General features: G+C 46.2%; 1 long non-coding RNA gene and 1 other non-coding gene across 2 annotated transcripts; one reads left to right on the forward strand and one right to left on the reverse strand.

Annotated features, from left to right (window-relative positions):
- Nucleotides 1-40,382: 40,382 nt before the first annotated feature.
- On the reverse strand, nucleotides 40,383-118,951 carry LOC135186626 (uncharacterized). Its single transcript, XR_010307063.1, has 3 exons — nucleotides 118,836-118,951; nucleotides 102,821-102,939; nucleotides 40,383-40,446 (listed from the first exon to the last, which is right to left on the reverse strand). It is a non-coding gene; the product is annotated as an uncharacterized LOC135186626 (long non-coding RNA).
- A 2,029-nt stretch (nucleotides 118,952-120,980) lies between these two features.
- On the forward strand, nucleotides 120,981-121,053 carry TRNAT-UGU (transfer RNA threonine (anticodon UGU)). The gene has a single exon. It is a non-coding gene; the product is annotated as a tRNA-Thr (tRNA).
- The last annotated feature ends 5,321 nt before the right edge of the window (nucleotides 121,054-126,374 follow it).

Consider the following 126,374-nt stretch of genomic DNA (forward strand, 5'->3'; position numbering starts at 1 on the left):
TGCTGGAAGGTGTCCAGAGAAGGGCAACAAAGCTGGTGAGGGGCCTGGAACACAAACCCTATGAGGAGAGGCTGAGGGAGCTGGGGGTGTTTAGCCTAGAGAAGAGGAGGCTCAGGGGGGACCTCATTGCTGTCTACAACTACCTGAAGGGAGGCTGTAGCCAGGTGGGGTTGGTCTCTTCTGCCAGGCAACCAGCAATAGAACAAGGGGACACAGTCTCAAGTTGTGCCTGGGGGAGCTCTAGGCTGGATGTTAGGAGGAAGTTCTTCCCAGAGAGAGTGATTGGCATTGGAATGGGCTGCCCAGGGAGGTGATGGAGTCACCATGCCTGGAGGTGTTCAAGAAATGCCTGTCTGAGGCACTTGGTGCCATGGTCTGGTTGGCTGGCTAGGGCTGGGTGCTAGGTTGGACTGGATGAGCTTGAAGGTCTCTTCCAACCTGGTTGATTCTATGATTCTATTCTGTTCTATGATTCTGTGCTTCAGAGGTCCCACAGTAATGATGGAGAGGTTTCTATGCCCAGACTTGATGTAAAATGAAATGCACACTGCTCCACTTGAACCACGTCAGTCAGTCTCAGGGTTTTCCAATCCAGAGGATTATGCCAGCTTTATAACCCATGAAGAACAATTATGGATATAGAAAAGACATTATGATTAGAAAACCACTGCAAGGTGGAGCAGAGTCCTTGTTGCAGGTGATTGGTGAGTTGTCAAGGGTAAAATGGTCCTGAAGGTAAACATATCCTATGCTTAGAGCAACTGCATGCCCACTGCTGCAGTGCTCAGATGGAAGAGAGGAGTGAATCATTTGGGACACTATGGAATTCTGGAAGTGATTCAGTTGAGTTATTCTGCTTGCTAATGGGAAAGAACAAGTCACTTGAAAATAGCCAGCCTGTCATGTGTCTGGGATAAGAGAGGAACAGCATTGCATTACTTAACCTACACTAAATGCTTCACCTGGAGCTGGCTGCTAACAAACAAATTAATAAAGTCTCAGGAAAGCAAACCACCTTCTTTGAGAGTCACTTTGTGCTGCCAGACAAAAAGCTGGACCTGGGAGCACTCAGAGAGCTAGCTGCTCTTGCATCTGACCCCTGGCTTTCTAGCTAAATATGTTCCCTCCCACCATGTGCTAAAAGCACAGGCTTTCTGCAAGTGAATAAGGCCTGGGTGAAGCCAAGTGTAAAATGCTGCTGCCCTGGTGAGAGCAGCGGCTGGAGCCAGCCCCTGTATGTTTTTGAGGGCTTTGCAGAAGCTGAGAGAAAGAGTGGTGGAGAGGTTGATGGATGGGCTGTTAGACTGGCACTTGGATAGGCTGGTGAAAAAGAACTTTGACTTAACTGGAATAACAGCAGTAGATTCAAAGATTCATAGAGTGCTTTGGGTTGGAAGGGACCTTGACGATCTCCTAGTTCCAGCCTCTACACCATGGGCAGGGACACATTGCACTAGACTGGGCTGCTCAAGACCTCATCCAATCCAGCCTTGAACACCTCCCAGGGAGGAGGCACCCACAACCTCCCTGAGCAATTGTTCTTGTGTCTCACCACCCTCACTTTAATGAATTTCTTCCCTACTACTCAGCCTAAATCTAGCCTACTCAAGCTTCAATCCATTCCCTCTCATCCTATCCCTACAAGCCCTTGTAAAAAGTTCCTCCCCAGCTTTCTTGTAGGCCCCTTTCAGGTACTGGAAGGCCACTATAAGACTCCCCAGAGTCTTCTCATCTGCAGGCTCAACAGCCCCAACTCTTGTAGCCTGTTGCCATAAGGGAGGTGTTCCAGCCCCCTGGTCATGTTTATGGCCCTTCTCTGGATCCACTCCAGTAGTTCAATGTCTCTCTTATGCTGGGGTCCCCAGAACTGGATGCAGTACACCAGAGGGGGAGAAATATACCTCTCAGCCTGCTGGTCACACTTCTAGTAATGACATCAGTGCTTTCATTCCCTTACCCAAATCATCAAGATACATTCATTCCCTGCTTCTGAGGGCACATAGCAGTAATGACACATAACCAACACAACAGCAAGTAGCTTGTGTTGACTTCAGGAAGCAGTCAAAGAGAAGATGAGGTAATAACCATAGTACCCAGCTCAGCTGGAAGGCTCTTGGTGGGAGGTACAAGAACTCACTGGCATGAAGCTGAACTGCCTTTGACTCTCCTCTGAGATGCTCTGCTGCCTTTCATGCAATACAACAAGCTTTAAGGACAATCTAGGCTGAAGACTGAAACATAACTCCCCAGGCAAACATTACAGTCAAGAGCTTGCTTGTGCATTCCCAAGGCATTTTAATGAAACCTTTGACTACAGCTTGGAGTTCTGAGCAAACCATTACACACCAAAAAAAAATTGGCCAAATAGGTTTTGGCTTCTGAAGCTAAAATTGTGTTCACAGCTGAGTCCCAGGCTTAAGTGATGAATATGTCCATCCTTACAATGGATGCTGTGGTTATCAATGGGCTTTCCTGCTTTGTGCCAAAAAGGAAAACAATATCATTTGTGGAGACTAGGAGCTGGGTTAAAAATCAATCAGGTTAAGTATAGGAGGAGTTACTCTCTTGTTGAGTACTACACAACCTCCAGGAACTCGCTGTAGCAGTGCATGGCATGAAAAAGCACTGGAGGGTGCTGATATCAGAGACTGCATGCAGTGGCAGGCTGGCAGGGGCTGCTGACAGCCTGTGCAGAGAAACCTCTGCCACTGGTCTCCAGTAATTTATTGCTTTTTCAATTCTCTTTATCCTTTGAAGTTTAACAACATAATTTTCCACGTACATGACAAGGTTGTGATTTACTGAGAAATAAATGGATGGCTTCTTTCTTGCTCCCAGCAGTACATGGGTCTGACAGAAAACACCTAGAGGGCCAGAACCACCTGGTCACCAGAGAAAGAATAAGAATGAGATGGAGCACAGTACAGACAGATAAGCAGGGGTGCAGGTTGGATTAGTCTGTGATTCCCTCATCTCTGTCCCTCATTCAGTCCTGAGTCTACACTGCCTCAGCACTGTTTATCACAGGGTATGACAAACAAAATCTCCACCGTGGCAGTTCCCTCAATAAGGACACTCCAGCTTGGGTGCAGTGGGATTTTGGAGACTACACGTTCCTGGATTCAGTCAAATCGTCAAACCTCTGCATGATGTGACTCCTAAGAGAAACAATTTTGACACCCAAACCATCACAATAAGGTGCTATATAAATGTTGTGTGCTTTCAGAGAATTTGGGGGAGCAGCTCCAGCAGTGGTACTGTAGATTCATTTGCTTTCAATGGAGCAGAGTTCCCATTTGTGTCCCTAAGCACAGTCCATTCAGTTACAAGAGTTATATAGGGATGACTATTAATGACTGTGTGATGGTTTGGGTGTTCCCTGTCCCCTACACACTTTGGAAATCACCCAGACTAGGCTCAGCCAGCTCTGGAAATTGAATGAAGCTTATATTTACAGCTAGCACAATGCACAAGCAGAGATTTACAGTATATACAGTTATAGACAGAGATAGACAAGATAAAAGGTAATCCAGAAACACAACAGCCCTCCCAGAAACCTGAGCCCACAGGAGGGGCTCCCAACTGCCTCTTCACCTTCCCCCTACCCTCTCAACCTTACCCCAGTCCCAGGGAAGAATGGAGGTTCAGCCAGGGGGTTAGAAAGCAAAGAGGATTAGTCAAAGAAACAGCAGAGAGGGGTGAGGTTAGAGATGCATCTCAGAGCTCACCAGCAGCAGAAGTGCTTTATCTATTTTGATTCTTGTTCTTATAGAATCATAGAATCAACCAGGTTGGAAGAGACCTCCAAGATCATCCAGACCAACCTAGCACCCAGCCCTAGCCAGTCAACCAGACCATGGCACTAAGTGTCTCATCCAGGCTTTGCTTGAAGACCCCCAGGGACGGTGCCTCCACCACCTCCCTGGGCAGCCCATTCCAATGCCAATCACTCTCTCTGTGAAGAACTTCTTCCTAACATCCAGCCTATACCTACCCTGGCACAACTTGAGACTGCAAGCCTATCAGTGCAGTAGACATCACCTTTGTTTTCCTTTCACAGCCTGTAATTTAGTTCTCACCAAAACATTCTAGCTAGGCTCAAACTAGCACAGACTGGGTGGGAAATGTCCTCAAAAAGAACTCCAAATGCAAGTGTTCCCAAGCATCCAAGTGAGAGAGTGTATCTGTGTGCAGTCTCTGATGGGAAGATGCAGTCTTTCAAATCATTTATTCTCAGTTTCAAAGGAATTTGTTGTTCAAAAAAAGAGAGATAGAAAAATAACTTCTCTGGTTTAGGTGGATGTGGGTTCTGTGATTCTGAATGGCCAACCCACAGCATCATAACAGTGGAGGATGACAGAAAGACCTGAACTAAAAATGAAGAAATTAAATAATAATTTATTTTCTAAACAATATTTTCCCCCTTTTTTGTTTAAAAATATATATTTGAGGCCTTAAAGGTCATTCTCAATCAAAGAGAAAAAGAAAATCTGTAATATGCCAGATACTGACAGGGTCATAAATTCTAAGCAGCTTAAACTCAGTTTACTAACACCTTTTTTTTTCTTCCTTAGTAGACAAAAGTGAACTCTCTGCTAAGAAACTAATCATCACATTTGTATCACAGTATCAGCAAGGTTGGAATAAACCTCACAGATCATCAAGTCCAACCCTTTACCACAGAGCTCAAGGCCAGACCATGGCACCAAGTGCCACGTCCAGTCCTGCCTTGAACAGCTCCAGGGATGGCGACTCCACCACCTCCCCGGGCAGCCCATTCCAGTGTCCAATGACTCTCTCAGGGAAGAACTTTCTCCTCACCTCCAGCCTAAATTTCCCCTGGCGCAGCCTGAGGCTGTGTCCTCTTGTTCTGGTGCTGGCCACCTGAGAGAAGAGAGCAACCTCCTCCTGGCCACAACCTCCCCTCAGGTAGTTGTAGACAGCAATAAGGTCTCCCCTGAGCCTCCTCTTCTCCAGGCTAACCAATCCCAGCTCCCTCAGCCTCTCCTCGTAGGGCTGTGCTCAAGGCCTCTCCCCAGCCTCGTCGCCCTTCTCTGGACACACTCAAGCATCTCAATGTCCCTCCTAAACTGGGGGGCCCAGAACTGAACACAGGACTCAAGGTGAGGTCTAAGCAGTGCAGAGTCCAGGGGCAGAATGACCTCCCTGCTCCTGCTGGCCACACCATTCCTGATGCAGGCCAGGATGCCACTGGCTCTCTTGGCCACCTGGGCACACTGCTGGCTCATGTTCAGGCAGGTATCAATCAGCACCCCCAGATCCCTCTCTGTCTGGCTGCTCTCAGCCACTCTGACCCCAGCCTGTATCTCTGCATGGGATTGCTGTGGCCAAAGTGCAGCACCCTGCACTTTGAGCTATTGAACCCCATCCCCTTGGACTCTGCCCATCTGTGCAGGCGGTCAAGGTCCCGCTGCAGAGCCCTTCTGCCCTCCAACCCAGTCACATCTGCCCCCAGCTTAGTGTCATCTGAAAACTTGCTGATGACTGACTCCATGCCCTCATCCAGATCATCTATGAAGCTGTTAAAGAGGATGGGGCCCAGCACTGATCCCTGAGGGACACTACTAGTGACAGCTGCCAGCTGGATGTGGCACCATTCACCACCACTCTTTGGGCTCAGCTCTCCAGCCAGTTCCTAACCCAGCACAGAGTGTTGCCATCCAAGCCATGGGCTGACAGCTTAGCCAGCAGTTTGCTGTGGGGGACAGTGTCAAAGGCCTTGCTGAAGTCCAGATAGAGCACATCCACAGCCTCCCCACATCCACCAAGCAGTCACCTGATCATAGAAGGAGATCAGATTAAAAAGGCAGGATCTGCCCTTCCTAAACCCATGCTGGCTGGACCTGAGCCCTTTGCCATCCCTCAGGTGCACTCTTATCACCCCCAAGCTAACCTGCTCCATCAGTTTCCCTGGCACTGAGGTCAGGCTGACAGGTCTGTAGTTCCCAGGTTCCTCCATCCCACCCTTCTTGTGGATGGGGACCACGTTGGCAGTTTCCAGTCTCCTGGGACCTCTCCGGTGAGCCAGGACTGCTGGAAAATGATGGAGAGCAGCTTGGCCAGCTCAGCTGCCAGCTCTTTCAGCACCCTGAGATGGATCCCATCTGGTCCCATGGACTTGTGAGTGTCCAGATGGCTCAGCAGGTCCTGAACTAATTCCTCATGAATTTCCAGGGGAACACACTGCTCCCCGACCCCATCCCCCAGTTCAAGAGGCCACTTGCCCTGAACTCCTCCCTCCTTACTGTTGAAAACTGAGGTGAAGAAGGCATTCAGGACCTCAGCCTTTTCATTGTCATCAGTTATAATGTTCCCCTCCTGGTCCAGTAAGGAGTAGAGGCTCTTCTTGCCCTTCTTTTTAGAATTTATAAAAGTGCTTCTTATTATCCTTCACAGAGGTGGCCAGCCTAAGTTCTAGCTGTATTGTGAAAGCACTTCTGTGCTGCTTTTTACTTGACTGTATCTTATAGAACAAAGTTTGAGGTTTCTCCTGTTTGCCCTCATTTCTTATACATGCATTAATAGCCAAGTTTCCTCTAGAAATCCATTACACTACAGCTCAAGAATGTAAAAGGGGGAAAACACTTAATTTCCTTCCATCTTTAATATCTTCAATGCTGTTTCATGCCATCTATTTTATGTTATGTCTAGAGGTCTGGGTAAGAGAAATGACTCATGCATCCCATGCTTAACAAAAAACCATGCTTTGCCTGGGTGGATAACCTGAACCACAGGAAAGCCATCTGACTCTTGCACTAAACTATAAGCAGATATTTCTTTGCACCCCCTGACAGTGTTGGGTGGTGATAACCTGAACCACAGGAAAGCCATCTGACTCTTGCACTAAACTATAAGCAGATATTTCTCTGCACCCCCTGACAGTGTTGGGTGGTCTTTGTACAGTGATAAGTTTTATAGGCTCAGCTTTGAGTCTGGAACTGCATAAGACCAAGTAGTGCTTTGGGAGGAGCCTGCTGGTTTCAGAAAGCTTTTACAGACTTCCCAAGTGACTGAGCAGTAGTTAAGATACTGCCTCCCTCCTGTAAAATCTGTGCCTTTTTTCCTAGCAGTGCATCTATTCCACAGCATTCAATTCCTGTGGGGTCCTTCCTTGGCAAGCACAGCTCTCAACAAGGGCACTGTGAAAGCTGAGTTGGCTCCATCTTCTCGTGGCCAAGCTTGCAGGAAGAAGCAAAAGGTGTGGAAAGTTTCCTAAAGATGCTTTTTAATAGTGTTCCCCTTAAATATATCCACAGGGGACAACAAGGGGGAAGGGACTTTGCCTCCCTTTCAGGTGCTAACTAGCAGAAGAGTTACTGTGATGTACAGAAGGCTAAAGCCAGCAGGGCTAGTAGCTTTTTTTGTTGCTCAGCTTTATTCAACCAGAGGCAAGTTTCACGATGAAGTTCACAAGAAATGGGCCACACAACTGCAAATGTCACCACTTTCTCAGCCAACTGCAAACCCAAATGTGCTTCTGGGAGATAAACATACACATGCTGTATTTACATAACAAACGCTGAGTGCTCTTCTGCATATTTATGAGGAAGAAGATGGAGCCAAGCCACACATCACCTTGTACTCCCACACAACTTAATGCACTGCTGACAGGCATTCAGGCAACGTGATGGTAAATACAACCCAAAGACCAATGTGGAAGAGAGAGAAGACAACTATTTCTTTTTGCAGCAGTGCCTTTGATAGTTACTCACTGGAGCAGCTTTCTTACACTAGTACTGACCATCTAAATGTTTATTCTGGATTCAAAAAGCTAAGATTAACACAAGCCCTGAAGATTTTAAGTGCTGCTGCAATAAATGGGCAGAGGATAACAAATCCAGCACTGCAGACCTCCAGAAGGAGCTGGGTCATTCTTCTACAGCAATGTTTACAAGTGATAGGAAGATGATGTCTCAAAGGAAGGAAGTCTGTTTTGTTTAGTGATCCCAGATCCAAGCACAGCAGGTAGAAAATAAATCTCTCCAAAATTTCCTAGTACATCTGGATTTTCTTAACAAGTCAATATCATCTCCTTACACCAGCCACTGCCCATGAAGATCAGCTGCAAAAAGCTATTTGACCAAGCCTATAAGTGGCATTTTCACATATACATCAACATTCAGTATCTGAGAGCTGTATATGCTTTACTGAGGCATTCTGTAGGCAGGCAGAGGGAACAGTCTATACTAAAAAGGGGGTGTTAGGCTGGAGCTCTAAATTGACATCACCCAAATAGAGGTCAGAGGAGCAATTCGAGTAGCACAGTACAAGAGAGCCAATGGCATCCTGGCCTGGGTCAGGAACAGTGTGGCCAGTAGGACAAGGGAGGTTATTCTGCCCCTGTACTCAGCACTGCTCAGGTCACACCTTGAGTGCTGTGTCCAGTTCTGGGCCCCTCAATTCAAGAGAGATGTTGAGGTGCTGGAAGGTGTCCAGAGAAGGGCAACAAGGCTGGTGAGGGTCCTGGAACACAAACCCTGTGAGGAGAGGCTGAGGGAGCTGGGGGTGTGCAGCCTGCAGAAGAGGAGGCTCAGGGGTGACCTCATTGCTGTCTACAACTACCTGAAGGGAGGCTGTAGCCAGGTGGGGTTGGTCTCTTCTCCCAGGCAAGCAGCAACAGAACAAGGGGACACAGTCTCAAGTTGTGCCAGGGCAGGTCTAGGCTGGATGTTAGGAGGAAGTTGTTGGCAGAGAGAGTGATTGGCATTGGAATGGGCTGCCCAGGGAGGTGGTGGAGGCACCATCCCTGGAGGTGTTGAAGCAAAGCCTGGCTGAGGTACTTAGTGCCATGGTCTGGTTGACTGGCTAGGGCTGGGTGCTAGGTTGGCCTGGATGATCTTGGAGATCTCTTCCAACCTGGTTGATTCTATGATTCTATGATCCTAGAATACAGTCACATGAGCACAGCCTAGGCATAGGAAAGGTTATCAACAGGCAGTACAGATGCTTGCTCACTACCTTTCTGTGCCATGCAGCTTACTAACATCTAAAGCTGTGGTACTTTCTTTACTGGACCCAAAACATCCTAGACATAGCTGCAAGGAGAAAAAAACCCTAAACACCTAGGGCCCTGCCTCCTGCCACAGTGCAGAGACAGACACAGCCTCAATACACAGAGAGCAATGCTGACACGGTTATTGGGTTGACACACTAAAACACCTGTATCTGTTTCAAATGCCTGGAGGAACACAGCTTTGTTCTGCTGCCATCTTTCCTCAGGGAGAGATGCTGCCTAGTTCTCAATCACAGAATCTGATGGGAATTTAACATTTCTAAACACAGTTCTTAAGGGGAAACCTCTCACATACACAATTGATGGATGAGCTTAGAAATAACTGCTTTGCATGAAACGTGTGAATCCCCCAGAGGACACCCAAATAAGCATGTTGAGGTGAGCTAGATTTGAGGACCTTCTCTTAACTTGCTCCAGTAGTTACTTCACTGTAAAAACAAACTGATGTGGAAATACTCACTGTCAAAGTCAGTAAGCCACCCCACCCCTTTCTCTCTCCACCTCAGGAATGCTAAATCAAAGCATGTTTCTGCAATAACAGCATTAGTGTCTAGTGGAAAATTATGAGCATCAAACCAGTCTCATCTTCATTCTTTACTCTCTTGCTCTGTATTTCCTCTCCTTTAGGTTAGCTTTGTTTATGCTTTGCTTTGAAAAGTAGCTCCTATTCCTTTCTTCTTCTCCACATGCCCTCTTTTCCCTAATCAACATTGCCTCAACCTCCCAGCTTTATTTTAGCAAAGGTCAGCGTTCTCTCATCATTGCCCATGAGAGTGTCCTCCCACTTTGGCTGAACACTCATAAGAAACATAGTCTACTTAGTTATAAATGACATAAATACACCTTCTCATGCCTGCTGGGCAGGCAGCAGACATACAAATCCCCTTTTACCAATTCCCATCAGCTCTAATGTGACATAGCTTAACTGACACCACTGTTGCTACCCCACTACCAGCAAGTGGAGGTCACTATTCAAAACCTGCAAGAAGCAGCAGTTTGGCTACCACATGGCCACCCATAAAGATGTGTGACAGCATTTGGTTCCCTAAATTCCATGTACATTCATCTCAGTAACCTCATCCAGCTCTGCTTTATGCCCACTGGGAAGTCAGCACCAAGGTTTGCTTTCTTGCTGGGTACCAGCCATAAGTACCCTTTTAATTGTGTGGTATTTCACATGTCCCACACGTGGCCAAGGGAGTTAGGAAGCAAGTGGGTTAATCAGAGAAATGGAATGTGATGTTAGAGAGAAATGCAGGCAGTGAGATTCAGGCAGTGCCCAAATGCCTTATCTATGGTTTTACTCTTGTTCTTATACATCTCAGCGAGCCTATGAGTGAAGCAGACATCACTCTTGTTTCTCTTTCACAGCCTGTAATCTAGTTCTCCTCACCTAAACATTCATCTAGCTTCAAACTAGCACATGCTTTCATTTTCAGAATAAAGCAAACAGAGTAACCCAATAAAATCACACAATTGTTTGGGTTGAAAAAGACCTCTAAGATCACTGATACCTACCTGTGCTAGTTTGAAGCAAGCTAGAATACACTGATGAGAAGAATTAGATTACAGGCTGGGAAAGGAAAACAGTAGTGATGTCTACTGCACTCATAGGCTTGCTGAGATGTATAGGAACAAGAAATAAAAGCATAGATAACCACTCTTGCTTGGGCTGTGGCTGGGGAACTGGCTGAGCTGCATCTTATTCTGTAACCTCACCTTCCATTTTGGACTAATCCACTTTGCTTCCTAACCCCCTGGCCAAACTTCCATTCTTCCTTGGGACTGGGGTAAGGTTGAGAGGGGAAGGGGGAAGGTGAGGGGTGGTTGGAAGCCCCTCCTGGGGACTCAGGTTTCTGGGAGGGCTGTTGTGTTTCTGGATTACCTTTTACCTTGTCTATTTCTGTCTATAACTGTATATACTGTAAATCTCTGCTTGTGCATTGTGCTAGCTGTAAATATAAGTTTCATTCATATTTCTGGAGCCAGCTGAGTCCAGTCTGGGTGATGTCTAAAGTGTGGGGTGACAGAGAAACATCCAAAGCATCACACTACCTAAGACCAGCATGGCCACTAAACCTTGTCCCCAAGTGCCATGTCCACACATTTCCTGAACACCTTCAGGAACAGTGACTCCAACACCTCACTCAGCAGCCTATTCCAAGTCTGACCAGTGCTTAAACCAGTGGCAAATATCTTCCTTAAAACACAGGATACCAAGAAAGAAGCATTACAACAAAAAGGCTGACTCCACGCTGTTTCAAAGGTCAGAAGTTCTTCCACACTGCTTTTATTGATTACTTAGAACCAGTCTGATATATTTAACTAAAAATCAATAGGAAAAATAATGGACTGCCTGTTTGACTCAGAGGAAGGATTTCATTCAGAAGATAAAGGGGCCTAATGAGGCAATTCAGTATTCAAAGAGAGCCATTAGCAATGAAGGAATGAAGCAGTTCTGTAACAAAATGATGAGCACTGAGTGCAGATGCAGGAAATGGTGTTTGGAGCATTCAGAATCTGGAATTGTTTGGGGGTTGTGTTTTTTAATCTTTAAATACATCATTTATATGCTTTCTGCAATATTTAGCATGATTTAGGGCCTCATTCATGGCCATTTTTCCCCCAGATGAGGCACCTGCAAAATCATGCTTGAAGCCAGTAGGCTCACACACACAATTACAGATCACTTATTCAGAGGGGCATGTCTGGTGACTTTTGTGCTGCCCCCAACAAAATAAGCAACTAAGAGAGGCCACAGACTGACTCAGCTGTTATCTGTAGGTCTACCTGTGTAAAGGTTGATTTCAAGAAATGCTTCATAATAGCCATATGTCATAGCAGGCTGAGAGTAGGCATCAGGACCCAAACACAAGAACAACACTGAACTGTTGGAGCATTTCCCCTACGGGGACTACAAGAGTTGGGGCTGTTCAGCACAGGGAAGAGAAGTGACCTTCCAGAACCTGAAGAGGACCTACAAGTATCACAGTATCATCAGGGTTGGAAGAGACCTCACAGATCATCAAGTCCAACCCTTTACCACAGAGCCCAAGGCCAGACCATGGCACCAAGTGCCACGTCCAGTCCTGCCTTGAACAGCTCCAGGGACGGCGACTCCACCACCTCCCCGGGCAGCCCATTCCAGTGTCCAATGACTCTCTCAGGGAAGAACTTTCTCCTCACCTCCAGCCTAAATCTCCCCTGGCACAGCCTGAGGCTGTGTCCTCTTGTTCTGGTGCTGGCCACCTGAGAGAAGAGAGCAACCTCCTCCTGGCCACAACCTCCCCTCAGGTAGTTGTAGACAGCAATAAGGTCTCCTCTGAGCCTCCTCTTCTCCAGGCTAACCAATCCCAGCTCCCTCAGCCTCTCCTCGTAGGGCTGTGCTCAAGGCCTCTCCCCAGCCTCGTCACCCTTCTCTGGACACACTCAGAGAGGAAGCTGGAGAGGAACTTTTCTCAAGGGCTTGTAGTGATAGGACAAGAGGGAATGCACTGAAGCTTGAGAAGTGTATATTTAGAGTGGATATTAGCAAGAAATTCTTTACAGTGAGGGTGGTGAGAGCCTGGAACAGCTTGCCCAGGGAAGTTGTCCAGAAATATCTGTTGGTGTTCTAAAATCATCAAATTATTTGGGCACAGTGATACAGCTATTTCCCAAACATCCAACTCATTGCCACACTCTATTTTTTAACATGAGTCTATTTGCTCTGCTAGGACACTAAGCAGAGCTGCCTACAGAGAGAATGTAGCTCAGTGAACAGTGGGAATCTGCACTGTGTGAAAGCCTTTCATTACAAAAATCACTGGCTGGCCTCTTGGACATCCTACAGCCAAGAAATCTGCCTGTAAATGTATTATATAGCAAAGTGGTCCCTGAACCAAGTACCTGGGGCAAGCAAGCTATATCAACAGTAAAGTCATTTTTTTTGGCTATCACACAAGATGCCAGTTTTGATGCCTATAAATTAAGGTTGTTCAGTGCTTTCCTTTAGAGGGTACCACTCCCAGCTGGTTGCAGATATACAGGGCTTTATCTGAATGGAGAGAGCTTGGTGTCTACAACCACTAGAAGCATATGTGAGGAAAGAGTAAGGCAGCCTGACTGGCACTCCCAGCTCTGTCAGGTATTTATCTCACTAACCTGGCCACTTAGGGCACACATCCACTCTCTGCTCTATCCATCTCAACTCCACAATGAGAGATCTGCTAATTTCTTCAGAGAACTGTGCTGATATTGAATTCACTCAGGAATAACTGAGTGAAAAGGTAACAAAGTTTGCTGCTGATGAAAAAAAAAATCAAGAAATAAGAATGAGGGTAAACTAGGAACAATTGCTGAGAGGCCTTATAAGATTTGGTGACTGTGCAGCAGGATGGCAGAGGAATCACAGAATCAGCCGGGTTGGGAGAAACTTCCAAGATCAGCCAGTCCAACTGAGCACCCAGCCCTAGCCAAGAAACTACACCATGGCACTAAGTACTTCATCTAGGCTTTGCTTGAACACTTCCAGAGATGGTGACTCCACCACCTCCCTGGGCAGCCCATTCCAATGCCAATCACTCTCTCTGCCAACAACTTCCTCAGAACATCCAGTCTAGACCTCCCCTGGCACAACTTGAGATTATAGAATCATAGAATCAACCAGGTTGGAAGAGACCTCCAAGATCATCCAGGCCAACCTAGCACCCAGCCCTAGCCAGTCAACCAGACCATGGCACTAAGTGCCTCAGCCAGGCTTGGCTTCAACACCTCCAGGGATGGTGCCTCCACCACCTCCCTGGGCAGCCCATTCCAATGCCAATCACTCTCTCTGACAACAACTTCCTCCTAACACCCAGCCTAGACCTCCCCAGCACAACTTGAGACTGTGTCCCCTTGTTCTGTTGCTGGTTGCCTGGGAGAAGAGGCCACCCCCCACCTGGCTACAATGTCTCTTCAGGTGGTTGTAGATAGCAATGAGGTTTGCCCTGAGCCTCCTCTTCTCCAGGCTCCACACCCCCAGCTCCCTCAGCCTCTCTGAGTGAATGACAAGGTAGATGCTAATGTATATGGAGAAAAAAAAAATCTCAACTTTACATAGGAAAAGACAAACTCAAAGCTGGCAAATATCAGCCAGGAATGACACTTTGGCATTAACATTGTTGGTTCCATTTAAAAAATCAACTCAGTAGCAGTTATGATAGCAGACACAAAATAGAAGGAAATAAATATTATCAAGCAGAAGTCAACGCGACAGAAAATGTAATTATGGGACTGTATAAATCTGTCTATGCTGCTTCCACATCTTCAATATAGTGTGCAGTTCTTCTTCCCTCATCTGAGAAAGGCTGCATCAGAAGCAAAAGCATTCAGAGAAAGACAACTACAATGACCACAGATATAGAGCTACAATGACCACAGACATAGAGCAGCTTCCACACAAGACACAATGTCACTATGGTTTCTTTGGTTTGAAAAAAGGTTATCTTACTGTAGGTATGACACTGATCTGTACATCAAAGAACGGCCAGGATAGGCAGGCAGGCATCAATTACACATTGGTTCTTTCAATACCAAAATTAAGGACACATAATGAAGCTAAAAGGAGCCAGCCTTAAAATAAGGTAAAGGAAATTATGATTCTTCGTGCAACAGGCTGTCAGTCTTTGGCATTCTGCACTTTGGCCACAACAACCCCAAGCAGTGCTACAGGCTGGGACAGAGTGGCTGAGAGCAGCCAGACAGAAAGGCACCTGGGGGTACTGGTAGATAGTAGCTGACGATGAGGCAGCAGTGTGCCCAAGTGGCCAAGAGAGCCAATGGCATCCTGGCCTGGATCAGGAGCAGTGTGGCCAGCAGGACAAGGGAGGTTATTCTGCCCCTGTACTCAGCACTGCTCAGGCCACACCTTGAGTGCTGTGTCCAGTTTTGGGCCCCTCAATTTAAGAGAGATGTTGAGGTGCAGGAAGATGTCCAGAGAAGGATGACAAAGCTGGTGAGGGGCCTGGAGCACAAAGCCTATGAGGAGAGGCTGAGGGAGCTGGGGGTGTGCAGCCTGGAGAAGAGGAGGCTCAGGGCAGAGCTCATTGCTGTCTACAACTACCTGAAGGGAAGCTGTAGCCAGGTGGGGTTGGTCTCTTCTCCCAGGCAACCAGCAACAGAAGAAGGGGACACAGTCTCAAGTTGTGCCAGGGGAGGTCTAGGCTGGATGTTAGGAGGAAGTTATTGTCAGAGAGAGTGATTGGCATTGGAATGGGCTGCCCAGGGAGGTGGTGGAGTCACTGTGCCTGGAGGCATTCAAGCAAAGCCTGGCTGAGGCACTCAGTGCCATGGTGTGGTTGACTGGCTAGGGCTGGGTGCTAGGTTGGCCTGGATGATCTTGGAGGTCTCTTCCAACCTGCTTGATTCTATGTCTTGCCAAATCATGTTATTGTTGCAAGCCATTTAGAGAGGTCGAAGAGAAGACAAGACACTTACTTGGAACAGAAATCTACTGAGAAGAAAAAGGATGTCCAAAACCAAACCCAAAGCCTGGTGGAAAGTCTTGCATGTGCCTGTCTTTGTCTTTCAAACATCTGCTAGTGGCTGCCATTGGCAGAGGGTACTCAGCCAGGCAACTTCTGTTCTCAACCGACGCTGCTGTGCTTTCTTGCATCTCTGCCCTTTTGTCCTGAACTCTTTGCTGGCTGACTCAGGATACTCTGGCTGTTTGCTTTTGGATGGCTCAAATGTCCTATTTTTACACACACCACTGAAGAAAAGTTGAAATTATTTCAAAAGCTCATCTTCCCCACTGTGAGGACTGCAGCACAGGTCCAGGAGGGATTTTACCTCATGCTTGGAATGTCTGGCAAACCATTTTGTACAGAGCTGGTGATAATGAATCCAGCAGCTCATCTTTCTGAGAAACAGGTCACTATTCCTTTGTCCACTAGGAAATTCATGGATAAAAGAGAAAGAGAACCAAAGTCCAAACTGAAAGGATTCCTACTTAGATGTGAAACCTGTGTCAATAAACTTGAAATCTTTTAACTCTTCCACTGTGTGCATCTATAAAGAGGTTTTATCTAACCCCCAAGTAGAGAGTTCTTGAAAATTCTGCTTCCTGATGCAGTCTTCACCCAGTGAGGAAGCTGGACAACCACAGGCATTCAAGGCTAAATAAAAGCTAAAATGACAGAGCAGAGGCAATGCCAGTTCTCCAACTTTTCCTCTGAGGGTGAAATGGCTGCTGTTGGAAAGAAATTAATGACAGAACAGCAAAGAGACAACTTTTGGCAGGGTTCTGCAATGCAAAATTAAAATGGAAGTGTTAGCAGAACTGCACCTGGGTAGCAGTGTATCAGGATACATCAAATAAAATATGCCTTACCTTCTCTCCTTCAAGCTCTGGCTGTTCCTGCCCTGACAGAGAATTAAGTGAGACATTTCTACCTGCTGACTTATTTATTCCTGAAACACTCTTGCTATGGTCTTTGAAATGTTGTTCACAGTTTTAGCCATTTGCTGACTTAAATTCAGTGAGAATCCTGCAAAAACATTCAGAATCAAATGGCCATAATATGTTTTGCAGACACATGAAATACCCTCAGGAGGGAGTTAATGGGAAAGAACATAATAAGGTTTTCTGAGGAGAGTGAGATGTGTCTATCTTTTATCTCAGCAGATTTTAACTAACTCCCTGAAGGTTGCTTTTTTTTTTTCATGTGGGAAAAGCCTTTTTTTCTGTTTAAATGAAAGTCTAGCTGAATTTAAAAAGACTTTCTAATTTTCATAGAATCATAGAATCAAGCAGGTTGGAAGAGACTTCCAAGCTCAGCCAGTCCAACTGAGTACCCAGCCCTAGCCAAGCAACTACACCATGGCACTAAGTGCCTCAGCCAGGCTTTGCTTCAACACCTCCAGGGATGGTGACTCCACCACCTCCCTGGGCAGCCCATTCCAATGCCAATCACTCTCTCTGACAACAACTTCCTCCTAACATCCAGCCTAGACCTACCCAGGCACAACTTGAGACTGTGTCCCCTTGTTCTGTTGCTGGTTGCCTGGCAGATGAGACTAACCCCCACCTGGCTACATCCTCCCTTCAGGTAGTTGTAGACAACAATAAGCTTCCTCCAAGAAGAGTGCCAATAGATTTGTTCCATGCTGTTTTGGATTGGTTTTGGTTGTTCTTTTGTCTTTTGACCCAGCAGGGGCTCTCTAGAATAATAGCTAATAATAGATAATATAATAGATAATCTTCATAAGCAGAAACTAATACAGAGTAGTGAGAGTAGAGCCTTTGGATTTTGAGCAAAAAAATAAGATGGGCTTCCTTTTAGGTCTGTTTCTGCAACACTACCTGTGTAGTTAGGCCTCCCTAAGGACTTGATTCAACTCCCAGTGAAATGACTAGAAGACATCTCCAGATCAAGAATCTCAGGAAAGGCAGTATCACATTTGCAAACATAATGGACACTGGAATAGGCTGCCTGGGGAGGTGGTGGAGTTGCCGTCCCTGGAGCTGTTCAAGGCAAGGTCGGATGTGGCACTTGGTGCCATGGTCTAGCCTTGTGCTCTGTGGTAAAGGGTTGGACTTGATGATCTGTGAGGTCTCTTCCAACCCTGATGATACTGTGATACTACTGTGATGAGTCCAACACGGTCTCTTTCCAACCTGAGAGAGATGCTAGGAGCTCATAATGCTGTTTCACAGTGAACCAAGACCACCCTTATCAGGGGAACTATGGTTTCAGACTGGCTTAGATCTTTTATCAATCCTCTGAAGATGTTAGAAAAATCAATCTGATAACTTTCTTCTCCCTTTTTACTGGTGACAAAGACATGTGCAGGTGTGAGACCGCAGGGATCCAAAGCACTTCACCAAAGGTGAGTTAACGCTGGACTGGATGATCTTGGAGGTCTCTTCCAACCTGGTTGATTCTATGATTCAACTAAAATGTGGTCACAAAGGACTCACACTGTGCAGAGTCACTGGGTGGTTTTGCATAAGACAACCTCATTTGTAGGATTCACTGCTGAAACCTTCTCTCTCTATCTCATATCTTGCATTTTTGGTGAGTCTTTTCACATATGTGTCAATAACTTGGGCTTAAAAATTAAATCAGGAGAAATGCAGGACTCCTGGGAGTACTGCCTGTCTGTTCTGCTTCCTCTACTCACAGTGCATCAAATCAGCTCTGCTGCTCATGGCTGTCACCAGACAAGTGGCAAGCTGAAGTTTAGGTTTAGGTTACATAGGTTTAGGTTTATGCCCCAAATGACAGAACTACAGAATTAACCAGGTTGGAAAAGACCTCTAGGATCATCAAGTCCAACCTGTCACCTAACCCTTCTAATTAACTAACCCATGGCACTAAGTGCCTCTTCCAGCCTCCTCTTAAACATCTCCAGGGATGGGGACTCCATCATTTCCCTGGGCAGCCCATTCCAATGCCAAACACTCTTGCTGTGTAGAACTTCTTCCCAACATCCAGCCTGAACCTGCCCTGTCACAGCTTGAGGCTGTGTTCCCTTGTTCTGTCCCTGGGTGCCTGGAGGAAAAGACCAACTTCACCTGGCTACAATCTCCCTTCAGTTGGCCCATATAAGAAATAGTGTGGCCAGCAAGAGCAGTGTGATGGTTTAGGTGTTCTCTGCCCCCCCACACTTTGGAAATCACCCAGACTAGACTCAGCCAGCTCTGGAAATATGAATGAAGCTTATCCCTACAGCTTAGCTCAATGCACAAGCAGATAGCTACAGTATATACAGTTATAGACAGAAATAGACAACATAAAAGGTAATACAGAAACACAGCAGCCCTCCCAGAAACCTGAGTCCACAGGAGGGTGCTCTTCACCTTCCCCCTACTCCTCTCAACCTTACTCCAGTCCCAAGGAAGAATGGAGGTTCGGCCAGGGGGTTAGGAAGCAAAGTGGATTAGCCCAAAACGGAGGGTGAGGTTAGAGAGTAAGATGCAGCTCAGACAGCAGCCCAGTTACTTGTGTTGAAAGAATAGTGTGACAAACTTCTCCTTCTATAGCTCCCTGTGAAAAGAGGTTGCAGCCAAGTGGAGGGGAGTTCATCTCTTCTCCCAGATAATAGCACAAGAGGAAAGGGCCTCAAGTTGCACCAGGAGATGTTTAGGTTGGATATTGGGGGAAACCAGTGGATGTTGTCTGCCTTAACCTAAGCAAGGTCTTTGATGCCATCTCCCACGACATTTTAGTGAGCAAGCTGAGGAAGTGTGGGATGGAAGAGCAGACAGTGAAGTGGGTTAGGAACTGGTTGCAAGAGAGAGTTCAGAGGGTGGTGATCAATGGTGCCAGGTCCAGCTGGAGAGCTGTGACCAGTGGTGTCCCCCAGGGATCAGTGCTGGGGCCAGTCCTGTTCAACAACTTCATCAGTGACACTGATGAGGGCACAGACAGACAGACAGAGTCTGCTCAGCAAGTTTGCTGATGACACCAAGCTGGGAGGCTTGGCTGAGACAGCTGCAGGCTGTGCTGCCATCCAGAGAGACCTGGGCAGACTGAGAGCTGGGCACAGAGGAACCAGATGAGGTTCAACAAGGACAAGTGCAGAGTCCTGCAGCTGGGCAGGAATAAACTGCAGCAGTACAGGCTGGGAGGTGATCTGCTGGAGAGCAGCCCTGTGGAGAGGGAGCTGGGGGTGCTTAGTCTGGAGAAGAGAAGACTGAGAGGGGATTTGATAAATGTTTCTAAGTATCTGAGGGCTGCCAGGAGCAGGGGACAGGCTCTGCTCACTGCTCCCTGGGATAGGACAAGCAGCAATGGGTGTAAGTTGCAGCAAAAGAGGTTCCACCTCCACACAAGGAGGAACTTCTTTCCTGTAAGGGTCACAGAGCACTGGAACAAGCTCCCCAGAGAGGTTGTGGAGTCTCCTTCTCTGGAGCCTTTCAAGGCCTGTCTGGATGTGTTCCTGTGTGATCTGTGTTAGATAGGATTGTCCTGCTCTGGCAGGAGGGTTGGACTCAATGATCTCCTTGGGTCCCTTCCATCCCCTAACATCCTGTGAGCCTGTGAAATGCATTCACTGTAAGAGTGGTTAAGCCCTGGAACAGCCTACCCAAGGAAATCACCTTTCCTGGAATTGTTCAAATGTGGAGTTTAGGCACATGGTTTAGTGGTGGGCTTGGCAGTGGTAGGTTAATCCTTGAACTCAATCTTGGAGGCCTTTCCCAACCTTGATGGTTCTATGAACCCAACTAACTGCCTGGACATGCACTGTAGCTGCAAGCAGAGAATTTATACCAATAGCTTACAATGTAAGTTAAAGCAGAGCTTGTTCCTAATGTCTTTGTTTTATGGCTGCTTTGACCAAGGAATTTAATGGTCCTGTAGTTGGCTCCTCTGTCAACCTCTCAATCCTATCTCTTTGCCTTTTCTTAAGCAAACATAGCACTATTTTGACAGCTGTTGAAAACTACAAGGTGCTGAGAAGGAAAGAGAAACACCAGACCCACTCTAACTACCCCATCTGCTTCCTGCAAGCAAGGCAAACAAGAAGCACCTACTACATTTTCAGCCAGGGAATATTTATCACTTGCTCAATGCTATCATACAGGCAGGTGAAAGCTTTCCTGCATTTAAAGGTGCTGTATAATCATTCCCAGCGTATAGTGGTGTTGGATGCCAAAGAAGTGCAATGCTGGGCCCCAGGCTTGCATATCAAGGAATCTGCTACCTTCATAAAGCTCAGACACAGCTCTTCAGATTTCACTTTACACTGATAAATCAACATTTCTCTCTTTTTACTCTAATGATTCACAAGAGTTGAGTTTTTCCTCACTCTGTGCTGGATCAAGAACTGGATGGACGGCAGAGCCCAGAGAGTGGTGGTGAATGGTGCCACATCCAGTTGGCAGCTGGGTAGCTCCAAGCTGCATTCCCTCTCTCTCTAGCCTCTTTGACTGATCCACTTTGCTTCCTAACCCCCTGGCTGAACCTCCATTCTTCCTTGGGACTGGGGTAAGGTTGAGAGGGGTAGGGGGAAGGTGAAGAGGCAGTTGAGAGCCCCTCCTGGGGACTCAGGTTTCTGGGAGGGCTGTTGTGTTTCTGTATTACCTTTTACCTTGTCTATTTCTGTCTATAACTGTATATACTGAAAATATCTACTTGTCTGCTTAGCTAAGCTGTAAATATAAGCTTAATTCAAGTTTCCATAGCCATCTGAGCCTAGTCTGGGTGATTTCCATAGTGTGGGGGGGCAGGGAACATCCAAACCATCACACAATTCCATTTTGATATAGGGCATGGATGATAGGACAGGGGCAATGGTTTTTAACTGCAGCAGGGTAGATTCAGGTTGGACATAAGGAGGAAGTTCTTTACAAAACACAAATACTGCAATGGGTTGCCCAGAGATGTGTTTCAGGCCCAATCCCTGGAGGCATTCCTGGTCAAACTTGATAGGACCCTGAGTAACCTGATCTAGTTGGAGATGTCCCTACTCAGTGCAGAGGGCTGGACAAGATGACATTGAAGGGACTCTTCCAACCCAATGCATTCCGTGGTTCTGTGCCTCTTTAATCATAGAATCAACCAGGTTGGAAGAGACCTCCAAGATCATCCACTCCAACCTAGCACCCAGCCCTAGCCAGTCAACCAGACCATGGCACTAAGTGCCTCAGCCAGGCTTTTCTTGAAGACCCCCAGGGACGGTGCCTCCACCACCTCCCTGGGCAGCCCATTCCAATGCCAATCACTCTCTCTGGGAAGAACTTCTTCCTAACATCCAGCCTATACCTACCCTGGCACAACTTGAGACTGTGTCCCCTTGTTCTATTGCTGGTTACCTGGGAGAAGAGGCCACCCCCCACCTGGCTACAATGCCCTTTCAGGTAGTTGTAGACAGTAATAAGATCACCTCTGAGCCTCCTCTTTGTAATTTTAAATTACAAATCAAGTCTGAACCCAAGTTTAAGGACTCTCAGATCTTGTGTTTGATTTCGGCATATTCATAGCTTTAAATAAAAGCAACAACAACAACTGCTCTCTTTTAGCAAAAAAAACATTCCAGACCTGTTTCAAAGAAAGAAAAGAAACTAATTATTGTAGTTAATAACTAATGATTTCTGCTGGGCACAGGGACTGCTAAAGTAATTGCATTTAATTTCATTGCAGAGGCAAAGGAGAAGTAATGCAGGTAGGAAGGGTCTATAAATATCTGTCTTTGGCAATCATGTTCAGCATATTCAATGCAGCACTAAATTGCATTAATGAATGTAATGTGTGAAGCAATTGAGATCATTCTCTGGTGTGTGGGCCTCGTTTGCAGTGTTAGATTCTCTTTAGAAGAGCACCACGTTTCTGACAGCAAAAAGTAACCTGGAAAGGAGCAAAGCATGGTGGAAAGGTGGTTTCATTATTAATTGTATGTTGCTTGTCACATTAGGAACTCTCTGGCTGAACACTTTACACCCAAACACAGGGGACAAGACCCTTTTCAGTGCAGGTATCTCCAAGTTTGTCCCACAAGGAGAGGAAAAAACATCAGTAAATGATACAGAAAAAGGAATGATATACAAAAGGCAGATGTCATGAGCAGCTTGAGAGCCTTTAAGTGAGGCAGGACCACCTAAATCCTTGGGGAGCATCTATCCATAGGCTGGAGATTATGGCACTGCAGCAAGCTCTGCTGTTCAGAGCAAAGTCCCTTCCCACAGTCAACTAACCCTGAAGGGAAACGTGGAGAAGCTCTGCAGAGTCAGGCCACAGTGTCCAAAGGAAAGTTTACTCTCATTAGACGGGAAGAGATCTAGAATCATAGAACAGTCTAGGTTGGAAAGGACCTCAAGGATCATCCAACTCCCTGCCATAGGCAGGGATACTTCCCACTAGAGGTGATGATGATTAAACCTCTGCTGATGTTTATTATTGGTGTTTAACATGAAATTTCCTTCTAGCATGGAAGAAAATCAATTCAAAAGCAATATCAAAACCCTCTCACAGAACATAGGATCATTAAGATGTCCAGCTTGAAGATGAGACAACTGAGAAAGATAAAGGTGAAGTCACTCACCTACAAACATGGAAGGAAAGGGCAGCTGAAATGGGGACCAAGCTCATATTCCATGATTCACTCTGTGCTTAGTCAAGAACTGGCTGAATGGCAGAGCCCATAGAGGAGTGGTGAAAGGTGCCACATCCAGTTGGCAGCTGGCACTAGTGGTGTGCCCCAAGGATCAGTGCTGGGCCCAGTCCTGTTCAATATCTTTATTGATGATCTGGACGAGGGGTTTGAGTCCTGCATCAGTAAGTTTGCAGGTGACACCAAGCTGGGAGCAGGTGTGGATCTGTTGGAAGGTAGGAGAGCCCTGCAGAGGGACCTGGACAGGCTGGATGGGTGGGCAGAGGCCAATGGGATGAGATTGAACAAGGCCAAGTGCAGGGTTCTGCACTTTGGTCACAACAACCCCAAGCAGCACTACAGGCTGGGGACTGAGTGGCTGAGAGCAGCCAGGAAGAAAGGGACCTGGGGGTGCTGTTAGAGAGTAGCTGAAGATGAGCCAGCAGTGTGCCCAGGTGGCCAGGAGAGCCAATGGCATCCTGGCCTGCATCAGGAGCAGTGTGGCCAGCAGGACAAGGGAGGTTATTCTGCCCCTGTACTCAGCACTGCTCAGGCCACGCCTTGAGTGCTGTGTCCAGTTCTGGGCTTCTCAATTCAAGAGAGATGTTGAGGTGCTGGAAGGTGTCCAGAGAAGGGCAACAAAGCTGGTGAGGGGCCTGGAGCACAAATCCTATGAGGAGAGGTTGAGGGAGAGCTGGGGGTCTGCAACCTGGAGAAGAGGAGACTCAGGGCAGAGCTCATTGCTGTCTACAACTACCTGAAGGGAGGCTGTAGCCAGGTGGGGGTTGGCCTCTTCTCCCAAGCAACCAGCAACAGAACAAGGGGACACAGTCTCAAGTTGTGGCAGGGGAGGTCTAGGCTGGATGTTAGGAGGAAGTTGTTGGCAGAGAGAGTGATTGGCATTGGAATGGGCTGCCCAGGGAGGTGGTGGTGGCACTATCCCTGGAGGTGTTGAAGCAAAGCCTGGATGAGGCACTTAGTGCCATGGTCTGGTTGATTGGCTATGGCTGGGTGCTAGGTTGGACTGGCTGATCTTGGAGGTCTCTTCCAACCTGGTAGATTCTATGATTGATGGGACATGTTTATCCCAATACCTCCTGTTTTTCTCCAAAGAGGAATGTACTGAAGCTGTTATATCAGATTCATAACTCCAGAAAACTTCTTTTGTGAACAGTTTTGCCATGAGTTCTGAGAATTATTAGAACAGGGAATATTCACAGTGGCTTTGTAAATTTGTGCTGAGATCAGAAGTTTGACACTTAGGTCCAAAGCGCTTCCAAAGAACAAGCTCCCAGGTAGCAGTGAACTGAGCACTTGCACAAAGCAAAAGAGATTAATGGCTACTAATTGTCCAGAGCACAGGAGGAGGAATCAGAAATTACCCCAGAGTATTTTCCAGACAATCATGTTTGGAAAGGAGTAGCCAAGTATTACACAAGTCATGCTGAACCCAATGCCACTCCAACAGCAATGCACTCTCTGTCCCTTTTACAGCAATGATCAAATTGTTTCAAATTGATCAGTGAGCAAAATATCCAAATTGCTGTATTTACAAAGCACTCACCAGCCATTTCTCAAGGAAACTTGACAAAAGCAGTAACTAAAAACAGTGCTATCATGGATCACATAACTCTGAAACTGTTTTATCTATCAAGCCATGAAATTAGAGGCAGAGCAGGAGAGAGACTTACATAAATCCCTTCATACAGCATAGTCCAAAGCATGAGAGAAGAATGTCAGCACTTGTCAAATTAGATATCAGAGATGAGAGAAACTGGCCACAGATAAAAGAGAAGCAGACAACTGTACTCATTAACATAGAAAGTGACCAGTGCCTTTTCACAGTATCACCAAGGTTGGAAGAGACCTCACAGATCATCAAGTCCAACCCTTTACCACAGAGCTCAAGGCCAGACCATGGCACCAAGTGCCACGTCCAGTCCTGCCTTGAACAGCTCCAGGGACGGCGACTCCACCACCTCCCCGGGCAGCCCATTCCAGTGTCCAATGACTCTCTCAGGGAAGAACTTTCTCCTCACCTCCAGCCTAAATCTCCCCTGGCACAGCTTGAGGCTGTGTCCTCTTGTTCTGGTGCTGGCCACCTGAGAGAAGAGAGCAACCTCCTCCTGGCCACAACCTCCCCTCAGGTAGCTGTAGACAGCAATAAGGTCTCCCCTGAGCCTCCTCTTCTCCAGGCTAACCAATCCCAGCTCCCTCAGCCTCTCCTCATAGGGCTGTGCTCAAGGCCTCTCCCCAGCCTCGTCGCCCTTCTCTGGACACGCTCAAGCATCTCAATGTGCCTCCTAAACTGGGGGGCCCAGAACTGAACACAGGACTCAAGGTGTGGTCTAACCAGTGCAGAGTACAGGGGCAGAATGACCTCCCTGCTCCTGCTGGCCACACCATTCCTGATGCAGGCCAGGATGCCACTGGCTTTCTTGGCCACCTGGGCACACTGCTGGCTCATGTTCAGGCAGGTATCAATCAGCACTCCCAGATCCCTCTCTGTTTGACTGCTCTCCAGCCACTCCAACCCCAGCATGGGGTTGTTGTGGCCAAAGTGCAGCACCCTGCACTTGGAGCTATTGAACCCCATCCCCTTGGACTCTGCCCATCTGTCCACGTGGTCAAGGTCCCGCTGCAGAGCCCTTCTGCCTTCCAACTCAGTCACATCTGCCCCCAGCTTAGTGTCATCTTGATGATGACTTGGTGATCTATGAGGTCTCTTCCAACCTTGGTGATACTTGATACTGTATTTTTTTTCTCTCTTATGAACAGAAAATCCAAACAGTGTGATTTGTCAAGTGGTACAAATCAGCTACTTAATTCTTCTCAGGTAGCTTCTTGGCCATTAAAAATGAATATTCAAAACCCAAGAGAATTTATGTTTGCTGGGGAAGGACTTATCACAAGTGCAGTATATCCCAAACACTGATGTTTAACCTGCTCCAGAAAACTGAAGTGATGTTGTCATGTCCATAAGCAAGACAGGGCATATGCACCAAAAGAAATCCCAGCACTTGGCCCAGGTCACCCAGCACATCATTTATCACAGCTAGGAAAACCAAGTCCTGCATCTTCAAGTATTCTGTTCATTTTCAAGGGAATGTGATTTTAGTTCATTCCATGCACTACTGAATATGGGAGGAATGATTTATTAAAAAGGAAAAACAAAAAAAATGTGAAGGAGATATCCCCTAGCAGCAACTACCACCTGCACTCTGCTGGCACAGTCCATGGAAGTCACTCATCCCCTCTTTCAAAGCTCATGCCACTCACTCTCACCTTCCTGTCCACCTCTCAGAACACCACTCGCCATGCTCCTGTCTTTGAACTCTTATTTTCTCTTCTTTCCATGACTGTGGTCTCTGTCATACCTTTAAACACCTCCTTGGTCACTTCAAGTGCAGCTATTAGCTCTATCACACTCCTATTGTTTTCATGGCATCATAGAATCAACTGAACAGCACAATGGCCATTAAAAACCATCTCCCAAAGTCCACCGTGTCCACATGTTTCTTGAACACCCAGGAATGGTGACTGCACCATCCTCCTCCTTGGGCAGCCTCTTCCAATGCCTGACCACTATATCCATAAAGAAGTCATTCCTAATATCCAATCTAAAACTTGTGCTAGTTTGAAGCCAGGTAGAATGTTTTGCTGAGAAGCACTAGCTTACAGTGTGATGCCTACTTCACTCACAGGCTTGCTGAGAGGTATAAGAACAAGAATCAAAACAGAGGTAAAGCACTTCTGCTTGGGAGCTCTGAGTTGCATTTTTCCCTCTAGCCTCTCTGCCATCTCTCTGATTAATCCTCTTTGCTTCCTAACCCCCTGGCTGAACCTCCATTCTTCCTTGGGACTGGGGTAAGGTTGAGAAGGGTGGGAGAAGGTGGAAGGGCAGTTGGGAGCCCCTCCTGGGGACTCAGGTTTCTGGGAGGGCTGTTGTGTTTCTGGAATCCCTTTTACCTAGTATATTTCTGTCTATAACTGTATATACTGTAAATCTCTGCTTGTATATTGTGCTAGCTGCAAATATAAGCTTCATTCAATTTCCATAGCTGGCTGAGTCTAGTCTGGGTGATTTCCAAAGTGGGAGGGGGCAGGGAACACCCAAACCACTGCAAAGCTCCCCTGATGCAATTTTGGGCTGTGATAGGAATAGCATCACCTATATAAATGCACTCTTGTACCACAAGAACCATGTTAGTGTCTTGAATAATGCACTCATTTAAGCAATTAATGATATAAAAGCTGCTGACAATGCTCAATGCAAACATGGGTTTAGCTCCACCAAGACATCTTATACTCTTTATATGCTTTATAGTGTAACAATACTCTTTCTTATCATCTTATGGTACCAATCTCAAACTGGTCATTGGAAGAAAAATCAAACAGCTGAGTACTTTCATAACTGGGGTGAGTAAAACACACAAACAATTCACCAAAATCAAAATGACAGAATTACAGCATCACAGAACATTAGAGGTTAGAAGGGACCTCCAGAGATCATTGAGTCCAACTCCCCTGACAAAAGCAGGATTAACCTATAGTAGTTGGCACAGGAATGCATCCAGGAAGGTTTTGAAAGTCTCCAGAGGAGGAGACTCCACAGCCTCTCTGGGCAGCCTGCTCCAGTGCTCCATTACCCTCGTTTTAAAGAGGTTTCTTCTCATGCTGAAGTGAAATCTTCTATGGTCAAGCTTGTACCCATTGCTCCTTGCCTTATTGCTGTGATCCATCAAAAAGAAATTGGCCACATCCACTTGGCACCCACCCCTCAGATATTTAGAGACATTGAAATCTCCTTTCAGTCTTCTCCAGACTGAACAGTTTCAGGTCTCTCTCTACATAAGGGAGATGCTCAAGTCCCCCAGTGAAAGAGCTCAAATCATCAAGTCCTGCTGAACATTTGCACAAGTAAAGCAATTAGACACCTGCATTGACTAACCAAATCTCTGGCACCAAAGATAAATACATTTTCTTCCAGTTCTAAATGCTTTGGGTTACACCTGGAAAAACTGAGAGTGGAATGCCCTTGAAGTAAAATGTCAGAGACTCATCCCTCAAATTCCAAACACAGTTCTTATTTCAGAGGAAAAGTCACAGAGTTGCCACCTATAGATAGCTAATTATTCTTAGAAATAACTTTGACAGTGCACTCTGTGGTCTGCAAGTCAAAATGAGAAAAGCTACTTCAAATTTAAGGGAGACAAGATCATAAGAGCTTATGCAGTGCTAGCTTCAGGATTCTGCTTCAAAAGATTTTGCTGTTTGAGACAAACTCTAGCAACTATTATACTTTCCATAGGAACCACATTCATAATGCATTCACAATCTTGTGGAGCTGAGCCATGTACCACAAGCAGAAGAGAGGCATGGTCTTGATCTCAGAATTTCTTGGGACACTGACCTGCTGCCAGCAGGTAGTTTCCTTTCCTGTCTGCTCAGAGCAGATTTTAAACTTCTTCCCTGATGCACTTGGTTTGGATTCAGCTGTCTTGGTTCAAGCTTCTTGTCAGCTCAAGCTGAAACAAGTTTGGACCATAAGCCTCTTACAGATTGACAGAATGCATCAGGTTGAAAGGGACCCTCAAAGGTCATTTTGTCCAACCCCCCTGCAGTGAGAAGAGATACTTCCAACTAGATAAGGCTGCTGAGGGCCACATAAAGTCTGATCTTGTAGAATCATAGAATCAAACAGGTTGGAAGAGACCTCCAAGATCAGCCAGGCCAACCTAGCACCCAGTCCTAGCCAAGCAACCAGACCATGGCACTAAGTGCCTCAGCCAGGCTTTGCTTGAACACCTCCAGGGACAGTGACTCCACCACCTCCCTGGGCAGCCCATTCCAATGCCAATCACTCTCTCTGGGAAGAACTTCCTCCTAACATCCAACCAAGACCTCCCCTGGCACAACTTGAGACTGTGTCCCCTTCTTCTGTTGCTGGTTGCCTGGCAGAAGAGACCAACCCCCACTGGCTACAGCCTCCCTTCAGGTAGTTGCAGACAGCAATGAGGTCTGCCCTGAGCCTCCTCTTCTCCAGGCTGCACACCCCCAGCTCCCTCAGCCTCTCCTCATAGGCTTTGTACTCCAGGCCCCTCACAAGCCTTGTTGCCCTTCTCTGGACACATTTCAGTATCTTAACATCTCTCTTGAATTGAGAAGCCCAGAACTGGACACAGCACTCAAGGTGTGGCCTGACCAGTGCTGAGTACAGGGGCAGAGTAACCTCCCTTGTCCTGCTTGAGTGTCTTGAATGTCTCACCATCCCAAAGAGCAATATGCTGCACTTCACTGACACATTGCTTAGAAAAAACATACTATATTTCCCATAATGACCAATAAAGTGCATTTTTTATCTGCTAGACATTATACTGAAGCACAGGAAACATCAGATCTGGAAAAGATAGCAAGCCAGCTCAGCCACTGCCCAAGAAAAACATCACACATTACTCATCATCTTATATTTTCAGTAGCCTCAAAATGCTCCCTGACCACAATTCTCCAAGGATACTGCTACAGATGAATTTCCAGAATGCACACTGGAGACAAGGAAGGCACACTGCAAACACATGTGTTATTTTTACTGTCAGAACTGACAAAACCTCACTGCTAGCTTTAGAATAGCCTGTTAAAGCCATCAAACCAAAATGATGGGGGAAGAGCTGTGTGGCAGTGCTTTGGCTCTAAGTTCACAGTATGGAATATACAAGAGTGCATCGCACAGCTCTGGTTTCAAAGCTCACTGCAGAGTAACACCCTACCGAGTTATCTGCCAAGCTGCATACTCTTCTTTTATAGCTACCCTGAAGAGCTTTAGCATGTTCTAGAATGTTGAAACTGTGTATGGGCCTGCTCATGAGAAGATGAGAAGGACAACGAGGCTGGTGAGAGGCCTTGAGCACAGCCCTATGAGGAGAGGCTGAGGGAGCTGGGATTGGTTAGCCTGGAGAAGAGGAGGCTCAGAGGAGACCTTATTGCTGTCTACAACTACCTGAGGGGAGGCTGTATAGAATCATAGAATCAAGCAGGTTGGAAGAGACCTCCAAGATCATCCAGTCCAACCTAGCACCCAGCCCTAGCCAGTCAACCAGACCATGGCACTAAGTGCCTCAGCCAGGCTTGGCTTCAACACCTCCAGGGATGGTGCCTCCACCACCTCCCTGGGCAGCCCATTCCAATGCCAATCACTCTCTCTGGCAAGAACTTTCTCCTAACATCCAGCCTAGACCTCCCCTAATTGCACAACTTGAGTCTGTGTCCCCTTGTTCTGTTGCTGGTTGCCTGGGAGAAGAGGCCAACCCCACCTGGCTACAGCCTCCCTTCAGGTAGTTGTAGACAGCACCAGAACAAGAGGACACAGCCTCAAGCTATGCCAGGGGAAATTTAGGCTGGAGGTGAGGAGAAAGTTCTTCCCTGAGAGAGTCATTGGGCACTGGAATGGGCTGCCCGGGGAGGTGGTGGAGTCGCCGTCCCTGGAGCTGTTCAAGGCAGGACTGGACGTGGCACTTGGTGCCATGGTCTGGCCTTGAGCTCTGTGGTAAAGGGTTGGACTTGATGATCTATGAGGTCTCTTCCAACCTTGGTGATACTGTGAAGATTGGCAAACAAATGCAAAGAGTTTGGGCAAACAGACTCTTTATCTGGCAGGATGTTGTCTTCGTAAAAGCACAGAGACCCAGTCCTGACTTTTCCATGTGTTTCATAGATTGAAGACATCTGCTACTCTGCTGCTGCTGCTGCACACAAAGAGCCACTGCATCTGCTGTTTCTGATGGCTTAAAGCTATGGCCTTTCTCCACTGTTCAGGTAAAATATGCAACACAAGTCATAAAACGAGATACATTGGATTCTTTGTAGTTTATCCCACGGTGCCACTGTCTGCCACAGGGTTTCCTGCTCACACAACAGCCAGCAAAATGATTCTCCAGTTACACGTGGTGTGGTCACCTATCCAGCTGCAATGGTTTCACCAGATACTGGTATAAGCACTGCCTGCCAACTGCAAGGCTACCTGCTGTGCTGCCAAAAGCTTTGGCTTGTCCTTCATTACGGAACATAACTGGGTGAAAAAGCACAAAGTCCCAGTGCTGGCAGTGCTGGGGGCAGTTGCTGTTTTGCAAGAAAGGGCACAGATACTGTTGTGGTAGACCTCACAGGCCCAAAATGGGCTTAAACATGTCCTGCCTTGCCTAGGCACGTTTTCTGCTCCACCAGAGAGGCAAGTGTGAGAAATGGGACACAAAAGAACCTGGAGCCACTGAGTCTGGCCTGCCCAGGGTCCTGTGGTGTAAGGCACACACTCTTAGCTTGTGCCTGCCTAGTGCAGGACCTGTGCTCTTCCCAAATTAGGGAAAAGTGAGCCTGTGGCTTAGCCTAACATGGTAAGGTTTGGCTAACTGCCATCCTGATTGGCTGTTCTGTGTCCTAAGGGCAATTAATCTCAGCCCACATTGATAAAAGCAGATGTGCAGGTGAACAACCTGCTTTTGCTTCCCTGCTTTGATTCCCTGCTCTGTGCCTGCTCTCTCTGCTGTGCCCAGCCCTGCTGCTATTGCACACTGCCTTATTGCTGCCTGCTAAACACCACTGCTGCCAGTTACCAGGAGCAGACCCTGGATGCCTGCAGGCAGTCAGCCTGTGTGGCCAGTGTGACATTGTGCTGAGACTGCACCACATCTGCCTCTGCACCTGAAGGTGCTGCCTAGAACCCCTGGACATATATCCAGCAGACAAGGTCAGAGACTGTCTGCGTCCTTTCCCCAGAAGCTGGGAAGATTCAGGCCTCAATGTCCAACAAGACAGAGTCCCCTGAAGGCATTTGGGCACTGTCTGGACTGTGGCTAAGCCCCCATGAGTGGTTAATAATAATCTGTGAGTAAATGCTCAGTGCCTCTTTGTAATTCTCCATTGCCTTCTGCCATAGAGCAGAAAGAGCTCCTTGAGCCCAGCTACTGGGCATGTGGCATAGTGACCACAAGCAGCATCTGACCTCAGGAACCTTCTCTGCCAGTTCAATGAATGTTTCTACATTTTGCTGGTTATTCCTAGACCTAGATATTATCCAGAGAATGTTTCCATGACTGTGTAAGAATCTACATATTATTAAACTGAGTGGTCAGGGGTGGGGAGAGTTCTGAATAGCAACATTAACAGACAGTATTAATTTTGGAATAATATCATCTCACATCAATTAATTTCCACACCACAACAATACACACCCAGCACTGGAAGAATAACAACAAGCCTTGGCCAACCTGCACATGGCTTGAGAGACCCTGACCTTCTGCAGGAAAGCTCATGTCAAGTGTACACAGCAGTGGATGAATCTGTCTAGCAAAATGAGTAGCCCTGCCTTAGGACAGTTAGCCAGACATGACAAATAGCAGCAGGGCCACGTCAGTGAACTCCATCTCTTCTTTATATGAAAAGTTCAAGTCTTACTCCAGGCCATATTCTGATTTTAGGCCTTTTAATTCTTCAGGAGAAGACTGGATGAGGCACTTAGTGCCATGGTCTAGTTGACTGGCTAGGGCTGGGTGCTAGGTTGGACTGGATGATCTTGGAGGTCTCTTCCAACCTGCTTGATCCTATGATATCAAAACACCCACCTAGAGCTTCTGGCCATCATCAAAAATGAGAGGAAATAAAATTAGACTGCAGATATGAATATTTCAGAAGTTCAACTAGAGCAAGTGTATCTGGGAATAGGATAGGCAGAGAGGGAGGATTATGATTCTTATGATTATTTGCCTACTTCCAGTGATCACCTGAAAAAAAATCAGGTCTCTGAACTGTCTCATGCCAAATATTGCAAATCACAACTTTGAAAATCTTGACCTAAAAAGCAAATGTGTATTTTTAAATAATTAATAGCATTCTCTGAATGGAATTTTCCAGCCCCAAATGAGATGTGCAGGCGAGTTCCCCTGAGAACAGGTATTTAGAATGGAAACATTGACACAACTGAAATAACACTGCGCTGAGGAGCAATAAAGCTTAGCACATGCTCAGTCATTTCATTCTTCTTATCAAATTGAACCTGGTCCCACCAAACCATCCTGACACTTCTCTTGTTTGCTTGACCTCAGTTTAAACATTTCTACAGCATACAAAAGAAAACAACAACAAAAAAATGTCAGCCCAAGTGCTTTCAAAGTCTAGTACTAGTAAAAGTCACAACTTTTACTAGTACTGAGTTGGAAGGCAGAAGGGCTCTGCAGCGGGACCTTGACCGCCTGGACAGATGGGCAGAGTCCAAGGGGATGGGGTTCAATAGCTCCAAGTGCAGGGTGCTGCACTTTGGCCACAACAACCCCATGCAGAGATACAGGCTGGGGTCGGAGTGGCTGAGAGCAGCCAGACAGAGAGGGATCTGGGGGTGCTGATTGATACCTGCCTGAACATGAGCCAGCAGTGTGCCCCAGGTGGCCAAGAGAGCCAGTGGCATCCTGGCCTGCATCAGGAATGGTGTGGTCAGCAGGAGCAGGGAGGTCATTCTGCCCCTGTACTCTGCACTGTACACACCTTGAGTGCTGTGTTCAGTTCTGGGCCCCCCAGTTTAGGAGGGACATTGAGATGCTTGAGTGTGTCCAGAGAAGGGCAACGAGGCTGGGGAGAGGCCTTGAGCACAGCCCTATGAGGAGAGGCTGAGGGAGCTGGGATTGGTTAGCCTGGAGAAGAGGAGGCTCAGGGGAGACCTTATTGCTGTCTACAGCTACCTGAGGGGTGGTTGTGGCCAGGAGGAGGTTGCTCTCTTCTCTCAGGTGGCCAGCACCAGAACAAGAGGACACAGCCTCAGGCTGCACCAGGGGAGATTTAGGCTGGAGGTGAGGAGAAAGTTCTTCCCTGAGAGAGTCATTGGACACTGGAATGGGCTGCCTGGGGAGGTGGTGGAGTCGCCGTCCCTGGAGCTGTTCAAGGCAGGATTGGACGTGGCACTTGGTGCCATGGTCTGGCCTTGAGCTCTGTGGTAAAGGGTTGGACTTGATGATCTGTGAGGTCTCTTCCAACCCTGATGATACTGTGATACTGTGAACTTGATAAGTACATACAGTGCAGGGCCTGCTCTGATTGCCTCTGCCATAACTTTAGGACAAGGATCTGGAAATCTTCCTTCCAAGCTATCATGGCTGAACAACTTCCAAAGAAAGGAAAGGCTCAGCCCAGCCTGACCACCAGCTGCCCTGCTTTGGCCCTCATATGCTGGCTCATGTGTGTGTTTCTAAAAGACTTAACATCACTCTTTTGGCAAGTGACCTTTAGATACTTAGGGCCCAAACCTGCCTTTTCACATATATGTTTGTAGTATTCAAAGCAACACAAAGGACCTTTTGGAAGGCCTGAAGAGGTCAGACCCAAACCTGAACAGTATCATCACCTTTCTCCAGCTCTACAACTGCCTCCTTAGGATCTGTCCTCCCCTCATGTAAAAGATGGGTAACCTGGACCTTTACTAATTGAGCTTGCTTTTGAAACTGATCTCCTACCTAAATCTTATGCTATCTGGGTCATAGCTGGATTAAAGAGTCCCCAAAAAGACACAGGACAAGCTATAAAATGTATAAACCTACTTTTAGGACTCATTAAATGAGAGAGAATGACAAAGAACCAGAAAAAGATCCCAGGAACAAGCAAACTACAGGGAATCACTGGCCAAATAATGTAATTATTTGGTGTAAGAGAGAGATATGTGAGTGAAGCATAAAAATCCTTGCAAGCAATAGAACGTTTTCATTGATTTCCATAAGATCAGGAGATCATTCTTTGCATCTTGTCATGCCTTGATCTATGAGGTCTCTTCCAATCTTGGTGATACTGTGATGCTGTGTGACTTACACACACATAAAGAGAAGTGGAGCTGGTGAAAAATTTTGGAAAGCTGAAGAGAGATAATTTCTATCATGAAAAAGTCAGGTCTCACAATAGTCTAACCCAAGCCATTAAAAGTATATATGCTCCTGGCATTCAGGAAGCAGAGGAGATAACACCTTACATTAACCATAGTCACAGAATCAGTCAGGGTTGGAAGGGACCACAAGGATCAGCCAGTTCTAAGCTCCCTGCCATGGGCAGGGACACTCTGCTCTAGAGCAGGCTGCCCACAGCCTCATTAAGCCTGACCTTAAACATCTCCAGGGACGGGGCCTCAACCACCTCCCTGGGCAACCCATTCCAGCCTCTCACCACTCTCATGCTCAACAACTTCCTCCTTGCATCCAGCCTGAACCTACCCATCTCCAGCTTTGCTCCATTCCCCCCAGTCCTGTCACTCCCTGATGTCCTAAAAAGTCCCTCCCCAGCTTTTTTGTAGGCCCCCTTCAGATACTGGAAAACCACAAGAAGGTCACCTCAGAACATCCTCTTCTCCAGACTGAACAGCCTCAACTCTTTCAAGTCTGCCCTCATAGGAGAGCTGCTCCAGCCCTCTGATTATCCTCGTGGCCCTTCTCTGGACACCTTCCAGCACCTCAGCATCTCTCTTGAATTGAGGAGCCCAGAACTGGACTTTTAAAAATGAGGGGAACAGCACAGAATAACCAAAGCATGTGTGAATCCTAGATCTACATAGCACCATAGTGACATTTTCAGTCTTGCTCTCTATTTCTTTCTCAATCATTGCAAACATTTGATATGCTTCTTCACCTGCTGCTGAGATACAGGTATCCCCAAATGAGTGTTGAGAGAAGTTTTATACTATGCTACCCTTAATAGAGTTCACCATGGGCAACGGGATAGAAGAAGAATGTTATTAATTCAAGTCTGGATTGTGTCCAGGCAGATATCTTCCTACCTCTCTTTGGTTTGGATTATAAAGACACAATAAATGTACTAACTAGAGCATTCCAAGTGCAACAAGGGAAAATACCAGATGACCCTTCAAACTTTAGAGGACAGAGGGGTGGTATCATCAGCTTTGACTGAAGCAGCTTTAACTTGCACCACTACTGGAAATGGAAGCAAAAAGTATTAGGTAAGGTGGGACCTCATCCTTTGCACTCTGCTGGTTTGTTCTGGCCTCTTCTTCACCATTCTTCATATTTATACCCCTAGTCCCTTATTCTGGACACCAGGGACAAGACACTAACACCTCAGGCAGGGCAGAACAGAAAAGTAGCACACAGGCAGCATATCACAGAATCAAAGACTGTTAGGGGTTGGAAAGGACAGCAAAAGACCATTGAGTCCAACCCCCTTGCCAGAGCAGGATCACCTAGAGTAGGTCACACAGGAACATGTCTCCACTCTCCAGAGAAGGAGACTCCACAATCTCTCTGGACAGCCTGCTCCAATGCTTGTCACCCTCACAGTGAAAATATTTTTCCTTATGCTCATGTGGAACCTTCTGTGATTCAGCTTGCATGCACTGCATAGTCATGGAGGCTCTCCCTGGCAAGTGTAGAGTGCCCATGCCTCCAAGACCCCTGACTGTGCTCTCCTGTGTGAAACAGGGTAGTCATAGGGTGAGAGGGAATGGCTTTGAGCTGGAACAAGGACAAGTGCAGAGTCCTGCGTCTGGGCAGGAATAACCAACTCCACCAGTACAGGCTGGGAGGTGATCTGCTGGAGAGCAGCCCTGTGGGGAGGGACCTGGGGGTCCTGGTGGCTAACAAGTTCCCCATGGCACAGCAATGTGCCCTTGTGGCCAAGAAGGCCAATGGCATCCTGGGGTGTATTAGGAGGAGTGTGTCCAGCAGATCAAGGGAGGTTCTCCTCCCCCTCCACTCTGCCCTGCTGAGACCTCATCTTGAATACTGTGTTCAGCTTTGGGCTCCCCAGCTGAAAACGGACAGGGATGTGCTGGAGAGGACCCAGCAGAGGGCTAGGAGGATGATGAGGGGACAGGAGGGCATGGCTGATGAGGAGAGGCTGAGGGACCTGGGGCTGTTTAGTCTGGAGAAGAGAAGACTTGGAGAGGATTTGATAAATGTTTCTAAGTATCTGAAGCCACAATGACCATTATGGTTTGGGTCTGATTACAACAATAATGATAAACAGTGGTTCCTTGGAACTTTTTGATGATTGACAGAGGCCCATTCGTCCTAAAAAGCCTGTGATATGAGGCAACACTTGACAGATGGACTCTCTTACTTTAACTGAAGTAAGATTTCACTGAAAACAAAAAGGAAATTTTCACTGGATGTTCACCTTCCAACCTCATGTGTGAAATCTTGCAAGAGATGAGGACTGGTATGAGCAGTCCTCCAAGTGAAAATCCACAGCTTCTGATCTTCTTAGTGTGAAACCAAGTCCCTAAATGAGACATAGCTTCCTGGACAGATGAAGTAGCAACATATCCTTTTCAGAAGTTACTTTGCCATTTGAGATTCTAATTCCTGTTGGCTTTTAGTGAGAATTAGCATCAAATTTTCATAAGCACTTAGGAGTTTATGTACCACTTTTGTTAGTCAAATTATTATGAGCTTAAAATGATGTGCAATGCTCTAAGTCTTTTCCCATTTCTAAGAATGGAGCTAAAGGATTCTAAGCTATCTCAACAGCTAGCACACAAGAACCTATCGTGCTAATTAACTCAACCACTCAAAATATTTTGTTTTCTTAATTGCCCTGAATGAATCTGACCATACTGGCCAAGACTTAACAAAGAAATTCACTTTGAAATCAAAATGTGGTGAGACAGATATTCTTTAGAACCCCAATGCTCTCTTTTCCAGCTCCATCATAGAATCAACCAGGTTGGAAGAGAACTCCAGGATCATCCAGTCCAACCTAGCACCCAGCCCTAGCCAGTCAACTACACCATGGCACTAAGTGCCTCAGCCAGGCTTTGCTTCAACACCTCCAGGGACAGTGACTCCACCACCTCCCTGGGCAGCCCATTCCAACGCCAATCACTCTCTCTGCCAACAACTTCCTCCTAACATCCAGCTTATACTTTCCCTGGCACAACTTGAGACTGTGTCCCCTTGTTCTATTGCTGGTTGCCTGAGAGAAGAGACCAACCCCCACTGGCTACAATGTCCCTTCAGGTAGTTGTAGATAGCAATGAGGTCTGCCCTGAGCCTCCTCTTCTGCAGGCTGCACACCCCCAGCTCCCTCAGCCTCTCCTCATAGGGTTTGTGTTCCAGGTCCCTCACCAGCTTTGTCGCCCTTCTCTGGACACCTTCCAGCACCTCAACATCTCTCTTGAATTGGGGTGCCCAGAACTGGACACAGCACTCAAGGTGTGGCCTGACCAGTGTTCCTCCCCATCTATTAGCTCTATACGTTATCCTGGCACTGCTCTCCTAGTGATGGCTTACAAAGCATTTGGTAGCAACAGAAAGAACCCTCAGGGAAACTATTTCCTTTTTGATATCATTGTTTTTCTATGTCATCACTGAAGTATTTCATTAAAACAGAAGAACTCATCTTGGAGAGCCATGAGGAGCACATGGTTCTTGATCCATACTTTAGGTGGCTCACAGAACTGAGATGCCTCAAGCAGATGATGAAATCAAAGTCATAAGTCACATTATGCAGTGTTTATCCCAGGTTTCACCACGGACAAAATGTAATATGTGCCAGGTATTTGCAATTCCCATTTAAGTTACCTGCCCACTCACTAGTATCACAGTATCACCAAGGTTGGAAGAGACCTCATAGATCATTGAGTCCAACCCTTTACCACAGAGCTCAAGGCTAGACCATGGCACCAAGTGATCAGGGGGCAGACCTGAGGTGTACAACTGAACAAACCCTACAAGCTGTGTCTCTTTATCTTAGAGAAGAAGAGATTAAGGGTCAACCTCATTAATCTCTATAACTATGTAAAGAGTGAGTGCCAAGAGGATGGAGTCAGGCTCTGCTTGGTGAAGCCCAGTGACAGGACAAGAGGCAATGGATGGAAGCTGAGGCATAGGAAGTTCCATGTAAACATGAGGAAATGTTTTTGTCATTGTGAGGGTGATAGAACACTGGAACAGGCTGCCAGGGGAGGTTGTGGAATCTGCTTCTCTGGAGATAATCAAAGCCTGCCTGGATGCATTCCTATGTGACCCACTCTAGGTGATCCTGCTCTGGCAGGGGGGGTTAGACTAGATGATTTTTCAAGGTCCTTTCCAACCCCTAACATTCTGTGACTCTGTGAGCCGTGCAAAGAGCTGCAAGCACCCTGGGTAGCAGCATCTCCCTCAGCCACAGCCAAGAACAAACCAAGCTTTTGTGACACAGCAGATTACATCAGTGCCCAGACTGTTTTATGTGGTGATCATTGTATTAAGTTCAAAATACCTCAAGATACAGTTCAGATTAAAATATGCTCCTGCCTTACACTAGCCCTTCTATTGTTCTGACAGAGTAGCAAATTGGGTCAAGGTATAAATAAGCAATAATTAAAAGAAACCTGTCAATAAGAGTATCTTTGTTTTCAGCCCTGCAAAACTGTGTTTCTAGTTCACATGCTGGGAGGGGGGGGAAAAAAGCATCTTCTGGAGCAGATGTAACATACTGATCCTGTTTAAATCAGGGAATTTAAAGCTTTTGGGTTATCAGTACAGCAAACAGCTGTGCCTCTCAAGCCTTTAATCTTACTGCAGATCTGTTTTCTATCACTAAATTTCTCTACATCATGATTTTCTCCAATCTGGTTAACCAGTGAACTAAGAGTTCAAAACAACACTGTGAAAAGGTGCCCATGCTGCCAAAAAAAAGATCTTTCAGACATATCTAGGAGAAGAACATGTCCTCTTAGCTCTCCAGGGATAGGGAGGACAAATATGCTTTGAATGAACTCTTGCTGCATAGATGATAAAAATAAATCAATCATAGAATCAGTCAGGGTTGGAAGGGACCACAAGGATCACCTAGTTGCAAACCCCCGCTATGGGCAGGGACATCTTACCCCTGATCACGCTGGCCACAGTCCCATGCAGCCTGGACTTAAACACCTCCAGGAACAGGACCTCAATTGCCTTCTCCCTGGGTAACCAATTCCAGCCTCTCGCCATCCTCATGGTGAACAACTCCCTCTCCTCACCTCCAGTCTGAACCTATCCATCTCCAGCTTTGTTCCATTCCCCCCAGTCCTATCACTCCCTGATGTCTTAAAAAGTCCCTTTGCAATAGGGCTCTGCTCCCTTCCATGAGAGTCCCTCCCCAACTTTTTTGTAGGTCCCTTCAGATACTGAAAGGCTACAAGAAGGTCACCTGGGAGCCTCCTCTTCTCCAGACTGCACAGCCCCAACTCTTTCAGTCTGTCCTTGTAGGAGAGCTGCTCCAGCCCTCTGACCATCCCAGTGCCCCTTCTCTGTACATGCTCCAGCATGTCCTACATCCCTCTTGTAATGGTGGCTCCAGAACTGGATGCAGTGTATGCAGAACTGGATATCACTGAACTCTTCATTTCAAGCCTATTTGGAGTTAAATCCATTTAATCAATAGCACACATTTTATTATCCCTTATAAAGAACCCCAAAATTCTAAACTACATCCCAAACTTGCATGCATTACACTTCAAATTCAGAAAATCCAGACCCTTCTTAAAAACACTCTTTACTCATGATTTGCTTTACACTTTCTACTTTACCTATTTTCTTGAGCCAGCTTTAACCTCAAGCTTCACTCTTTCCTATTTAAATTAAACCTTTCTTAAATTGTGATTGTTTGTTATCATAAATGTGTGCCCAGATGTAGACTCTCAAAATGCAAATGTCACCAGCAGGACAAGCAAGACGAATTCTCCCCCTCAGCTCTGTACTCATGAGACCTCACCTGGAGTACTGCATGGGGTTCTGTCTGGTATCCCAGTATAAGGAGGACACTGAACTGCTACAGTGGGTCCAGAGGCAGCCCACAAAGATGACCAGAGGGTTGCAACACCTCCCCTATGGCACAGGCTGCGAGAGGTGAAGCTGTTCAGCCTGGAGAAGGGAAGGCTCCAGGGAGATCTTAGAGTGGCCTTCCACTTGGAGAGGTTTTTCACAAGGGCTTGTAGCAATAGGTTGAGAGGGAATGGGTTGAATCTTGAGCAGGGTAGATTTAGACTGGATGTTAGGAAGAAATTCCTTACTGTGAGAGTGGTGAGACACAAAACCAGGTTTCATAGGGAGGTTGTAGATGCCCCCTCCCTGGAGGTGTTCATGGGCAGGTTGGATGAGGCCTTGAGCACTCTGTCCTAGTGGAAGGCGTCCCTGCCCACGACAGGAGCTTTGGTGCTAGATGATCTTTAAGATCTCTTGCAACCCAAACTATTCTATGACTCTATGAATCCACAAAATTCAATTAGACACCTAAACAAAGAGAGATCCTTAAATGGCAAGGCAATGAGCAGCTGCAAATTCCAGAAAAACCCAATTGCTGTCAACACCACTTTTTAAATCTTAATTGGTCTCCAGTTTTCACAAAGCAGCTCATAACATACCACTGAGGCTGTGATATAATTCAGTTTTAACTGGCCATTTCCTTGCCACTTCACAGAGTAATTTGTCTGTAATCCACCTAAATCCATTTAATTACAGAATCAGTCAAATAAATGTAGCCACATATTGATGGTGGAGAATTTTAAACAGCTCTATTTCCAACCACAGATCTATATAAATCTCACCAATCAACCTGCAAGACACAAGTTGGAATTGCCTGTGTGTTTGGAGGGATGCAACATCCTGGCCTAAGCAGCAGCGAAAGAAAAAGACTGTGGTCACAGCATCCTTTATTGTTTGGACCACAGCAACCCCATGCAGAGATACAGGCTGGGGTCAGAGTGGCTGGAGAGCAGCCAGACAGAGAGGGATCTGCGGGTGCTGATTGATACCCACCTGAACATGAGCCAGCAGTGTGCCCAGGTGGCCAAGAGAGCCAGTGGCATCCTGGCCTGCATCAGGAATGGTGTGGCCAGCAGGAGCAGGGAGGTCATTCTGCCCCTGGACTCTGCACTGGTTAGACCACACCTTGAGTGCTGTGTTCAGTTCTGGGCCCCCCAGTTTAGGAGGGACATTGAGATGCTTGAGCGTGTCCAGAGAAGGGCAATGAGGCTGGGGAGAGGCCTTGAGCACAGCCCTACGAGGAGAGGCTGAGGGAGCTGGGATTGGTTAGCCTGGAGAAGAGGAGGCTCAGGGGAGACCTTATTGCTGTCTACAACTACCTGAGGGGAGATTGTGGCCAGGAGGAGGTTGCTCTCTTCTCTCAGGTGGCCAGCACCAGAACAAGAGGACACAGCCTCAGGCTGTGCCAGGGGAGATTTAGGCTCGAGGTGAGGAGAAAGTTCACTAAGAGAGTCATTGGACACTGAGAAATATTTCCAGTCTTTTCTGTGTCAGGAGCTATTTGCACCAGCCCTGTTTCCCATCCACTCAGATTCCACAGAGAATAAAAGACCAAAAAAAAGGACATTATCAAATAAGATTTCCAAAAGTCATTTACAGCCGTGAAACATTCCAGAGAGGTCTAGTTAGAGTATGGATCCTCTGTCCTCCATGCTGTTGTGTGAACACATATTGGGAATCTACATGCAGTCAAGCCAGAATATTTACATTAAAACACCTGCCTGCATCTGATGAACTTTCAATTTAACTGGAGTGGAAATGATTTTGAGTCCCCATTTAGGCCTATTTGAAGCAATGACATGTAAGTTATTGCAGATGTATCACACACAGTATCACAGTATCACCAAGGTTGGAAGAGACCTCACAGATCATCAAGTCCAACCCTTTACCACAGAGCTCAAGGCCAGACCATGGCACCAAGTGCCACGTCCAATCCTGCCTTGAACAGCCCCAGGGACGGCAACTCCACCACCTCCCCGGGCAGCCCATTCCAGTGTCCAATGACTCTCTCAGGGAAGAACTTTCTCCTCATCTCCAGCCTAAATCTCCCCTGGTGTAGCTTGAGGCTGTGTCCTCTTGTTCTGGTGCTTGCCAGTCATGCAAACTGCTTTGTTGTATTGCCTTAGCAGACAGCAAGGTTTTGGCTAAGGATGCCCTCTTAGCTTTGCCTCCCAATTTTCAGTTATACCTTACCAAAGAATCCAGTCTTATCCTTCCTTCCCCAGCCAGTTCCAGAGGTAGAAAACACTGCCTATTTGCAGTGTTTATTCCACCAGGTTTATGTGATAACTTAAGGCTACACCATAGCCTTTAAGTTATCACATAAGAGAATAGTTTTTAGTTGCAGTACAGGGAGATGCTGGGGGCAGGCAGGGATGAGTAATTCCTCTCTCTCTCCAACCATTAATGAAAAATCCCTTCAAGATCACTTTCCCTCCTCTTCTTTCAGATAGCAGTATTATATCTTGCTGTTTAGTTGGATGGCACAGGATAAACACAAGTTTCATTCACCAGAAAATTCTCCTCCTTGTCACTTTTCCAGATAGCCCCAATTGCTCACACAGTTGGATGAGTTCTCACATTAACTTCAAGCACTCTGGTTATTGTCACAGTTTATCCTTGAAAGTGTCTTTGCATCTAGAAGCCTCGAATGAAAAGAGCTCCTACCATGCTCCACACCACCATCCTCACATGGAAATTTAGCCCCTACACTGAGGATCATCAACAGTGAAATGAGTGAGTAAGATAGGAAGAGATTTGCCATGCAGCCAGTGCACAGTAGATACAGAGTCCATCTCTCTGGAACTCCAGTCCCAGCTTCTAGCCACTTCCTCATTTAAGCCACCCATTTTGGAAGAGACTCCACTACATTTTTTCCATCTTTCAATTGAAATTGCAAATCCTTTGCTGTGCTTCAATTGAAATAGTTTATTTAGCATTTCCAAGCCACACTTGAACATGTCTGCAAGTAGCAGCTCTTTAATCTCACCATGATAGCCTAGGCTGTGTTTTAAACGCAAGGAGAGACTCATGGAAACATCTAGAGAGACAGACAGTTCTGCTTTTCACTCACTTGCTTAAAACACAGTAGTTCTTGCATGTAGCATATAACAAAGAGCTCTGTGTTTCCTGGCACTGCACCATTTGTGCCATGCTAGCACAAAATCACAGAAAACATCTGGTTGAAACAGACCTCAAAGGTCATCCAGTCCAACATTTGACCCAGGACTGAAGGGTCAATGTTAAACCATGTTCCTAAGCATCAAGTCCACATGCTGCTTTAAACACCTCCAGGGATGGTGACTCCACCACTGCCCTAGGCAGACCATGCCAATGTTTGAGAACTCTTTCACTGAAGAAATATTTCCTAACATTCAGCTTAAACCTCCCCTGGCACAGCCTGGAACCATTTCCTCTAGTCCTGTCACTTGCCACCAAGGAGAAGAGGCTGCCTCCTCCCTTCAGGTAGTGGTAGAGAGTGATGAGGTCTCCCCTCAGCCTCCTCATCTCCAAACCAAACAACTCCAGCTCCCTCAGATGCTCTTCATAGGGCCATGTGCTCCAGGCCGTTCACCAGCCCCACAGCCCTTCTCTGGACAAGCTCCAGCACCTCGATGTCCTTCCTGTGGTAAGAGGTCCAGAACTGAACACAGTACTGGAGGTGTGACCTCACCAGTGCTGAGTGTAGGGAGAAAATCACTCCCCTGTTCCTGCTGGCCACAGTATTTCTAATAGAAGCCAGGATGCCATTGGCTTTTGGCCACCTGGGCACTGCTGACTCATGTTCAGTTGACTATCAACCAACTATCCCAGGTCTCTCTCTGAGTCACAGCTTCCTAACCATGCATTCCCAAGTCCATAGCTTACCATAGGGTTGTTGCAACCCAGGTGGAGGACCTGGCACTTTCATTGTCGAACTTCATACAGTTAGCCTTGGAACATTGGTCTAACCTGTCCAGGTCTTGCTGCAGAGCCTCCCTACACTCTAGCAGATCAACAGAGCTACCCAGCTTGGCATCATCTGCAAATTACTGAGGGTGCAAAATCATAGAAGCAACCAGGCTGGAAGAGACCTCCAGGATCATCCAGTCAAACCTATCACTCAGCCCTATTCAGTCAACCAGACCATGGCACTAAGTGCCTCAGCCAGGCTTTTCTTGAACACCTTCAAGGATGGCAATCCACCACCTCCCTGGGCAGCCCATTCCAATGCCAATCACTCTCTCTGACAACAACTTCCTCCTAATATCCAGCCTAGACCTCCCCTGGCACAACTTGAGACTGTGTCCCCTTGTTCTATTGCTGCTTGTCTGGGAGAAGAGACCAACTCCCACCTGGCTACAACCTCCCTTCAGGTAGTTGTAGACAGCAATGAGGTCACCCCTGAGCCTCCTGTTCTCCAGCATGGAAAATCATGGTGCATGAGAGCAAACTATATACAACACTTTGTGGGGGTCATAAAATGTATCTCCATGCTGCCCCTTTCTGCTTTACTCCTATGCCTTTCATATGCTGGCCATAAGCAGCACTCTTATCAAGTCAGCAATATGGTTTGCACTGACTTACCCTGCAAGAAGCCAATTTCCTGAAATGCTATTAAGAAAAGCTTTTCCTGCAGCATGCCCTCCTTGACCAGAGAAACAATAACAAGATACATAATCTGTTCTAGTGGGAACTAAATACAAAATCTCTCCTTGCCTCTCTGATTTTCATACACTTAACACGTTTCACTCTTACAGAGTCATCCTTTAGAACATCCCAGTCTCTTGTTTCCATGTTGTTTTCTCACCACCACCAAAATGTGATTTTTCAGACTGATGGGCTCAGATCAGGAGTGATTTGATTACATGTAAAGTGACTATTTAGCAGCATGAACACAAACCCTATGAGGAGAAGCTGAGGGAGCTGGGCTTGTTTAGCCTAGAGAAGAGGAGGCTTAGGGGTGACCTCATTGCTGTCTACAACTACCTAAAGGGAGGTTGGTCTCTTCTACCAGGCAACCAGCAATAGAACAAGGGGACACAGTCTCAAGTTGTGCAATCAGGGCAGGTCTAGGCTGGATGTTAGGAGGAAGTTGTTGGCAGAGAGAGTGATTGGCATTGGAATGGGCTGCCCAGGGAGGTGGTGCAGTCACCATCCCTGGAGGTGTTCAGGAGAAGAGTGGATGAGGCACTTAGTGCCATGGTCTGGTTGACTGGCTAGGGCTGGGTGCTAGGTTGGACTGGTTGATTTTGGAGGTCTCTTCCAACCTGGTTGATTCTATGATTCTATGAAACACTGCTTCTATTGTTTGTACCCCATCTTCACTACAGAAAACAAAGGACTTAGCCAAATCAACAAGCTACTGGCAGGGTCCAGCAACACACATGGCAAAACCCTCAACTATTTTTGTCATACAAGATACAATTGTCTCTACACAGAAGAGTATAACAGAATATCTGTTTGAAAAAGAGAGGTATAATCACACTGGAACCTGTCATTATAATCAGTTAGATTACTATTTACAGTACTGTGTAATTGTTAGCATCTTGCTTACAAGGATCATAAAGGACTATTTGATTAGAACCTTATTTTGATTCATGTAATTGCAATCAAGGTGATATCTATTGCATAACTACAGAACACTTTGTGTTTTCCAGCATAACAGTGAATTTAGATCTATTTGGTGATTAGGCTTATTTGGTGGTTTCAAGCAGAAGGCTCAGACCTGAAAATCTAGCACAGGGGCATGTTTTGACCTGAAGTTGCACATAATGCATCTTGGGAACCTACTTTTGGCTTACTTTGTCGCACATCGTGGACCCTGCCCCACAGAACTTTGGAGGAGACCCTGCAAAGCTGCATATGGAACTAAGAGGCTCTTTAGAAACAAACAATAAAATGACAACACATAATAAAACACACTCCTCCAAAGAGAAAAACAGAGAAGGGGAGAGGGGGAGCAACACCAGAGGAGAGGGGGAGCAACACCAGAGGAGAGGGGGAGCAACACCAGAGGAGAGGGGGAGCAACACCAGAGGAGAGGGGGAGCAACACCAGAGGAGAGGGGGAGCAACACCAGAGGAGAGGGGGAGCAACACCAGAGGAGAGGGGGAGCAACACCAGAGGAGAGGGGGAGCAACACCAGAGGAGAGGGGGAGCAACACCAGAGGAGAGGGGGAGCAACACCAGAGGAGAGGGGGAGCAAAGAAGGAGAAGAAAAAAAGACAACCATGACTACAGGGCTGTCTTAGGTTGACAGTTGGGCTGGCTGATCTTAGAGGTCTTTTCCAACCAAAACAATGCTATGATAGGAAAGACTGGCAAAATCCCTTGGCTCTTGCACAGGCCAGCTATGGGCAACAGAAAGGTCTATCCTCTCCTTTTCCTCATCAACCCTTTACCACAACAACTTTTGCAGGAAGGTTGAATGTCTCCTACAAGCTTATGGACAAGTAGATGCTTCCCCTTTCCCAGCCTGGTGCTGCTGTGGGCCTGTGGTGCCCAGGCAGGTGCCTGTGGCTTTTTTAGAGGACGCAAAGAAAACAAGTTTAGAAAGAGCATAAAAGGCATTCTGACTCATCCTCTATCTCATTCCAACAGCAATAGCACCCATTTTTCTCAGAAATGTGTTTTTTCTCTTCCTAAAACCCTGTGTATCCCTGCTGTCACAAAGTCTTTTCCACTCTCTAAAGTGGATTTCTTCCAGTGGAGTTTAAACCTACTCCTGGTGCTATCCGTACCACACATCGAGCACAACTCCTTCTCTGAGACAGACATTTTACTTTGTGAACTCTCACACCTCTGCAGTTATCTTGTCTCTAGATTAAACAGATTCATCCTTCCCACCTTTCCTGTGTTCTCCAGGTCTCTCTAAGGAAAAAAAATGGTCCAGCTGAGGCCATACTGGTGCCAAAGGTTGCTTCTGGTGCTCTGCATGGGGTATGGCTTTATGTTTCTCTGCTTGGTTATGATGCTTTCACTCCTGCTCAGTTTGTTATCCACTCTAACTGCACATCCTCTCTTGAGAAGCTGCCAGCAACCTATTCATCCATCTTTTAACCTCACAATTTATACCTCAGCACAGGACTCTGTGCCTGTCCTTGAACTCAATCCTACCTAATTCAAATCAGCCAAGATTCTTCTTTTGACTATTAAATGCTGTCATCCAAATGCTTGCAGTCTTTCCAGCTGAGCATGACCTAGAAATGCAATACTCATATTTTTCTCTTCCTCACACAAATCACTGCTCTGAGCACTGACATGCACTGGAGCCACCACAGCTGTCCAAGGAATCCCACACATTGTATCCTCCCCATCTGACAGACACTCACCAACAGCTGTTCTTCAAGACCCTCACTTTCTGCTGCTGTTTGTGTCTTGATCCCACTTATGAGAATGTTATTTGAAAGAGTATCAAGAATCACAGAATGGCTTAGGTTGGAAGGGGCCTTAGAGATCATCCACTCCAAACTCCCTGTCAGAGACAGAAATGCTTCAACTAGACTTAGTTGCTCAATTCCCTGTCTGGCCTGGATTTGAATATCTCCAGGGAGGAGGCATCCACAGTCTCCCTGGGTAGCCTATCCCAGGGCCTTTCATACTCAAAAGCTTATGATCCAGTCTAAACCTACTGTCCAGCAGCTTGAGACTATTCCCCCTTGTCCTGTCTCTAGACACCCTTAAGAGAAGTCCCTCTCCAGCTTTTCTGTGGGCTCCCTTTAGGAACCATAAGGCAGCTATGGTCTAGTTGACTGGCTAGGGCTGGGTGCTAGGTTGGACTGGATGATCTTGGAGGTCTCTTCCAACCTGGTTGATTCTATGATTCTATAAGGCTGCCCCAGAGTATTCTCTTCTGCAGGACGAACAACTCCAATAATCTCAACCTGTCTTCACAGGAGAGGGGTTCCAGCCCTCTGGACATTTTTGTGCCCTTCCTCTGGACACACTCCATCAGCCCCAAGTCTTTTTGTGTTGAAGGCCCAAAAAGTGGACATAGTACTCCAGATGAGGTTCACCAGATCAGAGTACACTGGCAAAATCACCTGTCTCAGTCTGCTGGCCATGCTTCTTTCAACTCAGCCCAGGATGTGTTTTTCCTTCCAGACTGCAAATGCACATTGCTGGCTCACATCCCACTTCTCACCCACCCATACCCACTGCTCTCAATCTTATCCCCTCCTAGCCTGTATCAATCATGAGGATTGTCCTGATCCAGGTGCAGGACTTTGCACTTGGCCTTGTTAAACCTGCTGAAGCCCACTTCTCCAGCTTGCCTAGGTTCCTCTGAATGACACTCTATGCTTTCTGGCCCTCCTTTGGGCATGCTCCAGCAGTGCAATGTCCTTCTTGTCAGAGGTCCTAGACTGGACTCAGTAGTCCAGCTGGGGTCTCACAAGCGCAGAGCAGCAGGGCAGGATGACTTCACTCATCCTACTGGCCACACTTCTTTGGATGCAGCCCAAGACACAGTTTGCAAGCACACATGGCCTTCTCACATTGAGATTGTCATCAATCAACCCCCCCAACCAAGTCCTTCTCTGCACAGCTGCTCATCATTGGAATGGGCTGCCCAGGGAGGTGGTTCCCTGGGGCAGTTCAAGGCAAGGTTGGACGTGGCACTTGGTGCCATGGTCTGGCCTTGAGCTCTGTGGTAAAGGGTTGGACTTGATGATCTGTGAGGTCTCTTCCAACCCTGATGATACTGTGATACTGTGATCATTAGTAGCAGGCTCTCTTCAGAAAGAAAAGTGCACTTCTTATTTTAGAGGGGAATGCCCTTTAGGCCATCAGCAGGGCAACCAGTGAGGTTTGCTGTCACCTCAAAGGAGACACAGCACACCTCAAAGGATCAAGGCTTCTATTAACTACTGTTTCCAAGTTAGTTTCAAAGGTGCCCTTCCAATGCCTTCTCACAAGGCTCACTGCCAACAGCATCGCTCCTCTGATGTGCTAAGTGGCCCTCCCATGCCTATTTCCTCAGCAGAATTCACTGCTAATACCCATCTTATCAGTAAAGAAAAAGCATAAACTGAAATGGAAACAGCAATGGACTGAAAGCAGAGCAGGGCAAACATGGGCTCTGAACCTAGAGCCTGTGTGCCCCTGCACCACCTTCTGGGAGAGCACAGCCTGCTGCTCCTTGTGCCTGAGCAGGAGCTGCAGGTGTAAAGGTCACATCCCAGAGCTGCTGGCAATAAATCTATGCATTAAGTGTACTGCAGGACCCTGCGTTAGGCAATCATTGAACACCCACCAGCAGCTGGCAAGTGTGGACGGGTTTACTTAGCTCCATCTGGTGGACAGACGAGCACAGCCACTCGCTTCCTTTTGACAACAGTTACTGCTCTTATGAGAGGAAGAGATGATTAAGAGAGACTGTCTTCATTAACAGCAATTTCTGCTTCTCCCGTGAAAACCTCCATGTCTAACAAGGAAAATACATTACTGCTGGATGAGATTATTTCCTGCACATCTCTCTCTCTTCCCATGTATTTCAGTTATAGAACAGCCTTTACCTTCACCAATGCCAGACAACTGAAATTACTCTCCTAAAACTCAGTATCTCTTTACAATCATCACTCCTAGGACTCAAAGCACTCTGGTGACAGCAATGAAACAATTCAACTCCTAAGCAGAAATGAAGCAAACAAGCTCTGCAAGTCTAGAATGGTTGGACCAGATGATCCTTGGGGTCCCTTCAAAACTGACACTGTGATTCTGTGAAGTTAGCTGCCTGTTGTTACTACTGTGCATTACCACAGTGAAGTCCCTGGGCTCAGTTTCTCCAGCCATCAGCTAGAGATTAGATTCTGTTTGCAAGTGTGGAAGAAGTTGTTATTTATACCCCCACTGTGCCTGTTCCCTCAATAGAGACCTTACCTAGCCCTGCCCTCTGCCTGTTCCCTCAATAGAGACCTTACCTAGCTCTGCCCTGTGCCTGTTCCCTCAATAGAGACCTTACCTAGCCTTGCCCTGTGCCTATTCCCTCAATAGAGACCTTACCTAGCCCTGCCCTCTGCCTGTTCCCTCAATAGAGACCTTACCTAGCCTTGCCCTGTGCCTGTTCCCTCAATAGAGACCTTACCTAGCCCTGCCCTCTGCCTGTTCCCTCAATAGAGACCTTACCTAGCTCTGCCCTGTGCCTGTTCCCTCAATAGAGACCTTACCTAGCCCTGCCCTCTGCCTGTTCCCTCAATAGAGACCTTACCTAGCCCTGCCCTCTGCCTGTTCCCTCAATAGAGACCTTACCTAGCCTTGCCCTGTGCCTGTTCCCTCAATAGAGACCTTACCTAGCCCTGCCCTCTGCCTGTTCCCTCAATAGAGACCTTACCTAGCCCTGCCCTCTGCCTGTTCCCTCAATAGAGACCTTACCTAGCCCTGCCCTCTGCCTGTTCCCTCAATAGAGACCTTACCTAGCCCTGCCCTCTGCCTGTTCCCTCAATAGAGACCTTACCTAGCTCTGCCCTCTGCCTGTTCTCTCAATAGAGACCTTACTTAGCTCTGCCCCAGAGAGATGGACAAGAAGTAAATGAAGAATAATAGGAGCTCATGACAAAGAATTCAGCAACTCCTTGAATGTCACAGAATGTTAGGGGTTGGAAAGGACCTCTAGAAGTTACCTAGTCCAAGCCCTCTACCAAAGCAAGATTTACCTTGGGCAGGCTGCACAGGAATGCATCCAGGAGAGTTCTGAAAGTCTCCAGAGAGGGAGACTCCGTAACCTCTCTGGGCAGCCTGCTCCAGGGTTCCATCACCCTCGCTGCGAAGAACTGTCTCCTTGTGTTTAGGTGGAGCTTCCTGTGCTCTAGTTTGTACCCATTGCTCCCTGTCCTATCACGAGGCACCACTGAAGAAACTAACACCTTCATTCTGACACCCCTCCAATATTTATAGAGGGTACTAAGATCCTCTCTCAGCCTTCTCTTCTCAAGACTAAACTGTTCTCTCAGTCTTTCTTCATAGGAGAGACGTTCAAGTCCTCCAGTCATCCTTGTTGCTCCTGTTGTCCTTGTCCTCCCATTTCAGAACAATACAAATGTTAGAGGAAAAAGATATTCATAGAATCAACCAGGTTGGAAGAGACCTCCAAGATCATCCACTCCAACCTAGCACCCAGCTCTTGCCAAGCAACTAGACCGTGGCACTAAGTGCCTCATCCAGTCTTCTCTTGAAGACCTCCAGGGATGGTAACTCCACCACCTCCCTGGGCAGCCCATTCCAACGGGAAATCACTCTCTCTGTGAAGAAGATCCATAGTGCAAGGAAAGGAAGGAGATTACAATGCATGGCTCCATTTAAATTCATGATGGATTTCATTTGTTCATCCCACTGACAGGTTTTGGAATGATTCTTCATGCTCTGTTGTCAGTTTTTTTTATACTTGAGAAACAATAGAGCTCTATTAATTGAAGTAGGGAACGTGATAGCCCCAGCCATTTTGTCTATGCACTCCAGCTAATGATAGAAGCAAAAAGAAGATGTTTAGTTAAGTATCTTTGTCTGCAAGCTGGATGCAAACCAACAGCATTAATAGCTCTCTTTAAGACAGACATATGGACTGAAGCCCAAGATTTTATCTCTGTAATTGTGACTACAATAGGTTTCTAGTCACTGAAATATGTGTCCCAGTTTAACAAAGTCCCTGCTGTCACCATTTTTTTTTTAAAGCAATAAACAGTTCTGCACTCTCAGTTTCCAATTTGAAAAGAAACAATCCTAATAGTACTGCTGTGGCCATTTCAACATCAGAGTTCCCTTTTGTCACTATCTTTTTATTATTACATTTGAGTCAATGTGTTGCAAGACAGAAGTATTTCTCCAGTTCACAACCATCCACATGCAATAGGAACAGTATTTAATTAACTCCAATATCAACTTCTTTCAGTGCCAAGGACAAACAGTTTCCTATCAAGCAAACTGGCTCCTTTCTAGGCTGCATTTAGCCACTATCACGACCAAAGATGCATTCTAATTCCTTAGTGCCATGCTTTAGTTGACTGGATAGGGCTGGGGGATGGGTTGGACTGGATGATCTTGGAGGTCTCTTCCAAACTGGTTGTCCAGAGAAGGGCGATGAGGCTGGTGAGAGGCCTTGAGCACAGCCCTACGAGGAGAGGCTGAGGGAGCTGGGATTGGTTAGCCTGGAGAAGAGGAGGCTCAGGGGAGACCTTATTGCTGTCTACAACTACCTGAGGGGAGGTTGTGGCCAGGAGGAGGTTGCTCTCTTCTCTCAGGTGGCCAGCACCAGAACAAGAGGACACAGCCTCAGGCTGCACCAGGGGAAATTTAGGCTTGAGGTGAGGAGAAAGTTCTTCCCTGAGAGAGTCATTGGACACTGGAATGGGCTGCCCGGGGAGGTGGTGGAGTCACCGTCCCTGGAGCTGTTCAAGGCAGGATTGGACGTGGCACTTGGTGCCATGGTCTGGCCTTGAGCTCTGTGGTAAAGGGTTGGACTTGATGATCTGTGAGGTCTCTTCCAACCTGGTTGATTCTATGATATTGTATAAAGGAAGATGTAACGGGGTAACTGTGGCACAAAGAGATGCAGTGTTTCACCTCTGGAGGTGAAAGCAAGGCTCAGACACAGCTCTGTGGACTTCTGATGCAATGCTATACGCCCCATGATGTGATGCAAATCCTTAATCAACTACATTGCTGAAGCCGCTTGCTGCGCTCACATAAAAGCTTGGCAGTTTGTAAAAGTTTCTACCCACAGCTCTGAGGAAAGAGCAGATTCTGTTGGAATTCTGCTACAGTTTCTGCTTTAGCTCACAGGGTGGACACCCTCCTGGAAAAAAAAAAGAGGAGGCTGTGGCTTTCTTACTTGCTCATTAAACGACATGCAGCTGTTTCTCAAAGGAGACAGACTGCCTGTATATGCAGATCTGTACTCATACAGGAGCAGCACTGATGTGCTACATCACTTGCCTAACCTAATTGACTCTATCCCAGACAGTAATAACACTAAAGAACAAAACAACAACAGCAGCCACTAAAAAAAAAAAAAAAAGAAAGGAATGCCACAGCCTCTGTTCCATTTCTCTTTTTCATCAACATCTCAGCTCTGAGCATGAAGACACCAGGACAGTATTTGAATGCTACACTGCACAGACGCAGTCACACAGAAAATTAGAACTGCTCTGAATACTACAGAAAAAAATGCTCCAGTACTTAGCTGCGTCAGTACCAGCTGAGCAGTGGAAAAGTACTTCATCTGCTTAGCCCCCTTGCTCACTACCCTGTTGGTGACGTCAGCAAGACACTAATGGAAGGCCAATTAGCATATCATCCCCTGTGTTTCGATGTACAAGTGGAGCAGCTGATGATTCTCTTCTGAGATTTTAAATCGCCACCAGAGCTGAGCCAGAGCTGCTGCTTGGTAGGAAAGATTTAGCTTCATAACGTACTCGGTTCTCTGTGCAACACAGACAAATAAATATGCCAAGAGAGGCAAAAAAAAACCTCCCACAAAACAAAAAAACCTCACCCCACACTCAGAACAGATGCATTTCACTGAGGAAAGCAGCACAAAGCAGCTTCATTTAGTCCTTATTCTACAACAAAGGTTTTCATTCCTAATTGAGTTTGAAAACTGCACTGTTTGCTCCCAAAAATCAGGTTGCAGACCTCAGTGAGCTTTAGGAAAGCCAGCACTGCTGTTGATGCCCTGCCAATTTTTCACATTACAGTGACTGAAAAGCAAAGAGCCATAGGGACCACAAAGCACATCCTGCTGTAAAAGGGCAACCAGCTTAGAAGTGTTCCAGTTCTGAGCTTCCCAGTTTAAGAAGGAGGGGGACTTCCTGGTGAGGGTACAGCAAAGGGCTGCAAAGATGATTAGAGGACTGGAATATCTCTCTTATGAGGAAAGACTGAGAGAATGGGGGCCTTTCAGTCTGGAAAAGATAAAAATGAGAGGGGAACTTATCAATACTTAGAAATACTTAAAGGATGGCTGACAGGAGGATGGGGCCAGTCTGTTTCCAGAGGTGCCCAGTGACAGGACAAGGAGTAGCAGGAACAGACTTGAACATAAGAAGTTCCATCTGAACGTGAGAAGGAACTTCTTTAAGGGTGATAAAGTTTTGGAGGAGGCCACACAGAGAGGTGGTGGAGCCTATATATGTGGAGACACTCAACACCCACCTGGATGCATTCCTGTGTGACCTTCTTTAGGTGCACCTGTCTTGGCAGGACAGCTGGACTCAATTTCCAAAGGTCACTTCCAACCTCTACCATTCTGTGATACCATAAAAGAAAGGAAATCAGACCATTCCACTTTGGACATCAGTTGGTGACTTGGTTCAGGGGTCTATGTCTCTCCACAGTCCCTATGTAGCCACCAGTGTTCAAGAGGACAGCAATGTGTGGCTGTCACCAAATGTTCCTTACCTGAATGCCTGCTAATCATGCCATAAGCACAGATGCAAGTGCTATCACCCAGGAAAACACAAAGCATTTTCAGCATAGCAATGCATCAATTGCTATAGATTCAGTCTTGACCAAAAATGAATATTGGGAAAGAATGCGAGATGTGAGGTCAAAGAGGCACCTGCTGGGGCAATGTCATACTGACAGTAGAGAGTGAGGGGAAACATTAAAAGTCTAAGCAAGGAGTTCTCTATTAAACTGCACATGTATGGACTGCTAGCAGCACCAGAGGCTGCTGCCAGAACCTTACAGCAATACCAAAGGGCACCACCATTCTGCAGCATTTAGGGGTTAGAAACTGCAAAATCTGTCTTTGTCAACACAACAGCAACAACAAGAAAGCTCAAGCATCATGCAGTGCTCTGAGCAGGAGCTTTGACCCTAACCTAGACAAAGACTATCTAAAATAAACAGGAATTCAAGCCTAGCTGTACTGCCACAGTCTCCACTGAAGTGACAGGGCTACTTGTAAGGTTCAGATGGCTTTGCAAAGTGCTAGCTTTGATCACTCTGCCTAAACAGACAGCCTTTGTGGAAATCAAACCCTGAACACAGCACACTGAGGCACTGAGAGTGTCCAGCTGGGGCCTCAACAAGGTTCATGAAGGGCCTGGAAGACATGACCTACGAGGAATGTCTGAGGGAGCTGGGGTTGATTGGTCTGCAGAAGAGGAGGCTGAGGGGAAAACTCATAGCTCGCTACAACTACCTGAAGGGAAGGGGTAGTAAGGATGAGCCAGACTCTTCTGCTTGGTGGCAAGCAAAGGATTGAAGTGTTTCAGGTTGCACCAGGGGAGGTTCAAGCTGGATGTTACAAAAAACTTCTTCACTGGAAAAGTTATCAAACACTGGAATGGTCTACCCAGAGCAGTGGTGGAGGCACCATCTCTGGAGGTGTGTGCTAGTTTGAAGCAGGCTAGAAATTTTTGGTGAGAAGAACTAGATTACAAGCTTTGAAAGGAAAACAATGGTGATGTCCACTGCACTCATAGGCTTGCTGAGATGTATAAAAATATAAGTCAAAACACAGATAACCACTCTCACTGGGGCTGCTGGCTGAGCTGCATCTCTCTAACCTCACCCTCCATTTCTCTGACTAATCTACTTTGCTTCCTAAACCTCTGGCCAAACCTCCATTCTTCCTTGGGACTGGGGTAAGGTTGAGAGGGGTAGGGGGAAGGTGAAGGGGTGGTTGGGAGCCCCTCCTGGGAGGGCTGCTGTGTTTCTCTATTACCTTTTATCTTGTCTAGTTCTGTATACAGAACTATAACTGTATATACTGTAAATCTCTGCTTGTCTATTGTGCTAGCTGTAAATATAAGCTTCATTCATATTTTCAGAGCTGGCTGAGTCTAGTCTGGGTGACTTCAAAAGTGGGGGGGGGGCATGGAACACCCAAACCATCACAAGGTGTTAAAGCAGCCTGTAAACCTGGAGCTTAGAGACATGGTTTAGTGTTGACCCTTCAACGCTGGGTCAAGGGTTGGATTGGATGATCTTTGAGGTGTCTTCAAACCAGATATGTTCTGTGCTTCTGTGAATACACACCAAGGCAACCCCTCAATTTTCATATACTCTCAAAGAGCTTCTGCCCACTTCCTAGTCCCTTTGAGCATAGAGTCTTCTTATCTGACCAAGGCAGTCTTAGGGCACAAAACAATCTGCAACTATCAGTGAATGCTCCACAAGCAGGCAGAATTATGGCTCTTTTTTATAGGTTATGCTAAATGAACTCATGCCTTTAACTGATTTTTAGCCTGAATCTCTAATCCTACTCATAGATGATCACATCAACAGGTGCCAGGTTCTGCAGGAAAGAAAGAAAAAGCTAACAAATCCAATGAGAAGATGACATTGCATTTAATCTTCAATAAGCATGGCTACAATGTGCTCAGCTGTAATTAAAGCTTTGGCTTTGATTTGGCAAGCAGCCTCTATAAATAGACTTTCTGCTACACTGCTCTTTCCAATCAGTGCTTCATCAAAAGTAAGAAATGTCCTTCAGCTCCTCCCCAACCCCTTGGATGATCAAATGCTTTATAGCTCTGCAAAATTTAAGGCCAAACAGTAGAGCAGTAATATTTAGGTAACTCATTGTAAGAAGGGAATTATCTCCAAGGTGTTTTTCTCCCAGCTGTGCCCCACATTTTCTTGCTGGGGACGGGGACACTCACCAAAGAGCCATAGCAAAAAGGAAGGGTCCATTCCAGAGTGCAGGATATGAACACAGACTGGCTTCAGTAGCTCCTTCCAAGTGGTGACTTATCTTTTAAATGATTTATGGGAAAAGAAGGCAACACTGGAAAACTTCAACACTGGAGCTAGCTACTTCTTTCTAGCTGATATATATTTATCAGCTCACTGTTTCCAATGAGAGAGGTTGCTTTGCTAACCTCTAATGATATTTCATGGTAGAAAATTTCCACCACATTTTACATTCATTCTCACAGCACTGAAGGAGCCTGTCACCTGTTGATTCCAGTCCATATTTATGTCTTGTAAGCAAATTAAAAGGGCAAAAATAGCTTTGGAACAACCTAAATCCATAGATCCCAACAGAAATGTTTCATTTTCTATAAGAAAAAACCAAAACCTCCACAAATCTTTGTTTTCTTTTGAAAACTTCCATCCACTACACCAGAAATTAAAGGAGACCAGAAGTATGACTTGAGTTGACCTCTTTTAACATTCAATAAACTCAGTAAACAACAAAAAACAGGAAAAAGAAATACCAGCTGCATAAACAACTAAAGGCAATGTTGACATCAAAGTTGAGGTGCTGGAACATGTCCAGAGAAGGGCAACAAAGCTGGTGAGGGGCCTGGAACACAAACCCTATGAGGAGAGGCTGAGGGAGCTGGGGGTGTGCAGCCTGGAGGAGGCTCGGGGGGGACCTCATTGATGGTTACAACTACCTAAAGGGCCTGGCCTCTTCTCCCAGGCAACCAGCAATAGAACAAGGGGACACAGTCTCAAGTTGTGCCAGGGGAAGTCTAGGCTGGATGTTAGGAGGAAGTTGTTGTCAGAGAGAGTGATTGGCATTGGAATGGGCTGCCCAGGGAGGTGGTGGAGTCACCATCCCTGGAGGTGTTGAAGCAAAGCCTGGCTGAGGCACTTAGTGCCATGGTCTGGTTGACTGGATAGGGCTGGGTGCTAGGTTGGACTGGATGATGTTGGAGGTCTCTTCCAACCTGGTTGATTCTATGATTCTATTTCTTTTACTACTCAAAATAACATCCAAGAACAGCATTTTTAAACAATCACTCCATAAATTAGGAGTGTTTCCTTGCAGGGTTCTAACAGCCTGCAAGATACAAATCCCATTAATATTATGAATAGATCAATTGAGAAATCAGTTCTGGTAAGAGAGTATTTGAATGTAGCAGCAACCTCAGCTGAGTCTATCTTTGAGAGTTTTCTTCCCAAATAGCCTTACAAGCTTTCAAAATCCCCCAGAAATACCTAGAGTGGAGCAAAAGCAACAGCAATAACACAACTGAGACAAACTCCACAAGATCTCCTCCCCAGAGTGATTTAGAGACTCAGGACAAAAGAGATTTACAAGTGCTCTTGTTCATTTTCAAGTCTTTAACACCCTCCCAGAGTGGGAGTGAACTGCTACCCCATCCAAAGGCAATGGCTTCTATCAACTTTGCTTTCACATCAGTTGTTGCAACCAAGCTTCCAAAAGCTCACAAGTTTGCCTGTCCCCAGAGTGTCCTATAACAACACACAGCCAGCTTTTTTCTTTTCTTCACTTTCCCCTTGTTCTAGGGTAAATAAAGATTAATTCCAATATAGTCAGTGGATTCATCCAACTCAGCTTCTCCTTTCAAAACTGACAATGTGGTTTGCAAGCCATGATTGAATCATAGATTGAATCATAGAATCAACCAGGTTGGAAGAGACCCCCAAGATCATCCAGGCCAACCTAGCACCCAGCCCTATCCAATCAACCAGACCATGGCACTAAGTGCCTCAGCCAGGCTTTTCTTGAACACCTCCAGGGATGGTGACTCCACCACCTCCCTGGGCAGCCCATTCCAATGCCAATCACTCTCTCTGGCAAGAACTTCCTCCTAACATCCAGCCTAGACCTTCCCCAGCACAACTTGAAACTGTGTCCCCTTGTTCTGTTGCTGGTTGCCTGGGAGAAGAGACCAACCCCACCTGGCTACAGCCTCCCTTCAGGTAGTTGTAGACAGCAATGAGGTCTGCCCTGAGCCTCCTCTTCTGCAGGCTGCACACCCTCAGCTCACTCAGCCTCTCCTCTCAGGGTTTGTGTTCCAGGCCCCTCACCAGCCTTGTTGCCCTTCTCTGGACATGTTCCAGTATCTCAACATCTCTCTTGAACTGAGGAGCCCAGAACTGGACACAGCACTCAAGGTGTGGCCTGAGCAGTGCTGAGTACAGGGGAAGAATAATGGAGAACTTTTGCTTTCCAGTCCTGGGGGTGGGGCTGGATAATGCATCTGCACAGAGATTATCTGGCAGTCTAGAAGTACTCACTTCTCAAAGACCACTACTGATAATGACTAATTTGAACCAATAATGAGAAGAGCTCATTCTTTGTTTCCAATGGCTACCCTTGTTGACTTACACTTTTTTGCTTCCAGAGAAAGCACTTATTTCAGACAAACTTGCTTCCACAAAGTTATTTTTCCACTTTCTTCAGTCACTGCCATGCCTGCAGGAATGTCTGATTATCTATAAAATGCCTTCTGACAGCTCAGATTCATTACTAAATTACTACATTTAAATTTTTCATGTGCACAGGGCAATTACTTCTATGAATGACTGCCAGCAACATTCCACTAAACCTGAATGAACTTTTAAAAGATTCTAATTTCCAGTTAGGTGCCCTTATGAGTCTTGCTTTAAAAGCTTTTCATTTCTTTTAGCCATAGTCACCTGTGTCCACCACAAATGTGCTCCTTCTCACATTTTCTACCACTGAAAATTCCCCTTCTGCTCTGCTCTGGTGAGACTCCACCTGGAGTACTGCATCAGTTCTGGAGCCCTCATTACAAGAAGGATGTGGAGATGCTGGAGTGTGTCCAGAGAAGGGCCATGAGGATGCTCAGAGGGCTGCATCAGCTCTGCTATGAGGACAGACTGAAAGAGTTGGGGCTGTGCAGTCTGGAGAAGAGGAGGCTCCCAGGTGACCTTCTTGTGGCCTTCCAGGATCTGAAGGGGGCTACAAAAAAGCTGGGGAAGGACTTTTCAGGCTATCAGGTAGTGACAGGACTGGGGGGAATGTAGCAAAGCTGGAAGTGGGAACATTCAGACTGGACATGAGCAGGAAGTTGTTGAGCATTAGAGTGGTGAGAGGCTGGAATGGGTTGCCCAGGGAGGTAGTTGAGGCCCCATCCCTGGAGATGTTTGAGGCCAGGCTGGATGAGGCTCTGGGCAGCCTGCTTTAGGGTTGAGTGTCCCAGCCCATGGCAAGGGGGTTGGAATTGGCTGCTCCTTGTGGTCCCTTCCAACCCTGACTGATTCCATGAATTATTTACAGCAGAAACAAAGAAGTACAAATCTAGTAGTGCTACACAAGCAGTTCGACTGCACAGTAGAAATGATTCATAGCCAAAGTCTTGAGCATGAATAATTATCTGTAACCCTCATTTGGAGCTTTTGCGTCAAGTTACATTATTCATTTGGGTTTTGGCAGAGGAAGTTAATGAATACTTACTTGACAGACACTTTCAAGTAGTCAGGCCAACCTAATCTTCTAATATGTCCAATGAAAGAAAAAAGAGGAGGCATGCAGGGAATGTGGGGTGTTTTCACCACTGGAATTAAGAAAAGCACAGTGTTCAGCGAGGACAGGTGAGCTGTTAATTACACCGCAGGGATGCATTGGTGCTCTGACTCATGTCCCAGTGGAGTGTCATCAGGAATAGTCATTAACACAGCCTATTTTTCAGCCAAGGATGTTAATGGAAGTGATAAACAAGATCAGAAATAAACTAATCATTGATGAAGCCTCCCAGTAAACTCCAGCTTCTCTTTGAAGTGCTGCAGTTTGTGCCATGCTCCTCATCCTAATGCTTGCCCACTTCAGATAGTTTTCTATTTATCTTTCCATTATCCCTTTTCCTTTAGAGTTTGTAGGGAGGCATCAATTCAAATGTTCCTTTCCAGACCACTTGGATTGGTGATTCTTCTTCATTTCTTTTGTCTACAAAGTCAAGGTTCAGGTTAACAGGAAACAAACAGAAATGTACATCTGCAATGTCTTCTGAAAGCTGTCCTGAGTTTGGGGTTGAAAGCAAATCCATCTGCTGCATGCATAGTAAATGTGAATGCAGAGCTCCAAGGAGTTTGCAGGTTAGGACACCACTAACAATGTGTGCTAGTTTGAAGCTAGCTAGAATGCTTTGGTGAGAGGAACTACACTACAGGCTGTGAAAGGGAAACAAGGTTGGTGTCTACTTCCCTCATAGGCTTGCTGAGATGTATAAGAACAAGAATCCAAACATGGATAAGACACTACTTCTTCTTGGGGCATTGCCTGAGCTGCACTTCTCTCTAGCCTCTCTGCTGTCTCTCTGATTAATCCACTTTGCTTCCTAACCCCCTGGCCAAACCTCCATTCTTCCTTGGGACTGGGGTAAGGTTGAGAGGACTGGGAGAAGGTGGAAGGGTGGTTGGGGGCCCCTCCTGTGGACTCAGGTTCCTGAGAGGGCTGTTGTGTTTCTGTATTACCATTCACCTTGTCTATTTCTGTCTATAACTGTCTATACTGTAAATCTCTGCTTGTATATTGTGCTAGCTGTAAATATAAGCTTCATTCAAATTCCCAGAGCTTGCTGAGTCTGGTCTGGGTGATTTCCAAAGTGTGGGGGGGTGGGGAACACCCAAACAACTACAAAGTTCCCCTGATGCAAAGTACTACAGAATGTTCAATCAGGTCATCTACACTGTGCCCAGCAACAACCTGGGCAGAAAATAGGAGGTATGCCAAGCAAGACAGGGCACAGGGATAGTTGTATCAACAACAGAATGACAGCACTGAGCTATGAGCACAAACATAACTGAATCAGTTATTGATTCTAAGATTACTCAAAAAGAAGCAACAAAGCACACAAAGTTTGAGTGAAATAGTTGAATAAGATCTGATTCAAAAGGGAGATTGCAGAATCACAGGTTGAAAGGGACCCCAAGGATCATCTGTTCCAATCTTTCTAGGTAATAACACAGTTTAAATGGGCTGGCTCAGCACCCTGCCAAGCCAAGTCTTCAAAGTGTCCAGTATAGGGGAATCCACTGCTTCCCTTGGGACATGATTCCAATCTCTAGTGGTTCTCATGGTGAGATGTTGAAAAATAACCTATGAAAAGGGCTTCAGTTTCTTGAATTGCTGTAAAGCAAATGACCCTCCACTCTTAATTATCCTGGTTTTGCTCCTGGCTGACTGCAGAAATGGGGGCCACCCAGTGACCTTCTCCATTTCTTTGCTTCCATTTTTAGCATGGAGGGGATGAGGAAAAACACGTGGCACATGAAGCACTGTACAGATTTTGAAATGTGCAGATAAATGTGCAGCAAGTCATTCTAAAGCAGTCTTTTGCAACAGCAGCCTATTTCACTGTAACCTTCATCAAGGGCCAGAACCTCTGTGAGAGATGGCTGCCAGAAGTAAGCTGCATTTCAGTATTCAACATTGCACAGGATCCAAGAGGGGTTTTTGGTATTAGAATCATAGTATCAACCAGGTTGGAAGAGACCTCCAAGATCATCCAGTCCAACCTAGCACCCAGCCCTAGCCAGTCAACCAGACCATGGCACTAAGTGCCTCAGCCAGGCTTGGCTTCAACACCTCCAGGGACGGTGCCTCCACCACCTCCCTGGGCAGCCCATTCCAATGCCAATCACTCTCTCTGCCAACAACTTCCTCCTAACATCCAGCCTAGACCTGCCCTGGCACAACTTGAGACTGTGTCCCCTTCTTCTGTTGCTGGTTGCCTGAGAGAAGAGCCCAACCCCACCTGGCTACAGCCTCCCTTCAGGTAGTTGTAGACAGCAATGAGGTCACCCCTGAGCCTCCTCTTCTCCAGGCTAAACAACCCCAGTTCCCTCAGCCTCTCCTCACAGGGTTTGTGTTCCAGGCCCCTCACCAGCTTTGTTGCCCTTCTCTGGACACCTTCCAGCACCTCAACATCTCTCCTGATTTGAGGGGCCCAGAACTGGACACAGCACTCATCTGCATCTGAACCCTAATTCACAATTCGTGTAAAGCTGCACTCCATAACTTTATTCCAACATTAAATATCAGCCTTTAATACTTTCCCTTAGGTGTTACTGTCCAAAACACATAGCTATGGATGAAGAATTGTTTGCAAAAGGCAGCTCCAGCAGAGTGTCACCTGTGAAGAACACTCTGCTTTAACACAGACACAATAACAGGTCAAACCTGCTCGAGGGAGCAGTGAACTGCCAAAGCCATTCCTTGCTTTCCAGTGGTCCCACTGCTTTTGTGTACAGGGAGTTAATGAATCCTGCTCTTTTGGTCAGTTCTGCTAGAGCACAGCTGAGCTCTGGCTTCAGCTTCACTGGCATGCTTGGATACAGACAGATAGTAGGCAAGTGTATCTTCACTCAGCAGGCAGAGTGGATTATGTTTTGCAATTGTCATGGGTTGATTTAAAAGAATTCCAGGTTGCTATGAAAACTATATTATGTACAGGAAGGATTGGAGGGTTTTTTTGCATGCATTAGGATTCAACCTATGCTTTCCATAGATCCTCAACATCTTGCAAATCAGCTTGAAGAACCTACCTCAATACATTCATTTCCTTCTCCTCTTCTCCATATTCTCACTTTACATTCCTCCCAGATGAGCAATACTGAGTGACTTTCCAAAACCTTTGATAGTTGTGATGGTTTGGGTGTTCCCCACCCCCCCACACTTTGGAAATCACCCAGACTAGACTCAGCCAGCTCTGGAAATCGAATGAAGCTTATATTTACAGCTAGCACAATAGACAAGCAGAGATTTACAGTATATACAGTTATAGACAGAAATAGACAAGGTAAAAGGTAATACAGAAACACACAGAACAGCCCTCCCAGAAACCTGAGTCCACAGGAGGGGCTCCCAACCACCTTTCCACCTTCCCCCTACCCCTCTCAACCCTACCCCAGTCCCAAGGAAGAATGGAGGTTTGGCCAGGGGGTTAGGAAGCAAAGTGCATTAGTCAGAGAAATGGAGGGTGAGGTTAGAGAGAGAGATGCAGCTCGGAGCTCCCCAGCAGGAGTAGTGAGTTATCTATGTTTGGATTCTTGTTCTTATACCTCTCAGCAAGCCTATGAGTGCAGTAAACATCACCACTGTTTCCCTTTCACAGCCTGTAATCTAGTACTTCCTACCATAACATTCTAGCTAGCTTCAAACTAGCACAGTCTTGTATCATTCTAAGGAGGTCTAGATTACAAGGAACGTTGTGCCAGTTAACACCATGTTAACAGTACTAACAAAAAGAAAACTCCAAAAGTTTTCACCAAGACTTAGAGTGGTAACCATGAAAAAAAAAAAATCAGAGGCTGAACTGTGTTCAGCCCAGACCCAATGAACTCCATTAATTTACTTCTCAGAAACATTACGACGACAGGAAAAGAAGACAAAGCCTGAGTGGTGTTTGCTCTTATTCCTCATTCCATGAAGAAGGATTGCTTCATTCTCACTAGAGATGGAGTGTGGTAGACTGTTCCAGGCAAAACAGAGTAAACAAGGAGTAGTGGAAATGGCTACTGGGGGTTATCTGAGAACTAAAGAGATTGGGGCTTTTAGCCTGCCTGATTGTCTTGTACTATAGAATGGTTTGTGTTGGAAGAGACCTTAAAAATCATCCAGTTCCAACTCCCCTGCCATGGGCAGGGACACCTTCCACTAGATTAAGTTGATCAAGACCCCATCCAGCCTTGTATACCATCAGGGAAGGGGAATCCACAACCTCACTGGGCAACCTGGTCCAGTGTCATACCACCCTCACTCTAAAGGATTTCTTCCTCATATCCAGTCTAAATCTGCCCTCTTACAGCTTAAAGCCATTCACCTTCATCCTATGACTACAAACCCTTGTAAAAAGTCCCTTCTTGGCTTTCTTATAGGCCCCTTTCAGGTACTTCCAGGTACTTTCAGGTACCAGAAGGCCACTGTGAGATCTTCCTAGGTCCTTCTCTTCTCCAGGCTCAACAGACCCAAATCTTACAGCCTGTCTCCACAGAACAGGTGCTCCAGCCCCTCTGATCATCTCTCTGGCCATTCTTTAGATCTGCTCTAGCAGTTTTATGTCCTTCTTGTGCAGGGGGCACAAGAACTCCAGGTGGAGTCTCACTAGATAAGAGTGGAGGGGGAGAATCAATTCCCTTACCCTGCTGTTCACACTTCTTTTGATGCAGCCAGTCTTCTGGGCTGCAAGTGCATGTTGTTGGCTCATGTTCATTCATTTGCTCTCCTCCAAGCTCTACACAACGACTGAGTCTTGACTGCCCCTCCAGAGGAGGGTGCTAGACTGACAAAGTCAGACAAAAAGTTCTTTTAGTTCCTGCTGTGCAGCTGTTTGTAGTCATCACTCTCAGGCACAGCTGGCCAGGGTCCCTGTATACCCCTAAGCATTTGTCTCCATGGAGTTCCTCTATCCAGGAACTTCACCACTTTCTTTCTATGCCCCCCTCATAGAATCACAGAATCAACCAGATTGGAAGAGACCTCCAACATCATCCAGTCCAACCTAGCACCCAGCCCTAGCCAGTCAACCAGACCATGGCACTAAGTGCCTCAGCCAGGCTTGGCTTCAACACCTCCAGGGATGGCAACTCCACCACCTCCCTGGGCAGCCCATTCCAATGCCAATCACTCTCTCTGTGAAGAACTTCCTCCTAATATCCAGCCTATACCTACCCTGGCACAACTTGAGACTGTGTCCCCTTGTTCTCTTGCTGGTTGCCTGGGAGAAGAGACCAACCCCACCTGGCTACAACCTCCCTTCAGGTAGTTGTAGACAGCAATGAGGTCTGCCCTGAGCCTCCTCTTCTCCAGGTTGCACACCCCCAGCTCCCTCAACCTCTCCTCATAGGATTTGTGTTCCATGCCCCTCACCAGCTTTGTCACCCTTCTCTGGACACCTTCCAGCACCTCAACATCTCTTTTGAATTGAGGAGCCCAGAACTGGACACAGCACTCAAGGTGTGGCCTGACCAGTGCTGAGTACAGGGGCAGAATAAACTCCCTCGTCCTACTGGCCACACTGCTCCTGATCCAGGCCAGGATGCCATTGGCCTTCTTGGCCACCTGGGAAGCCACATTTTTAGCTTCCTCTTCTTTGCAGCACCCCACATCTCTGATGTTCCCAATCTAAACAACCTAAAGCAGAAGCACAACATATCGTCGCCCTTTATAATCTCCCTTCTCATTGCTAGGTCTTTTGCAGGCCTGTTTATTAACTGGATTCTGTGAGATGCACCACTCCTTTAGCTCCCATGTTGCCAACATTTACAATTGGCCCACACCAATAGCAGCCAGCAAGTAGCAGGCTTCTGCCTGAGAGTTCAGAAGTTCAGTTTCTGCATTCACATGCACACCCCCAGTTATCTGCCAGCTGTATGTGCTCACAATTTAAGCTATTTTTTCACCTAGGACACAGACAGATATGTTAGTCATGTTGAGTCAAACTGAAATCTGCAGATCATTTCCACATAAGAGCCATTTCTCCCAGGAGACCAAGATGGAAACTGGATTAGGTTATGTGTCATCCTCTAGTCTCAGTTAACTCCCCACACGTGCTCTGGAAGCAGTTCAAAAGAAAGCAAATTGCCTTCATTCAAAATGCTCTGAAGTCTGTGGATGGATTTCTCTACTGAGAACAACTGGACCAGACCCCAGTTTCAGTCTTCTGCTTTTGTCTAGCCTCCTCAACACGCAGCTACAGCAAAGTACTGGCAAAGAAGCATAGACCCAGGAGTCTCAACTTGTTCTAATTTTTCATATCTCAGTAGGAAAGAAGCAATTAAAATATAATAAGAAGATTCCAGAGTGGATTTTCTAAAGTTTTGAGGCTGGTTAAATACTTTTTTTCAAAGCTGACAATGGTTGTTTTTACCAGCTCAGGTTAGGATGATTTAACATCTTATGTAAGGCCAAATGACAGTCAGCAGAACCAGAAAAGCTTTAGACCTTCTACAGGATCTGTTTTGTTCTAGCCAGGTCAGTGGACCTAATAAAACTTTATCTGCCTCTTCTCCTTAGGGTTATCAGAGCTACCAGAACACTGTTGTCTTAATGTCATGGCACCTCAACAACACTGAGAATCTGACTTGATAAACTTGCTTCCTTTCAGAAAATCATAGAATCCACCAGGTTGGAAGAGACCTCCAAGATCACCCAGTCCAACGTAGCACCCAGCCCTAGCCAGTCATCTAGACTGTGGAACTAAGTGCCTCATCCAGGCTTTTCTTGAACACCTCCAGGGACAGCGACTCCACCACCTCCCTGAGCAGCCCATTCCAAAGGACACGAAAGCAGAAGGAACCACACTCTGGAAGGCTTAACATGCCATTTATACCTCAGGAAAGGTACTTTCTTTCCATGGCAACCAAGAGCTATCCAACAGTACTAAGTTCATAAGTCAAGTGGGAGGGATCTATGGGAAAGGGTACAGTGGAAGGATACAAGGATGATTAAAGGGACTTGAAAATCTCTCCTATGAAGAAAGACCGAGAGAATGGTTTAGTCCTGAGAAGATAAGGTTGAAAGGTGGTCTTACTAACATCTATAAATATCTGAGGGGTGGGGGTGTCAAGATGAAGACAACAGTCTCATTTTGATGGTGTCCGGTAATAGGACAAGGAACAGGGGTACAAGATGAAACATAGGAGGTTCCACCTCAACATGAGTTAAAGATTCTCTACAGGGAGGGTGCCAGAGCACTGGAACAGGCTGCCCAGAGAATTTGTGGAGTCTTCTTCTGTGGAGACTTTCAAAACCCACCTGGATGCATTCCTGTGTGGCCTACCCTAGGTGATGCTGCTTCGGTAGGGGCATTGGACTTAGCCAATCTCTAGAGATCCCTTCCAACCCCTAACATTCTATGATTCTAAGGGCATTTATAAAGTTTTCACACATGCCCAGGGAGGTGGTGGAGTCACCATCCCTTGAGGTGTTCAAAAAAGGACTGGATGAGGCACTTAGTGCCATGGTCTAGGTGATTGGCTAGGGCTGGGCGCTAGGTTGGACTGGGTGATCTTGGAGGTCTCTTCCAACCTGGTTGATTCTATGATATAGCTGGCTTAACTGCTTCTTCCCCAGGAGGTTAAGAGACTATCTGTTGAGTTTATCAGTGACAGAAACTTTATCTAACAATCAATTGCATATTATATGTACACTCAGAGAGGGGGCCACTTTACCCTGCTGCTTCCATCTGTCGACCCAGTCACAGCACTGCAATATCCAAGCTGCAGAGAATGTAGCTTGCTGCAATGAGATTGGCAATATACCATCAGCCCTGGTTTGCAGATAAGGCATTTAGACAGACCCCTGATGTCTACAGAACTGCTGTAATTTGAACTTCATTCACCTGTACCCGGAGCTGATGGTGCTTAGTACTGAACGGTCCCTCCTGGGGGACGGTCATTACCCATCCGCAGCTCACTTTGGCAGGCCCTGTTCCTGCACTGCTGACAGAACTATTTTTCATCATGTTATTAGTGCTCTGTTCACTGAGAACTGAAGAAGCAGTCCTCAGTTCTTCAGAGCTAAAAATCCCCAAAACAGCTGTATACATCATGGCCAGCCACAGCTAGTGGCCTTGACAGCAGGACAAATGAGACAACATTCATAACATTGGGGGTGGAGTGATGAAAGGGAAGGTGAAAACAAGGTAATTCTCAGTCCAGCAATGCACTGTTGTCTCCTCATTTCTTTTTTTAAACAGCACATCCTTTTCTCTAATTACAGCAGGCAGAATGTGAACAGATGCTTACTGCACCCAGCAGCCCAATGATTCAGGCAAAATTTTAGTTATTAGCAAATCCTTTAGGTAGCTGACTCAGGCAAACAAGATGTGCACATCCCCCAGCTGATTAACCACTGGGTTTGCACAAGCTTGGCTCATTGACCATAGCTGTTGAAGATACAAATGTCCTCAGCTGACAACCCTGTACTCAGTTTCATCATCGTTTTGGGTTGAGAATAAAAAGTGTTCATTGACATCTTGTCTGGACTTAGAACAAAATACTCCAGATCAGTAAATGAGGAATTCTTGCCTGTAATGAATCACAAGATGAAGATACTCAAATCATGCAAAAGAGCAAGACACAAGCTACAGTGATACCCAGCCTGCAGCTCTCTAGATAAAGCCTGTGGATTTATGTAGTGCTTACAGACTTCTCAGTTGTGAGGCTCTGTAACTACCTCCAAAGGAAACAAAGTCTGTTCAGATTTTCAATGATACACAAAGAACATGTGAATTCCATTTCTGTACTAATCAATCCTATGTGCCCAGCAGCTCCTGCTGTAAGGAACATTCCTAGCTTCTACAGGCACTTAACCAGACTTTGCTTCCAGAGCTGATGTCACACAACACATCTACTGGTGACTGCTACAAAACCATCTCCAGTTCCACACCACCTAGAAAGAAACTACTCCAAAAATCCTGTGCTATACAAAGGTGCCTCTTGGCAGCCTCTACGGAGCTATACAGGAATGAAAACCAGAAATGGTCTTGCAGTTCTTCATCTCTCATTCCATCTGTGCCTGTTTGTGCCACAATTTTCACCCTGTTTCTTCTCATCTATAGAAATAACCCTCTCTCTGTTAAATATGAAGCTTTCATAATCCATTTGCTGATGAAGAAAACCAGAAATGGAAGTAACAACACAAGTCTTTTTCCTTATTTGCTTTCAGGACAACCTAGAATGCATAGAACTGATCACTGGAAAGATATAGACAAGCTTATAGGTGCCTGCTGTAACCAAAGCAGCATTGATGTTCAATGTGGAGCTGCTGGAAGGATGAAGTCATATTAACTGTCAAAGCTTAAATTCCCCAGGGGCTTGCAGGTTTTCAAAATATCACAGCTAATTATATCCAGTTTGCAGACTATCACAAGGCAATCATAAAAATAGACAGTGGATGTCACCATTTAACTATATTGGTGCTTAAAGTTTCACTAACTTCCAACTTCATGAGTTTAAATCGTAAGTGTAGGTTGCACTCCCAGCAAAAAGCTACCAACTGTTCACTAGGAGCCTTACCCTGCAACATGTTGAGCTTCTCTGCAAAATTCCATCACTTGGGAACAGTAAGGGTGCTGCACTTTGGCTACAACAACCCCATGGAGAGATACAGGCTGGGGTCGGAGTGGCTGGAGAGCAGCCAGACAGAGAGGGATCTGCGGGTGCTGATTGATACCCACCTGAACATGAGCCAGCAGTGTGTCCAGGTGGCCAAGAGAGCCAGTGGCATCCTGGCCTGCATCAGGAATGGTGTGGCCAGCAGGAGCAGGGAAGTCATTCTGCCCCTGTACTCTGCACTGGTTAGACCACACCTTGAGTCCTGTCTTCAGTTCTGGGCCCCCCAGCTTAGGAGGGACACTGAGATGCTTGAGCATGTCCAGAGAAGGGCAACGAGGCTGGGGAGAGGCCTTGAGCACAGCCCTACGAGGAGAGGCTGAGGGAGCTGGGATTGGTTAGCCTGGAGAAGAGGAGGCTCAGGGGAGACCTTATTGCTGTCTACAACTACCTGAGGGGTGGTTGTGGCCAGGAGGAGGTTGCTCTCTTCTCTCAGGTGGCCAGCACCAGAACAAGAGGACACAGCCTCAGGCTGCACCAGGGGAAATTTAGGCTTGAGGTGAGGAGAAAGTTCTTCCCTGAGAGAGTCATTGGACACTGGAATGGGCTGCCCGGGGAGGTGGTGGAGTCGCCGTCCCTGGAGCTGTTCAAGGCAAGGTTGGACGTGGCACTTGGTGCCATGGTCTGGCCTTGAGCTCTGTGGTAAAGGGTTGGACTTGATGATCTATGAGGTCTCTTCCAACCCTGATGATACTGTGATAAAAAGGGGAATACCATTTGCAGGAGGATAGTAGCACAGTCTGAAAGACTCAGACAGGGAATTTCTTCCTATAGGCACAGTAAATAGGTTTCAGATTAGATTGAGAAGCCAAGGAGTATAGAAACCTCCTCCCTCAAAATGTGCACATCAAATACTTTGTTCCTTTTCTTGTTCCCACTCAACATTTTGCTCAAAACAGCATGCAGGGGTTTGCTCCTATCGAGCAAAAAGTTGCTTGGCCTTAAAGGCATTTGTGTGTCAATTCAATTGGCCCTCACTATAGGGCCCATGAAGTCCAGTTGCTTGGTGGACAATCATTTGTTCCTATGGGTGAAAAGGCAGGAGGAGAAGTGGGAAAAAAACCCTCTTTCCTATGGGATAATCACTCTGGATTAGTAATGAGAGTAAAAGAGAAAGCTGTGCTGCTAGTCATCCTTTCTCTGGAAGACAAAACAAATCTATACCCTCTCATCTTGCATATGCACATGCAGAGCCTGGCACTGACTTCTTTGATCAGCAGATTATAGGATGGCTGTACACACTTATCAATGAGCCTACAAGCGATATCCCTGGTCCCAAGCAACCAGAGCATAGAGTTATCATCAGTGCCCAACACTCCTATCTCATTACAGCACTCTGAATATTTAGCAGGAGAAGTGATGTAATTGCAGTAAGAACTCTGCAGACACTTAGTCGTGCTAATATAAACAGTACTGTGTGCTATCTTGTGATAACACAAAACCTTTGACCTTTGTATTTTATTCCAGTGGCATTTTCCCTCCTGCTGAATGATCATGAGGTCAGGCTAGGATGAGGGGAAAGAATACTGTACAATGATGGATCTACAGGAGCTGAGAGTGCTTAGAATTCCATACAGTGCAGAGAAATGACAATAAAACAAACAGACTCAAGGATGAAGTTGAAGTTATTATTCAGTCCTTACCTAAACAGTCTATTGAATTTTCACCACAGAAAGGCTGATCAAAGGCATCAAAGGATTTGTGCCTGGAAAGTCCCAGTGTAACAACCAAACAATTCTCCAGTGATACTGCTACCACCATGCCTGTGGCCCTCAGTCACAGACTAAGCCCTATATCACAGAAGAAAGCATTCCCACATCAGAAAGAACTAAACTGGACACACCAAAAGAATATTAACTAAAGAGAGGAAAGCAAGGAGACTGCTGTCTGTGCAGGCAGGCTGTCACAAGACATCAGTGGCCTGGCTTAGCCACTATAGATACCAGTGAACAAAGCTTTTTAAAAGGCTGTAAAAGGAGATAACAAACATTTATAGAGAACTCCCAAACATCAGAGATCAGATTAGTCTGAACACTAAGAAGAGCATAGGGACCTAAGCCCAGCCTAAGGACACCAATCCTGACATCTCAGTAACAAGAAAGGAAAAATGAATGGCAGCAGGCTAGGATGAGCCTTTAAAGTGAAGGTGAGCAATTTAATGTTAATCAAATGGATAGCACACAGTGTAGCACAAAGAGAAGTGAGACAGCCAAAAGGACAGACTAGGAAAGTTCCTTTGACAGCAAAAATTATCTGGGAAAAAAAAAAGGAAAATTAACATTGATAACCAAGAAGTCACAGAATCACAGAATTTTAGAGGTTGGAAGAGACCTCCAGTGATCACTGAGTCCAACCCCTTTGGCCAAAGCAAAATCATCTAGGGTAGTCCAAACAGCAGTGCATCCAGGCAGGCTCTGATAGCCTCCAGAGAAAGGTTCTACAACCTCTCTGGGCAGCCTGTTCCAGTGCTCCATCAACCTCACTATGAAGAAGTTTCTCCTCATGCTGAGGTGAAACCTTCTACGTTCAAGTTTGCATCCATTATTCCCTCTCTTATTACTGTGCACCACCATAAAGAAATTGGCCTCATCCACTTGATATCCCCAAAGGAGATTGGCCTCATCTACTCAACATCCACCCCTCAGATATTTATAGATGCTGATCATATCCCCTCTCAGTCTTCTCAAGACTAAACAGCCCCAGGTCTCTTAGTCTCTCTTCACAAGAATGCTCAAGTCCTCTAATCATTTTTGTGGCTCTCTGTTGGACTCTCTCTAGCAGATCCCTGTCTCTCTTGAACTGTGTAGCCCAAAACTGGACATAATACTCCAAGTGTGGTCTCACCAGGGCAGAGCAGAGGAGGAGAAGAACCTATCTAGACCTGCTGGACACACTTTTCTTGATGCACCCCAGGATACCATTGTTCCTCTTGGCTACAAGGGCACATTGTTGTCCCATGGAGAACTTGCTGTCCAGTAGGACACCAACGTCTTTCTCCATGGAGCTGCTCTCCAGTAGGGAAATCCCTAGCTTGAACTGATGTTGATGTGTTTGAGTAGTACCATGATGGTGATGGTACACAGACAGAACCAAGGCTTAGACATAGACTTGTCCTGTTTGGTCACACTCAGGAGGAGCAGAAGTCCTTGTGTTTAGAAATCTAGCTGACAAGCAGAAAGTCAATGCCCTGGACTAGGCTCAAATCCAGACCAAGACAGAGGCTGAAAAGCTTGCAGGGGAAGAAGAAAAGCCTTACACAAATAAGGTTCATCTGTAGTTTGTGACAGTTTATATCCTTGACAGGCTGACTGAAACTGCAGTTTAGACAGAAGATGAGTGCAGAGATAGGTCTCTGAAAGCAGAAAAATCACTATTTAAGGAATATGTTACCTTTTGGCCACATAAAGAAAACTAGGAAGGAGCAGACAAGCATGAAACTGCCCCAGAAACGCAGAATGTGTGGCAGAAGAATAATCCTCTTAACACTGTCCTATAACTAAACAATAACAAAGATTTTTAGTAAGGATGGAGACATGTCCAAGAAACAATGGTTCTACACAACCAGAAACAACTAACCCAGAAGTAGAGAAGGTTTGAAACGTTCTTGTCTCCTCTATGATTCACCAATGCACTCCAGACCATGCTGACAGCCTTCTCCTCCTCTGGAGACTTTCAAAACCTGCCTGGATGTGCTCCTGTGAACTATCACTATGGAGCATAAATCCTATGAGGAGAGGTTGAGGGAGCTGGGCCTGTTTAGCCTGGAGAAGAGGAGGCTCAGGGGTGATCTTATTACTGTCTACAACTACCTGAAGGGGCATTGTAGCCAGGTGGGGGGTGGCCTCTTCTCCCAGGCAACCAGCAATAGAACAAGGGGACACAGTCTCAAGCTGTGCCAGGGTAGGTATAGGCTGGATGTTAGGAAGAAGTTCTTCACAAAGAGAGTGATTGGCATTGGAATGGGCTGCCCAGGGAGGTGGTGGAGTCACCATCCCTGGAGGTGTTGAAGCCAAGCCTGGCTGAGGCACTTAGTGCCATGGTCTGGTTGACTGGATAGGGATGGGTGCTAGGTTGGCCTGGATGATCTTGGAGGTCTCTTCCAACCTGGTTGATTCTATGATTGAGTATAGTCTTCATCTAAGAGACCATTTTTCTAGGCATTATTGCTAGCATGTGCCATACTGACAGAAAGATTTCCTTGGGATCTTCAAAATCCTGTCTCTTAAAGAGCTTTAATTTGAGGTGGTTTAGCTCAGAGAAAGACAAAGTTTCTAAGTTCTGCCTTGGTAAAACATGCTCACCTCCAGTCTATCCTACATAAGCAGCGAGTTATAAAAAGCCTAATTTACAGGCAGGGTTTTTTTTTTTGTCTGCCTGTTTAATGTCATTATAACATTAAGACTGCTGATGAAAGGCAGCTGTTGCCAGCAGTGGGCTAAGTGGAAACATTAATGTGACAGTTTATTAATCAATTCCATCTCACAAACCCCAATGTAACAAAAAGAAGCATGAATAAATGTCTGATCTGTTAAAGTAATCTGTGGCCTCCACAGTGAGGCACAAGCCTATTTGACAGTTTAAGTTCAGGCTGCTAACACTTCAGAGGATAATATACTAGCTAAATGCATTAATGGTTTAAGTTTAGGTTGTGTTTGCATTTCATTTGCAGTGAAGTTCAGGACTGTTGAAAGGTACTAGATCAATAGTGCTGGTTTTGAGCATATTTATCTTAAACCCCCCTGTGGTCTTAGCAGCTCTCAGATGTGCAACAGGATTCAGCTTAGCTGGTACTTGGCTAGTGTTCAAGAGAAGACTGGATGAGGCACTTGGTGTCATGGTCTGGTTGACTGGCTAGGGCTGGGTGCTAGGTTGGACTGGATGAGCTTGGAGGTCCCTTCCAATCTGGTTGATTCTGTGCTGGTTTCTCAGCTTCTGAGGGCCAATCTCAGTTAAAAAGCAACGTGGAAGACACTAGGCTTCAGACAGTCTTGTTGACTGTGCATAAAGGTCCAAAGTAATCTTCCAGCTTTTTAGTGGCAATATTTACAGCTCTCTGCTCCCTTGCCCTAACTACCCATCCTCACTGCCCTGCTGCCCCTTCCCTTGTGCCGACACAAGAGGCTGTGCCTGAATGGGGGGAACCAGAGGGGACAACTGGGTTAAACCAAACCTATTCATCATACTCGCACTGCCACAAGGCAAGAACACTGTATGGGCAGGAATGATGTGGAGGGATCTAGTAATTTCTTCCACTAGCTGTGCTGGTTTCTCCCCTGGTTAAAGCATTCCTGAACCCTGATGTCCATATACTGCTTAAAATCAGAGAGGATGAACCCATACCTCTCTCATTTTTTCTCTCATACATGCACAGATTGAAAAGAAGCTTGGACAACATTTTTGCATGGGCTGAAAGAGAACTAAGCAAGATAAAGCCTGTTACACTCCTTGTCAAAATCATGTGCAGATGTTCCATATTAAAAACTAATATTTACTGAAATACTTTCAAAGTTGCATCAGAGCTCCTCAGAGTGTTAAAAATAAGCACATGCAAAATATTACATTTAGCTGGGAGCCAAATTCCTTCACCAAATCCACAGACAACTGTACAACTGCTAATAAGATGAGCCAAATCAATCCTCTCCAACTGAGCACCTCTGAACTCTGGGACTGATTTTATCTATATCTATATTTGGCCAAATGATTATTACCCTCCAGTGAGTACATGACCACATATGAAAAGTTCAGTTCATGATCAATTTATTACATGAAGAAATGTAATAAACTGTGATTTAAATTTAAGAGCCACAGACAAATCTGCCTGTTTGTTCAGCAGAGTGAACTCTCAACCTCTACTCATTTACAGAGATCCAAGATTCCTCCACTGCACACATTGCAAACCAAAGTGCCTCAGCAATTTGTTAAGAAATATTTGCTTCCCTCAAGCAGCTATTATTAAGTAGTATTATATTTTGTATTATTATTATTAAAACATAGCACATGTGGTTCTGATAAGAATGAGCTAAACAAGATGTCCTCAAATTCCTATCTGATTAAGAGACCATCATATGACAAACCCAGCAGAACCAAGTATCTGCCCAAAAGCTGGGGAAAGCACTTGATTTACAGCACTAAGTGGATGTCTGCCATGATTTTCACACACTTTGCTATCTTGGCTGACCTCTCCCAGACTTATTTTCTGCACACCAACAGCTTTCATATGTTTTTAAATATGGTGACAACTGGGAATTCAGAAATAATCTATCTCCACTGAAATATAACTGCCATGCCTGTGCAGTTCCAGCTCCAAGCTGGATCTGCAGCAAAAGCCAGACAGCTTAAGTTTATAGCAGCTCTCCCTGTTCTGCCACTAAGCTCTTCAAATTACTCCACTTGTACTCAGCTAACCAGGCATAGATGGCTCAAGCTAATGGTACCTAAATGCAGGCATGAAATGTTGCCTCTTGTCAGGAGAAGTTATCAACATGCATGAAAATTTTGGTAGGTAAAACTGCAGAAGAGAGTGCATCAAAGTGTGTAGATGAATGCCTTCCAAAAAAAATCATGGATTCATGGAATGGGTTGGAAGAGACCTTAAAAACCATCAAGGGCAAACTCCACCATATCGTTGGCAGAGGCACCTTCCACTAGACTGGGTTGCTCAAGGCCCTGTCCCACCTAGCCTTGAACACCTCCAAGGAAGGGGTTAGCCACAGCTTGTAATATCCATCCTAGAATCAACCAGGTTGGAAGAGACCTCCAAGATCAGCCAGTCCAACCTAGCACCCAGACCTAGCCAAGCAACCAGACTATGGCACTAAGTGCCCCAGCCAGTCCCCTTGAACACCCCAGGGATGGTGACTCCACCACCTCCCTGGGCAGCCCATTCCAATGCCAATCACTCTCTCTGCCAACAACTTCCTCCTAACATCCAGCCTAGACTTCCCCCAGCACAACTTGAGACTGTGTCCCCTTGTTCTGTTTCTGGTTGCTTGGAAGAAGAGGCCATCCCCCACCTGGCTACAATGTCCCTTCAGGTAGTTGTAGACAGCAATGAGGTCCCCCTGAGCCTCCTCTTCTCCAGGCTAAACACCCCCAGTTCCCTCAGCCTCTCCTCATAGGGTTTGTGTTTCAGGCCCCTCACCAGCTTTGTCACCCTTCTCTGGACACCTTCCAGCACTTCAACATCTCTCCTGAATTGAGCTCAGCCTCACAGGGCAGCCTGCTCCTGTGTCTCACCAGCTTTACTGTAAACAATTTCTTTCTAATATCCAGTCAAAATCTCCCCTCTTCCAGCTTCAATCCATTCCACCTCATCCTATCACTACAAGCCCTTGTAAGCAGCCCCTCCCCAGCTTTCTTCAGGTACTGGAAGGCCACTGTAATGTCTCCCCAGAGTTTTCTCCAAGCTGAAGAACCCCAACTAGCACAGCCTGTCCCTATACGTGAGGTGCTCCTACCCTCTGATCATCTTTGTTTCCCTCCTCTGGAGCTGCTCCAACACTCTGAAGATCTCACCCTGGGGGCACATCCACTTTACAGATTGGTGTTTGTCAATGGACATCTTCAGCACCATTCACGCCCATCACATAGGGGTGTCAAGCAGCAGTCAGGGACTATGATAGAACTTTGTTCCTGCAAGCCAGCCTACATTCCCTGCACTCTTTACACAGTACTTGAGGAAAAGCAAAGCATAGAAATATCACTTTCAATGATATTACTTTTCTGTTTAGGTTTCTGCTCTGGCTTGGTGGCAATCCCTCTGTTATTTTTGCCTCCCAAATTGTCTGAACTGCTCTCCTGCATGAGAAACCCTAGGAAAAGCAAAATTCAGTCTAGACTCCAAATTCATGATTCTAGACTGCAGAAGAAGACATGAACACAGCAGAATTTTCACAGAGGCAAGTAGACATTGATAGATGCTCTCATCACTATCTCCCCTAATCTGTTTTCATTCTTCTCATCTTTTTTTCTCTCTGATTCTTGAGCACCTACATGAAAGACAGTGTATGCTGCTTGAGACATTTCAGTTCAGGACAGATCTTTTGAGAGCACCAGTCACAGATTGACTGGTGCTAAAACTCTGTTCCTCTGGCCCTCCCAAAAAAAAGTCATCAGAAGCCACCATGTTCTGCCTGATTGCACCCAGAAGGCAGCACCTGAGACAATAAGTGAGACCAGGCTCCCTTGTTACTCATCCCAGATTAACCAGATTGCAATCCCCTGTAAACACCATGTCATAGCTCACACAAGGAAAGCTGCTCAAGATGCTAAATCACTCCCTTCAACCAACCACATGAGTTAAACTTCTCAATATGCATGAAAGTCTTAGAGCCATAGAATTGTCTTGATTGGAAGAGACCTCCAAGATCATTGAGTCCAACTCATCAACCCAACCCCACCATGGCCACCTGAACATGTCCCCAGGTGCCACGGCCACAGGTTTCCTGAATGCCTCCAGGGATGGGGACTCCACCACCTCCCTGGGCAGCCTGTGCCAATCCCTGACCACTCTTGTAGCAAACCAATTCTTCCTAGTCTCCAACCTGACCCTCCCCTGGCACCATTTCAGGCCATTTCCTCTCCTGTCTCAGAGAAAAGAAGAGCCCAACCTCCACCTCACTCCAATCTCCTTTCAGGGAGCTGAAGAGAGCAATGAGGTCTGCCCTCACCCCCCTCTTTCCCACACTAAACACCTCCACTTTCCTCACCAGACTTGTGCTCCAGACCCTTTGCCAACTTTCTTGCCCTTCTCTGGACCTATGCCAACCTCTCAATATCCTTCTAGGAGCCAGGGCCCAAAACTAAACAACTATTTGAGGTGTAGCTTCACCAGAGCTGAGTGGAGGGGGACAATCCCTGCCCTGCTCGCCACACCACTGCTGATCCAGGCCAGGATGCTGCTGGCCCTCTTGGCCACCTGAGCACACTGCTGGCTCATCTTCAGCTGCCTGCTCATCAACACCCCCAGGTCCTTTTCTGCTGGGCACTTTTCAGCCACTCTGCCCCAAGGCTGCAGTATCTTCAGTGTCATGGAGGCTCAGAGCAACCTCTAAATATTCCATGTATCCTACACAGGTGATTTATAACTGTCTTCAAAGTTCTGAAAATACTGGGGGGGGGAAGGTAAAAGCAGCCACCAAGGTACCTTCACATAAGAAATCCTGGTATTCTGGAGTGTGAGAACCACAGAAGATAGCCCAGTCCTTTGGCACAGAAAAGAGGAGTCCTGCTACTCTTTTCTCTCAGATGTACAGTCCTTGAAATGAGAGATGGAAAAGTCCAAGTGCATCTCTTAGTCTAACAAGAAGGACCATTCCCCTGGGTTTATCCACCCATCAGTTTCTAACTACTCAAGCAATGGATTTTATTACTTCATGTCCCAGGAAAGCATCTGTTGATGTAATGACTCTCACAGCTATGCAAATTTCCTTCTTGCTCAGCCCAAGTTTCCCTTTCCTTTCTCTCATTCCATTACTCCCTAACACTACTCTCAAGACCACTTTTCCTTCTATGAGGAGTGGTTGGCTCCACTTCTACACCTTCTGAGCATTACATTTGTATTCCTAATGTATGCTGTGGTTCTTTTATGCTGTTAACGTACTTTGGTCATTTTGGTCTTTCACTGTTATGACAAAGGTGATCACAAGATCTAGGTTGGGTGTAACTAGGATGGAGAAAGCTTTGTAGGAAAAGGCAGGTTATCAGCCCTCAAACACCATGAACTATTCTGCCTTCTGACAATTTAATGAAAGGGAAGCACACTCCTATTAGTCCCAGAAAGATCCTAGATGCCAGATACTTAGGGACACAGTTAATGCTTATCTCTCAAATGCCTCCCCACTAGAGTCTTCCCTCCTGTGATCCATGCTTATGCTCCAGACAAAGAAAAAGCTGCCCTCAGCTTCTTGAGTCTTTCCCAAAGCACCAGCAGACTGGCCTAGAAGTTCCCAAGAAACCGTGCCTAAAGAATTCAAGGTATCTTTCCCACAAGTTTACTGAGACATTCACAGCAATCTCAGTGTGCTGGCTCCACACATAGCAGCCTTGACATTGCTTTACACCAGCACTCCCCATGACAGATCTTGGATACAGAAAGGCAAGAGAACACAAGTCCTGTTGTGCTACTACCACTCTTGTGTCCAAGTCGCTTTTCACTAGTGACTTCTCCCTCTTGTGATTTGTTCTCTCATCATGCTCCAGATGAGGGCACCGAGTCAGTCATCAGCAAGTTTGCAGATGACACTAAGCTGGGGGCAGATGTGGCTGGGCTGGAGGGCAGAAGGGCTCTGCAGCAGGACCTTGACCACCTGGACAGATGGGCAGAGTCCAATGGGATGGTGTTCAATAGCTCCAAGTGCAGGGTGCTGCACTTTGGCCACAACAACCCCATGCAGAGATACAGGCTGGGGTCGGAGTGGCTGGAGAGCAGCCAGACAGAGAGGGATCTGGGGGTGCTGATTGATACCCACCTGAACATGAGCCAGCAGTGTGCCCAGGTGGCCAAGAGAGCCAGTGGCATCCTGGCCTGCATCAGGAATGGTGTGGCCAGCAGGAGCAGGGAGGTCATTCTGCCCTTGTACTCTGCACTGGTCAGACCACACCTTGAGTCCTGTGTTCAGTTCTGGGCCCCCCAGTTTAGGAGGGACATTGAGATGCTTGAGTGTGTCCAGAGAAGGGCAACGAGGCTGGGGAGAGGCCTTGAGCACAGCCCTACAAGGAGAGGCTGAGGGAGCTGGGATTGGTTAGCCTGGAGAAGAGGAGGCTCAGGGCAGACCTTATTGCTGTCTACAACTACCTGAGGGGTGGTTGTGGCCAGGAGGAGGTTGCTCTCTTCTCTCAGGTGGCCAGCACCAGAACAAGAGGACACAGCCTCAGGCTGCGCCAGGGGAAATTTAGGCTGGAGGTGAGGAGAAAGTTCTTCCCTGAGAGAGTCATTGGACACTGGAATGGGCTGCCCGGGGAGGTGGTGGAGTCGCCGTCCCTGGAGTTGTTCAAGGCAGGATTGGACGTGGCACTTGGTGCCATGGTCTAGCCTTGAGCTCTGTGGTAAAGGGTTGGACTTGATGATCTGTGAGGTCTCTTCCAACCTTGGTGATACTGTGATATTGTTAAAGAATCACAACTCAGGAGGTGGCTTTGTTTTGGTAGAGCTGTTATCTGAAACCTGCATTCTTTACCTGGTGCACAAATGCCAACCGACAGATGAAGAGTGAAGATATTTTAGTCTAGTTCTGAACAGAAAAGGATGCTGGGCAAAGGGTGCAAAGTTAGCACCCCAGTTGAAATTCATAGCAGATATATGGTAGCTATGCCTAATAGCAATACCTACTAACTAGCTACTGGTTAGTTTCTTTCTTGTTTCACCTCAATGATACACTTCCTTTGAAATTCACTGCACATGCTAAGAGGGTGAGAGGCTTCTCTAGCTAGAAGGTGTGGTTTCTCATGCTATAATGACATAGCCATGAGGCAAGTTCAACAGCAGGGCACCAGTTTGGGGAACATTGCAGATTTTACCAAGCAATGTTAATCCTCAAGGATGCAGGTTCAGTGTTTTGGGATTGTCCAGCCTTTCATCATAGATAAAGTTCCCCTGGAACCAGTTATCTCAGTGTAGCCTTATCTCAAGGTAGACAGTATTAGCCTAACTTCAGCAATTCCTCATTCTGAGGCCATCTTATCCTAAGGTAAGCAATGTCAGCCTCACTTTTAAACAATCAGTCATCAGAGCTAATGGTCTTGGGGTTTTTTAATGTGCCCCTTGCTATGGGTATTTATAAGTCAAGGAATTTGTGTTGGAGCAGGGAGCAAGCTGGCTTCTAAGAGTTATGCAGGGCAAGGCCAAACACACAGCATGAGACACAAAACACAGTCAGAGTTTGCTCTGAGCACTCTTTCCTGTGGAGAAGTGGGGCAACTCATGATGATAGATGAATACCCAAGTGCTAATGCAGACACATCCTCCTACTCCACCGAGCTCAGCGCAGCTCAGATGGTGCAGCCTTGTGACCGGCTGAGCGCAGTTAAGTGCTTGCTAATACCATATGCATGCACTGGGATCTGCAGTGGCTCTTTGTGAGACATTGTCCAGATACTGCCCAATTCTTCCACAGAGTAGGCAGGTCTTATTAACATTCTAAATAATTGGGTCAATAATTGCAGCAAAAGCCCCAGTGTTCTGGTGCAGCACTAAGATGAAAAAAGACAGGGGACAGCACTTGTCTGGAGCACAACCTGATGGTACACAGGGCCACCACCTCTGCACTCAGCTGGGTTAGTACTTGTAAATCCAGTCAAACTCAGTCTCAAGCTCATATTCATCCTCTTGAGAAATCCCACAACATTGGGAGCTGCAGCTTGAGGGGCACATATTTCATGGCTTGCCTCTAGCAAATAGTAAGAGGTTGAACAGCTCTAGACAAAGGCCATTAGTCAGTCAAAGACAGGTGAATGTCCCAGCAACTCAGCAGCCATGTGCAGGGAGCTCTCAAGAATGTCCAATAAGTCAATGTGCAAGTAGACACAAGAGTTTGCATGGGCAGGGTCAGTGGATCTTCTCTGATCCATTATATACCTTGCTTGTTGCCTGTGATGGTCCTCAAGTCAGAAATACCAATCCTAAATCCCATGTTTGTCTTGAAACAAACTACTCAAAGTAGTGTAGATACTATAAGATCTTTCTAACATTGTAAACAATTTCTTCTGCAGGAACAAAGAAGTTTTCACTGCTCTTTGAAATCAAACCTTTGCCCCTGTTTTATGCAGCAACTTTCAAAGGAGTCCTGGTGCAGATGGGAAGACCAGATACTATTGCAATACAAATGCTAGTGTCAAAACTGCCTTCTTTCTGTATTTTCTTAACAGAGTCATGGAGTTGTTTAGGTTGGAAGAGACCTTAAAGATGAATAAATCCAATCTTCAAACTATATGTACAAATATACAAGTTAAAAAGGTAATACAGAAACACACTCCCAGAAACCAGAGTCCCCAGGAGGGGCCCCAACCACATTTCAACCCCTCTACCTTACCCCAGACTTTGCCTTTGTTTGAGGTGAGTTTGGAGAATCAGCCAGGGGAGTTAGGAAGCAGAAGGATTAGTCACACGGACAGCAGGTTAGAGAGAGAAGAGAGGCAGCCAAAGAGCAACTGTGTTATCTATGTTTGTGTTCTTGATTTTATCCATCTCAGCAAGCCTATGAGTGCAGTAGACATCACCATTGTTTCACTTTCACAGCCTATAATCCAATCCCTCTCACTAAAATATCCCAGCTAGGCTCAAACTAGCACAGACCACCATAGCCTTTAAACCATGTCCCCAAGTGCCATGTTTCTTGAACACATCCAGAGAGAGCAACTCCATGACATTCTTCCTATATTTTCACCTTCTTGGCCTGGTAATTTACCATGTACAGGGTCCAGTGTTTCTGTGTAGCTTCCTCCCTTAACTGCTGCTGGAAAGGAATGCTAAGGAATGGAGAAGCTTTGAATGCCTAACCTATATGAATGATCATATGTACCAACCAACACCTCCTCAACAGAGCCACTCTTCTTTGCTTGAGGGAATGATAGGAATGTGTGCAATCAAAGCTGATGGCATTATGACTAGCTAACTGGGGAAATTATATAAGCTTCTGTATCTTAATGCATTTCACCACATCATTTTTCTTTTTTCCTTTCTTTGGTTCTTTTTTGAGGGGTTTTGTTAATATAGGCAGACATGTAAACGTCCTAAAATCACAGAACATTAGGGGTTGGAAGGGACCTCAAAAGATAAAGCTCAACCCCCACCCTGCCAGAGCAGGATCACCTAGAGTAGGTCACACAGCAAAGCACCCAGGAGAGTTTTGATTATCTCCAAAGAAGGAGACACCACAGCCTCTCAGGGCATCTTGTTCCAGGGCTCTGTCACACTTACAGCAAAAAGTTTTTCCTTATATTCACATGAAACTTCCTCTGCTCTGGCTTGCACCCACTGCCCCTTGTCCTGTCGCTGGACATCACCGAACAGAGCCTGGCTCCATCCTCCTGACACTTATCCTCCACATATTTATAAACATGAGTGAGGTCACTCTCAGTCTCCTCTTCTGCAAGCTAAAGAGCCTCACCTCCCTCAGTCTGTCCTCATAAGGCATCTTCCTTCAGCATCTTTGTGGCTCTGCACTGGACTCTTTCAAGCAGCTCCCTGACATACTTCTTGAACTGAAGGGCCACAGAGCTGGACAAAATATTGTAGATGTGGCCCCATCAGGGCAGAAATCTATTCTTTATATTCAAATCTCTGACACTAGTTTTTCTTCTGTTTTCTCTCCTGTTTTCAAGTTTAAAACCCTCTCTAAGGAAAATAACTGGTGGTAGTGCTCCTGTTGTTGCTTTTTAAGAGACTAGTCTAGTTTTATGGGAGACTATTCCCTAAGTGTACAATTAGCCACTTCAAGTCATTAAAAGCTGAGATTTAGTACATGCAAAGCACCCTATCTAACTACAAGCCAGCTTATACTACTGCTATACAATTAGCCACTTCAAGGCATTAAAAGCTGAGATTTAGTACATGCAAAGCACCCTATCTAACTACAAGCCAGCTTATACTACTGCTATGACTGTTAAATGCCTCCTCTCTGTATAGTTCAGGTTATAGAAAAGGTCAGAGTCAGCCTCTGATGTAAATTTGCATCAATGGAAATCTGGTAAATGGCAGCAGTCTGTTGGAGCAACACAAAAAACCAAATCTGTCTGATCAAAAAATCACATTCCTAAGTGTACCTAGAGAAAAACATTTCAGGAGGAGAAGTTCCACCTAATAAGGTAACTCCTCACATCAGGTAAACAGCAAAACAAAACCAAAGAATTAAACAAGCTAACAACACAAAACAAAACTGAGGCTGCTCAACATGGTGAACACCTTCCTTGCCAGAGGAAAATTCTCTGCTTTAAAGCATTTGGTGATGCCTGCTCTCTTCTCCTTGTCTGATTCCTGCTCTAACATTCCAGTATCTTGCACTTAAGAGCACAACAAAGTCAGTTTTTAAAGGATATCTTTGCTTTTATCAAAGCAATTCACTCCTTCCATCAGAAATAAAAGCCAGCATCCACACAACGTATCTGTAGTGGATTTTTACCATCACAGACTAAGAAAGATAGAACTGTGACTTGGAGATTTCAGTTTAAAATCAAGCCAAAAAAATGAACACCCACAAATAGATGTAATTTACAGCATTGATTGTTGTATTTCACTTTCACATCAGCTACCTACTGTGCTAAGGCCAAAAAGGGAATATAGGTTGAAGCTTCTTCAAAACATCAATGACAAGGATAAACAATAGCTCAACTGCTGCTGCTAGAGACATCACATAAGAAATCAGAATAAACTAAATCAAATATTTTCACTGGAGCAATCTTGTCATTTTCTTTTTTTTTTTTTGGTTCTTGTTTTCAGTTTACCATAAATGGATACAAATAAGCAACTCAGACTATGGATTTGAGTATTTTTTTTATGATAATAAATCATAGAATCAAGCAGGTTGGAAGAGACCTCCAAGATCATCCAGTCCAACCTAGCACCCAGCCTTAGCCACTCAACCAGACCATGGCACTAAGTGCCTCAGCCAGGCTTTGCTTGAACACCTCCAGGGATGGTGACTCCACCACCTCCCTGGGCAGCCCATTCCAATGCCAATCACTCTCTCTGACAACAACTTCCTCCTAACATCCAGCCTAGACCTACCCCGGCACAACTTGAGACTGTGTCTCCTTGTTCTGTTGCTGGTTGCCTGGCAGAAGAGACCACCCCCCACCTGGCTACAGACTCCCTTCAGGTAGTTGTAGACAGTAATGAGATCCCCCCTGAGCCTCCTCTTCTGCAGGCTGCACACCCCCAGCTCCCTCAGCCTCTCCTCATAGGCTTTGTGCTCCAGGCCCCTCACCAGCTTTGTTGCCCTTCTCTGGACACCTTCCAGCACCTCAACATCTCTCTTGAATTGAGGAGCCCAGAACTGGACACAGCACTCAAGGTGTGGCCTGACCAGTGCTGAGTACAGGGGCAGAATAACCTCCCTTGTCCTGCTGGCCACACTGTTCCTGATGCAGGCCAGGATGCCATTGGCTCTCTTGGCCACCTGGGCACACTGCTGGCTCATCTTCAGCTACTCTCTACCAGCACCCCCAGGTCCCTTTCTTCCTGGCTGCTCTCAGCCACTCTATCCCCAGCCTGTAGTGCTGCTTGGGGTTGTTGTGGCCAAAGTGCAGAACTCTGCACTTGGCCTTGTTAAATCTCATCCCATTGGCCCCTGCCCACCCATCCAGCCTGTCCAGGTCCCTCTGCAGGGCTCTCCTACCCTCCAACAGCTCCACACCTGCTCCTCACTTGGTGTCATCTGCAAACTTACTGATGCTGGACTCAATCCCCTCATCGAGATCATCAATAAAGATGTTGGACAGAACAATTGATTAAACAATTTAAAAGAAGTTCCATATCCATTCAGTTTGGATCACAGCCAATCTCAGCTCCAGATTTAAACTCCAAACCTGCCAAAGTTTAGATACAATCAGTGTGGGTTTTTTTTTTCCTATTCATTCTAATTTTAATAAAATTATTTCTAACTTCTGTTCCACTTCTGTCTTCTGCTGAGAACTGGAAGAAGAAATCCCAAAATAGGCATATTCTGCACCATCCATTTATACACTTCAACAGGAAGGGAAAATACTCAGACCTGCAATCTGCAGCAGGACTGTGAGTCAGAGCTGCAACTGGAACCCAAATTTTGTACTTCCAGACCTCTAGCTATTTTAGACATGCAGTCTGAATGCTGAGCTGGCATGAGACTTTGCACTTCTAATATAAAACAAGCACTCCGTGCTCAAACACAAATCTATTTGCAGAAGCTTTCCTGTAGCCTTGCTCTACTGCCTGCCCATATTTGTTTTGTGGCAACAAAGTACGAGGTGTCTGACATGGGGAGAATCCATGCACTGCTGAACAGGTTTCAAGCAAATTAGGTTTCAAGTTTTTCTTGTAGTTCAATAAATACTTCCATGAAAGTCTCTTTGTTGCCTTTCCTTTTGCCACTCCTTCACCTTTTCTTTAGTTTTGGAGAGAAAACCAAGGGCTTCTTTTCACAGTATCATCAGGGTTGGAAGAGACCTCACAGATCATCAAGTCCAACCCTTCACCACAGAGCTCAAGGCTAGACCATGGCACCTCACAGATCATCAAGTCCAACCCTTCACCACAGAGCTCAAGGCTAGACCATGGCACCAAGTGCCACATCCAAAACCTTTGGAACCAGGCCCTTTTATTTTTCCCCCAGGAGTTTGTATTAGCTTCATCATGAAGTAAAAAAATATCTTTCACATAGGACTCCCTTTTAATGTAGGGGTTTCACCACTATCCCTGCCAGAGATATGCTGCAGCAACATCACAGCCATGCCTGTGCCTGGCCACGTACCCTGAAGGCTCAGTTTCCCAGGTTGACCTTGGACATGCCTTGCCACCATAGACTTGCCCAACCATCACTGCACTGTGTCTGACCCCAGTTGCTGTCCTGACCTGATCCTGACTGACTCACTGGTTCACCCCTCACCGTGGCACACAGACTTGCCTCATCACTGTACACATCCACCAGACCGGGCTCTTGCCTGACCCTGCCTGCCATAAATGGGCCTCTCATCTTGCACCATCCCATGCATTGCAGGGCTGCACTCCTGTTTGCAAGGATCCTTGCATCTACCAACCTTGCAGACATGCCTCTTCTGCTCTGGCTGCACTCTGGCACTGCTCGTAGATCTGGATGGTAGCCTTATAGCTTTTCATCAGAGCTTTAACTCCAGCTAATCCTGTACAATGTACCAAGTCTAACAGGATTTTACTATAACAGCAGTTTGGCTCAGCAGTCTTATTCTCATCCATTATTTTCCCACAGATTAGCTTTCCCTCCACATAATGGGAAAGGAGGAAGAACACAGCTGTTGGAAATGAGGATGTCGTATCTTGTATTCACCTAAATTACCACTGGACTGAGATCTAGAGCTGAAAAATCTCTCCAATGCTGTGTAGAATTGTGGCTCTTAACATCTCTTTGCTTCTGCTATTGCTTAATAGGTTCCCTTAATGACCAAGTACCTTAGAGAGCAAGCTAAGTGTAAGCATAGATGACAACGACACATTCAGTATGAACATCCCATACCTCTTCCATTTCCTTGCTGGCATTAAGTCAAGCCTATGCTCTATGCTGTAAGAACTAAAAAGAACCATTAAAAAAAACCCAACACCTCTCAAGCACATTATTTTCAGATCTCATTTTCATAACAGATGAACAGTTTTAGGACAAGGTCGCATCAGTAGCCCATTACCATTCATTTTTAGGCACCAGGAGGACACACTATTCAAAGCTGAAAAGGAAAAACTCTCACCTTTCAATGATTTCTCTCTCACTAGACCCCTACCTGCACTGGAAGCATGAACAAAGAGTCAGGAGGGACACTGTAGCCAGGTGGGGGTCGGTCTCTTCTGCCAGGCAACCAGCAATAGAACAATGGGACACAGTCTCAAGTTGTGCCAGGGTAGGTATAGGCTGGATGTCAGGAGGAAGCTCTTCCCAGAGAGAGTGATTGGCATTGGAATGGGCTTCCCAGGGAGGTGGTGGAGTCACCATCCCTGGGGTGTTCAAGGGGACTGGCTGGATGAGGCACTTAGTGCCATGGTCTGGTTGACTGGCTAGGGCTGGGTGCTAGGTTGGACTGGATGATCTTGGAGGTCTCTTCCAGCCTGGTTGATTCTATGATTCTAGGAGGCCAAAGTGAGTATGTATCCCATGACAGACAGCAGCCACTCATCTCTCTTCACTGACATCCTTTACAGAATGGCATCTAGCTGATGAGGACTGGCAGGAGGCAAGAATGATCTGACAACTAGAATCAACACAGACTTAATATTTAGGCCCTGCCTTCTGTGATATTCTGTTGCCATACTGAAGCACAGCTTATTTGCAAGGAGCTGCCAATGTTCATGGGGCTACGCAAGCTGCAGAAAAATGGAAGCACACTGATACAAGTCAGCTCTGCTGACTCATACTGATTGAAAGTTGGCCCCAAAGACTGTTACTTAGGTGACCAGAAGAAAACTAATCCTCCTAGTACTACAGGAAATGGCAGGACTGGGCTGTTTTTCAAGTCTGCTCTTGATCAACATACTCAGTTTTCAGTTTATATAATTTTGGGGGCTGAGCTGAATTATGTCTGCTTTGGTCCTTGTTTCTTTTCTGATGAATTCTCTAGGCTTGCTAAGCAAAAAAGAAGCTTGGTGCTCAAAGCAAGCAGAAATAAATCCATGGCTGTTCAAGGCAGGATTGGACATGGCACTTGGTGCCATGGTCTGGCCTTGAGCTCTGTGGTAAAGGGTTGGACTTGATGATCTATGAGGTCTCTTCCAACCTTGGTGATACTGTGATAAAGAGCTACCAGTATTGGTCTGTATCAAACTTCTTAGTAGTTTATTTAGACAGACAGACAATCATAAAGGCTGGAAAAGACCTCTGTGATCAAGTCCAGCCTTCTACTCAGTGCCTCCATGACCACTAGACCATGTCCCAACATGAGCAATACAGTTGCAGGCCACAGGAGAGACCTCAGTCCTTGGCCTGCTGGCTAAAGTCTGTCCTACTTATGTGAGGCACATGTATCTCAGACTCCATTAGGAAGGGGAAATCAGCACTTGGGTATGGCCAGAGCATGTCTTACTGAAGAAATGAGGCTACTAAAAGGAAAAAGTTGTCTAGAGCATCAGCTCATCCCTAAAGCTGCTCTTGTGATCTACCAGGAAACACTGAGCAGCTCTGAGGTGTCTTTTAAACTATATCCTGCTGCTGTGGGACTTTGCACAGATTTGTTCTCACTCCCTTATGTCTGTGACACACAGCAGCCAGCTTGACCTATACAATGAGAGTGGTTCAATGCACAGCTTAACCAGGTTAGTGCTGATACTTCACGTTCAGACAGGATGTTTTACTTGGAGACCTGCACCACACTACATGAATGATAAGTGGAAAACCCTGTTATATGCCTCGGCAATGGAAAATTCCTTCTACTACACAAAAGTACACAGGCTTGAGTGAAGGAAAGCCCAGCTATAAATAATTCACCCAAATAGCATCATAGAATCAACCAGGTTGGAAGAGACCTCCAAGATCACCCAGCCCAACCTATCCCCCAGCCAGTCAACCAGACCATAGCACTAAGTGCCTCAGCCAGTCTCTTCTTGAACACCTCCAGGGACGGTGACCCCAACACTTCCCTGGGCAGCCCATTCCAATGCCAATCACTCTCTCTGCCAACAACTTCCTCCTAACATCCAGCCTAGACAACCTGAGACTGTGTCCCCTTGTTCTGTTGCTGGGTGCCTGGGAGAAGGGACCAACACCACCTGACATTCTAAGACCTGCTTCATGTGCAGTTTTTTCATGAAAAACATCTTTTTTTCTTTCCAACTCAGAGACTTCTCTTCTTTTAAAAGCAATGTCATACTTCCTGTCAAAAAACCTTCTGAAAATTACTGACAGTCAAGTTTTCTTAAGCAGTGAAAATACTTTTTCATTAATTGATTGGACCATATAAACAACTTTTGGCTGAACCTTTGAGGAACTTGTTTGCTCTCCAGCTCATCCACTTACAGAATGAGTCAGAAGCTCAGCAATGTAGCTATTACTTTCTCTTTCCAGCTTCCCACCACTAGTATTGCTGCACTGAGATGCAGATCAAGACCTTACTTAGAATCATAGAATCAACCAGGTTGGAAGAGACCTCCCAACATCATCCAGTCCAACAAAGCACCCAGCCCTAGCCAGTCAACCAGACCATGGCACTAAGTGCCTCAGCCAGGCTTTGCTCCAACACCTCCAGGGATGGTGACTCCACCACCTCCCTGGGCAGCCCATTCCAATGCCAATCACTCTCTCTGACAACAACTTCCTCCTAACATGCAGACTATACCTTCTCCAGCACAACTGGAGACTGTGTCCCCTTGTTCTATTGCTTGTATGCTTAGCTAGACAAACTCACAGACAATTCAAGTGTAGCTGGAATATCTCCACTCTGTTTTTTTCCACCACCAGTCAGACAGCCAAACTTGCCTCTGGTATATTAAGATCCAGGTTCTGTAACACCAGGTGTTGCTCTTGCAACACACCCAAAAAATAAGATAAGCATTTCACAGAACTGAAACCCATTTTGGCCTTCACAGAGCAGCACATGGACTGCATGTATTTGTACAGTGCCACCATATCTGTCCTTGGCAGAAGGGCAATGTCAGGGATGGGTCTGTGGTTGAGGCATTCTGTGTTCCAGAAACTGAAGCAGCTGGGTAAAGTGTCTCCAAAAGCACCCATGGGGGCTGCTCCAATTTAAACCAGCCCCTCAGCAGCTAAGAAGCTGAGGAACAGAAGCAGAGATGGCCTCAAGCCATTGTTGTACTCTCTTCCTGAAACTGCACCTCCCTCTGAAGTACAGAAAAAAATAACAGCAGATTGTAATAGAGTCAGGAATGAAGCTGGGCAGAACAAAGTCTCTTCATCCAACAAAGTCTCTTTTACCCAAACACCAAAACCACCTCAAAATAACAGCCCTGCTGCAAGCTAACATTGATTGCTGCCTCAGCTAAATAAGGAGGAGAAAGAAGGAAATGGGCCAGCTTCTGATGACATTCATCACAGCTCTGGTGCTGAATAATGTTGTTTCCCTTCCACAGCATTGCTTTTGAATTACCTCTAGGAAACCAGGAGTGGCCAGCCCCTCTTAGCATACAGAGCTGCTCAAAAATTGAGGTTTGAATCTGGGATCATCCCAGACAGTCAAAGCAATCACTTTGGGAACCTTTTTACATCTGAGGAAGAACTCCACTGTGTCTAACAAGTAATGAATCTTAATCAAGCACAGAGCACTGATGGCAGGACTGTCCCTGCCTGACAGATCAGGTTGATTGTGTAAATGAGACTGCTTTTCCCTAATAACATCTCTGTTCAATGGGAAGAGTTAAGAAATTGGTAAGAGGGAGCAACAGGGAAGGGAAAAAGAGAAGCAATTGAACATTTGTCCCATGACACAGAATGTGCTGAAGTAGGAAGCTGGAGAGTCTCACTAGGTCCACAGCAGCTGTAACAGAGTCTCCTGGCTCCTCATCTCTGCTAATGAAAGATTTTGGTAAATGTTCCCTTCTGCCACCACCAACTGCTGCACATTTGACAGAGTGTGATGGTTTGGGTGTTCCCTGCCCCCCCCCACACACACACCTGAGTAAAAAAATCACTCATGCTAGGCTCAATCAATCTGGAAATTGAATGAAGCTTTCTATTTACAGCTCAGCACAATATACAAGCAGAGATTTGCAATATAGACAGAAAGAGCCAAGTTAAAAAAAAGTAATCCAGAAACACAGCAGCCCTCCCAGAAACCAGCTCCCAGGAGGAGCTCTCAACCACCCTTCCACCTTCCTCCCACCCCTCTACCTTACCCCAGACTTTGCCTTATGTTCAAGCCGAGTTTGAAGGATCAGCCAGGGAGGATTAGTCAGGCAGCAAGATAGGTTAGAGTGAGAAGTTTGTACAGCCCCAGAGCCCAGAGAGCAACTCTGTTAGCTAGATTTATGTTCTTGTTTTTATCCATCTCAGCAAGCCTATGAGTGCAGTAGCCATCACCATTGTTTCCTTTCACAGCCTATAATCTAATTCTTCTCACCAACATATTCTAGCTAGCTTCAAACTAGCACAGAGTGAGGCACAAGTTCTAGTGTAGCAGAGTTAATTTCTCATTTGGACTCTCTTCTTAAGCTGGAAGAGGGCAGATTTAACCTGGATATTAGGAAGACAATTTTTAGAGTGAGGGTATGTGCTAGTTTGAGCTAGCAGGAATGTTTTGGTGAGAGGAACTGGATTACAGGCTGTGAAAGGAAAACAATGGTGAGGTCTACTTCACTCACAGGCTTGATGAGAGGTATAAGAACAAGAATCCAAACATAGATAAGGCACTTCTGATGAGGAGCTCAGAGCTGCATTTTTTTTCCTCTCTCTAGCCTGTCTTATTAATCCACTTTGCTTCCTAACCCTCTGGCCAAACCTCCATTCTTTCTTGGGACTGGGGTAAGGTTTGAGAGAGGTGGGAGAAGGTGGAAGGGCAGTTGGGAGCCTTTCCTGAGGACTCAGGTTTCTGGGAGGGCTGCTGTGTTTCTGTGCTACCTTTTGCCTTGTATATTTCAGCACATAACTGTAGATACTGTAAACCTCTGTTTGTACATTGTGCTAAGCTGTAAATATAAGCTTCATTCAAATTTCCAGAGCCAGCTGAGTCTAGTCTGGGTGATTTCCAAAGTGTGTGTGGGGGGAACACCCAAGCCACTGCAGAGTAGTAAGACTTTGGAACAAGTTGCCCAGATAAGTTGTTGATGTCCCTATCTGGAGGTGTTCAAGGTCAGGTTGGATAGGGCCTTGAGCAACCTGGTTTAGTGGAAGGTGTCCCTGCCTATGGAAAGGGGTTTGAAACTTATATGAGCTTTAAAGTCCTTCCAACCCAAAGCATTCTGTGATGTGTTACAATTGGAAGAAGAGGTCTCCACATATGTCCTCAGGTGCAGTTTAGGCTTGAGGGCACAGACAGGCTAGGATTTTATTTCAAAGCAAATCCAAGTTAGGATTCTCCTGTAAATTTAACAGTGATTCTCTGGAGATTCAGGTTTAGAGAGTCTTCTCTGATCCCCAGCCTCTCTGGGAAATACTGTGTATTCTTGGGCCTAACCCTTAACAGATGCAAGCACACAAATAGATCTCTAGCCTTCAAACCATTTTAAATAGGAATGTTTGGTTTACTGGCCAAAATAATCTCCAGAACTGAGTCTGAAGTGGCTGCTGTGAGCAATGGAAATCATTTCTCTTCCCTTTCAGTACTGGTCACCCTGCCTCCCTCTGCAAGAGCTGAATACAGATCACTACCAAAGAGAATGAAAACCCAGTGCTGAACGTTCATACATCCTCAACCCTCTGAGCTGGTCAGCACAGGACACACCAACCACACAATGAGAGGACATAGCAAGCTACCCATAGAAAGAGGAGCTTTTCTGAGCCTACCACACATGTGCACACTTGACCTTGGCATTCTGCCCCTTGACCTAGCCCAGAGAACATCTTGATAAGATATTTAGTTTCTCTGTCTTGGGAAAAGAATGAGCATACAGGAACCAGCAGGGGAGAAATAAGGACTGAGTTGGCTTTCTTGCAGCTAGCGTAATGCTTAAAGTCATCTTCTTGTACATGACCTTATTTCTCTGTACTTCCCCTCACTGTAACCACGAGGGTAACCAGATTCCTCACCTCACATGGGTGTTGCAAGAGGAAGTTCATCATCATCATAGAATGCTAGGGATTGGAAAGGACCCAAGGAGATCATCCAGTCCACCCCTCCTGCCAGAGCAGGACAATCCTATCTAACACAGATCACACAGGAACACATCCAGACAGGCCATGAAAGTCTCCAGGGAGGGAGACTCCACAACCTCTCTGGGCAGCCTGTGCCAGTGCTCTGGGACCCTCACAGTAAAGAAGTTCCCCCTTGTGTTGAGGCAGAACCTCCTGTGCTGCAACTTACACCCATTGCTCCTTGTCCTATCCCAGGGAGCAGTGAGCAGAGCCTGTCCCCTGCTCCTGGCAGCCTTCAGATACTTAGAAACATTTATCAAATCCCCTTTCAGTCTTCTCTTCTCCAGACTAAGCAGCCCCAGGTGCCCCAGCCTCTCCTCATCAGCCATGCCCTCTTGTGCCCTCATCATCCTCCTAGCCCTCTGCTAGGCCCTCTCCAGCACATCCCTGTCCATTTTCAGCTGGGGAGCCCAAAGCTGAACACAGCATTCAAGATGAGGTCTCAGCAGGGCAGAGTAGAGGGGGAGGAGAACCTCCCTTGATCTGCTGGACACACTCCTCCTAATACACCCCAGGATCCCATTGGCCTTCTTGGCCACAAGGGCACATTGCTGTGCCATGGGGAACTTGTTAGCCACCAGGACCCCCAGCTCCCTCTCCACAGGGCTGCTCTCCAGCAGATCACCTCCCAGCCTGTACTGGTGCAGTTCATTATTCCTGCCCAGATGCAGGACTCTGCACTTGTCCTTGTTGAACTTCAGGCCCTATAGCAATCAAGTAAACAAGTCCAAATTGCCTTTAATACAAGCAAGAACCTGTTTTGAATGGAGTGGCCTTTTTAGATTCCTGATGACAAATGCAAAGCAACTACAGTAAGAGCACCTTTTTTTCATGGTTTGGGGGAGGAGGATGGGGTGGTAAGTAGTCTTTGTGTAAAGGCAAAAAAAATGCTCTATTTTCAGCTTTATTAATCAAATCTAATGAGCCCCTAAAACCTCTTGTGTCTCTCAATCAGCTATCAGCAGTGACCCTGTAGCAGCCTTTCTCCATCAAAAAGCAGCCCAGGGGCCATCTAGTGACACACCAGTGTGTGTGTGTGACTCAGAGTTTCTCCATAAAATGAGGCTTGCCTAAATTTCCAGACCAGATGGTTAAACTGTGAGACAATCATATGGCTTTGAAGTGTTTGATACAATTAAGGATATGCAATCTGGAAATGCCCTGGCCTCAAACAATTTGTCTGGAGGTTTCTGTACAGCTTTCAGAAACAAATCTGCTCACAGAATCATAGAATGATTTGGGTTAGAAGGGACCTTCAAAGGTCATATTGCCCAAATCCTCATCAGTGAGATCTTCAACTAAATTGGGTTGCTCCAGCCTCAGCAAGTTTGTCCTTAACAAGCTTAATGTTTTCTTGGCCAACAGCAAGGGAGCAAACCACTAAAGGAAGCAAAGAGAAACCCTTGCTAATGCCTTCTCATCAGTGTAAGGGGCAAGATAACACAGGAACAGAGCTTCAACTGTTGACAAACATAATGAAATGGGTTCAGTTCCCCAAAAGCAAACACTTGGTGTGCACAGTGCTTTTCATGCAAGCAATGGAAACATTAATTCTCTCTATGCTTTTCAAAGACTTGCAATTATACCTGCTGTGCAATCAGGAAAACTGAGGCACATTGCTCCATGGCTTGTTTCCACCCAGGAGATGATGGAAGAACACCACATGCTGGGCCTGCCTGCCTTTTTCTCTTCACTCATCCTCTTCTCTCTTTCTTTCCATCTGCATCACCATCAATCTAATGAAGCTGTTCCAATATCCCTAACCATTTCCCTAACTCAGGAAGACAGCTTGTCTTTGAAATGAGAAGAGACAAAAGACTCCACAGGAGGTGACAGGCTCACAATTCTTCCTTCAAAACAGCAGACCTGATTGGAGAGTGACCATGAACAGAATCACATCAACACGTGGTCCCAACTTGGTCAACTGTCACACCAAGGAGCATCTCAGCACCAAGGAGCATCTCAGCACCAAGGAGCATCTCAGCACCAAGGAGCATCTCAGCACCAAGGAGCATCTCAGCACCAAGGAGCATCTCAGCACCAACTACCTCACATGTGACACCTCTCTCATACATAGAGTCTACCATGGAGTGGAGGGAGAGACTTACTGTGTAAAACACACATCCCCAGGAGAGAAGAGTAGGAAAGGAAATGGATAGATTCAAACCAAGAGGTTGAGCTGCTGTAGAACAAAGCTAGAAACTAACACCCATGGTTGAGTTCAAGAATTCCTGCTTCCAGATGTGTTTCATGATCTGTTAAAGAGCAACAGGGAGAGGACCACAACATCACAGTAGGTGTTAGTGTCCTCTGATCCCCAAACAGATATACCTTAAGACTGTTTACCAATAACTTGAGCTACACTGTACATAAAGCATATTGCATGTTTCCAAAACAAGCAGCTAGAGCCCAGGATTTTAAATAAATCTGTGATAGATCTGGGGGGAAAACCCCCACACACACACCACACAGATAATACTTGCATGGCTACAATTAAAACCTGAATGCCTCGAGTCATGAGCTGTGGTTCCATGACTGCTTTAAACCAACATAACCACCAGCTGCTGCCAAAAAGCAGCTCTCCCACTTCACATTCCTGTCACTGCATCCCAGTCACATAAACAACTGGGAGCTGCATGGAGCTGTATTGGTTTCTAAGCACTTGTGCCAGCACTGGTAGTTGGATCACAGAAGCAGAGGTGAGAGTGAGAGGCTGGAAGTGATTCTGACGTTGTCAAATTACATTGATCTGTCTTAAGAGATACATGTGATTCCTTTTGCTACACCTCACGTTGACCTTGCTGCCCACAGGTCTGATTCTTCCTGCTAAAATGTTTCATGCCAGATTTCTGTCAAGCCAAACAGCCTCTTCTCTAGGTTGAGCTTCACAGCACATTTCCTTTTTGACATGTAGCTCATGAGAGACACAATTGTAGGCCTGCACAAATACCATACTTACTAATGCTCAGCAGAGAGGAAAGGAAACTTAACTGTGCAGCTCAGAATTGTGTTGAGAGCTGTATTCGTTGCACATACTCAGGTGGACAAATGAAGGTCTTACAGAGTAGCTTCAGCTTCTGCACTAGCAGATTGCTGGGTGTTTAGGGCAACAAAGATGGTGAAAGGCCTGGAACACAAAGCCTATGAGGAGAGGCTGAGGGAGCTGGGGGTGTGCAGCCTGCAGAAGAGGAGGCTCAGGGCAGAGCTCATTGCTGTCTACAACTACCTGAAGGGAGGCTGTAGCCAGGTGGGGTTGGTCTCTTCTGCCAGGCAACCAGCAACAGAACAAGGGGACACAGTCTCAAGTTGTGCAATCAGGGGAAGTCTAGGCTGGATGTTAGGAGGAAGCTGTTGGCAGAGAGAGTGATTGGCATTGGAATGGGCTGCCCATGGAGGTGGTGGAGTCACCATCCCTGGAGGTGTTCAGGCAAAGCCTGGCTGAGGCACTTAGTGCCATGGTCTGGTTGACTGGCTAGGGCTGGGTGCTAGGTTGGACCGGATGATCTTGGAGGTCTCTTCCAACCTGGTTGATTCTATGGTTGAATGGCCATGGTGGTCTTAGATTGGATGTTGGACTTGATGATCTTCAAGGTCTTTTCCAACTGAAATAATTCCTTCATTCTAAATGACCTGCTGTGATGTTAGATGTGAGCAAGTGATTCCAATCTTTAGAGCTGTCAAGCAGTGTTAAGTGTATAGTTTCTGTGCAGATGAATTGCAAATTAGCTCAATAGATACTGCAAGTGTCTCTGGTGTTACAAAGGCAGTTGCACAAAGCTTGGTAGAACTTCAGATGAGAATTTCTCCAACACGTACTTGTAATCTCACATGATCTATCTCACACATTGCTCAGAAGTTCACTGTGCTCCACAAGATCTCTTCCTGCTTGTAACATCTGCCAGAAAGCCTACCTACAGCTCCACTTCTCAATGCCATATACATTCTCTCTCCCCAAGAAAATGAAAACCACCTTCCCTAGGCAGCTGCTTCAAAGAAATTCTTGTCTACAGGTGCTTTGATGAACAGCCTGTGTTCCCAGAAGGATGTGTCTGCTGGTAGCAGACCAGGTAGTTCTGAGACAGGGTCTCTTGACAGACTTACTTTATGTTTTCTTATTGCCAATTTCAGCAGAACTACGCTGAAAGTCAGTGGGTTGACAAAGATAAATAGTAATAGGCAAATAAAACTCTCATGCACTGTGCCACGGTCTTTCTTTCAAAGACAGCTAGCAACCTGTTAATATGCTAAGCCTCATATTGTATGTGACCCAGTGGAATAGTGACACCATACATTATCAACTAGGCAGCCCTGGCTGGACTGTCAGAGGAAGGCAGGTGGGATTATACAGGGTAAAGACTTATTTGGCCCCTGTGGGTAGCGTGGAGATCAGTAACTCCCTTCATCCTGCTCTAAATCTGCAAGGTGTGACATTTTGGCTGACAAAGACATCTACCTTTTTCTATTTCTGATAGTAACTTTGGATGAATTTTCTCATATCCAGATTTATATATTCCAAGCCTGGCAGCTTCAGATTATGTCCTTTCCTGCACAGCAGGGACATAGCCTCAGCCAGTAATTCAGATCTCATAGTTTCAGAGAATCACAGAACAGTAGGGGTTGGAAGGGACCTCTGAAGATCACCAAGTCCAAACCAGAGCAGGATCACCTAAAGCAGATCACACAGGAACACATCCAGGTGGGCCCTGAAAGTCTCCAGAGACTGAGACTTCACCACTTCTCTGTTCTAGTGCTCTGCCACCCTCAAAGTAAAGAAGCTCCTCTTCATGTTTAGATGGAATAAACCAGGTTGGAAGAGACCTCCAAGATCATCCAGTCCAATCTATCCCCCAGCCCTAGCCAGTCAACCAGACCATAGCACCGAGTGCCTTATCCAGTCTTTGCTTGAAGACCTCCAGGGATGGTGACTCCACCACCTCCCTGGGCAGCCCATTCCAATGCCAATCACTCTCTCTGGGAAGAACTTCCTCCTAACATCCAGCCTATGCTTCCCCTGATTGCACAACTTGAGACTGTGTCCCCTTGTTCTATTGCTGGTTGCATGGAATTTCCTGCATTCACGTTTATTCGCATTACCTCTTGTCCTGTCACTGGTGACCACTGAGAAGAGTCTGGCCTCACCTTTCTGACACTCATCCCTTAGATATTTCTAAGTATTAATAAGATCCCCCCCCCCCCAGCCTTCTCTATTCCAAGCTAATCAGCCCCAGCTCTCTCAGCCTTTCATTAGATAATAGATGTCCCAGTCCCCTCAGCATCTTAGTGGACTCAGAGTCCCCTGTGCTGGACTCTATGGTAGTTCATTGATCTTCTTGTGCAGGGGTGCCCAGAACTGGACACAGTACTCCAGGTGAGGCATCACCAGAACAGAGTAGAAGGGGAGGAGAACCTTCTCTTAATGCATCCCAGGGCACCTTTGGCCTTCTTAGCCATGAGGGCACACTGCCAGCTCACGGTCATCCCGTTGTCTGCCAGGACTTCCAGGTCCTTTCCTCAGAGCAGTTCTCCACTAAGTCAGCACCCAGCCCATGGGGTTATGTTCTTCCCCAAATGCAGGACTCTACATCTGCCCTTTCGTTACATTTCTCCCCAGGCCTGTCTAGGTCACACAGGATAGCAGCACAGCCACACAGGGGTGTCAAGCACTCCTTCCAGTTTCCAATTTTCAGCAAACTTCCTGAGTCTACCCTCCAATCCTTCTCCCAGATCATTGATAAATACATTGAACAGGGTTGGACCCACTACTAACCCCTGGGGGACACAACTGACCACAGGCCTCCAACTAGACTGCCCCACTGACCACAACTCTGAGCTCTGTCCTCCAGCCAGCTCCCAACTCATCTCACTGCCCAGTCATCAAATCCACACTTGTTAAGCTTAGCTGTGAGAATGCCACAGGAGACAGTGTCAAAGGCTTTGCTGATGTCAAGGTTGACTGCATCCACATTCGTTTGGCAATAGCAGATCACAGCTCTGGAAAGGTCTCACTCTCTCCTCCTTGCTTATGAACTAAGAATGAAAACCAGAGGGGAGCATCTGATGAAGGGATGGGATAACTCATGCTTGCCAAGAGCACAAAGTGCCTTCACCTGTGCCTGTCACAAGGGCACCCAGAATCTAGGGCACATCCACAGGGAACTGCAAGGCAGCCACTGTCAGACAAAGTGAACATCTAAATTCTGACAATTACCTCCAAGCATGAGGAGCATTTAAGAAAGAGGTTTCCTCAAAGACAAAGAATTACTGCCTCCTGCAGGTGAGGACTCCTCGCACCAGGCAGTGCCCACCAGCATGAGTGAAATGATGATAAGGCATTCAAAATGAATGGAAGGACACACAGTCTGCAAACACTCTTCCAGCCTCCATTTGGGTACTACATATCAGAGCAACATCTACATCTGCATCCAGCCTGGGCCTCAACGCACTGGTCCCTCAGAAAGAGATTCAGCCTCACTGAACACTCTTCCAGCCCCTACTTAGGTACTACATATCAGAACAACATCTACATCTGCTTCCAGCCTGGGTCTCAACACACAGGTCCTCAGAAAGAGTCAGGCTCACTGACCACACTTCCAGCCCCTGCTTGTGTACTACATATCAGAACAACATCTACATCTGCATCCAGCCTGAGTCTCAACACACAGGTCCTCAGAAAGAGAGTCAGGCTCACTGAGTGCTCTTCCAGCCCCTGCTTGTGTACTACATATCAGAACAACATCTACATCTGTATCCAGCCTGGGTCTCAACACACAGGTCCTCAGAAAGAGAATCAGCCTCACTGCTGCACCTTTTCCAAGCAATGCTTTAAGAGACCATAAGCTTTGAGCTTCCTTCCATTGCACCACAAGAGGGATGTTAAAATGGTAACTGGGAGAATAAGCCTGAAGTAGGCACTTGAGGGAATAACCTCAGGTCAGGGGCATGAGGTAAAGGTTTTCAGGCTCTCCCAGTTCATTTAAACAATGTTGTGGTCAAGGCACAAGAGCTTTAGAATTTTCAACTCCATAACCTTCAAATTTATTAAACTGGCAAATTTTCAGGGTTTTCTTCCCCTCCTCATGGAAAGATGTGCAAAAGGAGAAATACTGCAATTGAGATGGAAAAGCATAGTCCCTCTCTGCTTCTCCCAAACACACAGAGATGACACTAACTGTGCACTGCAACAACCAATAGCTGGTCTTAGTAATAGTTTCAAACCTGTCCTCCAGGAGGCCAAGAAGAAAGGTTTGCTCTGAGGTTTCTACAGGTGAAGTTTGATTGATCAAGCTTTTGCTGAACCAAATTGTTTCCCTAAGTGCTTCTGTAAACAAATTAATTAAACCCCTACCAGAATGCATTCAGCTTACATATTTAGCAGCGGCATCTAGACTGAAGCAAGCACATCTGCCTCTGGCACACTATATAGAGGAGACAGCATATTAGACTTCTTGTTTCCATAGTTTTCTCTCATTTTCCAACAACCCAGTGACCATCTGTGATAAAGATCTATTGAACCATCTCTAGACCAACAGTCCAGAGGGAATCATTGCAGAACAAGCAAGCATAAAATGAAAATTGAAGAGGTAACTGGAGATTAGCTGAAACCTAGATTCATGCTACACAATTATCACTGCAACTTCAGGACTTCAGAGAAGACAGCAATGTGCTGTTTCTTCTCACTGAGCACATCAGAGTGGTTTAGAACAAGTGACCATCAGCACAGCTAGAAACAACAAGTCAGTCTTGAAATTTACCTTGAGCTGCTGCGTTAAGCATGAGCTGTGACAATCCATCTTCGAGTCTGCAGGATCCAAGATTTTCAGCAAGATAGCTGTGAAAACATCCTCGTGCTGGGACTGCTGAGGAGCATTCACTGGGGGAAGAAAATGGAGAAATGAACACCAAAGAAGAGAAAGTCTCTGCATCAATTTATTCTCCAGTTCACGTTCTTAGGCAGTGAGCTTTCCATTTGCCATATAAAATGAAGTAGTTATTACTATCTATTTTCCAGACATCCCACAACATACATCAAGAATTCTCATTGAACTCCCAGTCCAGGGACATGCCTGAGGGGATAGGTGCAAGCACATCCATGCCTCTTTGCCTGCCTTTCTCAGTGGACTAAACTGAGAAAGAAAACTTGAGTCTCTCTACCCTTGCTTCATAGACATGTTCAAAGCCTCCAAATATTAAACATGTGAGGATAGAGAGTAAGATGGAGCTCAGCCAGTTTCCCAGCAGCAGCCCCAGTGAGAGTGCTTATATGTTTTTGTTTCTTGGTCCTATACCTCTCAGCAAGCCTATGAGTGAAGTAGGCATCACCACTGTTTTCCTTTCACAGCCTGTAATGTAGTTCTTCTCACCAAAACATTCTAGCCTGCTTCAAACTAGCACAACGAGGCATAAGAGAACAGTTAAAGGTTGATCATGTGCACTCCACACTGACATAAAAGCATCTGGTGGATTCTGGAGATCAAAGTAGTGTTTCTGTATTACTGCTGATTCTTTTTCTATTCTCCAGAGGACTTTAAAAGTGTATATATTTATTCTGGGAAGAATCCAAACAAGTTTCATTCACTTGTCCTATAAAATCCCAACAGCTGAGTCAGTCTTTAAGAACATTTCTCTTTTTTACTCTTGTTACCTTTATACATTACTTAACATAAATAGGAATAGATCTATACATTTTTTTTCTAGAACTGTTTGAAAGAGAAATTTCCCAACCACAATCTTGTCTGCCATATTAATGGGTGTTAGTGTTTTCAACCTCAAAGCAATTCCTCTCCAACTGGAGAGCTAAATAAAAAGTTAATTACATTTTTTCTCCACAGCAAAACAACAGTCCACCACTTGTCAGGTTTATTCCACTGCCAGGGTTGTTTTCACCAGAAGAACAGCAAAGTAAATGTAATTTTCTGTTAAGTTTTTGCCTAGGGTTGCACTGGTGGAAAGGTCACAGTATCACCACCACCAAGGTTGGAAGAGACCTCACAGATCATCAAGTCCAACCCTTTACCACAGAGCTCAAGGCCAGACCATGGCACCAAGTGCCACATCCAATCCTGCCTTGAACAGCTCCAGGGACGGCGACTCCACCACCTCCCCGGGCAGCCCATTCCAGTGTCCAATGACTCTCTCAGGGAAGAACTTTCTCCTCACCTCCAGCCTAAATCTCCCCTGGTGCAGCCTGAGGCTGTGTCCTCTTGTTCTGGTGCTGGCCACCTGAGAGAAGAGAGCAACCTCCTCCTGGCCACAACCACCCCTCAGGTAGTTGTAGACAGCAATAAGGTCTCCCCTGAGCCTCCTCTTCTCCAGGCTCCAGAAGTCACCAGAGCTGAAGCCTCTGCAGGTAAGTCTCATCCTATCCCTTCTTATTGCAGCTTTTTCTGGAACACTAACACAAAGTTTTGACACTGCACAGGGGAAGTGCTAGCAGAATAAGAAGAATGCCCCATAAACACACCCACAGCACAATCCCACAGTCCAGTAATGACTTAACTGGAAGACTAACAGCATTCCCTGGGCAAAGTGCTAAATTACTCCCTATTTTGTAAGGTAAGACATGTTTGCTGGGCCAGAAAGTATAAAGCCACTGTAAGACCTAAGAAACACTAGGCAAGAGATATTCCATGCAGTCTGGATCTGAATTTTTCAACATGTGTAGCAAATGGTCTATTACCCGGAGAAATACTTCCAAAAGTTGGTTTTTCAGCCAAGTAGAAAACTACATTGCCCTGTACAAAGGACTCTAATTCTTTCTTGAGTCAGACACTGTGAAAAGCATCAGGAATGGTGAATCAGTTCTGGGTTTGTGTAGATCAGCCCCTCTGCTTGTACAGCTACTGTTTGTTAGGAAATATTTCTTCTCTGAAAGGGTTCTCAACTTTGGGATGGTCTGCCCAGGGCAGTGCTAGAGTCACCAACACCACATGTGGCCCTGGTTTATTGTTGACCCTTCAGTGCAGTGTTGAAGGTTGGACTGGTTGATCTTGAAGGTCTCTTCCAACCAGATATACTCTGGGATTCTGATTCTGTGAATTGTGCTGCTAAGGAATGTGGCCTTAACACGCTGGATTTCATATTCTGGGTTGCAGCATATAACCAAGCTCTGTTTCACAGCCTATATTTGAGGGAACAGAATGAGTCCCTGTTCCTCTCTGCATTCTCTATGACTGGGGTTTGAAAAACCAAAACCAACACCAACCAACAGGCAAGGCTTCCTGAGGAGCAGCAAGACATTACACTTCTCAAATGAAGACATCCTAGAAAGCACAGAGAAGGACTACAGACTGCTAAAAGCCAGCACATATATATGCATCATTGAAAGTGAGGCCACAAATATTTTTCTGATCTGAGATCTAAACACACTCAGATTCATATCTACAAAGTCCTGATAATCTTTCAATCCCAGTGGACTTGTAGATCAGGTTGATCATCATTTATGTGGCAGAAGTACCCCTGTGTGCTGACCCATGTCATGTCCAGCTTATGACTATACACAAATACTGACTCACTCTTTCCATGGGAGTTGCATCAATTCCACTCCACGTGGCAGAAACTGTGGTGTTGGTAAGTCAACTGGTCCTGGCTGGACATCACAAAAGAGTCACTTCTAAATTTACCCACATAAAAGCAAAGTAATTTGGGTCAAGCATTGCCCAACACACTAAAAGCTTTACTACATCTGTTACCTAAGTGAATTAAGTTGCTTAAGATATCTTCTCTACCCTATGGCAGGTTGAGACACCTTTCAAATCAGTTTTGTTCAGGAGAAGAATTACTAGACAAGTATAAGCTTTGAAATAGGTCTGTCATGTAGGAAGAGCAGCTGCTGATATTTATACCCTACAGAGAGGCTCACTTGGAGTTTGATTACAATGGTCTAATGTTCTGATTTCTGAATTACACTCAAGAACAATTTCTCCCCTTACACAGTCGAGATCTAAGCACATCAGTCCTGTTTGACATTCTCAGTGGTGCCTTTAAAGCTTCTGGGGACATTTGATCACAAAGTCAGCTTGACAATTCTGCTTGAGGGGATTTGTCAAAGCCATAAGAGCACAGATTGCATGTCAGTATCTGAAGGATGTGGCATCACCTGAATTAGCCTTCATTAGCTAGCCAGGGCCTCTGTGGTAGATATATCTTATGCTATTACAAAGTAAACTAATTTAGAAGAGACAAGCCTCAAACAAAAATCTTTACAGAAAGCTTAATCCAAGTTCTCAAGATTCAAAACAATTTCATTCATTCTCTTCCTGTTAATTTTGAGCTCTGCATGATGCATTAGATTTGGAAAAGGTGAAAAAAAAAAAAACAGGTTAAGTACCCTGAAGAAGGCTGTGCTCTCAGTATTTCCACCCCAACTGAAAGTAGGAAAAACAGCAAAGGAGATAAACCCAATCACAAAGCTGAACTACGGCTCCAAGCTTACTGGAAAGAAGAGAGGTTCAGGAAGCTGTTAGGCAGTTTGGTCTTTCAGAAGCAAAGAAGGAAATCATCAAACAATGGGGAGGCACTTTTTACAAGGAAGGTTGAGGACAGATTTAGACTGGATATTAGGAAAAACATTTTTTACAGCGAGGGTGGCAAGACACCAGAACAGGTTGCCCAGGGAAGTTGTAGATGCCCCCTCTGTAGGGCTGTTCAAGGCCAGATTGGACATAGCCTTGAGCAACCTGGCTTAGGGGAAGGTGTCCCTGCCCATGGCAGGGGGGTTGGAACTGGATAAATCTATGAAATAATTTTTCACTCTGAAAACTTGACATTGCATCAGTAAAAGCACACTCTGAAGCAGTAGCATCTGCCTGAAAAGTGTTAAGAGTGAGATTTTCCATGCTAAACATGCAGACTTATGGAGAGTGTTTCAGAAGAGGAGGTGATTGATCACTAAAAACCTGGCCTCCACACTTCCAAAATGCAGTTCCAGAAAGCTTCTTTGGGAGGCAGAGCTTCTATCAATTACTAGCATAAGGCTGGGAGTAGAATCACAGATTCTCAGGATCAATCACTTCTTCAATTCTTTTCCAGCTCATTTCTAACAGAAATTAGAGATGAGGAAAGGATACTCAGCTGCTTTACTATCCTAAAACAAATCTGTTGCTAGATTCTGTCCAGCGAGCCTGCAGCAGACCTATGTACTAGATAGTATGGCCTGAAAAACTGCCAGGGAGGTTTAGACTGGATATCTGGGAAAATTTCTTCATTGAAAGAATGGTCATGCACTGGAACATGCTGCCCACGGAGCTGGTGGAGTCGTCATCTCTGGAGGAGTCCAAGAAACATGTGGACATGGCACTCTGGGACATGGCTTAATGGCCATGATGAACTTATGTTGACAGTTAGACTCCATGATCTTGGAGGTCTTTTCCAACCAAAACAGTTCTTTGATTCTATAATTATATAGAAACCCTCTAGACAACATCCTTTCATTTCAATTTGTTCTGTGACCTACGTTGGTTCACTCCAGTAATTGGGAAGATGAATCTATTCTCCTAGGAAAGAACAGAGCTGCTGATGTACACACCTTGTGGAAAGAACAATTGACAAGCCTGTTCATAAGCAAGACTGTGCAAGTATCCTAATCAGTAAATTACCATTCTCATGTGCTGTCCTGTGACAATCACCCCTACTTGTGGATTGTGATGGTTTGGGAGTGACCTGCCATCCAAATGAAATCATCCAGACTAGAATCAGCTGGATGGAAGTTAAGGAATGAAGCTGTATTTACAGCTTAGCACAATTTACAAGCATATATATACATGATATTTACAGTTATGTGCAAGTTAAAAGTAATACAGAAACACAATGCCCCCACCCAGGAGACTCCTGACCCAAACCTCCTTCCCCCTCTTTTCAGCTATAACCAGATCAGTCCCTGTATATCTCACATGAGAAATCTGGAGAGATCTAAGGTGAGATGTTGAAAGAACTACAAAGAGGTTAGAGGAAAACAAGTTAGATCAGATTAAAGAGTTAGGGCAGAGGCAATCACACACACAGACCACCAAAGAGAGAAGGAGCAGAACTGAGAGCTGAGAAGTGTCTCATCTATATTTTGACTGGCTGTGTTTCTTAGCAGAAGAATGAGTGATATAGAATCACAGAGCTCATCCCATTGGCCTCTGGACTTCAGCAAAGCCTTTGAAAAAGCTGGCAGCTCATGGCTTGGACAGATTCACTCTGATATGGGTCAAGAACTAGCTGGAGAACCACACCCAGAGAGTGGTGGTGAATGATGCCATATCCAGTTGGCAGCCACTCACTATTGGTGTTCCTCAAGGATCAGTGCTGGGCCCAGTCCTGTTCAATATCTTTATCAATGATCTGGACATGGGGATTGAGTCCAGCATCAGTAAGTCTGCAGATGACACCAAGCTAGGAGCAGGTGTTGATCTGTTGGAGGGTAGGAGAGCCCTGCAGAAGGACCTTGCCAGGCTGCCAGGCAGAGGCCAATGGGGTGAGATTAATAGGGCCAAGTGCAGGACTCTACACTGTGGCCACAACAACCCCCCAAGTGATACAGGGGTACTAGTGTGGGGTTTTTTCCTTTCTTCTCACAGCTAAGGTTTTCATTTCTCTCAGTAAAACATTCCAATTAGCCTCAAACCAGCACATGGGTGGACACCCCTTGTCTCAGTGGCTCCTCCAGAACACGTTCCTTCTTCAGCAGAAACGTCCTAGGCTGGCCATCCTAGGATGGTGAGGACAGGCCAGTGAACACCTGGAGCTCAGAACACAACCCTCTCCAGGCACACAAGGAAATGGGGGCAGGATATTCTGAAACACAATCATAGAACACATGGAGTTGGAAGGCGAACAGAAGAACCACGTGGCCTCTTCTGTGATTCCAACCCACAAACTCATCTCCAGGAGAAGACATATGGAAAAATCAGAGCTGAGAACAAAACTATTTTCACTTCAATCACTTTTCTCCAGAGGGAAAAAGAAAAAAATCACCTAGCTTCAGGTATGTCCAGCACTTAACCAATGTTTGGCTTTTGAAATTGAGAGTCCATGCATCTTTCTTCCATCTATCTTAAGAAAGCTCCAGAACAAAGAACAGTTTATTCCTTGATTAGCATAGAGACTGTCTGCCTTTGGGACTGAGATGTGTTTCACAGGAAAGGGAATGTGAGCACTTGAGGAAGGGGCCTTGTAGCTGTGACAGGTCTCCTATTTTACCTTTCCCAGTAATTGAAACCTAGAGCAGACCCACACATTCGTGTCTCACTTGGGTAGTTGAGCCAAATATTCAAAGCCTTGCAAAAAAGACTATGGCTGAGACAACAGCCTCCCATCTACAGCAGTGCTGACCACATTGGGACACATTCCCATTCCTCTATCTCCCACTGAGTGGCAAAAAGAGCTTAGTAGCTATAGCTTTACAGCTGCTTGGAAGAAATCATCACCAGAAGTTTATTTAAAACAAGGACTATGATGCCTACTAAGCAGCTCTATTCCTTGTGTCTAAAACCAGCAACAGGAAAATTAATCCATTCTTTTTTCCCCCCCCTTTGGAGAGGCAAGGAGTTTTGAACTATCCCTTTACAGTATTTTTATTCTGTTACAGCCTCTTTGAAATCTTCTGAGGCTATTTTTATGCTGATATTAATAAGGCTTTGCATCAACACAGCATGCCACAAATGAACACATCCAGAATCCCCTTGGGAGGCTGAGGGGGAAGTGCTGAACAGCTGGGGAAACAGAGCACAGGGTTGAGCACCAGCATCCATATTGAAGGAGGGGTAGGGACTCCTCCCTGGAGTAGTCCCTACCCCTCCTTCAATATAGGCTGGATATTAGGAAGAAGTTCTTCACAGAGAGAGTGATTTCCCATTGGAATGGGCTGCCCAGGGAGGTGGTGGAGGCACCGTCCCTGGGGGTCTTCAAGAAAAGACTGGATGAGGCACTTAGTGCCATGGTCTGGTTGATTGGTTAGGGCTGGGTGATAGGTTGGACTGGATGGTCTTGGAGGTCTCTTCCAACCTGGTTGATTCTATGACTCCATCGCTTCTGGTTCCTCTACCTCATAATCATTCCTGAATTGTCTGTTTTCCAAAGAAGTTTAAAAGCTTTCTTGGAAAATGTGATTGGTACATCTTTAGCTTGATTTTCCTTGGAAAATGGTTCATGTAACCACACCAGTTTCCAAGCCTGCTCCCAAGTAACCTTCAAATCTGCTGGCTGGTTTCAGTCAAATGTGAGAGGATTGAGGGCCTTCCAAGTGGTCCTGGATGTGTTGGAAACCGACAACTGAACAGATGCTGTTGACACAGGTTAGTATCTGCAGAGTGAGCACACAGCTGCTTGGCAGCACGTTGATGTACATGTATGTATCTTCATGTGTCTTTAGTGACAGACTGATCACAGTATCACCAAGGTTGGAAGAGACCTCACAGATCATCAAGTCCAACCCTTTACCACAGAGCTCAAGGCCAGACCATGGCACCAAGTGCCACGTCCAATCCTGCCTTGAACAGCTCCAGGGACGGCGACTCCACCACCTCCCCGGGCAGCCCATTCCAGTGTCCAATGACTCTCTCAGGGAAGAACTTTCTCCTCACCTCCAGCCTAAATTTCCCCTGGTGCAGCCTGAGGCTGTGTCCTCTTGTTCTGGTGCTGGCCACCTGAGAGAAGAGAGCAACCTCCTCCTGGCCACAACCACCCCTCAGGTAGTTGTAGACAGCAATAAGGTCTGCCCTGAGCCTCCTCTTCTCCAGGCTAACCAATCCCAGCTCCCTCAGCCTCTCCTCGTAGGGCTGTGCTCAAGGCCTCTCCCCAGCCTCGTCGCCCTTCTCTGGACACACTCAAGCATCTCAATGTCCCTCCTAAACTGGGGGGCCCAGAACTGAACACAGGACTCAAGGTGTGGTCTAAGCAGTGCAGAGTACAGGGGCAGAATGACCTCCCTGCTCCTGCTGGCCACACCATTCCTGATGCAGGCCAGGATGCCACTGGCTCTCCTGGGCACCTGCACTGCTGTACTCCAGCTACTTCCTGTCTTGTGAACATCTGCAAGGGCACACATGAGGACAAGAGGCTGGGCAGTGGCAGCACACAGCTTTCAACCTACTGTCACCCTTGGGCAGCTGGCATAGCCGACACATGGGCCACAACTGAAAGGTACCAAATGCAGCTGTGCTTCATCTGCAGGGAGCTCCCAGTAAGTTCAACATGGTTCAGGGAGTAAAAAGCAGAAGCAGCCAGAAGATACCTCACACAGCTTCACTAGTCAGAGCAGGGTTAGACAGGTTCTTCACCCAATGCCTCTGGTAGCTCCAGGAGGGGAAGCACCCATGCTCTCCCAGAGGTGAAATGCTGCATGATCTCTATCCTTTCCCTGCCTGGGCTCCAGGAGTGCCTCCAACTTAAAGGCAAAGGCCAGGCACGGTCAAGTCCTTTTCTGCACTTTGAAGAGCACTATGTCCTTTGGCTAAGATGCAGGCCTCCTGAATGTTTTTTGACAAGGAGGAGATGTTTCTGATAGTAACATAAATAGACACAACCCCTTTCTAATCCAGGGCAGGGGTGGGGGGGAAGGAATATTCTAGCTATTTCTCAACATATCTAACTGTCATGAAAACATTATTCACTTGCAGACAGGTTAGTTTTAAGAATGTAGCATCTTGATTATTCAAAGATGCTGCAGAACATCAGCTACCTTATTGTCACAGTCAGAAACAATTCATTATAGTAAATTATCTTCAAACTTGATTTGGATTGGAGAAATCACTTTCATAGAATCAACTAGATTGGAAGAGACCTCCAAAATCATCCAGTCCAACCTAGCACCCAGCCCTAGCCAGTCAACTACACCATGGCACTAAGTGCCTCAGCCAGGCTTTGCTTCAACACCTCCAGGGATGGTGACTCCACCACCTCCATGGGCAGCCCATTCCAATGCCAATCACTCTCTCTGCCAACAACTTCCTCCTAACATCCAGCCTAGACCTCCCCCAGCACAGCCTGAGACAGTGTCCCCTTGTTCTACTGCTGGTTGTCTGGGAGAAGAGACCAACCCCCACTTGGCTACACTGCTGGCTCATCTTCAGCTACTCTCTACCAGCACCCCCAGGTCCCTTTCTTCCTGGCTGCTCTCAGCCACTCTGTCCCCAGCCTGTAGTGCTGCTTGGGGTTGTTGCAGCCAAAGTGCAGAACTCTGCACTTGGCCTTATTAAATCTCACCCCATTGACTTCTGCCCACCTATCCAGCCTGGCAAGGTCCCTCTGCAGGGCTCTCCTACCTTCCAACAGCTCCACACCTGCTCCTAGCTTGGTGTCATCTGCAAACTTACTGATGCTGGACTCAATTCCCCTCATCCAGATCATAAAGATATTGAACAGGACTGGGCCCAGCACTGATCCTTGGGGAACACCACTAGTGCCAGCTGCCAACTGTATGTGGCACCATTCACCACCACTCTCTGGGTCCAGCCCTCCAGCCAGCTCTTGACCCAGCACAGAGTGAATCTGTCTAAGCCATGAGCTGCCAGCTTGGCTAGGAGCTTGTTGCAGCAGACAGTGTCAAGGGCTTTGCTGAAGTCCAGGTAGACTAGATCCACAGTCTGCCCCACTTTCACCAGGCTGCTAACCTGATCATAAAAGATCAGGTTGCTCAGGCAGGACCAACAAAAAACAAAATCAACCTGGTTGATTCTAAAGGCATTTTGTGGCTCAGCTTTTTCCATTTTCTAGCTTTCCTAAATGACCAAAATTTCCCCCAGATACCCTTGTGAAAACTCCTGACTGAATTAGAACCTGTAAATAAAATTTAGCTAGTTTTGTATATAGTTTTGAGGACTGCTCAGGAAAATAACTCTATTTTTTGTCATTCCTGCCCCATCAAATTATCACACTCCCAGGCTTGGAGTCTCCACAACTTCTCTGGGCAATATTCTCCAGTGTCTCAGCACCCTCATAGGAAAGAATTTCTCTCTAATATCTTAATCAGGCTTGCTCCAGTTTGAAGACATTACCTTTTGTCCTTTCACTCCACACCTTTGTCAAAAGTCATTCTCCAGCTCTTCTGGGGGCCCCCTTCAAATCCTGGATGGCTACTCTAAGGTGTCCCTGGAGCTTTCTCTTCTTCAGGGTGAAGAACCCCAACTCTTTCAACCTGCATTATGGTTTAAGCCTTAGTCTTTTGTGCCTAACTGTACACAAGGGATGAACTTTCCAGAGACATTGAATGGGGGGGATGGTAGTCAATAATTTGCATAAGATACAAAATAACAAATCTAAATCTATATAATTCCACTGATGTGCTTATGGGCATAAAACTCAGTTGCATAAACAATTGTTTCTTTCTTCTTTGCTCCTCTCCTCTGCAACTCTGCTTTGCATAGCCTTTTATCTCTGTCCTGACCTTCTTGCTGGCATAGTCTGTCTGAGCGGTAACAGGAGAGGGGAATAAGAGGGAGAGGGGGAAGAAGGAGCCTGGTGGAAGTCCCTCTAGATGTGTTCAGAGGGGTGATTTGGGTCATTAAGAGGGTCTTTGTATTGTCTCTACTTTGTAAATATATCTAAATGTATTTTTATACATATATGTTGTATTTTAACCTTTCAGATTTTAGTTTGTTGTAAATATATAGATCCATTTTGCTTCCAAACCTTCCAAACTAGTCTGGTGATTTTAGTTTGTTGTAAATATATAGATCCATTTTGCTTCCAAACCTTCCAAGCTAGTCTGGTGATTTTAGTTTGTTGTAAATATAGAGATCCATTTTGCTTCCAAACCTTCCAAGCTAGTCTGGTGATTTTATTTTGGGGGTAATTGTAACCCTTCCACAGCCTGTCTCCATAGAGGAGGTGCTCCAGCCCTTGGATTATCTTCATGGCCTCCTCTGGACCTACTCTAATAGTTCCATATCCTTCTTTTGTTGGGATCTCCAGAGCTGGATGTAGGATTCCAGGTGGGGGTCTCAGCAGACCAGAGGGGCAGAATCATTGTATTTGAAAAACCCTTTGCAAAGGGGTAAAAGACAAAGCAATCCATCAGCAGGTATCAATTGAAATGAATACATTAAACTCAAACACCTTTAGGTTAATTACAGAGTTTAACCATCCTGCCAAACAATTAAAACACCCAGAGCATCCCATTCCATAAGGACTGGAGCTGTGCTGCAAGTCCTTTCTCACAGAAGCCAGCAGCAAGGCAAGCATGCTGGTTTTGCTGATCTGTACTTCTACTGAGATAATTGCAGGTGCACTAGGCTGCTCCCAGGACACAAAAAAATCAGATCTGAAGAGGACAAAGGTCTAAGAGCCATTACAACCTCTTAGGAGACACATCACACCTTTGTTGCAGCCCAAAGCCTGTAGCTGGTTTGTGCAACAAAGACCTGCATCCTCCAAGACATCAGTAAAATTGAATTCATCAGGGAAGCAGATGGCAAGCCAGGCAAAGGAATTTGGAACAAAGGCAATACTAGAATGCAAGAGTATTTCCAAGAATAATTAATCTCTGAAGAGTCATTCCTTTGCATTCAAATGCTAGCAGAAATGAATCAAGATATGGCAATAAGATCCTATGGAATATGCATGAGATTACCTCACCACTCAGCAACAAGGAGGATGTAAATTCACAGCCACAGGGTTAGCATCTGCAGACTGACACCAACCTGACACAGTTAAGCACATATTTATTCACTGGAGTTAAGGACACTTAGAGACCTAATTAGGATCAACTAAGACACTTTCTAATAGCAGCACTGGTCCATGCTGAGGGCAAAACTACCTCTATTCTACTGAACTGATGTAGTGTTGAATAGCATGGTCATTCCATTTGCTCCCCTACTGCCTGATCCTTACTGTAGAGAAAGTCTAGGATAAATCTTTCCAATCCTGCTCTTTCTTAGCAGCTCTACTTCAGAAAATGAAACTTCTACATGCTGCTCCAAATAACCTTCATCATTCCTCCCTACCTTGGGAGTGTGTCTTCTCACAAACCTCTTCCACAGGAAAGAAAAAGCCAAACGTGTCACACCAGCAAGGCAGCTTGCAAAGGGCCTGACTGTTTGCTTTCACAGGGTCTGAACTCTGAAGCTGCTGTTAACCCTCCACTTTTACCAGCATTAATTCACTGGACTGAAGAAGTTATGCTCATGAAGGCCCTGGTTTACCAAGAGGGACACACAAATTTAGTCTTACTGCAAATCTGCAGAATATATAAAACCCTGGGTCTCTACATGCTTGGCACATCTTTATAGGTAAATTGTCATGTAGATGTTTTTTGGAGGTGGGGGAGAGGTGTGTAAAAAATTCACTTTCTCCAACGGTTGATGCCAGTTAAAACATTTTCTGCATCCCTTCACGCAGTACTTAGGTTCCACCTAGTGGCATTCAACAGCAATACACAGAAGACTACACAGGCGTTTTATTGCCTAAATGCTTACCTTCCAAAATCATGGAATGGTCTGGGTTGGAAGGATCCTCCAAAGGTCACCTAGTCCAAATCCCTCTGCAGTAAGCAGGGGCATCCTCCACTAGATCAGTTTGCCCAGAGCCCTGTCAAGCCTCACCTTGACTATCTTCAGGATTGGGGCCTCAACTATCTCCATAGGCAACCTGCTCCAGTGTTCCACTGCCCTTATGGTGAAGAATTTGTTACTAACCTCCAACCTAAATCTACTCTAGTTTGAAACCACTGCCCCTTGTCCTAACACTGCAGGCCTTTGTAACAGTCCCTCTCCATCCTTCTTGTGGGTCCCCTTCAGGTATCTGTGTCTGGTTGCAGAAATACTCAGACTCTTCTCTAGGAACACAATTTACCTTGCCACCTTCCTGAAAATTCCCCTGATCCTTTGTCAGAAGTTTTCCAACCAGAGTCACTCAAGTGCAAATATCAACAGCAAAAGGGTGTTAAATTAGACTACAGCCTACCCCTGTGCAAATGTGACTGAGAGGGTGGGCTGGCTAAAAGCATCAGCAGCTTGCAGACAAGAGCTATGCCATGCTGCTATGCCTCTTAAATAAAGCAGCTGTCATGTCCCTTCCCTCAGGCCAGGTCTCAATACAATATCTGCTCCTTAGCAGGACTTAGCTGGTGCAAACCTGTCCCACCCAGTGAGATGTGCCTGATTTCTCAGTTCATGTTTTCAGGAGGGACTCTTCACAGTCAACTGAGAAATAAACCCTTCTAGATGGTTCAGATGACTTATTTTAGAGGTGTACTTGAGGTGAGATGAACTGAATCCTACAAACGTCTCATTTCCTTTACAAAGACAAATTAGGGAGCTTAATGATAGCATGGAGTTTGCCAGTCCACTCCATTACACATCTTGAATCCCACCCAGGGAGGTTCACTAAGCCTGCTGCACAGCATAGGAGGTGTAGCCCACTTTGCAGGGAGCTCTAAGCAAGCAACAAAAGGAACCTGGAAGCGAGGCATTCACAGAGACTTCACTCTTAAGCTGAAAAGCAGTAGTGACTACCACAGAAAACTTGATTTCAGTGCAGTCCAGTTCTCAGAATACGACTCACCTTGCCTCTCAACCACCTTAGATTGATTTTTGTCTTGGAACTGCAAAAGTGTCTAACACTTCTGCTCCTACCTACTTCAAGGTTATAAACCAAGCCATGCTTATATTTCAGTTCCCTGAGGCATTAGCAGAGCTTTACCAACTCTAAAGAATCACTATCTTCAAAGGGAAAGGGGAAAAAAAGCAACCATCAAAGAAGTCTGAAACTTCACCAATTTATCAGCTGCCACATTAGAGGTCAGGAGCAGATATTTCAAAGCCATTTCAGTATCTTACATGAACGACAAGACAGAGCTCACCAAAACTGCTCTAGTTTGTCCACAGAGATCAGATCCATTTAAAGAGAAGGTGAAAGAGGAAAGAAAAAAAAAAATTAAAAGGAAGTTGACCTAGTTCATGATTTGTGAAGTGTGAGATGGATGAAAGGTCTTTAAGTCCTTAATGCAGCTTTTTCTGTCTATTCTCATTTCAAGGAGCTTTACTTTTGGTCACAAGCAGTTAGAGGCTTGCACCCAGCAAATCATGTGTGTTTTCTAGAACGTGACTCCAGCACGCAGCAGAGCTGCTCAGATTTATTGCTCTGTAGTGGTGGTTCTCAATTTCCTCTCTGCAGCTTAACTTTTCACCTTCACCTAAGCTTTCCTTTGGGGAGGGCTAGATACAGCAGGGTGGCTCTTTTATGCAAGAGGAAAAAGAGAAAATTCTTCAACTGTTTCAAGCTTCCCTGATCTGTAAAAATGAAAAGACAAACCACAGCAACACAGTGCCAATGGCAGTGCTGATCTTGCTGCTGGGTTCACGTCTTAGGCAACCTACACCTGTGCCTTATTTGCAAAATGATTAAACCTATTTTCCCCTCTAGTAGTTACAATCATAGAATAAACCAGGTGTGCCAGTTTGGAGCTAACTAGAATGTTTTGGTGAGAAGGACTAGATTATAGGCTGTGAAAAGGAAACAATGGTGATGTCGGCTTCCCTCATAGGCTTGCTGAGATGTTGTGACAGTTTGGGTGTTCCCCACTCTCCCACAGTTTGGGTGTTCCCCACTCTCCCACACACACACTTTGGAAATCACCCAGACTAGACTCAGCCAGCTCTGGAAATTGAATGAAGCTTATATTTACAGCTTAGCACAATAGACAAGCAGACATTTACAGTATATACAGTTATAGACAGAGATAGACAAGGTAAAAAGGTAATACAGACACACAACAGCCCTCCCAGAAACCTGAGTCCCCAGGAGGGGCTCTCAACCACCCCTTCACCTTCCCCCTACCCCTCTCAACCTTACCCCAGTCCCAAGGAAGAAAGGAAGTTCAGCCAGGGGGGTAGGAAGCAAAGTGGCTTAGCCCAAAATGGAGAGTGAGGTTAGAGAGTAAGATGCAGCTCAGCCAGCAGCCCAAGTGAGAGTGGTTATCTATGTTCTTATTTCTTGTTCCCATACATCTCAGCAAGCCTATGAGTGCAGTAGACATCACCACTGTTTCCTTTCCCAGCCTGTAATCTAGTTATTCTCACCAAAACATTCTAGCCTGCTTCAAACTAGCACAGATGTTTAAGAATAAGAATCAAAACATAGATGAGGCACTTCTGCTGGGGAACTGACTGAGCTGCATCTCTCTCTAGCCTCTCTCTGCCATTTTCTTCTCTTTAATTAATCCACTTTGCTTCCTAACCCCCATGCCAAACCTTCATTCTTCTTTAGGACTGGGGTAAGATTGAGGGGAAGGAAGGAAGGCAGAAGGGCAGCTGGGAGCCCCTCCTGGGAACTTGGGTTGGGCTGTTGTGTTTCTGTATTACCTTTTACCTTGTCTATTTCTATCTATAACTGTATATAATGTAAATCTCTGCTTGTCTGTTGTGCTAAGCTCTAAATAATAAGCTTCATCCAATTTCCAGAGCCAGCTGAGTCTAGCCTGGGTGATTTTCAAAGGGGGGGGAGGGGGGGGGGGGCGGGTGAAGGACACCCAAACCATCACACCAGGTTGGAAGAGACCTCCAAGATCCCCCAGCCCAACCTAGCACCCAGCCCTAGCCAGTCAACCAGACCATGGCACCAAGTGCCTCATCCAGACTTTGTTTGAAGACCTCCAGGGACAGCAACTCCACCACCTCCCTGGGCAGCCCATTCCAACGGCAATCACTCTCTCTGTGAGGACTTTCCTCCTAACAGCTGCCTACCACAAAACCCAAGACTTACAACACCAAGCTGATCATCCTTTCTCCATTTAAAAGGTTTGTTTCCCCACACACACTTCACACAAGACCAAATACAGTCCAGCCTTACCTTTGAAACCTTCTGCTGGTGCCAACCACAGGGAACAACTGCTCCTTCCTTCCCAGCACAGAGGACGTTACCAGACGGCCTGGAGCCCTCACAAGCTCTGTTTGCACTGAAATAGTCTCCCCGGCAAGACAGTTTCAGTCTAAACTTGCAGCAGGTGCATCCACTTACAGTTTCACTCCAAACTTGCAGCAGGTGCACCCACTTGTGGATAAAGAGAGAGGGAGGGAGGCCTCCTCGCTCCCCTCAGCAGAGGCCACACAGGTGAGCCGGGCTGTGGGTTCACGCCGAGCTCTGCCGTGAAGGGAACAGCTGCGAGGGAACCGTCAGGAGCTTGTCACAGGTGAAACTGCTGCAGATAATTGGAGAGAGGCCCCCTGGTGCCCTCACTGCAGGGTATCACAGTGTCACAGTATCACAGTATCAGCAAGGTTGGAAGAGACCTCACAGATCATCAAGTCCAACCCTTTACCACAGAGCTCAAGGCCAGACCATGGCACCAAGTGCCACGTCCAGTCCTGCCTTGAACAGCTCCAGGGACGGCGACTCCACCACCTCCCCGGGCAGCCCATTCCAGTGTCCAATGACTCTCTCAGGGAAGAACTTTCTCCTCACCTCAAGCCTAAATTTCCCCTGGCACAGCTTGAGGCTGTGTCCTCTTGTTCTGGTGCTGGCCACCTGAGAGAAGAGAGCAACCTCCTCCTGGCCACAACCACCCCTCAGGTAGTTGTAGACAGCAATGAGATCTCCCCTGAGCCTCCTCTTCTCCAGGCTAACCAATCCCAGCTCCCTCAGCCTCTCCTCGTAGGGCTGTGCTCGAGGCCTCTCCCCAGCCTCGTTGCCCTTCTCTGGACATGCTCAAGCATCTCAATGTCCCTCCTAAACTGGGTGATGAGATAGGCAGCAGCATGCCCAGATGAACAAGAACACCAACAGCATTGCAGCCTGTATCAGCAGCAGTGGGGCCAGCAAGGTCAGGGCAGGGACTGTGCCCCTGTGCTCAGCACTGGGGAGGCCACACCTTGAGTGCTAGGTTCAGTTTTGGGGCCTTCACTGTAAGAGGGTAATTGAAGTGCTAGAGAGAAAAGAACCAGCTTTCTTGTGTCCAAAGAAAGCCAGAGACACTGGTGAAGGGTCTGGAGAACAAGTCTTAGGGGTGGCTGGGGGGACTGGGGTTGTTTAGTCTGGAGAAAAGGAGGCTGGGAAAAGACCTTATTGCTCTCTACAAGTCACATGAAAGGAGGATGTTGCTTTAAGGGGATTAGTCCCTTCTCCCTAGTATAGAATCATAGAACCAATCAGGTTGGAAGAGACCTCCAAGATCATCCAGTCCAACCTAGCACCCAGCCCTAGCCAGTCAACCAGACCATGGCACTAAGTGCCTCATCCAGGCTTATCTTGAAGACCTCCAGGGACTGTGACTCCACCACCTCCCTGGGCAGCCCATTCCAATGCCAATCACTCTCTCTGTGAAGAACTTCCTCCTAACATCCAGCCTAGACCTGCCCTGGCACAACTTGAGACTGTGTCCCCTTGTTCTGTTGCTGGTTGCCTGGGAGAAGAGACCAACCCCCACCCGTGATAGGATGAGAGGAAATGGCCTCAAGCTGAAGGAGAGGTTTTAGATTAGAAATTAGGGACAAATCTTTCACTGAAAAGGTTCTTCTCAGATACTAGAACAGGCTCCCCAGGGAGTCTCAAAGAAGGAGTGATTACACTCTGAAATGGGCTGCCCAGGGAGGTGGTGGAGTCACCATCTCCGGAGGTCTTTAAGGAAAGATTGGATATGGCACTTGGCAGTATGATTTAGCTGATGTCGTGGTGTTAGGTCATGGGCTGGACTTGATAATCTCAGAGGTCTTTTCCAGCTTCAGTGATTCTTTGATTCTGTGACTGAATCCCCCTCCCCAAAGGCTTTAAAAGATGCAGAGGTGCAGCACAGAGGAACGTGGGTCAGCACCAGACACTGTAGAGTTAAAAACCGGTTGGCTCTGATGATCCTAAAGGTATTTTCCAGCCGAAACGATTCTATGAAACCTATGAGGCTCTGCCACAGCTTCGCCTCTACCCCCGCTAAGACCCAGAGGCCCCGGCAAGGGCTGCCCCTGCGAGGCACAGGGGCCGTCGGCAGGGGTGCAACCGATAGGTGGCTCCATAGCTCAGTGGTTAGAGCACTGGTCTTGTAAACCAGGGGTCGCGAGTTCGATCCTCGCTGGGGCCTTCCGCTTTTTCCTGTGCTCTGCTCTATTTTTCTATACTTTCGGTTGCTTTTTCTTTTCTTCTCTTTGTTTTTGCCCCCTCCCTCTCCCGACCAGCACAGGGAGCGTCGCTGCGCGGGGGCTAAGGGAAGTGCGTGCGGTCCCTACGCAGCTGCTGGTGTATGCGTTGCACCCAGAAGATGGCGGTAGGTGAACAGCTTACCGGGCGTACCGCTAAGGGACGGCGTTTGCTTGCCTCCCATTTACACCAACTCTGCTACGGAAATAACTACGGAACAGCTGAAGTTTGTTACTTCCCCTCTTTCACAGTTGGTTAGCGCAATTCCAAGGTCCTCGCTAAATTCATGTCGCAGGAGATGCGCTCCTGCCAGGCTTGGTGGGGCATCAGCATCTTTCCAGTCCAGCTCCATGCCCAGGGCGAAGAGGCTCAGCCAGGGGAAGCTGCAGCACCCGACCCTGATGTGCTGGTCAAGATGTGCTCTCCAACTGGACAGAATCCAGCCTCTGGTCACTTAGAACCCAGATGATGATTCAACGCAGTTGCTCAGCTCTGACTAGGATTTTTAAGGATTGCTTTGTTTGTGTTGCTTTGATTTAAGTTGGGTTTAAGATTTGCTAAGCATTTCTAGCCCTTACTGAATCCTCTGGAAGCTGCTGGGAAAAAAAACATTGTTTAAAACAAAAAAATAGCTAATTTCATTACCATGAGACAATGAAACTTTATATATTCTTTTTTACTGTGTTTCAGTTCAAAGGCACACACACAAAAGGCATTCTGAAAGCTTTCACAGACACAAGTAGAGATCCACACACACCCCCCCCAGCTTGATCGCCCTGCAATGGACAGGGACACCTCACACTAGAGCAGGTCGCTCAGAGCCACATCCAGCCTGGCCTTAAAAACTTCCAGGGATGGAGCTTCTACCACCTCTCTGGGCAACCTGTTCCAGTGTCTCACTGCCCTCATTGTGAAGAACTTCCTAACTTCCAATCTGAATCTACCCACCTCTAGTTTTGCTCCATTCCCCCTAGCTTATCACTACCTGACACTCTAAAAGGTTCCTCACCAGCTTTCCTGTAGCTCCCCTTCAGATACTGGAAGGCCACAAAAAGGTCTCCTAGAGCCTTCTCCTCTCCAAGTACTGTTTGAATTTCTACCTGAATTTTATCTCCCCATCTTGCAAAAGTTCTGGGCCAGAACTTCTATCCTTTGTTTGTTTGTTTTCTGTTTTAACAGAACAAAGTCGCAGAAGTTAGAACAGAAGGAGCTGAATTCTGCAGAAGGATTATTTCACTGGTTTTCACACCAGCAGCCCAAACCAGTGCATCCAGAGATTTTGTTTGGCACATGTATAAGAAGTTGAGTACATGGACAGTCAAAGCATGAAGAACTACTGCATTAATATCTTCTCTGCCTTACAAATGCTTCGAACAAGTGTAGCTAGCAAAAGCAGATGCAGACCTTGCCAGATGCAAAGAGAAGCAGCAATACCAGTAGAACCAGATTGCTTTAGAGGTCTCTTCTAGCCTGTGTGTTTTCAAAATGAACATAACACAGAATGTCTTACATCGGAAAGGACCTTAGAGATCCTCTACTCCAACCTCCCTGCAATGGGCAGGGACACCTCTCAACTATACTTGATTGCCCAAGTCCTCATCCAGCCCGGCCTTGAGCACCCCAGAGAGGAGGCATCCACAGCCTCCCCGGGTAGCCTACTCCAGAGTCCCACCACCCTTGACAGCAGAAAATCCTTGATCCAGAACACATCCTCATCCAACCCTCTGTCAGCTGTGAGGAAACACAGCTCCACTGCCAAGCTGCACTCCATGACATCTCCCTTGGGCTCTGTGGGACCAGTGAGACTGCTCAGGTCACTAAAAGCAGCTTCCCCTGTGGAATGCTCAGATCGCTCACTACCACACTGGGAAGGCTGGGGGAGAACTTGGATGGTTTTTACTGTTTGCTGGTTTTGGCAATGAAGGAAGACCTGACTGAATGAGCTGCTTTGTTGCAGCACATCACAGCTACCCTGGTCTCCCCCAAGAAAAGTAAAACAATGCTGCCCTTGCCAATTTAGAGCAGCTATTAGTAATGCAGTTTTATCAACTAGCACTTAACACCTCTTGCCTGAGATGTATTTTATTCAAGAGACATAAGCTAATATTATTTTGTCTACTACTGCTTCTGAGACTAATCTTTGTATCCCAAGTTCCCCACTTGGAGTACTACATCCAGTTCTGGTGCCCTGAGCATAAGGACACTGAAATGCTTGAATAGTTTCACAGGAGGGCCACAAGGATTATCAGATGGCTGGAGCCTTTGGTGACAGGCTGTGAGAGCTAGGGCTGTTCTGTCTGGAGAAGAGATCACTGCAGGAAGACTGCCCAGTACCCAAAGGGGGCTACAAGAAAGAAGGGGAAAGACTTTTTATAGGAGCTTGTAATTGGAGAAGAGCAAACAGATTGAAGCTTGAGGAGAGTAGGTTTAGACTGAACACTGGGGAAGAATTCTTTCCAAGGAGGGTGGTGAGACACTGGAACAGGTTGCCCAGGGAGGCTGTGGATGGCTGCTTCCTGGAGATGTTCAAGGGCAGCCTGGGTGAGACCTTGAGCAACCTGGACCAGTGCACAGTGTCCCTACGTATGGCAGAGGAATCAGAACTAGATGATCTTTACAGGTCCCTTCCAACTCAAACCACTCTGTGAATAGTATCAACAACAGCACTTGGTACCAGCAGCAGTTTTGCCACACAGAGCACAAGTCAGCACTGGGCACAACTCCACCTTGATCACATTTGTGCATCTGTCTTTCAGTATCTGATGTGGCATTAAGTACACGTCAACATTCCATGGGTAGTGACAGGTAGTCAGGATGCTGTGGAGAGGCCTTCATTTTCCATCTCTTCCACATGAGATCACTGGTAACAAAGTGATACACCAAAGTGACAGCACTAGTGCAAATTGTGTGGTAGATCTTGGCTTCTCCATCAATTCAACAACCAGACAGTATCTGCCAGAGGACTCAGCCTTATTTGCGTAGCTGCCACCAAACAAGAAAATCATAGAACACTCCAGGTTGGAAGGGACCTTTAAAGCTCATCTAGTCCAATCCCCCTGCAGTCAGCAGGGACATCCACAACTAGACCAGATTGCTCAGAGCCCCACCCCACATGGCAAATGTTGCCAGGGATGGGACATCTGGGACATCTACCACCTCTCTGGACCCTCAGCATAAAAGAATTCTTCTTCAAATTCAGGCTGAATCTCCTCTCTTTTAGTTTAAAACCATCGCCCCTTGTCCTGTTGCAACAGGCTCTACTACAGTGTTTGTCTCCATCTTTCTTATAAAGCCCCTTTAATTATTGAAAGGCCACAATAAGGTCTCCCTGGAACCTTCTCTTCTGTACACTGAACCACCTCAAGGATCTCAGCCTTTCCTCATAATCTTACCTGTGTGAAGTAAACAGTTACCAGTAAGTTCCAACAAGTTTGTAGGTTTGCCTGGGGAGTTGGACATATATCCAGTGTCACCCCAGAGGCCTCAGCAGCACTCTGCATAATGCTTTCTTCCAGTCAGCAGCACAGATATAGCAGGAGGACACAGTACACTGAAGCAACACAACCATCATAAGCTTCTCCCCTAAAGTTTAACAACAATCTCACTTTTTCATCTATTTTCAAGTGACAAACGCCTATTTGCAAAGTAATAAGCTAAAGAAAAAGGGTGGTTTGGTGGGGTTTGCTACTGCCCTTACAACCAACACAAAACTGCATTACACCCTGCAGAACGAGCAACCAAAGCAGCAGTCATGACTTTTTTATAGTGTCTCTTTCTGCCCTCAGCATGTAGAAGAAATCTTCATGACACCAACACCAATGGTTCTGCTAGGACCTGTAATACATCTTTTTTTCCCATTTCCCAGCTGTGAAGTGGCAACCAACTACCTTCTTTCCAGTGGTAGTTCTGAAAGGGTGTGTCACTCTTACCCCAAGGATGATGTCAGAATCTTGCCAGCATCCAAAAAGCATGGAAACACTTCGGTTCACAAGTAATATTTTAGGGCTAAGGATGTATTAACAGAAGGTAGTAAGGTCTTGTACCTTTTGGCTGCTTTGATTTGGCATGCAGTAAACCTAGCTCTGCATGACTTAACATTTGTTAAGAGGCAGATCAGTTCTGCCCTCTACTTACAGAGAGGCAGGGGAGCCCAGGCAGAACACCACCCTCGGTGTTTTGTCACCACAGAATGCCTGCTTCCATGAGCCAGGTGAACAGCAGGGAACTAGCCCTGATGAAAATGCAGTGACTGAAGCCTTGGGAACTTGCAGCAGCTGTGTGAAACTGCTGCCTATTACATTTTGTTCTGCTTTAACCCCCACGCCATTTGGAGCACTCTCAGCGGGAACACAATCAAACCACATCCCTCATGCAGTGCAGGGATTCAAACACTTTCCCTGGCAATCCCCATAAGCAATTTGATCCTGTAGAATTTGTAATCCAAACTCTAGTAGCCACTCCACTAGCAGAAAATGAAAAGAGCATCAGGATCCTGATTATCTGCACTGGGCAACACTTTCATAGATCACTGCTAGTACCAAATGATGACTGTAAGTTGCCAGATAGCACACTGATGGACCTCACACAAAGCACTTCACAAAATGCATGCTGAGGAGTAGGTACCACTACCCCTGTCAGCCCACGTTTGCCATGCTGCAATACAGATAGCTGTAAGAGGCTATCAAAACCACAACTGACACCCAAGGCAGCCCAAAGTGTAGGATACAGATAGTTTTTTTCCTGCCCTACCTGACACAGGATATCTTTATGTTCCACAGAGTTTATGCCCACAGGGATCAATATAATCCAAGGTGTCCCAGTAGCTTGCTGCCATTCTGTTGTCTCCCTCTTGATCATAGCAGCCAAAACTTGCATAGGTAGCACAGAACTCCAAGTGAAAGGTGGGGGGGAGGTGGAAAGGTGGCTCATAATCCAGACACTGAGGATGTCCCAGCAAACTGCCTACCAGGCACAGCAAACAGGCAAAAAAATATACATGGGCAAGGAAATTCTATAGTTGCTGCTGCTGCTCCTTCCAGCGCACGGCCAAGTGCTCACTGCCTTCAGTGTAGGATTCCTGAGGTCAGATGCATAGAAATCCTGGGCTACTTTGTAGTGTGCTTCATTCATCCTCTCTATGAATTGCCAGCCACAGAGCTCAGCATTCACTCAGATTTGCTTACATCCTCTTTCCTTTAGTCTCTCTGAAGTTTAATACTTGGCAGGGAGAAGCTCTCTGGGCTGTCTCTTTGCTGTTTCACACAT

Source organism: Pogoniulus pusillus, chromosome 25 (assembly GCF_015220805.1).
Source record: "Pogoniulus pusillus isolate bPogPus1 chromosome 25, bPogPus1.pri, whole genome shotgun sequence".
NCBI lineage: Eukaryota > Metazoa > Chordata > Aves > Piciformes > Lybiidae > Pogoniulus > Pogoniulus pusillus.